The following is a 144,179-nucleotide window of genomic DNA, read 5'->3' on the forward strand; positions in this document are numbered from 1 at the left end:
AAGGTACAGACTATCAGAATAGATTTTTATTTTATTATTATTTATTATTATTTTACAGAATTTCAGGGATAAACAAATTCTAAAACTAGATATTTAACACACCCTTCTTTGTTTTTTTAATACACCCTTCTTTGAAACTCAGAAATTGCCCACCAAAGAATGCTTGTTGTTTTTCTACCATATTTTCAAAAATATTATATTTCGTTACACAAAGGAAGCTTTAGTACCAGAGTACTGATATTATATAGGTTACATTTTCTGATTATGATCTAGTAAAATTAGAATTTAATGTCAAAATGATAGCTAAATAAAGTCAAACACTTGGAAATTAAAGATATATTATCAAATAATCCTTAGAAAAAATGAAATAAAAGATTAAAGGAAATAAAGCAATGCTTCGATTTGAATAATAATGAGAGCACTAATACCAAAATTTGTGAGAGCCAATCAAATTGGTGCTAAGAGGGAAATGCATAGCTTTACATACATTAATCAGAAAAAAAAAAAAAAAGAAAAGTTGAAAACAGGTGAGCTAAGCATGCAACCCAAGTTGGAAAAAGAGCAAGAGAAACAACCCAAGAAGAAAAGAAGGAACAAGATAATACGGATAAAATAAGAAATCAATGAAATATAGAACAAAATGTTATATAGTAGATATTTATATAAACTTACTATTTGAAAGATAAATAAAGGAAATATCTCTGCAAACACAAAAGTAGTAAACCCAAAACTGGCACAAGAAGAAATAGAAAATGTGAACATCAAAGAAATGAAAATGGCAGTCAAATACCTCTCTTCCAAAATACTCCCTGTCCAGATGGCTTTCTAGTTCAGACATACAAATCTTTTGAGAAATAGTTTCTATCTTATACAAGCTGTTCTACAAAATTTTTTAAATGTTAAAGATATGTAGCTCACTTTATGAGACTAGTGAGCTCTTCATTGTAAAACCAGATAAGAACTACAAGAAAACAAAATTATTAGGCCTATTTTATGAGTATGGATACTAGAATCCTAAATAAAATATTAGTTAACATTGAGAAAATATTTAAAAAGTCTACATACTGATCAAGTAGCTTTGGACCAGGAATGCAAGCATTTTTAACATTAGAAAATATATCAATGTTATCCACCATAACAGATCAAAAGACAAAAATTATGGAATTATCTCACTCGATGCAGAAAAAGCAACTGGTGATGTGCTTCTTTTGATTTCACATATATATTTTTTATATATTTATTTTGTATTTATATATTTAGAAATAGAAATATAATATAAATCTTACATATAATTATATATATTCTTCCTAATTAGGGATAGATGGGAAATTCCTTCAATTGGTAAAAGTTACATGCCAAAACCCCAAAGCGAACATTCTTCTTAATGGAGAAAGTTAAAATGCATTTCCTTTACAACTAGGGATAAGAAAAACATGTTTACACTTATCATTATTATTTTTCATAGGACTGATAGGCCTGACCAATGTTATACAGAAAGAAACAAAGTGAAACAAAGGCTAATAAAAAGGGAAGAGAAAGAGAAAGAACATTGTTTTGAGACAGTGCTATATGAAAAACACAAAAATAACCATACATTCAACAAACTGTTACAATCAGTGAGAGTTTAGCAAACTTGCCTATAAAAGATCATCTGAGCAAGTACCATTTTTTACATTAGCAATAATTGAAAAATATACTGAAACTAGAATACATTTCACAATACCAACAAGAACTGTTGGGTATCTTTGAATTAATTTAATTAAGAATATATAGACTCTATGAAGAAAACTCTATGACTCCAACAAGAGTGATGGAAGACAATCTGAATAGATGTAAATCTCTTCTATGCCTATGGATAGGGTGATTTCCTACTATAAAGATATCAACTTTCCTGAACTTTCCCTATAAACTTAATGCAATCCAAATAAAATTTTCAGTTGTAAATTTTGAGATGTCATAAATCTCTCATAGATTTTACTTTTTATTTTTCACATTTAGATCTTTAATCCATCTGGAAATGTTCTTGTTCTGGCTCCATCTTTTCTCATTGGTTTGCAATGTTCTCAAGTTCCCATCAGGGAGGAACTCTTTCTAGTTTCTGTATTCTTTAATATCACTGTTTTTCCTGTGCCATAACAATTCTCCCAATTTCCCAGGACATCTAGTAATTTTGCTAAATGGAAGAAAGACTAATTTTTCTCCTTTCCTTAAAATTATTTTGGCTATGTGTGGCTCTTTGGCTTCTCATCTGCTTTTTTTGATTAGCTTGCCAGATTTTATTTAAAATCTTCTTGGGATTTCATTTAAATTTATTGAAGAATTTGGGAAGAAATGACATCTTTAGAAAATTGAACCTCTTCATCCATGGCCATGATATGTTTTAAAATTTCTTTAGTTGGTTTATATTTATTATAAACATTCTACTTTTTTTTTTCCTGCAAAGATCTTACATTTTCTTTGTTTGATTTATTATGACTTTCAGTGTTTTTGTGAATGGCATTTTAAAAGTTACATTTAAGTATAATTTCTACTGGTATACTTAGGAATATGGAGGATTTAAAACAATCTTTATTCTATAACATGGTAATCTTATAGAAGTCTCATATTAGTTAAAAAACTTTTTTTCTTTAAATTTTTTTTTTCTAAAGATTCCTTCAATTTTCTGCGTAGGCAAATATATTGACAATGCTATTTTTGTATATTTCTTTCAAAAATATATAAAATATATTTTATAAATCTAAAAGATTTTTTGGTTGTTTGCTTTATCACCCTGCTAAGAATAAGGTAGATAGTGGATATCCTTACCTTGTTCTTAACTTAGAAGGAAATCCTTCTTGTGTTGCTCTTGATTATAATATGATATATTTATAGATTTTTTTGTGAGTATCCTTTATCAGGAGACAACCATTCTCTTTTAACCTTAACTTTCTGAGAGTTAGTATTTTTAAAACCAAGGGGGTGTTAAATTATATCTAATGTTTTTTCATCTGTTGTAGTATCACTGTTTTTCTCTCCATTAACCTCTTAATATGGTGAGTTACAATAATAGATTTTCTAATGTTGGCCTTATTAAATTATTTTGGTTTCCTTGATTATTAAATGGTTTTAATGCCAATTAAGTTATTCCCATAATTAGCCACTGTTACCATTAACGTTTTAGACAGCCATTGCTTGTTTTGACTTACACATTTGTTTACCAATCCCCTTGCATTCAATTTCTTCTCTTTGTGCAATTTTCTGAAGTAAATCCATTACCAACAAGTTACAGTATTTGTCTAAAAATATATTTATTTTGGGGCGCCTGAGTGGCTCAGTTGGTTAAGTGATTAACTCTTGATTTTGGCTCAAGTGATGATCTTGGGGTGGGAAGATCGAGCGCTACGTGGATCCTGCTTGTCCCTCTCTCTCTCTGCTTGTCCTCCACCCTGGCTTTTCTCTCTCAAATAAATAAATAAAATCTAAAAATATATTTATTTTGTCCTTTCTCTGAAGTGATAGTTTACTGAGAAATAAAAATTTTAGTTTGAAATTTGCTTTCCCTTGTACTTTCAAAATATTTTCACACTATCTTCTGGCTTCTTCTGATACTGTTTCAAAATCTGAGGTCAGTCTAACAGTTGCCTTTTCATGTCAGTGATTTTAAGATTTTTCGCTTAATTCTTTGGTGATCCATTTTCTGCTATGATATAGGTAGCTGTGGCTCTGTTTCTATCATATGGCTCAGGACTGCTTCTGTAATGTGATGAATTCATGTCTTTCTCCAATTCATGCATTTTTAAAGACATTATTTCTTCAAATATCGCCTCTGCCACACTTTCTTTAATGCCTTTTCAACTTTTGCTAATTCATAGTGGATCTTCTTATTTTATCCTCCATAAAATCTATCTATTATTTATTTATTTATTCATTCATTCATGAGAGACACAGAGAGACGCACAGACACAGGCAGAGGGAATAAGCAGACTCCATGCAGGCAGCCTGGCGTGGGACTTGATCCTGGGACTCGATCCTGGCTCTTCAGGACCGCACCCTGGGCTGAAAGGGGGCGCTAAACGCTGAACCACCCGGGCTGCTGTTTCCTCCGTGTGTCTTAATACTCCTTTATACTGAATTCTGAGTAGTTTGCTAAACTATTTCCTCCTATTTGCTAATTTCCTTTCCTTAATTTTTATGTCTGTTGATGAGTTCCCTCATATATTTTGTGTCTCTAGATAATGAGTTTATTTTATTTGAGCTATTTATGGGAGTCCTAATCAACCAAGTCATTAGATTATCTTTCCAGAATTGTTCTACTTTTTATGCAAGTGCCCAAGGGAGCAGAATTTTGTGCTTATTTATCAACTTGAGAGTTCTCAGATACAAAATAGGGATATATTTAGAGTTCAAACCCATTTTTGTTTGTTTGTTTATTTTAGTGTATAAACAACAGAATTTTATTTCTCTGAGCGCCTGGGTGGCTTAGTTAGTTGAGTGTTTCTTTCTTTCTTTCTTTCTTTTTTAATCAAACCCATCTTTGGAATAGGCCTAACTTTTTGATTTCTCATTGGAGGGTTTTTTGTTTTTCTTTTCGTTTTAAATACTCAGATACCAACAAGCATCTATGTAATCTTTCTGTGCTGCTGGATTGCTGGATGAATTTCTTTCTGGCCATTTACTGACTCATTTATGCAACAATATATATTACATATTAACTCTGTGCCAAACACAGTGCTAGATGCTGGCTGCTTGCAATACAAAAGTGTACCTGATACAGTTCTCAAAAAAACCCAGAATGAAAAGTGGCTTAGTTAGTCACTCAGGTGTCATGGTAGCAAAAATGTAGGCACTCCTGCATTTTGGGACAGCAGAGCCTCCTCAGGAGTTAGCCAGGTTCAGTCTGTGCCAGGGCATAGATGCTACACTTCCTACTTCAGATTCCAGAATCAGGAAGTTTTGTTGGTTTGTTTTTTAACACTTCTCAATGGAAAGAATGAATGACTCATTGGCATGAGTCACCATGGTTAGTCTGTACTGCTCATTTCTGGAGCCTCTGAAAAGCCTCAAAGCTCAACCAAGGCTAGAATAGTAGCCTCAACACTTTCTCCTAGTTCATGGGTCTGCCATAGTGGGGTTTCAAAATTCAGATTGCTTAGAATATATAAAAAGGGGAGAACCGATATTAGAGGCTCATTCTTCACTGAAGTGGTTAAATGGGGTAAATACAAGATTAATTAGCTCCTTCCTCTCTCTACTAGTTATAAGTCTTGCCCCTTATTAAAATTGCAACAGTGCCTGGGTGGCTAGGACAGCTGAGCAGCCATTCTTGATTTCAGCTCAGGGCACGATCATAGGATCCTGGGACCCAGGCCCGAGATGCACCCTGTAAGGCACTCCAGGCTCAGTGGAAAGTCAGCTTCAGGATTGTCTCTCTCCCTCTGCCCCTCTCCTCTGCTTGCTTTCTAAAATAAAATAAAATAAAATAAAATAAAATAAAATAAAATAAAATAAAATAAATAATCTATAAACAATAACAATATAAACAGAGGTTTACAAAGATGTATTCAACAACTGTAATAATGTAACCACATATCTCACAGCCACTTCCCATGTCTGGTGCTCTCTCTGTAGCTACTTTTCTGGGTATTCATTCTCACTTTTCAGTCATACATATTATTCTTAGACATTGACCACCCTGATACATTTATACTGATTTCTAATTGTAGACATAGTTTCCTTCTTCTCTGGGGCACAAACTCATTTTTATGGCATGGGTTATTTCTTTTGAACTGACTGATTAACTTTTTTCATTTCAATGTGTTACTTTTGTTCATTTTTCAAACTACCTATTTATCAAACTGATACTATGTGTTGCTACTGATTGCAGAGAGGACAAGCAAAAAACTCAGGAAAACAAATAAATAATTTCATAGGAGATAGCGGTAGATGCTAAGAAGAAATGGAAAGATTATAGGAATTGCTTTGAGGGTCTGCACCTCTATACCACACGATCTGCAGCTCACTTATTCACATTTGAATGTTCCTTTGGATTAGCTCACCCTCATCTACTCCCTACACGTGCATATCACAGTATGGTGCTATGCTTGTGAGCTAGATGGATAAATCTCTACCCTATGGAACATATAGTCTTGTTGAATGAGATAATCATGAAAATGCATAATTATAAACTTCAATAAATATAATGAAGGAAAAGTACTTCAAGTTAAGAAAGTATGTGACAATAGATCCAGACTTGATTTAGGAGGTAAGGAAAAAATTTATTGAAGAAGAATGTTTGGGCTGCAATTTGAGATATAAGTAAGAGTTAAATGTATACAGGAGGCAGTGAAAACAGGAAGAGAAAAACTGATACAGTAACTGTATACGCTGTAAGGTGGAATGAGGCTTTGTGTGTTCAAAGGCACAAGATCTTAAGTGTTCTCACTGCACACATGCACACCACATGCACACAAAGGTAGCTGTGTGAGGTGATGGGTGAGTTCATTGACTATGGTAATCATTTCACAATGTATATTTAAGTCATTATTTTGGACAACTTAAAAACACATTGTACAAACCAAATATATACAATTTTTTACTTGTCCATCATACCTCAATAAAACTGGGGGAGAAAAGACACAAGGCTTGGGAATTAGGCAGGATCATGTGAAAATGCCAAAGATACAACACTTTTAAATATTTTTTAAAGGTTTATTTATTTATTTGAGAGGCAGAGAGAGAGAGAGAGAGAGAGAGAGAAAGAGAGAATATGGTGTGGAGAGGCAGAGGGAGAGAGAATCTCAAGCAGACTCCACGCCCCCTACAGAGCCTGATGTGGGGCTCAATCTCAAGACCCTGAGATCATGACCTGAACTGAAACCAACAAGTGGACATTTAACCAACTGTGCCACCCAGGTGTCCCTTTAAATCTTAAAGCTAATTGAAAATCACTGAAGAACTTTAAGAAGGAGGAGGGAGACATAGTAAGATATTGTTTTAAAAACATGAGTCTGGCTGCCGTGTAGAGAATAGTCTGAGAAGGGGCAGGAGTTAATGCAGGAAGATCAGTGTAGGGGGCTATTGTAATAGCCCAGTGCCAGGTGATGGTCGCTTAATCTAGGATGATGTTGAAAAGAAGGAAAGGAGGAGGGGTATAAAAATTACTTAAAAGGTAATGTTGAACCAATAAATGGAGAGGTAAAGGTGTGGCGTCAAAGACAGATCCTTTGTTTCTAGATGATTACAAGTGTTGCTGATCTAAAACAGTTCACAGTTTTAGGGAGAAATGAGAATGAGTTGAGATGTTTTTGTGATATCTAGATAGAAATGTGGAACATGTTGTTGTGTTTAGTGTCTGATCTGAATTGGAAAAGCAAATTTAGGAGTCAGTAGCCCATACAAACGAAACACATTTATTTTTCAAAATAAACGAAAATATACCTTTCCCTAAATGGGTTCCCACCTGTTTTCCTCTATAAAATGAGCTGTTTTTTACTCAGGGTTGAATGGAGGAGATGAGTCCTGACAAATCCCTTTGCTTACCATATCCTAACTCCTTCATGAGTGATAATAATAAAAACCAAACAATAAATATACTGTGCAATATCAACAAAACAGAGTTACCCAGAGAGAGTTTAAACACACACGTTCATTGGGAAGATTTGCTCCGAGTAGGCGATCAATACATATTTGTTGTTTGACCAAGTCACACTGAAAATATTGCTAAATCACTTTTTAAATGACAGCTTATAATTGGGTTTGTTGTAAAAAACATGACTGTGACCATAAATATTCCCCTGTAGGAAGACAAGAGAAAGCTCTTCCTACTCTGGGGAGGCTGACTTTGGCCACACAGTTCAAGTGACCTGGGATAACCTAAGACCCAGAGTTTCAGTCTGTCACTTAGTCTTTGGTGGGCCATGGGCCTTCTCAGCTAATATAATTTGACAAACACAAAGTGTTTTATGAGAGAGGCAGTGTGGAAAGAACTCTATAATTTTGTAAAAGATTTTGCCAACGTTTTTAAACACTCATCTTCTCAAATGCTCTGCCTCAGTCAAATTAATTTACAAATATCTCCTATTTTCCATGCCTTTTTCCATTCCCTCTCTAGAGACCATGTAGTCAGCATGAATTCTGGCTGTAATACCCTCTTGGGATCAGGCTGAGGAATTGTCTGGAGGGACAGGAAAAGACGCCATTTAAGGTTCAAATTCAAGTTACTATTAAGGAAAGAGAGAAAAGGGTCAGAATCAGAAGAACAATGTTAAATGTTGGGTCCTATGATAGAGTTCTGGGCATACAGGGAAAATGTAGCAAGAAGTCGAGGGATCAGCTGAAGTTTCTCCCACTGGGGCTGGTGTGTGGCTATTTAAAGGCTCAGCATCATCTCAGACATCTGTGTCCCTGTACTGCACACCACTCCCCTCTTTTAGGATACTTTCCTCTCCTTTTGTCTACCTAACTCCAGCCCATTTCCTTTGGACCAGCTCAAGTCTTATGTGGCATGGGGTCACTGATATAGTACTTAATTGGCCTGGGAATAACTGGACAAAAATCTATTTACAATAAAAATGCCACATCACTGTAGTCTGTTTGTTTTAGGTGGTAGATTTTGCAACCTTTTATGTGTCTTTATGCATTTTGCTCTTTCTCCCAACATTTTCAGAAAATTTTTCTAAAGTTTTTTTTTTTTTCTGGTTTTATGGCTTATAAGCCTGAGAGTGAGAATCATGTTTTACTTGTATTGTTTTATATACTTTGGAATAATAATGATAATAGGGGCACCTGGCTGGCTTGGTTGGTTAGAGCATATGATACTTCTTTTTTTTTTTTTTTAAGAGCATGAGACTCTTGATCTTTCAGTAGTGGGTTTGAGTCCCACATTGAGTGTAGAGTTTACTTAAAATAATAATAATGATGATAATAATAATATCTATTATTTATCCAGTCCCAATTATATTCAAAGCTCTTCACCTATATTATTTCTAATTTTCATAGAAACCCTTTCAGTTATGCATCTTATCCCCATTTTGGGTTTGGAAAGGCTTACCTGCTCAAGGATAGAACCTGTAAATGTTAGAGTTGAGACCAATACTCAGATTTGAGTTTTCCATTATTCCAGGCTGTATTTGAATATCTGTTGAATTGATTAACCCAAATTGTTTGTTACAGAGTTTATGTCACCCGTCTCCAAGAGCTTCTGTGGCCATCTCTAGAGCTGGTATATACAGGAATCAGAGAGAGAGAGAAAGAAATGATAAATAGATAGATAGATAGATAGATAGATAGATAGATAGATAGATGATAGATAGATAGAAATATGGGGAAGGAAGAGGCCCACATTTTGTGCCTCCTTGTTTCACATGGGAAAGGCTCCAGTTTCATTTTTCATTGTTGGTTATCACCTTTCTTTGTTTTTATCTTGACTGTTCTTATTCCTTTTCTTATTCACAAACATTTACTTAAAAAAAGAAAAAAAAGTTTTCTTACATAACACTTTGACACTTCCTCCCACTTTCTGGATTTCATTTTCCATCAGTAAAATGTCTAATTTATACATATAGTTTCCCAAAAGCTCTTTAGGTAAATAGCTAAATTCCAAAAATAGTTAATTTGTCCAGCAGGGGCTAATTTGTTTCATCTTCCTCAGGGGGAGAGGGGTGGAGGAAAAGAGGAATGGAGAGTTTCTAAGAGGAGAAAATCAACAAGTTCCAGCAAATTTATTCTTGGAGGCAACTTAGCTAGTTTTCTATACTAAAAAGACAAACTCCATGGAGTCTCTTTCTGAGTGGTCACTGTCATATGCTCATATATTTTCAGATTAGCATAGATGTGGTGGAAAGAAATGATTGACCACCAGTTTTTGGATGTATCCCAGAGATTTCTAAACTATTTATTGAATTCTCAATGAATGCTACATGATTTTATTTTTATTTATTTGAGAGAGGGAGAGAGAGACAGAGAGAACGTGAGTGGGAGGAGAAGGGGGAGAAGAGGAGAAAATCTCAAGAAGATTTTGTGGTGAGTGTGAAGTCCAACTCGGAGCTCGATCTTAAGACCCTGAGATCAGGACCTGAGCTGAAACCAAGAGTCTGACGCTTAGCTGACTGCACCACCCAGGTGCCCCTATGCTATATGCTTTTAAAAGAAAGTTAGACACATATGTAAATTAATAGTGGCAATAAGATATGATCACTGCTGTATTGGTTGATACACCCCTGTATCATGTACTAGGGGAGTCCAAGGCCCGAAGGAACTTCCAGAGAGACCCATTTGAGTGTGGCCCTTGGTGGCTAATGAGGAGCTGCCAACTAGGGAAGGTGCGGTAATATTCTATGTAGAATGACTAGCTAGTACCTTAGTACAAACTGGGGGGAGGGGAGAGGCAAAGAAAGCTTGTGAAGTGCATGTCTCCCCACTTCAGGATATTCTTCAGGGATCGTAACTGACGCTTGCTCTGTGCCAATGATGTTTTAAGTCCTTAACTTGTGCTATTTCACTTGGTCTTCACAATAAACCTATGAGGCTAGTCTATTATTATTCTTATTTTGCATCGTGGAGACTGAGAGACAGAGGAATTAGGAAACTCATAAATGCTCACACAGTTCATATGTCGTAGAAGCAGACTGACTCCAGAGCCTATATGTGTAACTGCCGTGATGTATTGCCTCCTACCAGGCTCTTCCAAGTGTTTGTTGAAGAACTAGAAATAATTGTTAGTGAGATTTCTTTTGCAGGTCACTTGTGAACCTCGCTAATCATAAACCCCTATATCTTAATAGCACTTTACAAAATCCATGAGGAGAAAAGGAAGAGGCAGATTCACATGGAAAGGAAAACTCCTAAAAGGTGGAAGGGAGAGGACTGAATGCAAACTCAGCCCTAGATCTTGTTATAGAACCGAAGGCCCCGTAGGGACAGTAAGTGATAAAGACCATCATCCTTAGTCAAAGCCAGGAGGGCAGTGAGTGCCAAAAAACATGGAGCGCAAAATGAAGATTAAAAATGGATCTCACTCACTGGGATTATTGTGCCAGATTTTTTTAAAGATTTTATTTATTTATTTGAGAGATAGAGACAGGGGGTGTGAGCAGGGGAGAGAGGGTCAGAGGGAGAAGCAGGGAGCCCAATGTGGGGCTGGATCCCAGGACCCTGAGATCAGGACCCCAGCCAATGATGGAGGCTTAACTGTCTGAGCCATCCAGATGCCTCAATGTGCCAGTTTTTATAAAAGGAAGATAAACGATCCTACCAGGGTTCATTTAATTTTTGTCACGTCCAAATTGTATTACTGTTAACTTCCCTTAAGAACTTCTTGTATTCTTGGCATTGTTATTCCTAAAGCAGTCAGGCATTCTTCAAGGATCTGGGGCAATAATTATACAGTGGAGCCCCGGATTCCAAGGGTTTTGGGGAGCAGATTTGTGAGACAAGAGTGAAAAGGAAACAAGAAGGAGGATGTTTATTTTTAATAAAGAGACCCTGCCCTAACTTCCTGAACTCAGACCAGTCTAGACTTGTTTTTTCCATTTTACACAATGTCCGCAACAACAGAATAAATTTATTAAAACCAAACAAACTGGGGGTTGAGTTCTGGCACCAAAAGTAAGACAGAAATAGAATCAGCTGCTTTTGAGTTGAGTCTAATGACTGATTTTCAAACCAGTGGGAGATTTAGGCTGCACTGGCCTTAACTGAACCAAAGTTATTTTCATTATGAGGAGACAATGAGGAGGTAGAATGTCTGGCCTGGCGCCCAGGACGTGAACAAGTCAGTTCTGCACTCCCTTTTCTCTAATTTTCAAAACCCAGAATGCTGGAGTTGAAAAGAACCTTTTCATCGGTCATTTTCTTCAACATCTTATTTTGTGTGGAGGAAACTGAGACTCTGAGAAGTCAGATGTCCTCCTGTTCCCCCAATTGCACTAGATTAGAACAGTGTGTCGGTCGGTACACTACCGAACGGTACCTACACATGAGGAGATTCCATTTTGGCTCTTCTGTGAAGATAAATGTGGAAACAGTTCAGTTTTCACACACTTGAGCGTGAATTCACATAGTCAACTGTATTCATTGACAGATTCTGTGTGGGAGGGTGTCCGGCTTCCTCTTCTCTTCTTGGCCTTTGGAGGCTGTCATTACAATGCTTTGGCATCAGGACACAGGTGTGTGTGTGTGTGTGTGTGTGTGTGTGTGTGTGTGTGTGTGCATGTGTTCATAGTGTGCTTGCTCAGAGGAGTTTCTGAGTCCAGGCCAAAGTCAGTGCATATTTCTACATTTCCGAATGCCTTCCCATTCCTTACTTCATTTTTTCTTTGCTATATATTTGTGAGGAGATAGAAAGTTAAAATTAACTCCATTTCTCATGTTAATGGAGTGGGATAGCCAGGGAAAATGATGGGAAAGGGAAAATGAGGCACAGTGGCATTCCCAAGGGGACCTGCTGCATTTAATGAAGAGGTCAGAACTGTTTCAGTTTCCTAATAGTAGGGCCACACTCTCCCACCACTCCCTCCATCAGTATGATTTAGAGAAGTTGTATGATAAATGGATGCTGGAAGGTACATGCGCTCCTAAGCTCTTTTTTTTTTTTTTTTAAAAGATGCTTCTAGTTAATTTGCTTCAACATGTTGGGCTGATTTTGAAGAGACATGTAACATTTGGGACCCATGTGCCACTTTTTTTCTAGATCTCATTAATTTAAAACTTAACTCGCCCTTTCTAAAGACGCAGATCCTTTCATGGGCCTCTTTGTGATGAACAGTACTCCATGCCAGAGTCCTCTCATGGACAATATTTTTTCCTATGACACATTATAAAAGTTTAGTTGTCTTAAATAAATGAAACCTTATAAGTTTCTTAAGTGCAGCGTAAAGAACTGATGGAAGAGATACTTAGAGAAGTGTTTTTTTTTCCTTAGATTTCCCATTCCCTCAGAATTTCTTCCCTTTCATACAAATGAAAATGTATGATGGCCACTTTGCTCCAATCTTAGAGGTTTGGTCTCTCCAGAGGAAAAAAAAATGAAGCCTCTAATCTTGATGGATTTTTTGGTATCTGTTTATTTAAGGGGTGTGTCCTTTACAGAAACATGGTGAAGAATTCGTAGAAGTGCATGAGAAATTAATATGATCTCTGCAAACACAACAGTGGTTGCTGTGGTTTGGGTCTAATTCTGTTTTTGGTGACTAAGAACTGTAACTAATATATGGTCTCTTCTGAATGCATCCCTTTTAAGATCCTGCTTGATGGTTATCACAGCTTCCCTCATCCGTTCAATAGTTATCTAGTAACAAAGTGCTTTTAAGTTTATCCCTGAAATTTCTCTCTCTTCCTGGAACTTGAAAACATGTGCTTAAAACCAGACATTTGAGAACTATGTGGAAATTGTGTTTTATGACTTGAGCTTTCCAGAAATCATTATGCTAAGATACTAAGATATAATTAAACTCACACAGATTGGAAAATGGTGAATTTCTCCTTCAGGAAACCCTGATGAACCTGAATCTTCTATAATTTAGCAAATTGGAAAATGAGAAGGTTGAAGGGGAACTAGGAGGTCATAAGCTGATGACAGTTCTAAAACTGTAGCTCTTAGTAAATTGTCATTTTAACACTTGGTCTGGCTTCCATAATTATAACCAGCCTTAACCTCACTGGCTACCGTTCTTTCCCAAACAGCAGCTGGCCCCAAGAGAGCAGTGGCTGTTTGACCTTCAGCCCTCATCTTACAAATCAACATCATATCATCACATTATTGGCTATTACCATTCTTACGTTTCACAATTGTAAATACCTTCCCACAAACTACCTGCCTGCTGTGAACACCCAACATTTCCACTTGTTGACTGTGGAAGTCTTCCTTGTCTTCCCTTCTGCAGCCCTGGCATATCATTTGTGGTGTTAAAGGAAAAGAACATGTGGAGTGACCAGAATGAGTCAATCAAGAGAGGTTGCAGGTCTAAGGGGTTAGATCACAAATAATTATTTCCTATCTTCATTCTGTGACATGTTTGCCCAAGTGTGGTGGAGTGAGGGTTACTCATTCTGTAGCATGTTTGCCCAAGTGTGGCAGAGTGCCCTTTGGGACCAGTGAGATTCTTATGATCCTGACGTAGAATGTAGAGATTTCAGGACACTGCTAGGACTTTCAATATGCTGTTCAATGTATACCACTTCCCTCCAGATACTTCCTCCCCTGACCATACTCCTTTGTGCTCAGTCCTGATGTTAACTCAACCTGATTCAACCTCTGCCCCATGTAGTGACCTGGAGCAGCATCCTAGGATGAGGTGAAGATGGTAGAAGAGGCAGTGTCAGAAGTCATGAGTTGGTAGGAAAGTAATAAAGAATAGACCACAGGGTGGTAATTATTAGCAAGAGGTTGATGGGCCAGAGGGAGGGAAGAGCAGGAAGTGGAGGTAACAGGATGAGGGCATAAAGCCCTGGCCCCCATTCTCCAGTTTAGGACAACTCTGCAAGGACATCCCAGCATTAAGTATCCTTAGGGGTAATCTGAGTCCTTGTGGTCATAGCCTAACTTTTCCTTCTGCCCAATCCTACTTTCTTCATTGCCCCACAGGTCCTAAGAGTATACTATTCAATAAACTTCCTGCAAGGAAATTTAGTCTCAGAGTCTTCTTCCTGGGAAACAAAACTATGACACAACATATTTGTTAATTTTAAAATTCCTACTTCACCACAGCTAGAATTATGTCACATCTTGTCTATTTTTTCTTCCTCAAGCTTAGGCTAACACCGTGTTCCCATATTAAGACCAGTGGGCCTAATGGAGAAATTGAATCCTGCTATTAAGGCTTAGTGCAACCAAAATAACAAATGTTGGCGAGGATGTGGAGAAAAGGGAACCTTCATGCTCTGTTGGTGGGAATGCAAGTTGGTGTGGTCACTCTGGAAAACAGTATGGAGTTTCCTCAAAAAATTAAAAATAAAATTACCATACAATCTAGCAATTCTACTTCTAGGTATTAATCTGAAGAAAATAAAAACTAATTTGAAAAGACATGTATCCTTATATTTACTGCAACGTTGTTTGCAAAAGCCAAGACAAGATATGGAAGCAGCCCAAGTGTCTATGGATAGATGAATGGTTAAGAAGATGTGGTATGTATATATAATGGAACGTTACTCAGCCATGAAAAAAGAATGAAATCTTGCCATTTACAATAGCATGGATAGACCTAATGGGTATTGTACAAGTGAAATAAGTCAGGCAGAGAAAAACAAATACTATTCGATTTCACTTCTATAAATCTAAAGGATGGAGTAGATTTAGAGGATGGACAAGATAGGTGAAGGGAATTATAAGGTGCAATCTTCTAGTTAGAAAATAAATAAGACATGAGATATAAGGCACTGCATAGGGAATACAGTTAATAATATTGTGATCACTCTATATGGTGACAGATGATAACTAGATTTATTATGGTAACCATTTTATAATGTAAATGAATATCAAATCATTATGTGGTATGCCTGAAACTGATACAATATTGTATGTCAATTATTCTTCAATTAAAAAAAAAAGACTATTGCAGCTATTTGGACAATGAAACATTAAAGTCTGGATTTCAGGCAGTCTGGGTAGCTCAGAGGTTTAGCGCCACCTTCGGCCCAGGGCATGATCCTGGAGACCCGGGATCAAGTTCCACATTGGAAGGAGCCTCGGTGTCATCAAAAGATGAATGGATAAAGAAGATGTGGTTTATGTGTACAATGGAATATTCCTCAGCCATTAGAGACGACAAATACCCACCATTTGCTTCAACGTGGATGGAACTGGAGGGTATTATGCTGAGTGAAGTAAGTCAATCGAAGAAGGACAAACAGTGTATGTTCTCATTCATTTGGGGAATATAAATAATAGTGAAAGGGAATAGAAGGGAAGGGAGAAGAAATGTGTGGGAAATATCAGAAAGGGAGACAGAACATAAAGACTCCTAACTCTGGGAAACGAACTAGGGGTGGTGGAAGGGGAGGAGGGCGGGGGGTGGGGGTGAGTGGGTGACGGGCACTGAGGGGGACACTTGATGGGATGAGCACTAGGTGTTATTCTGTATGTTGATAAATTGAACACCAATAAAAATTATTTTATTAAAAAAAAAAAAGTTCCACGTCGGGTTCCCTGCATGGAGCCTGCTTCTCCCTCTGCCTGTGTCTCTACCTCTCTTTCTCTGTTTCTCATGAATAAATAATAAATAAATAAAATCTTTTAAAAAATAAAGTCTGTATTTCACACTTTTTATAACCTATAAAAGTAACTTCACCCCTTTGCCCCCATTCTCCTCTCCTTACCTTTACTTCTGATCTAACTGTTCTCTAGATGTGTAAAATACTGTAATTAGGGGCATGGGTCAGATACATCCCACTCCCTGTTTTATTTTCCTTTGCTTAGAAAACCAGATATTTTCAGAAAGGTAAAATAAATAGGGCTGGTTCCAAACTCATTGTGAAATAGTTTGTTCATGATGAGCCTCTTCCCCTTGCATGCACTATTTTTCTTTGTGGCTACTCTTCCCCTAACTTTGAGACTTCCTTGGTTTATTGCCAGCCTTCTGTCCCTCCCTCTCCAGAGCATCCCTCTTCTTCATTCAGCTTTCTCTGTTCTGTTGTTCTTGTCCATAACCCACAGTCAGTCTGTTCATGGCCTCCATGCTGCTCATTGTCACTATAACTGAAACATCCCTGTTTTACAGCTCCTCCTCCAAGGCTAACTTTGTGCTTTTAGGAGGCAATTTTACTTGGCACACTTATAATTGATCGGTAAGTATTTAAATAAATGGCTGAGAATATGAATCAATAAACGGTTCCTTCATGGTACATCACTTAGCACCCACCCTGCGCCCACCCACCCAAGGTAAACGTGTTTTATCAGGGGCCTGAAGAAAACATCATGCCTTCCTTTGTAGCAGGATCAAATGAGGTGAGTCAGGAGAGGAGCCCTGTGACAGATGACAGATGGGAGTATTATGTTAACCATGTGTTTCTGATGCCTTAACAACATCTGGGGCTTACTGACCCTAGAGAAATTGCTCTTCCTAAGGCTGGCCAGCTCCAATCAAGCCAGGGCCCATATCCCAAAAACCTTCTTTAGCTAAGTTCTCACTGGGCTCTCACATTCTGATCCACTAACCACCTGCTCTAATCACTCTAGGGCCAGGTTCCAGACAACTAAGGACAGCTCCTATACTCCAGAGCCTGCTGAAATTGTTCAAAGTAGCCAATCTAAGTCTTGTCTGTTCTTTCAGGTAGAAAGCACAATAAATTTACATTTTTGTGTATATTTTGTTTATATTTTCCCCTTGCTCCTTCTGCCTCCTGACCAATCTTGGTGCTTCCCCATGGTATGACATGTTCCCTCCTCTTAAAAACTGTAACAAACTATCCTTTCAATGTCTGTCTCCTCCTGATCTGTTGGCTTCACCAATGTCTGAAGGATAATAAAACCTACATGTTAAAATAGTTATTTCCAATTATTTCTCTAATCCCAAGTATGAGGCCTCCCATGCTGATTCTTTTACTTCTGAGGGAGGCCTCTCTTTTTCTAAACGTTCTGACAATTTGGAGAAATAACTATTACCTGGAGAAGGCAGTGTAGTATTAAGTTAAAAAAATAAAAGTAATGACAGGCTTTACTTCATATGTATTATCAACCTAGGATCTCAAAAGTCCTGTGAATTATTTTATTATGCTAAATGAACTGAAATTTAAAGAGTGTTTTCCAAGGTCCCAGAGCCACATACACAAAGAGATGAGACGCAAACACAAATTTTCCTGGCGCTTCTCTGAAACATGCTCTGTTTCTACTAATTCTATCAAAGTCTTCCAAATCCTCCGATATCTTTTACAAAGTTTGTTGTGTAACATCACCACTTCCTTCATACTTTAAAGAAAAGTATGGCAATTTCTTCATACTTTAAAGAGTGAGTCCATAATGAAAAGTAGCTAAGATTTATCTAGATTCTTCAACAACAACATGGCCTTGGAGAAATGAATGTAGAGTCTTAGGAATATATTACCCAAAGATAGAGAAGATCTAGAAATTAAAGAACTTTACAATACTAAGTCTGATATCTAGTGAATGACTGAGAAACTTTAGAAATCTCTTCTTTCTGAAAGAGTTCCATTCTTTGGTCATGAGTCATCAGAGCGACAAAGAACAGATCAGCTGTGAAGAAGACAGGCAAAAATATCTTGCAGTTTTGGGGAACCAGAAATTGAAGGAAAACTCAATTCAATAGTAGGGATGAAAATAAGCATAAAAAGGCAATATATAATAAAATTGCTACCAAATGTCATCAAGCAGCAAAATGCACAATAAAGATGTGGTCAGTGTCGACCGCAGTTATTGGAGGAAACACTTCAAGTGAAATATTTGACAAGTTAACTCAACATGGAACAAAATATATCTCATGGGAATTTATCTTTTAACGTTTACCAAATTTGTACAGTGGTTTGGAATTCTCTATTTTAAGGAAAAAAAAAAGAGGGAAACTTGAGAAAGAGGAAAGAGAGAAAGACAATAAAGCTATTCAAGTGACCTGGAGATAAAACAAATTGATTGAAGAATTGGACTGTAGGTATGGAGAAAAGAAGACTGGATAAGGAGGTTAAGAGCAACCAGCAAGAATTGGAGGTGCCACTTGGAGATGGTGATTGGCAGCTGTTAAGAATTTCCATGGACTGTAGGTAAGAAGAAATGAGTTTGTGTGGCCAGAGGACCTCAGCTGGATATCAGGAAGAATTTCCTGACTGGAAATGTCAAGAGTTCTGGTTTACAGGATCAAAGGGAGGCTTCTGGGATGTGCCTACCCTAGGAATATTTTTTAGCCTCAAGCAAGAGACTGGGTGGTTTCCTGCAACCCCGAGGATGGACTGGATGGCCTCCTCACAATCCATCAGTCTCATGTTGCTGAGAGGCGTGCCATTCACACTGCTGCTTTCCTAGTGTCCTTGCCAGCTGCCCACTCCCAGCTCAGAGGCTGTGGAGTGTTCCCCACAGAGAGAAACAACTAAGTCTTTCACTCCCTGTTCCTCACTTGGGCCAGTCCTTGAGGTGTACACTGTGGTTTTTCAGCTCTTCAGCACTTAGGCCCTTTCCTTCTGAGCCAAGGGCCTCCTGGGAACAATGTAGCATCTGTGTGTTGACAGTAACAGTCTAGGGGCCAGAGACACTTTACCAAACTCCCTCTGTTTCACATAAACTGGATTGCATACCCCGCCTACAGTAATCTGCACCTATTAGCCCCAGCGTGCCCCAGCACCAGGTGGACCCCTCCTTACCTATTCCCCAACCTTTTACCTAATTTGATTCCTAGCTTTTATTGCCACATTTATGCCGATCCTCATGCAAGATGGTCTCTACCACCTCCTATCCCACCCATAGAGTTAACAATAACACATTAGTGGCTCGTGGCCTGACACTAAACAGTGGGCACTGAAGGGTGAGGTACCTACTGCTTATTTGGGCATCTGGGTATTTATAAAAGGTTTGGCCTGCAAAGAGATGCCAGCCTTTTCCTATAACATTATTGCTTTTTATTTATTGTGTGGTTGTTGATTTACATAGGAGTTAGGAACGCTAAACAAGCATAGTTTTTACATAGTCTGTTTCTGCTGAGTTTAGAGACTTGGAAACATCATTTGACTGGCAAAAAGACAATTCCAGAAAGGTGTCTCAAACCTTCCCTTTATTCCTGACTGAGTTAGAGAGGGACACGTGCTTGTGAAGAAAGTAGAGTTTCAACTCTTCAGGACTAGAAAAGAGCAGAAATTATGTTGCATGGGAGTCCTGTGGAATGTACAGATTCAACAGGAAATGACAAATCAAAACAACCTCTCTCCCTTCAAAGAGATCACAGAATTTCTCTTTAAGGCTCCATTGAGCGGCGTGTATTGCAGTGTATGGGGCTACGCAGTATGACTGTATAGAAGATTGGATGGGTAGTAAGAGTGTAGACAATTTAAAAGAAAGGATAAGGAAAGTAAATGAGATTTTAAGGAACAAAGTGGAGAGCTCTGTGAGTGTGTGTGTGTGTGTGTGTGTGTGTGTGTGTGTGTATAAGGCCTGGTGATCCTGTTTACTGTCTCTGAGATTTCAGTTGCCCTTTTTACATTTCATGTAAATACTTAGTAGTATGTAGAAGTATCAGGAGAAATCAGAGTTCCACCTTTGGAGTTTTTTCTTCTGATTCATGGTTTTCTCTCTGAAAAACATCATGACACTGTTACTTAGATTTGGAACCCACTCTTGGTTTTGAGCTCTGAGATTAGCAAACAGCTATTTAATTACTCCTGGAAGTCCTAAACCCATTCTTCATTTTTATTTCATGAACTTTTATATATAGGAATTTGGTTTGTTTCCCATTAATAATGTAAACAGAATGGTAAAACCCCAAATTCAGTTCCTTTGAATATGCAAGACATTTCCAAAGGTGCCCGTGTAGTTTTATTCTCACGACTCTATCCTAAGAAGCATTCTTTTTTTTTAAATAATAAATTTATTTTTATAGAAAGCCACCTTCCAATGGGGCAGCGTTGCTAGGCTTTATCTTTGAAATCAATCTAAACATTTCTAATATTGTTAAGAGACACATATTATTATTTGATGGCCATTTTAACAATAGTATCATACTTTTAAAATTCATTCTATTTTTTTTATTGGAGTTCAATCTGCCAACATATAGCATAATACCTAGTGCTCATCCCGTCAAGTGCCCCCCCCCAATGCCCGTCACCCATTCACCCCCACCCTCCGCCCTCCTCCCCTTTCACCACCCCTAGTTCGTTTCCCAGAGTTAGGAGTCTTCCATGTTCTGTCTCCCTTTCTGATATTTCCTACTCATTTCTTCTCCCTTCCCTTCTATTCCCTTTCACTATTATTTATATTCCCCAAATGAATGAGAACATACACTGTTTGTCCTTCTCCGATTGACTTATTTCACTCAGCATAATACCCTCCAGTTCCATCCACATCGAAGCAAATGGTGGATATTTGTTGTTACCTAAGAAGCATTCTGATCCTCTCTACCATACCCTTGTTAACTTTTGTTCTTAATCAAATCCAGGAGAGCTCAAAGAATTTTTATTCAACAGGACATAGAGAGGAAAACTCAACTTGTTATACTGGAGGCTCCTACTTACCAGCCGTTTCCCTTTTAGGAATCCATCACAAAAGTTTTGCACATGCTCCACAGAAACTTCTGCCATGGGCAGTGTATCCCACTCTTCATCTACAGTACGGTAAATTGCCAAAGCAGGCAGTTGAGACTTCTTTAGTTTGAAAAATGAGATCACCTTCCCATTTGCCTCCACGCCACTGTCCACCAGAACAAAAAGAATCTGCAGTTGGAGAGGTTTGAAAGGGAAAAAAAAATCTATCTGAGGTCCAGAGGAGAAAGAGACGTCTCATAATTGTTGCAGTTTACACTAATTAACTTGTGGTCTGTGCCATATAATATAATGAATTTCTTATTTTTCTCTGCTTTGGTATTTTATCCCTTTTCATCAGATTTAAGATTAAGAACACAGAATTGGAAATAACTTTAGTGATTAGTTAAATAAACAAGTATGGCCTAATGGTTAAAAGCAGATAATACATTTTACATTTTGTTTCTGGTACTTTCTAGCTGTGTGACTTTGGCACATTACTCAGCCTCTCTGAGACTCAATATTCTCATTGGCAAAATAGGCTTTTCCCCGGAAAGATTAAATGAGCGGATCCATTTAATATGTCCAGTACAGTTTTTGGCATATGGTAAATGCTTGATAAATGTCGATTATTTTATATTATTAAATCAAACCTTCTACTCAAAGTAGAAACCTTTATAATGTTCTTGTTAGGGGATCATTTAGATTCAGAAATTTTGAAAACATCCAGTGTTAAGGAAATAGCCGCCCGAAAGTTGGCTTATGTTATTACCAGACAATTGTCAACATCAAAAAGGTCTAGTTTAATGCAGTAGCGTTGAAGTGGTTGGAGTTTTATTATTTCAGTGATACCAAACAGAGCTGCATGAAGTAGAGAGGGACAGGACTAAATATTTATTGGACATCTAGTAGGCACCAGGTACGTGAGAATTACTTTATATAAGTAAGTCCTGAGTCTAAAATTTTAAGAGGTTATGGCAAGGACTAATTAAATTGTGACTAATAGGGGATTTTTATTTTCAACATCTTTGGATCTCTATTTTTCTCTCCACTTCTTAATGTAGAAAAAAAATGGAATACACTTCCAGCCAAGGGAAGATATGGTTATACAGGACTTTAATAGTATAAAATACAGCATCTTTAATTTTAAATCAGGGTAATGTGATTTATTAGGTCCTAGTTCTTACTTTGTTATCTCTTAACCTTTTTTTTCAGATCTTATTTTTAATTAATTATTTATTTATTTTTGTTTTCAAGAATTTTTTAAATAATAAATTTATTTTTTATTGGTGTTCAATTTGCCAACATACAGAATAACACCCAGTGCTCATCCCGTCAAGTGCCCCCCTCAGTGCTCGTCACCCATTCACCCCCACCCCCTGCCCTCCTCCCCATCCACCACCCCTAGTTCGTTTCCCAGAGTTAGGAGTCTTCATGTTCTGTCTCCCTTTCTGATATTTCCTACCCTTCCCTTCTATTCCCTTTTGTTATCTCTTAACCTTACTCACTTTCCTTATTTACCTAATCTCCCTGGATCCATCTCCCTGTTTTTAGTGTCCTGCTACTGAGTATTCAAAAGAGTATCTCCCATTTCAGACTTACTTTCCCCTGGAAGAGCTTGGCTGCCTTCTGGTATCTGGACATGCTTTCTTCATACTCTGGAGAGGCGTTGTTCATCATCAGTAGAAGATGAATCTGGATCATGCTATTAAATAGGCCAATCACAGTCTGGCAAATTGAAGTATTTTATAGTAGAATGAAAGAGACAAGGAGCAAAACAAAACAAAACAAACAAAAAGCCCCATTAGTGGCAACACAGTAAATAAATAGGCTTAAATATGAATGAGAACTGTCCATCCATAACATAAATGGTAACTAGCCTTCAGTTTGACCCTCAATAAGTCTCACCCTTGGGCTGTCATGAAACTGTGTAGATCCCTATTGCCCACGCTAGATAAGGGTGAGCCAAGTAACCACTGGGATATTGCAGAAATGATGGAGTGTGACTTCCAAGATGAAGTCATAAATGACATAGTGGCTTATGCTTGGTCTCTTCTATCACTCACTCTGGGGAAAGCCAGTACCAGTGTTGGACAGTCATGCAGCCTTATGAAGAGATTCACACAGCTCTATGCTCAGCATAGAGTCTGCTTAAGACTCTTTTGTCCTCTCTCTCTGCCTCTGTCCCCCCATCAAATAAATAAAAAATCTTAAAAAAAAAAAAGAGTATACAAACAGCCTAATACATGATTGTGGGTTTCCACTTCCTTGTTGTCACTGGTGCAAACCTCTGCATCAGGAGCAGGTGAGACATAACTATAGTGGTGGGGGCAGGTCTCCAAATGGGAAAAATATCACTTTTGGGAAACAGAAAGGTCACAATGAAAGTTAAACTTGCTTCTCTAAAGTTATTCTTACCTAATTTCTTCTTGGTACGATCTACCTTCACTACTAATGTGGAACTTAAAAATTGTGTCAGTATTTTGTAAGAAAAGGTATTGCCCAGGCCTAGAATTCAGGAAGACCAATCCTTGTCCCTGCCTTCATTAGCCTGAAGAACTCCAGGACCCTGGGTACATGAAATAGGGACTCTAAGATCACCTTTTCTGCTCCCACATGCACTCCTGACCTCTATAGACATAATCATGAGAATGATGATGGCCTAGGAGAAAGATGCCTTTTTTATTATTGCTGCTGACACCCACCCCTGGGGTGCATGTGTTTGGAATCTTTGTAAGAGTGGAAATGGAGTCACCACTCCACGAAGACAAACGTGGTGTGAGAGGTGGACAGGAATTTAGTCAACAGGAAAAAGGGTGTTTCCTATTGAAGCCTGAGTGGGGCAATGGAAAAACCACAAGATTCAGTCAGACAGACTAGTCATGAAAAAAAGCAGGGACAAGTGCAGAAGGCTGTTTCTGAGGCTCAAATTGCTAGGCATATGGCCTTGAGGAAGTTACTCCACTTTTCTGAACCCTCTTTTCTCCTGCAAAATGGAAATAGACAGTGAACGAATGCCTCAGCAGTAAACTTCCTGCCTTCTACTCTGCCTTTCCTGCTTTATATGGGATCTCAGATAAGTCACTTGGATCTTAAATGTGCTCCTCTATAAAATGGGCATAATACTTTTCTCTCTCCTACCTCAAAAAATCAACGTGAAGATTAAATGAGAAAATGGGTGTGAAATGACTTGGTGAGTTCTAAAAATCAAGATGTGCATCTAAAGTCATGTTATTAGAGAATGCAGAGCATTTCTGACCTGAGGAAATCACTGGAAATTAATACTCTATCACTTTATGATCTACATCAGGGAAAATAAAAGCATATAGAAGGCACTTGTAGAAGCTGTAGAGTGTTAGAAGATGATCAGAACAGGTGGATCAGCACCTTCACTCGGGTTGCATGCAGCATGCAACGCCAAAAGGAGACAAATCCCGACAGAAAGCTGATCACTGCGAGGGTCTAGGCATGTGCAGGGGAAGCCAGACCAAGAATTGTTGGTTACTGGTCCATAAGGAGGTAGGGAGAAGTTTTAAAAATTTTATAGAAATTTTGCTTAGCTGTAACATCCAAATATGTGATCAGTGGGCCTTTTAAAATTTTTTTCCCATTTGTCTGTTAATTTACTTGCCTTGTATTTTGCAAAAGTATTGGTCACTAATGCTTTTGGGGAAAAAATGGACTCCGGCTAAGATTGTGATTTTGTTTGAAAAGTGTGGTTTAGAGGGTGGCTCAGCCGAGTTGCCTATAGTGAACGGTTTCAGGCAGCAAAACTCAGAAGTTTTCGACTCACTCATCTTTGACTTGCATTCTGGCTCTTTTTCTTACCAGTCATCTGATGGGTATTTAAGAGCTCTTTCTTTTTTTCTTTTTTTCTTTTTTAAGATTTATTTATTTATTTGAGATAAAGATCATGAGTGGGAGAGGCAGAGAAAGGAGAGAGAATCCAAAGCAGACTCCATGCCCTATGTGGGGCCCAATTCCATGACCCATGACATCATAACCTGAGTTGAAACCAAGAGTTGGATATTCAGCTGACTGAACCACCCAAGCCCCACTGATGGATATTTAAATTATGTTTTTTTTTTTTTCTGAATAGGGACAAACATCAAATTTAAAGGGTTGTAGTAAGGATAGCAAAATAAATGACAATAATGGCAGCTGCTGTTATTAATGGTTAAGGTTAGAATTCCTAGATGAAGGGATCTCTGCTATGGAGACAAGTACCCTCCCTGACACAGGGCTTAAGGGTCTGGAGACAAGGACTACTGTTTACCGCAGGGTTGTACTCTGTCACCAAGTGGAGACTGTTGATCTCAATGAAACGGCTTAATTTGGTGGCATCAATGCTTTCAATGTATTTGCTCTCTAAATCCAGTTTTTTGTTGTCCACCTGGGTAACACAAAAAGGATAAAATAGTCACTATTCTGTTTTTATTCATTCATTGATAAATGTTTCTGGACTATCTACCACATATCAGGCATTGACTAAAGCTCAAAAGACATAAAGGTAAGTAGGAAATATTCTCTGCTTTCGAGGAACACACTGTCCAGTGGGATACAAAGAAGTTAACAGAAATGTCATCACTGAGGAATCACAGGCCCATATACCACCTAAAGGAAGAGCAGGAAAGCTTCCAGGAAGAAGCAACTCTTGAAAAGTAGCTAGAACTTGGTCAAGTGAATGAGGATGGGGAGGGAATTATAAAAAAAAAAAAACAACAACAACAGTATTTGCAAAAGGCAAAAAGATGAGAGATGTCATGTTCTGGTAGCTGCATTTAGTTTGCTATGACTATAACAGTAGATGTTAAGTGTGAGTAGGAGAGAGACAGGTTAGTGGGGTAGGCTGGGGCAAACTTCCAAAGGACCTTGAAGCTGAAGTAAATAGATAAAACTCTAACCTGAAGGCAAGAGGATCATTTACATAATCAGATTTATGTGTGTATATATGTACCCTTTAATGTGAAATGATACATATAGAGAAAAGCATGAAATGGAGAATATAAAATTCAGTTTTTTTCACTTTGTAATGAATGCTTAGATTCTTGATTTTTATTGTTATCCTTTTCTAAAATATATGTTAAAATCTATGCATTTCCCCCTTTCAGGGCTATAAATGCATCCATAAATTTTATATGTAGATTTCATTATCATTTAGTCCAAAATGTTTTCCAATTTCTGTTCTTATTTCTTCTCTAACCTATTGGCTATTTAGAAGTGTGCTTTTTTAAATTTAATCTTGTTATTCTAGCTTAATTTCTACATTTTATTATATCATTTGTCAACTTCTATATATGCTATATATGTCCTTTAAATCATGTATATTCTGCAGTTTTCAAATACAGTATTCTGAATATACTAACAGCTCACTTGGTTAATTTCGTAGTTCAGATTTTCTATATTTACTGATTTGTTTAACCAATTTATTCTACCAAGAGAGTAGTATTAAAATCTCCCACCATGATTGTGAATTTAATCATTTTTTCTTACAATTCTGTCAGTTTCTGCTTATATATTCTCAGGCCATGTATTAGATGAATGCGAATTTAGAATTGTTACATATCTGGCCAAGTTGAAACATGTATCATTATGAAACATCATTCCTTTACTTATTTATTTTTTTAAAGATTTTATTTATTCATGAGAGACACACACACAGAGAGAGGCAGAGAAATAGGTAGAGAGAGAAGCAGGCTCCCTGCGGGGAGCCCGGTGTGGGACTCAGTCCCAGGACCCCCGGATCACGCCCTGAGCCAAAGGCTCAGAGTCCCATGAAACATCATTCTTTATCTCTAGGTATTCTTGTTGCCTAAAAGACGACTTTGTCTGACATTAATATGCCTGAATCAGCTTTCTTTTGGAAGTATTTGTATGGTATAGCTCTATCCATTTACTTTTTTTTCTTTAGGTAGGAATTCCTTCTTTAAAAATTTTTTATTTAATTTTTGGTTAACATACAGTGCAATATATGTTTCAGGAGTAGAATTTAGTGATTCATCACTCACATATAATATCCAGGGCTCATCACAAGTGGCCTCCTTAACACCCATCACCTATTTAGCCCATTCCCCACCCATCTCCCTCCACCAACCCTCTGTTTGTTCTCTATCACTAAGACTCTCTAATGGTTTGTTTCCCTCTCTCTTTCTCTTTTTTCCCCTCCTTTTTCTTCCTTCCCATATGTTCATATGTTTTGTTTCCTAAATTCCACAAATAGTGAAGTCATATGGTTTGTCTTTCTCTGTCTGACTTATTTTGCTTAGCATAATATATTTAGCTCCATCCACGTCATTGCAAATGACAAGATTTCATTCTTTTTGAGGCTGAGTAATATTCCATGGTGTGTGTGTGTGTGTGTGTGTGTGTGTGTGTGTATCACATCTCCTTTATTCATTCATCAGTCCATGGACATTTAGGCTCTCTCCATATGGCTATGGTTGATAATGCTGCTATAAACATCAGGGTGCATGTACTCCTTCAAGTCTGTAGTTTTGCATCCTTTGTGTGTATACCTAGTAGTACAATTGCTGGATCATAGAGTATGTCCTTTTACTTTTAACCTATATTTATACATTACATATATCCCTTATGTTTTAAAATGACGTCTTTGGTAAAAAAGCACAGAGTTGTATTTTTTTAATATAGTCTGCTATTTTTGTCTGCTATATTATTTTTATATAATGTAATGTATTTTTATATAATATAATATAATATAAAGTAATCATGAATACAGTTAATCCCATATGCATTGCACTTGTTACTGGTTCTGACTGTTCCAAATCCCACTTTCTTTCATTTTGGGATTACTTTCGATTGATTGAGCACTTTATATTATTCCTTCCTTCCCTTGATTGGCTTAGAAGTTACATGTGCTATAATCACTCTCTTGAGGATTACCAAGCATGCATTATACACCATGCATTCCTTTAGTTATCCAAATCTAACTTAGTCTGGCAGTTTTGTCTCTTCTTGGATAATGCAGGCATTAGTTTTCCTCTTTCCAACTCTATTCCTTGACCCCACACTGAAGACTTACAGGTGATCATTATTGTGTATTTTAATTCTAAATTTCACAAGATATTATTGATATATAGTCAATATACATTCACATTTATACAATTTTAGTTTCTTTTCATTTCTTCCTGCACTTATGAGCTTCCATCTGGGATGTTTTGCCCTCTGCCCAGAGAACACATTTTAGTATGAGTAAGACCTGTTGGGTGACATAGTCTCTCAGTTTGGTTGCTTAAAATATCTTTATTTCAGCTTTATTTTTGAAGGCTATTTTTGCTGGAGGTAGAATCCTAAGGTTACTGTTATTTTCTTTCAGTTTTTACAGGACATAATTCTTTATATGTAACATTCCAGTCTGTAGAGAGTCACTGAGAAGTCATCTGTGAAACTTAGTATTAGCCCTTTGAGATTACTTTGAGGGAAATCTCTTCTCTGATTTAAAATTGTTCTCTTTTTCTTTGAGTTTCAGCTATTATATTATGGCATGGCTAAGGGTAGATTATATAAATGATACATGAGTGTAATTAAGTATGTGTAGAGGTACATGTGTGTTTGTATGCATGTATGCATGGGTGTATATATACTTATATATCCACATAGGATCATCTTAATCCCATTTCAGGGACTGAAATGATTTAAATCTGTTGCAGCCTTTGGGAGGGCTGATATACTTATTGTACATCCTTGTTTTTAGGGTACTGCTCTTTAGGGTCAAAGTGGGGCAAAGGGTGTTTTACTAAATCTACTTTGTACTTCTGCTTCTGGGCCCTGGATTTCAACATTTACTTTTCTGGCTCCTTGAGGATCTCAAAAAAGATAATAAACTTCTCAGCCTCTTGACTTCAAGAACTGGCAGGAAAAGCCCCTCAGACAAAAAACAGTCCCAATGAAGGGTTTTCTTTTTGGATTTTCTTCTTCCTCTAGATCTTAGTCTAGAAATTTCTTCCTCTTTTACTACTTCTCCAAGCCCCACCCCTCCACCCCTTTTCTGCTCACCTGGCTTTTAAAATAAATTATTTTTGACAGAAGGGCTATCTAGTTACCTAGTCCAGCTTCCCATATTTGCATTTTAAAGCTGTCTTTCCACCATACTCAGATATATTACAAGATAGGACTTCATACTGTCAATCATTGTCCCAGGGTTTTCCATCCCCCTCCCCCAATCTACTCATGCCCATAGAGGCACAAGATAACGCTTCTAACACCCATGGCAACTATGCCTACAGACAAATGCTAGCTCCTGAAGGGTTACGTTTCCTTAAATACCTTGAATCTTCGAATCACTTTTGAGATGCTTGGGCCGCTACCCCTTGGACATCTCAACCCCTTTACCTTACATTTGCTATCTCATAGAGGTCCTACCCAATCCAATCTTGCCCTGGATCAGAACCATCTTTTTGACCCCTGGATACTTTTTCCCAGTATACCCAGCAAAGTCAGAGTTATGTCTCATTGTAGTTTGTGCAGGAGGGAATTCAGGCAAAGATAAAGTCTCTAAACAGTAGGAATCTAAGATTGTTCATTATTGTCATTTCCATGGTGACTCCCATTGCCTATTTTTCTCCTCTTTTTTTTCAAGGTGGTCTCCCATTGGGTTAGTTGAAAGCAATATGCACCTTTAAGAAGCCCATGGTTCTCTATGGTTAATATTGTTAATTCTAGATATGCCTAGTCATTCTCTTCTAATACCTTTGCAAATGAATTATTTTTTGAGTGCCTGCAGTATGTTAGGCGCTGAGGCACAGGAATGCCTGACATTCCTTCAGATAGCAATTTAATCACTTTATTTTATGACTGTTTTTCACAACTCAAATTTATAAAACAGATACATGCAGAGGTACAAAAAATGTATTTCAAAATAAGAATTTCGAAAAAAATCGTCAAAACCATAGGATATTTTAAACTGTGAACTCCCTTTTTATATTTAGTTGTTTCAATATTCACAAATTCTGAGCAGAAGGCTTGAGGCAGAAATATCAAAGCAAGAGAAAAAGTCTTTCTAGAGGGGAGTTCTTACTGGGCCCCTCCCACCCACCTCTCCAAGTCAGTAAGAGTCAGGAGAAAAAGAAAATGAGCACACAGGCTCTTTGCTGTTGCTTAAAGAATGCTTTGCCAGCTGGCATGTCTCCTCCACACTTAAGGCTTTGCTAATTGCAAACATCAAAATCATCAGTATTATAATCACAACTGGGGCCCTTTTAATATTTCATGTGTCTAAATACTTCCTGATTATTTGTCTAGGAACTTGCAGGCCTGGTGGCCGCGCCTCAGCTAACAGAGATGTGCTGTGGCCAGGAGCCCCTCCCTCTCTGCTCTTCCAGGCAGTCCCTCACCATTTCCCAGAACAGGGAGAACAGGAAGCCCAGTTACTCCAGGTGTTTCTGGACTTAAGGAATGCAGTATGTTGGAGGCAGAGGATGTTAAGTGGTGATAACATTCTCTAAGTAGCAAAGAGTTTTAATAAAAACCACTCTCCTGAAGTCTCTCCAGTTTGTAGTGCTTCTTTTAACGAAACATGGTGGATTGGTTCACTATTTCTTGAACTAATAAACTCTGGAACATTCATATGTAGCATTCCTGGAAATATTTGAACAGGAAATCTCCCTTCTGTAAAGGGAATTATTTGCATAATGCACTGGGCAGAAAATAACCCTGAAACCAAGAGTTGGGGAAAATTTTTTTTTATATATATTTTTCCAGTTTTTGGAAAGAATTTTACTCGAGATATCATATCATTTTTCTCCCCCCCAAAAAAGGCACCAGAAGAAAAACAGAAACAGAAACAGTAAACCAGGATTGCCACCTTACAATATAATTTTGAGTCTTACCAAGAGTATTTGAAGTGGATGATTTTGTTTTATGATTTTTTATACCAACAGATTAGTTTTTCCCTATAGATTAAGACTTCAGCAATATTTCTTTGAATTCCTATGTGTCTCTCTAATTAAGAACCCAGTTTTTCATAAAGCGTATTAAAGTTGTCTTAGTTTACCCCACAGTTACAGTATTAAATGTCCTGACTAGCCCTGAGAACTCATTTGTTAAACAAATATCCTCATGTCCCTGGGTTTGTTTTTATAAACTCCCTAGCTTGCCATATATTTGGTAAATATATACTTTAGAAAAAATACCTAATAATTTGACATATCTCCCTTCTTGCATTTATTAGTTTATTTTTATGCACTAGTTCCTTTTGATTCTCTTTGTTTGGTAAGGTGCATTCCTTATAATAGGAACCCAGCACACAACTGTCCAAGGAATGAAAGAATGCCTTCACTGTGTTTCCATTACTGTCCTACTGGGTCAAAGTTAGGCTAATTATATTTCTTAAAATAGAGATGATTGAGGAAAACCAAAGCAGGACAAACATTCAAATAATATCTGAAATTCCATTTTAGAACAGGCTTATGGTTTATTCAACCTAGGATTATATCTCCATTAGGGAAACAACAAGAGTGCTGTCAGAGAGTGTAGAGGGTCTCCTTGCAGTCACACTCAAAAAAGACAAGCTGTCATACACACCAAACAGGTTGTCATATACAACTTATTGTTTCACTTACTTAAATTCATCCTCATCACATTTATATAGTTGGCCTGCACTATTTTTGGAGGGAGATGTGCTCCATGAATACAGCATTTGCTGGCTTCTTGTTGCGCCAGCATTTCAAAGCCTCCATCCAGTAATGTCAACTCATTACAGACTTGCTATTTCTCCACTTATTATTCCAGCTTATCTCTAAATATGTTCTTACAATAGAAAATTCTCTGGGTCTAAATTCTGAGATTTCTTTGCCAAAATACGATTAAATCTTGAGTAATAATCCTAGGGTTTGATTAAGTAGTGCCAGGGGGATAGATAAATGTTTTAAAAGGTTAAAATAAGTAGGCTTGAGAATGAAGGCATTAGAGTAGATGGAATCTAGGAGTAAAAACAAAGATTTTTGCAGGGTTAAGTAATTTAGAAAGTCACTGTAGTAATATAAAAATGGAATGTTTTAGAGACAGCAATGTGTGTGAAGCAGACATCGGTTATTCTATAGTTGTGAAACTATAGAATATGGAGCTGTAGTGTTCTCACTGATAATAAGCATTATTTCATCAGATTCTTGTGAGAATTAAATGGTAGAACACGGAAAACACTTAACAGTGTCTATCATAAATTAGGCACTAAAAACAAACAACCAAACAAACAAGCAAACAGAATGAACTATACATTTAAGATGAGGGTAGATACCCAAAATTTCGCAACAGGTTCACATTTCCAAATTTAAAAAAGAATAGTCTTGGATGATGTTCTTTAAAGAAAAAGAAAAAGGCATTCCGAACTCCTAAATAATTCTATTAAAATATAGGGCTAAGCCTTTGAAAGTATTAACTGAGAGAAATATGTTTATTTAAAAGCTGGCATGGGTGTAAGTTGAACCTCTGTGAGACCTGCTAACAGAGTAGGGCAGGAACCCATGTGTTTGTTTTTGGTATGGTACATCAATAATCTCATCCAGGGTTCCCAGGAGTTCATTCAGAGTAGGTCTTTTTTTTTTTTTTTTTTTTTTTTTTTTCAGAGTAGGTCTGCCACTAGTGGTAAACAAAAAAAAAGATGCTAAAGAACCGCAAACAGCTCTGGGAAGTCTCAACAGGGCTTTATAAAGAATAAATTGTAAGCAAGCCTAATGCATCCATTAGAGGTCATAGAGCCTGTAGACACACTGGAAGCAACAACACTAGTTTTTCTTCCCCAATATGTATCTTGGGAGCACTACGACTTATTTATTTATTTATTTATTTATTTATTTATTTATTTATTTATTTATTTATTTATTACATTTAAAATATTTTTTAGTGTTGAGAGTGTTAAATCAGGTCTTGAGGTACTTGTGGACAAGTAGCTGATTAGAATTTTTCTACTGGGGCAGCCCCGGTGGCATAGCGGTTTAGCGCCGCCTGCAGCTCAGGGTGTGATCCTAGAGACGTGGGATCCAGTCCCACATCAGGCTCCTACATGGAGCCTGCTTCTCCCTCCTCCTGTGTCTCTGCCTCTCTCTCTCTATGTCTATCATAAATAAATAAATAAATCGTAAAAAAAGATATCTCTAATATACATTTATTTAAAAAAAAAGAATTCTTCTACTGAAGGTTTGCCACTAGTGGTTCAACAGTCACATGATTAGCCCAATCTTCCATATCTTTCTTCCAAAGCTTGTCACAGAAGAGTTTGATTGAAACCTATTTTACTATGGTGAAAATACAAACCTGCAACTACTGTCCAGGTGGGTAAAGCATTTTTGAAGGGACTCAGAGTTACTTTTGGGGGTGAGTCAGTTTCTCAAGCACTTCTGAGTGTCTTTGTGACCAGAGGCATACCTTAGAGCTTTGGACTGCAAATGCATATAAGTCATGGTTCCTGCCCTTGAATAGCTCATGGTCTTAATGGACTGTTAAGTGAAACAGACACAGAGATACATGACATGTGCTATAAAGTGGTAAATGTAACTAGAGCTATGGAAGTATAGAGGCATAGGTAAGGCTGATTTGAAGATCCATGGAGGCTCTGTGAAGGATACAATACTGGAACTGATTCACTGGAATATGAGGAGTTAACTGGGTGAGGCTAAATGACAGAGGTCTTTAAGGGTGGTGGCTTTAAAGGCAGGGGGGACTGTACAAAACCATGAAATTGTATCATCGCACTGTGTATATCTGGGTAGTGAGAGAGTAAAGCCGATGGTGGGAATGTGCTAGAAAAGGAACTAGAGAAGCAGGTAGCAGCCAGGTCATTGAAGACTAGATGTAATATTAAACATCTTGGTTTTTATCTTAAAAGAAATGGGGAATATTGAAGAGTTTTTAAGAAGGGAGTGTGATGGTCAACTTTCCATTTTAAATACATCATTGTGATACCAATCTAGAAACTGGGCATGAAGTAGCAAAGGGAGACAAATTAAGAAGCTATTAAAATTGTTTATGCCAAAGAAGCTAGGAGCCTAAATGAGGAATGAAGTAAAAAGAGTGAAGGGGAATATAGATTCAATCAGTGTTGAGGTTTAATTGGCAAAACTTAGACTAAATGAACATAGCCATTCAATAAACGTGTTTTAGAGGAAAGAGCATAACATAGCAGGTGCAGATGATAAATTCAGTTTTGAACATGTTAAGACTGTAGTGCTTATGAAGGTATCCAAATGCATTTTATTTATTTTTTATTTTTTTAAAATTTTTTTATTTATTTATGATAGTCACAGAGAGAGAGAGAGAGAGAGAGAGAGAGGCAGAGACACAGGCAGAGGGAGAAGCAGGCTCCATGCCCCGGGAGCCCGACGTGGGATTCGATCCCGGGTCTCCAGGATTGCGCCCTGGGCCAAAGGCAGGCGCCAAACCGCTGAGCCACCCAGGGATCCCCTCCAAATGCATTTTAATCATGAGAGAAGTCCAGGCTAGAGATGAAACATTTCAGATCCTCAGCAGGCACATGATAGCCAAACAAACAAACAAAAAAATTGTATTACCTAAGGAAAACACATTCATTCAATAAATACTTAATGGGCATCTGCTCCATTACTGACATTTTTTTAGGCTCTATAATCAAAGTAGTGAACAAAACAGTGTCTACTTATACAGAATGTGAATTCTATGCTCAGGTTGGGAAGAGCATTGGGATCAGGAAGCAGTGTAGATGGAGACAGAGAAGGTCTCAAATAGATTAAGAAAAGAAGAACAGGAATAGAAGAAGGCCCCTAGGAATTAAGGAAAGAAATAGTGTTAAAGAGATAGTCAACAATGTCAAATATGGCATGTGAACTGGTACAGCCACTCTGGAAAACTGTGTGGAGGTTCCTCAAAGAGTTAAAAATAGAGCCACCCTATGACCCAGCATTTGCACTACTGGGGATTTACCCTAAAGATACAGGTTAGTGAAAAGCCAAGACACTTGCATCCAATGTTTATGGCAGCAATGTCTACAATAGCCACACTGTAGAAGGAGCCTCGGTCAGTGTCCATCGAAAGATGAATGGATAAAGAAGATGTGGTCTATGTATACAATGGAATATTCCTCAGCCATCAGAAATGATGAATACCCATCATTTGCTTTGACGTGGATGGAACTGGAGAGTATTATGCTGAGTGAAGATAAGTCAATCAGAGAAGGACAATCATTATATGGTTTCACTCATACGGGGAATATAAAAAATAGTGAAAGGGATTATGGGGGAAAGGAAAGAAAATGAGGGGGAAAATTAGAGATAGTGACAAAACATGGAGACTCCTAACTCTGGAAAATGAATAAAAGGTAGTGGAAGGGGAGGTAGGTGGGGGTATGAGGTGACTGGGTGACAGGCACTGAGGGGGCACTTGATGGAATGAGCACTAGGTGTTATACTATATATTGGCAAATTGACTTTAAATTTTTAAAAAATGTAATAAAAATAAAACAAAAATATGGCATAGATGTTCACTTAAATAAGACCTCAAGAGTGTTCACTGGGTTGGGAAATATGGAAGCCATGCTGACCTGGATGAAAGCAGTTTTAATGGAGTGTGGAGCATGGATCAGATAGCAGAATATTTAAGAACTTGAAGAAAATTGGAGACATGGATATAAAATACATTTAAAAGGGATTTGGATGAGAAGTGAAATATGTAGGTTGGAGACTAGAGGGGGAAGGACATTTATCTTTTGCCCCAAATTTGCATTTTCAGTAGATTCTATACATCTTTATCTTGATATTCCATCAACAATACGAACTCAACAACAACTAACTAAAGCATCAGAAATCACTATTTTTGTATATGCCCTCACTATCCCTACATACCCTGGCTTTAAACTTTGTCTCCTCTCCAGAATTTTTATATTTAATCATTAGCAAGACCTGCCTTTTCTTCACTTTCTTTTACCACTTCTCTATTGCAGACTCCTCTCTGCAATATGATTGGTTATGTCAACCTAACAAAAGTCCTCTCTACTCTTGTGTTTTTGCTTAACAATCCATCCTAGCCATCACTGCCAAAATAATCTTGCTAAAAACACATTCCTGTTCCTGTTACTCCCCTGATCTAAGGGCTTTAAGTGCATTGCAGTGCCAACCAACTTAAGTGCAAACCCACTAACCTGGCATTCAAATTTTTCCATGATATGGTTTCAATCAAACTTCTCTATCTTATATTTATTTTCTCTAAACATGTGCCCTGAGATCCAGTCAAATTGGCTTGCTTGATCACTGTTTCCGAAATTTGATATTCCTCCCACCCTGGACATGAATTCTCCTCTACGTTGTCCAAATTTTATCTATCCCTTAAATACCAGCTCAGTTGTATCCTTAATCATTTTTTTTTTTGCCAAAACTCCTACATTGCATTTATCCTCTTAATCATCATAATACTTTATCCATAGTGATGCTTTTTGCATTCTAGATACTTGTAAATTATATTTATATTCTCTACTATATTTTAAGATCTATGAGAGCAGAGGCCCTACTTAACATGTTTTTATTATCATATCTTGCAGAGGACACAGTAGTTGTTTCATACATGTTTGGTAAATGTAAGCGAACTCCCAAGGATATAGAACATTTTATATAACATTTTGGAGCTCAAAATGACCTTAGAGATGACACAAACTCTTTTATTTTATAGCAGAAGGAATTGAAGCTAAAAAAAATGTCAAGTGATTTGCTCAAGTCACATGACTGGCCCAATGACAAAGCAGTTCTACAATTCTACCTCTTGACTCTCAGTCCGATCCTCTTTCCATCCCGTGACAGCACCTGTTTGGGAAGCTTGAGCTGAACTGCCATTCTTGTCATCATTGTCTTTGACTCCTTGGTCCCTGGCACCATCATTTGTATTAAAGGCATAGAGCCCTTTCTAGTCTTAGAAGTTTGTAAATCCATAACCAACCGGAAGAAGCCTCAAGCAGTCCACCCGACTTACCAGGCGAAAGAGAGAAATGGTGTTCCCAGTGATGTTGTAGTGGCCCAGAACCTCAGAATCCGTGCTGATTCCAAATGACACATCTTGGAATTTTTGCACCATGCTATGGAATAGGGACACTGCTGGTATTTCTAAATCCTAAAGACAAGAGGAAAAAAAAAAAACCCACAGAGACTATGTTGGAGATGAGACACATCAACAGAATAGGAGATAGAAATATGCTTACTCATGAAAAAATCATAGACTTGATTTAGTACTGGGTGAAACAACATTCTAAGAATGTAGCCTAAACCTGCAGCATTGTTGAATTTTCCAGGCTGGGTGGGCTAATAGGTAACTACAAAATTGTGGCTAAGCTTGAAACTCCTGTCTGGCCTTCTCATAAAACTTGCAGTTTATTAACAGAGGGGCCTCAAAATCATAGAGGCCTGCAGAGTTTGGCTGCACTGTTACTGACCTACCCGAGGAGGCAAATGTTTTGGAAATAGGTGCTGCCAAAGTGCCAAAAAAGAAAAAACAGAAGAATAAAGGAAATTAAATTAGAAGCTTAGAAGTTTTATTAACAAAGGTTTGTGCAGGACGAAGAACAGTCTTCTTCCCTGCATTAAGTCTAAAGTATTGCCCATGAAGAAACTGTTCTTGTGTTGTTCCAACTCTAGAACCCAGGCCTGCAGGAAGGAGAAGGGAAGCCACATATAAGTAATGATTCCAGTCCTTCTGCAGCAAGCAGGCATCATTTCCCCAGCTGTCACAGGACCTTTGCCCAGAGAGGCTCCAGGCGATCAACTGGAGGGAGCATATTCTCTTCTGACATCTTTCTGGGCTAGAAGGAACAATGTGCAAAAAGAAAAGCAGCTGACTAGCCTTGTCTCTGGGGTCAAGCAGAGGGAGCTCGTATCTTGTTCATTGGAAGAGTGTGTGGAGTTCATTTGAGGCTACAAACAATTGCTAATCTCTGCTTCCCCCTTTTTAATTCTCCTTAGAGGGGAATTACTCATGGATCAAATGACAGACGGCATCTGGTGGCTGCTTAACTTATTGCAAATTCCTCCATTCCCGCTTTCTTGCCTCTCCCTGCCTTTCTGAGATGGCTGTTTTGGTCTCCAGCTCAGATTTCTTTCATCACTGAGAAACGTGCTCCCTTGTCTTCCTTCCCCACTCGCATCTCATTGTAGCCATTTCCAGCTATGTTCACAGAATCAACTGGGTGATGATGAGTTGTAACTAATTAATGGAAATAGGAAGGTCTGCGATTAGAGTAGGGGCTTGATCTGTGAGAATAACCTGACATCACCTTCAAAGAAAGATAAAAATGCTGGAATGGTGCCCTTTTATGGTGGCTGCTTTCATTAGCCAGGCAGCAAATCTGGAAGGTGGAGGTTAACACCTTCAATATTCAAATGGTCATCCTTTTCAACATTTCAGAACAGAGAGAAAACAGAATAAGGGACTTCCTGCACCGTAAGGCTTTAGATAGAGATGAACTATTGGCTACTGTGTTGCCTGGATGATAGAAGTTGGGCTTACTCTGGCTCCTGCCCCAGCAATCTGGATACTGACTTAAAATTCAAAGCACTCATAGATGAGGAGACTCAGAACTCTTGAAGCAAGGATCAGAAAGACATAATTCAGGGATCCCTGGGTGGCGCAGTGGTTTGGTGCCTGCCTTTGGCCCAGGGCGCAATCCTGGAGACCCGGGATCAAATCCCATGTCGGGCTCTTGGTGCATGGAGCCTGCTTCTCCCTCTGCCTGTGTCTCTGCCTCTCTCTCTCTCTCTCTCTCTCTGTGACTATCATAAATAAATAAAAATTAAAAAAAAAGAAAGACATAATTCAGAGACTTGGAATGTCTTGAAATTGATATGTCTTGATTAATAAACTGAAAGCAGACTCTGTGCTCCTTGACTTAAATACAGTGTCATCTGGCCAGTAGGTGACTGTCATGGCTGCTCTGGGCTGGAATGTTAATGGTTCTTTAGGGGAACAGAAACAGGGTATCTAGACAAACCTGAAAGAAACCTATAACAGCCACCTCAGCAACAGCAATGAATTCCATGGTAGCTTGGACATCTGTGAGCATCACGGGTTTCTGGGAAGCACCAGAACCATCTAGAGAGAGAGAGAGAAAGAGAGAAGCAGAAGGCATCGGGGTATCAAATGGAGAAGCAGCAGTTCTAAATGCTGAGGGCATGTATACTTTTTCTCTCTCTACTATGGCTAAAGAAACCATAGTCTCTAGAGGTACCATCATCATTCCAAGGCCTTATTGTTTTACTGACATATGGTGGATGACTCCACCTTATGGTTTCTCTCTGAAGGACAATGCTAGACTTTTCTTTTCTCTACTAGGCAACATGGGTCTTTATATTTTTTCCATTTCCTGGAAAATATTCTCCATTTGGAGGAAAATTATCCAGAGCACTGCCATGTTCCCATCCCCTTCCCTAACAACAATTTCACAGTACAATCACCCAAGTGCTTTTTTCTTTTACCTGACGATTCCTGAACGTCTGCAGCAACTTCTGGAGATAGTCGCCATGTGAAAAGAAATAATAGAAACAAGAGTCTGGATTGGTCAGCTTCCATTGTTCTTTTCCTGCTCCTTCTCCGAGCCCTGGACTTTGTATTTTGGGGTGCTGGTTCAGGGCAGCCCACTCCAGTTAATTGGCCGTGGCGTTGTTAGTGTTCTGGGAACTGTGCAGCTGGCTCTATGGGAACCTTCAACATGTGAGATAAAAGACCAAATTCCATGACAGGTCCCAGAACATAACCAGCCAGAAGAAAGTTGAGTCTGTTCATTTGGATTAAAAAAAAAAAAAAGGAAATGTTCTCTGAAGATATTGATCTAAGCATGAGGGATACAAAGATAAGTAAGATCTGATCCAGACTTTCCCAGCTTAGATTGTTAGTGTGAGAAATGGACAAATGTATCATTTAAGCACAAAATGGGAAGTGATACAAAATTGAGAAACTCATAGGATACTATGAGAATAAGACTTAAGGACATTTAAGACAATGGTGGAGTTCAGTGAAAGTTCTCTTCCTCCAGCAGATGCTTAAGCAGAGTCCTTTGTAAGTAGGATGTTGCCAGGCAACAAAGGTGGAAAGAGAGTTTCATGTAGAGCCAAACATGGAGATGCAAATGTATGGGAGAATTATGAGTAATTGAATTTAGTCCAGATTGTAGGGGGCATTTGACAATAAGTGTAGGATCTTATTCTTTAGGTGATAGGATTACATTGAAAAATCATAAGCAGGAGAAGGGTAGTATGTGATTTGGCCCACAAGTGCCCTCAGAAATCCAAGATAGGATTCCCAGAGGCAGTGAGATATATATAGGTCTCAAGCTCAGGAGGAAGTTCCAAATGTACTACTATAGAGTAAAATAATTCCAGATTTCTACCACTCAGATTCTGAATATTCATTGCTCATCACACTAGAACAGGGAGACAAAACCTTCTCTGCTGTGTCCAGCCCACATGCCCTCTGAGGAAACTCATGAATATAAATGATTTAGTTATCATATTTGTTCAAAGGAAGAAAGCAGGGAAATGAAGGTCTCAGTCAGATCATACAACTGTTTTATTTACTCTCTTGTGCTCTTTACAGTGTCTCCCAGAAAAGAAGAACCCCAACTGGTAGGGAATGTGATTAGGGACCTTCATTGAGCCAGCAGCAACCACAGAAGAATCCAGGGTTGGGAATGAGCTACTGGAACCCAAGGCAAAAGGACTGTTAGTGATAGTTTGCCTATTTCCTGGCCTCTAGTTGCTCAAATGGGAAAAATAGAAGGAACTATTAAATGACTGGGTATTGAAATGAAGAATTTTGAAGATCTGGTCATGATGGGGGACCAGAAGGAATGGGCAGGATTAAAGTCTGGGTTTTAAGCATCTTGTGCTAGTGAACACTTTGAGAGACATGGTGCCTTAAGATACATTGATAACAGAAAGTGGGGAGCATTGAGGAAGGGATCCAGCTGTGAATGGGGGGAGGGATGGGGTAGTGAACATGACTGAGAAGGTACTTCTGGGTGGCAGGGTAGGGAAAGGGATGGGCAGATGCACTCATTCTGTCCACTCCTTCTTAATGGACAGGTTCCACTCCCAAGTAAGGTGGTCATGCTTGTCATCATCAGTGAAGAAGGACTTGTTGTGGTAAGTGCCTCGAGCCAGCATGCCCTTGGGAGCCTCCTCAGCTGGAGTCAGGAACTCATACTCTTCTGGCCGAGGCCCGTAGCTGCCAACCATAAATGTTGCTTTATCCACTAGGAAGAAAGAAAAGTTCATTAGGGGAAGAGTCAGACAGAAGAAAAGCAAACACAGAAAACTGGAACATTTGGAGTACAGCCTACGGCGATCAAACCCAAAAGCCATAGTTTCCAAGCCTGGCTAAACATCAGATTTACCTGGGGTATTTTTTTTTTCCTTTAAAATATTTTTTTATTGGAGTGTCTTTTAATAATACAGTTTCACTTTCAGGGACTATGGATCAGTAATCTGCTATGAGCAGTGCCAAGAATCAGTGCATTTATTTATTTATTCATTCATTCATTTATATATTTATTTATTTAAAAGATTTTATTTGAGAAAGTGAATGAGAAAGAGCACAAGAAAGGGGAGGGTCAGAGGAAGAGGGAGAAGCAGACTCCTTGCTGGGCAGGGAGCCTGACCCCAGGACCCTGAGATCAGTACCTGAGACAAGGGCAGAAGCTTAACCGACTGAGCCACCCAGGCACCCCAAGAATCAATGTTTTTAAAAAGCATCACAGCTGATGCTGTCAGGAAAGTTGGGAAATCAGCACCTTAAATCCATGGGGATCAAGACCCTTCTTTTATGGAGATATAGCAGATTATACCATTAAAAGTCCCTCATTAATTGGGATCTGAGTTCTGGTCTCAGCTTTGCAATCACTTACAGCACATAACATTTCTGGGACTCTGCTTCTTTTTATATACAGTGAGCCTCAAGGGTCTTCTACCTACAACTCTCATTCTATGAACATATTAGTTGGGGGGGGGGTAAGGTAACAGCTGGTGATCGGAATGAACAGAACTCATGAATGGAAATACCAGATGGAAGGGGGAAGTCAATAATTTGGTTAAAAAAAAGTGAAGAACTGGTTCAAATGTTGAAAATAGCGAACCAAAGTTATTAATAGGTGAATAACGGGGATATATATTTAAAAAGGTAGGGCATTAGAAAGAATAACTAAAGGTCAGTAGGTACACAGGCAGGCAATGTGTACTTAGATGTTCAGTGTTGTCAATAAGTTTGGAGGAACAGCTACAGGCATATCATCATCCTCTTGCCTAAGTGAGGCAACATAATCTCTATACCCAAAGGAAAATAGGAAACTGAACTATTTTTTTCATGAGACTCGGTACTGGAAAGACCAGTTAAGATCTTCCAGGTCAACAATCTTCTGTGGGATTTGGATAGTGGAGTGGTCGTCTATGTCATGAAAATTTGTCAAACAATTTTTCCCCTAATCCTTTGTTTAGTAATTTGGTGGAACTGACTTGTGCCTTACTGCTTCACACCCCTGGAAGAAGAGAGCACCCAAGGTAAAAGGGAACTGTATAAGTACTTCTATCACCTTTCCAAATTTCATTTCTCCCTGCCAATAATAATGGAAGGAAACTGAAGACAGTTCCCCAAGGCAGCTACAGTTTAGGTACAATTTGTCAAGTGCAACTGCAGATCATATGTCATATTATGTCTCAATCATAGCTTTTCTTAATTTAGAAAGAATTCTATTTCTTTGTTTTAAAAATTAAGTGCTGCCCCCCCACCCCCACTCCACACCTGCCCACATGCTACTGCCAACTCCTATTCCCAAAAAACACGCCACTGGATAGATCCTTCCAGTCTTGGATTTCTCTGACACTTAGGTTTATACCTGTGAACTGCTTCTTTTAAAAGATTTTTTTTTAATTTTTCTTTTTCTTTTTTTTTCTTTCTTTCTTTTTTTTTTTTTAACTTTTGAGGGTATTTTAATATAGTCCATTTTTATTCAAACTTATCTTGGTTACACTTCTTCTTTATGAATAATAAGCTTAAATCACGGAAGCTGAATGCTGAAGGTTAGTGGTTGATCGAGTCTAAACTCGGTCTCTGAATGTAGGCTTTGCCATTAATGTCTAGGTTAGAGGTATATGTGTGCTCCTTCCTGGGAGAGTGTCCAAAGCTTTTTGTCAGATTTTTAAATGAGTCTATGACTACAATTATTAATAAGCAGAAGTTTAAGTATCAGCAGGGAGCAGAGTTTGGGAAAGCGTGAAGTGCGGGTCCCTTACCTTTCACCCCAGTCCGATAGGTATGTTGAACGTATTTCAGGCCTGACACAATATCCCTGTTCACCTGTAGGCAGGAAGGATCCAAGCAACTCAGATTAAAAATGGTCTTCATTTTTCCTTATCTTTCATGCTTATCCTACCTAGCTGAGTCTTCTTTGAAGCTGAAGGAAGGTTAAGATTTCATTCAGAGTAAGTGTTATTATTTTCATTTAGTGTGGTGGTGAGGCAGAGATTGGAGAGGAGATCACAAGACTCGACATTGCCAATTTGGTTTTAATCATCAAGTACTGTGCTATTCGGTTTGGGAGTGGGGTGTGTTTAATTAGAACATTGTCTCAGTATTCTTCATTACATTTTTCCTTCCTCTAAAAGTCCAAAGAATGATCTTGAGCTCTCCCTCCCTGATACTGCTGGCCAGAAGACCATCCTTGTCTCAGCAAAGGCTACAAAGGTACCAATGGAAAATGTTATATGAATACCTGAAAACCCTAACCTCAGAAATGATCCACCTAGCATGAAAAACAAACAACAAGGAAAAAAGCTATAATGAAAATTGAGTCTAGAAGATGGTTGCACCCATAATTTCCCTGAGATTGGAGTCTAATGATGAGAAGATGGGCCCCCAGAAACATCTTCCCTACATATAAATAATGGGTGAAATCCACTCATGTCTGGCAAGCATTTTGGATGTCTGTCCTTTTCAGATGTTGTCAGAGATGTCACCACTTCCCCAGGCCTTTCAAAGAAAGGTCACTAAAACAGGATGAAAATATACAGAGCACAAGCACTTTGTTTTTCCATGATTCATTTTACTTAGGATTGAACTGGGCTGTCCATTAATTTTATACAGCACTCATGTTTATACAAACAAAACGGAGGTTGCGTCAGTACTGGAGAGCTTAGTTAATTGTTTGCCAAGATGAAGAATGAAAGCATCTTCAAATAATTTCTCCCAATAGTAATTATGGCTGCCTATTTGTTTTGGTCAGAGTAATTAAACCAATTTTTCAGTGCTACATTTTGTTTCATTGGTGATGAGCTAGCACAGCAGCAAACACTGCTGGCTTAGGTTCTAGACTGTCACTCGGTAAAATCTATAGTATAAATCTATCAAAAGCAGACAGAATGGAAACAGCTTCATCAAAGAAATTGTGCTAAAATGACACCCAAACATTCTGATTACTCTGCCAGATGTGGCTCATACAAATAGGAAAAAAGGGAATGCATTTTCTAGAAGTCTCTCAGCTAGTCCTTTGGGCCTCATGGGAGATGTGGTCTGGTGGCAAAAAGACTAAAAAACAGGAATGGCAATTGTTATTCAGCAATAAGGACTTCAAAACAGAATCCTCTGTTTTTCTACTGCTCCATAGAGGGTTCTATCTATCTATCATCTATCTATCTATCTATCTATCTATCTATCTATCTATCTATCTATCATCTATCTATCTGACAGGGTGGGAGGGGCAGAGGGAGAGGGAGTGAATCTTAAGTGGGCTCCATGCCTAGGACAGGCCTAATATGGGGCTCGATCTCAGAACCTTAAGATCATGACCTGAGCTGAAATCAAGAGTTGGATGCTTAACCACTTAACTGACTTAGCCACCCGGGTGCCCCAAGGGATCTTTTAATATAAATATGTTTGAGATGAGTAAGAGAAAAGTATGAATATTCATAGTATTCTCTTCTTCCATCTGCGTGCCCCGCTATATTGCTCTCCTTCTTCCCAGAAGGAAGAAGCCTTAGTGACATGACAGCTATGGAAGTCAGAGAGAATGTACTGCATTTCCTTGGGAAGCAGGAGGAAAAGGCAAAGAAATTAAAAGAAACATCCCAGGCCAAGTTTTAGAGAGAGCCATGAAGTTTGCGGGGAATAAAGAGAACACCGAGTGCAATTAGGAGAAAGATAATGCAAGAGGGTTTTAGGATGTGTTGCTGGTGTTATAAATGCAAATTGTCTTAGATATTTTTCAACAGATGTCAGTAAAGATTTAAATTGGTTCTCAATTATTTCCAATTTTAAGCTGGTGTTTCTTCTAACGGTTGCTTCACACTAGGACTGGCCACAGATTGGTTCAACTTTGTGTGGGTCACACACAGCGTGGTTTTTCTCTTAAGAAAATGCTAAGCCTCTGAAGCAGATGGGACTTGAAAACTCCTTTCTGTACCCTCTTCTTCCATCACCTTAATGCATAATACTGACTACTACATTCTCTTCTGCCTTCCCAACCATAGCTGAAGCCCATACCCCAGACTTTTCCTTCTGATCTTATTCCCATCAAAATTTACCTGTCCTGTTTCATTTGGTACAAACTGGCTTACTAAATTGACAAATTAAGATAGTAGCACTAATGATTAAAAATTCAACCAGTGTGTAACCCATCCTAAGACTATTTGGATATAATGCCTTGGATATAATTCTAGGCATATTTGGATATAATATCAGACTCTCAGGTACTTCAATAATAAATAATACTATAGGAAACAAGCAAGTGAACCATATATAGAGTAGGTGTCAACAAATATTTTCAGAATGAAATTATTTTGAGGCATATTTATATATGGTACTCAGTGATTGTTCACAGACCCCGAATGAGGGGGGAAAAAAGAGCCCAGTGTTCAAACACAGAGAGCAGATGGGATCTTCCTTGGTGGCCCTAAAGAATATGCTGAGAAGGGCAACCAAGGCAAATATAAGCAACTAAGAGCAAATAGTACATTTCTGACTTACTTGTTTTCAGCCAAGATTATTTTCCTTTTTTGCTTTTGGCTGTTCACTGGGGGAATATGTCTATTCATTATATGTCAATTTATCTCCTGTTTAGTATTTGCTCTTACCTATTTGCTTGCTCCACAACTATAATTGTAATTTCCAGTTATTTACCAAGGTCCACACTCCCTGGATTTATATAATCCTTGAGCAATTAGAACTAAGACTCTCTATCTGTTCCATTTCTTACTATTAATTGATTCATACATTTATTGATTCCTCAATAATATTCACTAAATATGTAAAAAGTTTACTTTTTACATATTTACATAAATTACATAGTTTTGTGTAAAACATTGGAAAAAAGAGATATATAATCTCTCCTTTCTCAGGGCGCTTGGGCTGTACAGGGAAGAAATGGCACAAATGGTACAAGATAAAGCAGGGAGTACTTCATGGATGGGAGCATCCAGAGTTCCCAGTGGGTGAAGTGATCAGCGGAAATTTCAAGGAGAAGGTTCTGGTAGGGCAAAGGTGTGAAGTAATAGTGGGCCTCAACAGGTCGAGCTCAGAATTGGGGAGAGTACAGTCCAGATCCAGGGGAAAAAAACCACAAAAACTATGACAACATAATGCAAGACATTTGATTTTTTCTTTCTCTGATTATAGGAAGAATGCAGACTTTATAAATACATGCAGATACTTACTTTGAAGTGAATTTTGACTCTGTATTCAACACCTTCCTTTAGCACAAAAGTTTCTTTTTTGAGGGCTTCAAGATCCCCTGTAGAACAGATTTAGAAAGAGTTTATTCTCCTCAGAAGGAGAAACACAAAGAGATGATTGAAGTTTAAACCCCAGAGCTGTTTGCTGGGCCCATCACAGCATGGTGCACGTGGACCTCAACTTGAAGAATATTTGAGATTACACACGTACATGCACACACATAGGCACATAGGCACCTGCCCTTGAAATGGCTGAAATCTTACAGCTAGATATGAAAAAAATGTGATAGCACTCCCCCCCCCAAGTTTGATGATAATGCTAAAATATACAAGGTATTGTCATCAAAGAGTTATGTACAACAATGTTTTTTTTTTTCTTTTTAAAAGTAGGCTCCATGCCCAATGTGGGGCTTGAATTCATGACCTCATGATTGAGGGATGCATACTCTACCGACTGAGCCAAATAGCTGCCCTGACAATGTCTTTCTAATTGTAAGTAATAAAAACAGATTTCAATCAGTCATCCCAGAGGAAAGCCTGAATTACCTTTTTATTTTCTCTATTGAAAATGATATTGTATATGTGGCCATACAAAGAGATGATTAAAGAATATGTCCCTGCCCTTCAAATAAATAAATAAAAGAAAAATATAAGAGTATCAGCTATTTGGTTTTGTAGATTTGGTGACATCTGTGGCATTTTCTAGCTTTAAAAAATTTACTTGTTTGGCTCCTTTTTATTGTTCTAAATATACATTCACTTTTGTACTTAACTTTGCATTTGCATTTGTAATCTCACATTATTTTTCTTCAGGAAAGTCACTTAAGTGATAAAAACTTTGGCCCCATAAAACCAGGATCTGACTCTGATTCTGGTACTCTGGTTAGAGACGTAAGCACTCTCTGTTCTTCTCCCAGTGTGATCCTGTACCATCTGACTTCAGGGGTGAGTGTATGTGTGCATGTGTCTCTCTCTGTGTGTGTTTTATTTAGTTCTGTGCATGTGCTTCATACCATGTATATGTGTGCACATGTGTATATATACACACACTATGTGTATATAGTATGTATATAATAAATATACTATATGTTTTGTATATATACTATATATCATGCGTATTATATGTATATGTGATGTATATATAATGTATATATGTATATATATTTACACACTATGTATATGTAGTATATATATTATTTGTATATAATAAATATATATATTTTTATATATTCTATACATTATATATGTATATACACATACACACTATGTGTGTACTGCATATATGTATTATATGTATATAATATACTATGTATTTTGTATATATACTATATATATTATGTGTATTATATATATGTGTATGTGTGTGTGCATATATATACACACACATATATATGCACACACACGCTAGGCTTCAACTCAGCAGCTTCTTGGTGACAGAAAACCATATTTGGGCATCCCGATGCTAAGAAAGTGAAAGAAATTGAGTTTTCCCTGCAATGTCATCAGGCCCATTGATTTCCTTAGCGCTAATTCAGACCTTATCTCACAAACTGACGGTTATACCTGGTAATGTTACACAATTTCACACAGGAAGAGGCCTGAGTCCTGGTGAGAGAGAGAGAGAGAGCGAGAGAGAGAGATTGTCCTAGAGAGATACTAGAAGGTGGGGGTAGTTGAATTTATGTCTGCTGTAATGATTTCAGTTGAAGGGGAAGTGTGTCTTCTCAGCCTCTGATTTCCTCCTTCAGACAAATAAGCCCATATAAGGTCAAGAGTGGATATGTCCTGTGAGAGGGGAATCACCTAGCTGCTAAGGAGTCATGCTTTCCTCTGTCTCATGAGACCACCTTTTGATTCTGGGAATAATGTTCTTTTTCCCTGAAGATCTGCCTCAGATGCCTCCAACCTCCTGGCTCTGTGGCCCTTCCCTCATTCCTCTCAGATGCACATTGCCTCCAAAATACCCACCTTCTCAGCCTCTATCTCCATAAGATTTAAGTATCAGGCAAGGACTTGACCCTTGTCACAATAAGAGGAAAGGAAATAACACCTTAATTTGTACATCTTTAGTGGGGGAAGTTGCTTATACAAGAATCAGAGCTTTAAGCTAAAATGGTACTTAACCGTGGAATTCCCAGCACTAATTGAAAGGTTTTAGATTGCTCCTTGCTTTCAGGTAAGTTCTTGAGTTGATATAAGATCAATATTCTCTGATATTTAGATTGTATGAATATTACTTTTCAGAAGCATACAGCTTGATTCTTAATATTTCCATCATCAGTCTTTTTATGTGAATAGTAAGTCATTCCCATGCTGCTGTGTGGAGATAAAAATCTGAAGTAAATATAATGATACAAGTAAATATATCCAATACTTATGACTGTACTGTCTGTCTTCCATTACATAGAGACAGAGATTGGATTTTTCATTAAGCACGGTAAATACTGTGTACTGTGAGAGCAATGATTTGTGAACTGGTCCTAGCATATGTTTCTTTGGGATTCACCTTAGTGGCGCTTCCTTTTACTGGGAGGGGGACAGAGATTAAATGTTCCCAGAGATTAAGTTTCCCCTATCACTGGGCCCCTTTGAGCAGAACAGATGTGTCCACTTACCAGTGAGGTCCATGGTGATCGGTCCTGGGGCACTCTCACAAACCAGGGTAAGCCGGGTGACCGTGACATTGGGGGCTGTTGGGTCTGCAGGATTCAAAAAAGAATGTAAACATAGAGAAAAGACATGTGTGTACAGTGTATGTGTATCTTTTGAGTAGAAGAGAGGGAACATAAAAAGAAAAGTGATATCTCTATCCGGAGTGGCAACAGAAATGGAAGGGGCAGGTTCATCATGTCAGTCGTAATGACCTTATAAATTAGAGCAGTGCTATTTCTGCTTCAGACACTTGTAGGTCTGCCTTAGTTACCAACAGCAAACATTTCCTGGGTGGCTGTGGGCAAGTTCCTCTGCTAGGGCACTGCCCATCTACATCTTTTTCTGCTGTTGTGTCTGTGAAAGAGATGAATGGTTAGGAAAGGAAGGAGTGAGAAAGAGAAGGAGAGAAAATGTGAGAGGATGGAGAGAATACAATTTTAAGTGGTAGTCTGGAGTTCTTTCTAAATCCCCCTCATGTGTAATTTTTGCTTCTTTCAATGCTGACTTGCATTTTCTCTCCAAAAAAAAACGTCATCCGATAGCCCATAACTTTATGTAGCACATATAGATTGTGCCTCACTCACTTAGCTCTGGTAACATTTGGTACTCTGTCTTCTGCAGCTGCTCCTGAGTTCCTGAAATCTATGCCTTATAGGGCTCCTTCCACTTGTCCCCCATCCCCCCCCACCCCACATATACCTGCCACCACAGGGCCGTCCCCCAGGAGTGTTTTCTTGTATTTGATTAGACTTTCATCATCTTTGTCCATCTCCTGTAGCTCTTTCAGGGATTTCTGGGGTGGAGGCTTATAGTTGAGCTTGCTGTCCAGCTCATCGACATCCTCCTCCAGGTGTGCTTCTGGGGCCTTTTCAGTCATTTTGATCTATTTCAGAGAGAGAGAGAGAGAGAGAGAGAGAGAGAGAATGATAGTCCATTATCCAAAAGTCAGTGGATATGAAAAATGTCTTTGGGGCTTCTGGTAGCACCAACCTTGACCTAACTGACTTCTGTAGTCATCAGTGATTTTCCAGGGCATTTTTCCCCCTAGTTTAATCTCACTACTTTTTATGCAATAAGCATAGAAAGCATTTGGTCTTTTCTCTGACCTTCCTGAATTTCTCTGTACTGTGACCAATGTCTCCTATTCATTGAGTAGAACTGACAAGAATGAAATAGCTCATTTGTGAATAATGTACAAGTGAAACAACATAACACAAGTGATCCCAACTAATGAGCAGATAGCCCCAGTTCAAACAATTCTAGAAATAACCACAGTCCTCTAAATCCAGCCACTCCTTTAGTGTCAGAGCTCTTAGCATTGTATAATCTCTGTGATGATGATTTCAAAACACAGGGAGCTAAAGTAATGGTTGGCTTCTTCCCGTTATTGAATTTTTCTCTGAACTCCTGAAATACTTCAAAGGTAAGTCACGCAGCATTGTAGGCCCCTGTGACACCTGCCTGAGGTGTCTGAATGGTTTCCATCCAACACCGCTAATAACTCCCTGAAGGCAGATACCAGGTTCTGTGTTTCTCCTGAATCTCTCATAATAATTGAATAGTTTAGACAATTTATCAACCCCCATTGTTTGATATATTTGGATCTACACCTAAGGATCTTCTGTTCTTTTGAAATGACATAAAATACCAAAAGACTCTTTAAGTTCCTCCAGACAAGATGGTAAAGATTAGCATGTCTTTACTTTACTTTTACCTTTCATTGATCTCTCTTTTTTAGATCCCCTTCCCTTTGAGTATCTCCCTTACCTCACCAGATTGCTAGTGACTTTATGCTCTAAGACCTCACCTGGGCAAACCCTGGAGTCTCCTTCCCTCATCACCTCCACTTATTTGCTATGTGTTAAAATATTGAGGGGGAGATTCTAATAGGATTATTCACCCTTAATTGTTAGTGACTGAATAATAGATTTAAAAATTAATTTGTTTTAACATATGTATAGTCAGAGATTTTCAGAGCAGAAAAGACCTCTAGAGGTGAGATATTCCAACCTGCCATGCAATCATTGAGAAAACTGCAATTTAGAGGTTAAGAGAAATGCACAAATTTCCATAGCTGGATGAACTGCAGTGTCCTAATAAACTAGAAGAATTTCAGGCCTGTGGCTGGCAGCAATGGAGCTATTTAGGGAAACACGGGAGGGATTTGGGCAAGGAGATAATTTCCTGATTTCCTGTAATCTTCCCCCAAGAGTAAGTGTCTTCCCTGCCTGTGGTTAAAGACTACATTGATCCTAAGTGGCACAACTCTAGACAATATCCAGCACATCTCATCCTGAGTGACTTTGCAAACCTCTGTAAAGTCCCTCAGAGGGTGAAGCTATCTCTGGCCAAAATCAGCTGAGGTTTTGAGTTTCAATGTCTCCATCATTGGCATTAGAAAGGAAAATAATTTGGAAGTGAAATCAAGCAAAAACAATTTTAGCAGAAAAAGAAGGAAAAAAACAGAGAATAAAAAGAAATGCTATCTCTCAGTGCGTCAATCCTCTTCTAGCAAAATAGCAGGCCAAGCACCATCAGCTTGATCAAGTCTGCAAACAGCATTGCAATGCCCAGGTCTACTTCTTGTGCAGGAAGGAAACATGCAGGCTTGTTCCTATGGCAACTCTTGCCTCAGCTGAAGACTCAGCACCACTCATAGCTAAGCCTCTTGAGAACAGCATAATAAAGATTGTGACCAGGTCAACTGGTATTCCAAACAACACTCAGGGAAAGTGAATGGACTGCTTGGAAAAATAATAAGGATGCAGTGGGTGGATATTGGAGGTTCTGGGGCATTTGAGGACAATCACTAAGGGGCAGATGAAGAGCAGTCCAGATGAGATTAATCAGGAGAGAGAGGTTCTCCTCTGGTGATATCCAGGACCCTGACAAGATACCCAGAGTGGAAGTCACATGACAAATAGGTGGACAGATCATCAGGAAGCCTTTCTACAGATGAGGATGTCTTGGATCTCTTGTTGGACAGGCCTTTCTGGAATATATTGCTTGGTTCTAACAAGTCACCTGCAGAAGATAACAACATCACACCCACCCACTAACTAGCTCCAGGTGATTTCCATAACCTGCAGGGAATTACTATTCTGCACCCTGAAATCTCAATTTTGAAAGGAGAATGAGAGAGAGAGAGAGAGAGAGAGAGAGAGAAGGGGAGAGAAAAAGACAAAGACATGATCTAGGACAGGATTTGACCACATCTGTGTGATCATTGGCAAGTCAATTTATTAATCTTCTAGATCTTGAGATTTTTATTAGTACTTCTGAGACTTATGTCAATTCTAAATTTCCTTGATTCATTGCAAACAGATAGATAATAATTGCTTCATAAAAATGAAACACAAATTTATTTGAAAGGCGTATAATAGCAGAAGATAACTTGAGATTCTGTATTGCTGCAGTAAAGAGGAGGAAATTCAGGACCACACTGAGATAATGTTAATTATATAGCATGCGAAAAAGAGATATAAAGCCAGATGAGTCCAAACCAGCTCAAATCTGATTAGAAAAAGATAAAAATATAATAATACAGCAAATAAAGAACTAGAAAAACAATTCTCCAGGAAAGCTTCTTTAAAACATAATATTTGATGATCACCACATACTCTCCAAAGTGGAGAAGGAGTTGGAAGATGGACAACTACTATGGACTGATTGATGGTTCTTAATCTTTTTGGAAATTACAGGTCTTTTAAAAAATCTGATGAAAGTCACAATCCTCATAAAAGGACAAAAAGGATATGCCCATGAGATGGTGTATGCAGTCCAGAGACATTACTGGAGTCCAAGTTTAGAAACATGACCTTGAAACTGTGATTTCTTGGAAACATGAAGCAGAGAGTTGAACGTTAAAGAGGAAGCTTGCTTCTTTCGGAAGCCTGGCCAAATCAGCGACCCAACCTAGCTTCCAGGCAAGAATCATGTTTATCAAACCCCAAATGCTGGATATGTAGAAGCAGAAGGAGAAATCAGATAACGTCTGTATTTGAAAGAATATGAACCCAAGCCCGGTTGGGGAGCAAATGTGCCTGGGGTGCAGCTCTTTAGGGGAAGATTTTCATGGTCAATCTAGTTGATTTTGGATAATTATCTCTTCATTGAACTACATCTCATCATGCATGGGTGTTGGCTCTGGCTTTGATACTAATCTGCTGTAACACCTTGAGCAAATAGTTCAACCACTGTGGGTCTTATTCTCCTCTTGAGGTTTGGGGGGTTGGAGCAGACCACCTCTAGGTGTGTTCTTTTTCGAAGCTCTCCACCTGTAGATTTGTCCTGCCCTGCAGCCCTGAGTCAGGGACAGATGAAGAGCAACCCAGATGAGATTAATCGTTAGAGAGAGCTTCAGACATTCAGTTACCTTATTTCACTTGTGTACATAAGAGACTTAGCCAATCTCGGTTTGAATATCTCAAATTTGTGTGAACTCTCCAAAGAAACTGCATTTTTTAAAAAGATTTTATTTATTTATTCATGAGAGACACAGAGAGAGAGGCAGAGACACAGGCAGAGGGAGAAGCAGGCTCCACGCAGGAAGCCCAATTCAGGACTCGATCCCGGGACTCCAGGATCATGTCCTGGGCTGAAGGCTGGCCCTAAGCCGTGGAGCCACCCAGGGTCCCCAGGAACTGCATTTTTAATTCCACAATTCACCTCTGGGAAACCTCAGATTCTGCTGAAGCCTCAGCCATAATGGCTTATGTAGTTAGTAGATAATAATTTCCCAAACTCTGTGTACATACTGAGTCACACACATCAGTCTTCTCTCTTTATCCCCCTCATTTTTCTGTGGGCTATGCCTGTGAAAGGGAGACTAGGCATTTTACAGAAATTCTACAACTACCTTCAAGTATCCAAAGAACACCTGTCTTTATCATTGATGATGATAATTATATTAGTTATCATACACAGTGCTAAATGCTTTCTTGAGGATTATCTCATTGGTCCTTACTACAGTCTCGAGGGTGGGTATTATCATCATTCTCTTACAGGTTAGGAAACTAAAGCTCAGTTAAGTAACTTGCCCAAGCTGACCTGTTGTGTGAGGAGCAGAATTACCATCTGAGCCAGGTTGTCTGGCTTGCAGGTGCTATGTCTGTTGCTCTAGCTGTCTCCAGTAAGAAGTAAAAATGAAATTGTAGAACCCATTAGTCATCTTGGGACCCTATCCTGAGAGTGCCCAGGCAGAGGGAAATGTGCTTCTTTGCAAAACTCTGCAGGCTTTACCGAGACAGAGAGGCATCACATAAAGAGGATTTCAGGGCAACTCTGTCCCGTGTCACCTTGCACAAGTCCCTGAACCTCTCTGCACTCCAGTTTTGCCCTCTGCAAAATGAAATCATTGCATTTGGGTGGTGATACGAGAGCGAAGTGGGGGGGGGGGGCTCTGGAGAACCTCCCTTTGGGCTAGTCCAAGGATGATGGCATTGGCTCTTTATTTGTTTTCTGGTCCACAATGTCTGGTTGGTTGTTTCGAATGGGCAGTTTTCTACAAAATGAGTACAGAATAAATAAAGAAGTTTCAGAGTGGTAGGACAAGAAAAAAGAAAAAAAGAAAAAAAAATCATTGCATCAGAAGGATCTCTGAAGCCTCTTCCTACTTCAGTGACTTGAATGCTCCTTAATTTAAAGAAGCCTCTGAAATGAGAAAAGAAAAGAGGAAGTGGAGGTGGGGTTGGGGAGAACCCAGTCCATCTGTGTAGAACTTTCTGGCTGGCCTTTTCTCACCTTCCTCTGCAGCTCACCCACTGTCCTACAAAGAGCAGAGGTGTTTTGTTTCTTTGGAGGTCATTTTGAGTTTGGTTTTTTACACAGTGAAAGTGAAATGGAGAATGAACAATTACATGTTTAACGAGGTTAGTTAGTATGGAATCTGTCAGGCCCCAAAACACATATTTTGTGTGTGTGTGTGTATGTGTGAGTATGTGTGTGTGTTTGGTACTCATTACCTTTGTTTTTTACTTCACAGGTGCCTCCACAGATGAATTTTCACAGCGAAGCCCTCACACACTCATGTTTGCTATGCAGTGAAGCAGTGTAAGAGATAGGCGTGCTGAGATAGGAACTTAATCCTCTCAGGCCCAATTAAAATGCCACATTAAGTTAGGATGGTTACTCATGGCATGACTATGTCGAGCACAAATTGGTGGTTTTGCTTGCAAGTCCAGTGAAATGTCCAAAATACTGAAAGTGAAATACACTTAGGGATTTGCAGCAATGTCAGGACAGAGCACACTTGTCTGGTTCATTAATGCAGTTCCAAATAAGCAGAGGGCAAGAAAAGGTGAAATTCTTGAGTTCAGATGAAACAGATCATCTGGTTAATGCAAAGAAAGGTGATCTTCAATGCCTACTAGGATATGGACTTTGAATCCAGTGGCCAGAGATTCAAAATGTGGTTCTGTGTTGACTTATTGCAGGACTGAAGCAAATTATCAGCCACAGTGAGCCCCAGGTTTTCCACCAGTAGTGTGGGAATAATGATCTTGCTTTATGGAGTTGAAGAGTTGGAGAAAACACATGAAAATTTCTCAGACGATCCTGGCAATAGTAGATGTTCAATAAACTACCCATTCTCTTCCTCTGCTCCCTGCCCTGTGGGGCTATCTGTTCTGTTGCACAACTTCTGTGAAGCAAGGTAACTGACGCCCTAGGCACCCAATGCTTGCTCTTGGATCTGCAGTGTTGACAATGTCCACTCCTTCCATCTTAAAAATAGAATTTGTTTCTTTGAGGAGTACGGAAGAGACAAGAAGTTCTGGGAATTGCCAGGATTGTTTATTAACTGAATCAACCTTAGAATGGGACTGTCACTTTATATTTCTTTTAAAAGCTCCCATATGAACAATTTAATTTTAGATTCTATTTATTGCTCCCTTTTATAATTGAAGCCAGAGTTCACTCTGTGGATGATGAGAAATGATAAAAGACACAGGCACAGCCAGTGGACAGAATTTCCTTTGGCCCTGCAGAGATTTAACCCATGTTCCAAAGTGGCCTGATTATGCATCTAGATGTATTGGTCATGAATATGAGATAGAAAAAGGGAGATGAGAGAGAGACAGAGAAATATGTAAGTACCAGAAGTAGGGGGATTTCCATCAGAGAAGTACCTATGCAAACATCAGCATTCTCTGTCACCCTGTCACATCCTCTCCCTGCTGACTAGGATACATCTCATTTTCTCCAAACCTGGGGCTGCAGCTCTAGAAGAGGCCATGGAGAGTTGGGCCATCCCTGAAGGACTGCTGACATGGTAGAGCCAGTCAAGGATTTGGGTCTGCTTTGCTGCCTGCCTGGTGATTTAGCTTATTTGGGGAATCCAAGTTTACCCCTTGGGGCACCAGAAGCTGTCTTGGTCCTAGAGTCCTCCATGGTTTCTGAGTATGTCTTAGCAACATAGAAGGATTGGTGCCTCCTGGGTTCCTCAGTGCTGCTCTCTACCATCTTATCCCTATGGAGAACATCTGAAATAGTAAAGCTGAATGAGGAGAACCAACTTGGTGTCTGAGAGGACAGTGTCTTGTTAGATACAATAAACATTAAAATCAATCATGGAGACACCTGGGTGGCTCAGTGGTTGAGCATCTGCCTTCCCCTCAGGGTGTGATCCTGGGGTCCTGGGATTGAGTCCCGCATCGGGCTCCCTGAAGGGAACCTGCTTCTCCCTCTCCCTATGTCTCTGCCTCTCTCTCTTTCTCTGTGTGTGTTTCTTATGAATAAATAAATAAAAATTAAAAAAAATCAATCCAGAGAAGGGTACAGATTATTAGAAGCAGAATTCTTTAACATTTCCCTCTGTGAGAGAAATGATACACTCTTTCTCCCCTGGATATTCACAGGATACTCTCCCAACCCCAACTCCTATGCAAAAGGAAGGAGAACTCAGTGGACCCATTCAATTTGGCCGAGCATCTACCCTGTGAAGTTATTTACTATGCTCAGGATTCTCACAAATCTTTCTTTCAAATAATCCTTGATGGCAACTGCATCAAGTCAGCCATTATTGGGCAAAAGACTGTCCTGCCATAATTCCATACAGTCACTGAAGTTTTAAATCAAGTATGAAAATAAGTAAAGACATTATCACTTATGCTGAGAATATCAGCCCCTTTTAGAAAGCTCAAGTGAATTTTTACTAGCTCTGGCTATGGAAACCACAGCCCAGAGCTATTCGATCAGTGCTCACACAAGGGATGAACATTGAAGTTGTGGGAGCAACATGAGAGTCATCCCTAGGTATGCCAGTGGGGACTTTAATCCAGGGTCCTGGACAGCGCAATGCTGCCTACGAAAAAGGATGCCCAGAATGTGGGGTTAAAGAAAATTCCCCCCCAAGGGACATTTCCTAAAATGTCCTTCTAAGGCATTGTAGCTATTGGTTCTTCCTCTTTTTTTTTTTTTTTTCCTGTGACTTTAGTCAAATAATTTAACACTTACTATCCTCTCAGGATTCAAATTTGAAAGTTTCTACCACCAGGCTTGACAAAGAAAAGGCACTTAACAGATGTTGGTTCTCTTCCTCTATCTGCCTAGTTTGTAGTCTCTGGGGCTTCTCTCTTCCTGCTAGCTGAAATCTGTAATATATCATGTTCCCATAAATTGGCCCAAGCCAATCTTTCCATCAGAATGACTCTGCTTGCTGAGCTTCCACTGAAAACCAAACCTCAATGTTGCTCCCAGCATACTTCCCTGGGGACAAATTCATGCTCTCCCAAACAAGGAAGAACTAAATCCCAGTTTCTGGAACATGCCAGTCAGTTTTTGCTCATCTGTAACATGGTTATTTCACGTGTGCTGGGTCTGGGCGGCACGAATGGAGAATGAACCCTTCTCTCAGACCTCTACACCTCTCACGAAAGAGTAAGATGATCTTATTACTACGCTTATGTCATGTTTGGATTGGGGAAGGATATTTTCTTGTAACCTTAACGAAACAAAGCAGTGGCAAACATCAGTGATGTCTGCCTGTGGCCAAACCTCTTGATTTCCCTGGCTCCTTCAGTCCTGCAGGGAGGACCCAACATGTTAGCCCTGATACCAGTGGCTTCACGGGAAAGGGTGACTCTGGGACCTCTCTGGGAGAGCAGTCAGCCTTCCTTGCTTGACCTTGAAGGAAGGAACAGCCCGGGGTTTATCAGACCCAGGTCACAAGTAACCCTATGTCTAGAGTTTAATGACACACCAGGTTGATAAAACGTGCTGACGGGAGCATCCTCTACAGGGAAGAAAGAATTTCAGATCATGCCTAAAGCGCTTCTAATGGTCACCAAATTCAGTCCTTTACGTTTTGAAGGCTCAGGGATCAGGTGTCCTAGCGGGGCTAACTGGATGTAGAACCCATCTCTTAATAAATTATTTGGTGTCTTCTATATTTGCTTTTAGTTCTCTCAGATGTAAAGAGCTATTATTATTTATATTATTAGTAGTATTATTATTATTAACCTTTTTTTTTTAAAGCAACAACAGCAACTACCTTTCTGCCCATCTGACCGCAGGGATTTACTAAGTGGCCTTTGTTAATGGTAGAAATCAATCCCTCTATGACTGATGAGTAAATAACACTGTCCTACCATTCCTCCCCCTTGATGGTTAAACCCCACAGTACCCTAAGGGAAGCTTTCCTTATGCATTTCTCCTATATCACCAGAAAAATTCTTTAGTGAAAAACAGTTTTATGCTTGACAGCTTTGAGTCTTTATCTTTTTTCTTTTCAATCAGTCTCTTTTCTCTTTACATCTACCTAAAAACAGGAAACCACATATCTCCACCCCAGCAGCAACCCCTCATCTACTAGCATGTTCCACACCAGTGTGGGTCTACAGTCTTTTTGCTTCTGAATTTGGCTGGATGCCCACTCCTACCTTGTAGGAAACCCCTCCGGGCACTGCCCAGTAATTGCACTCATAGTCCTTTTTCCAGACACTCAGGATCTCTTTCCCAGGACTGCAGGGCACACCCTCCTCTCCCTCACTGAGCTCTCTCCCCTGAGTCATTGCTAAGATTCCCTGCTCTGACTTCCCCTTCTCTGCAGAACTGTACTTTCTTATCATAAAGTTTGTTTCAGAGATAATCTAAAGAAAGTAAGCTGGAGAGGGTCCTAGGCTAGCTGAGAGCTTGCCTCCCTTTCTCCCTGTGCCCGCCTATAGCCTCCCCAACCTCGACCTCGAGGTATTTCAACTTACATTCAGTGGCTCACAGCTCTCTGGGGTGCCTCTGTCTCTCACTCTGCCTTCTGAGTACTGGCAGTTAGAACAGGAAGGAAGTTAGTGAGGAAAAAAAATGTTTTAAACCTACTAGAAGAGGAAACCCTGGGCTGTCTCAAATCCTGTTCCTTTGCACTGCGTATCTCTTGATCAGTCAACTGAACAGTGTTCTTGTCAATTAATGGCACATGTCGGAACACGACTGCCCATATGAGTGTGGACACAGACATGCATGAGTGTTCATGCAAGGGGATTGAAGCCATAACCTTTGAGTGCTATGGATAATTGTGTGGATATGTCTAAAAATCGAGTCATTGCTGTGCATAAGCTTACTGAGGCAAGTAGCCTAAAACCAGTAGCAATAGATTCACATCAGCTTTACTTCATACCACTGACTTCTGTTCCTATCTGGTCTCTGCCAGCTTTCTTACCAGCCAGATATCTTGAAAGTTTGCTGGCAGCGAATGCAGAGTGGCAAGGAATTACAAATGTTAACTGTGTTTACGTGGCCTTAAACTTAAAAAAATTGCCCTCAAATAGGTTTTTGGTTTTGCTAGTTATAATTTCAAAATGTAGCTTTTTACTGCAGCACAATCAAATGTTACTTGCTGTAGTTTTCACTAATTTATTTAATTAATAAAAAAGTAAGGCACTGCTTTTGATTAAACCTAGGAATGCGGATTACAAAATAGCTTAAAACTTCATTTAATTCATAGTCTTCTAACTCAGAATATGTGGTAATTTAACAAGTACTAAAATTGACTTCATACCATATTTAAGGAAATGGTTTGTGAAGTAATTTAAATGGGAACAAGTTGCCATATTTAAACCATTTAAAGGAACATTGTTTAAACATTGAAGCCACATTTATTCCATACACTACGGATGCTGCTGTCAATAAAAAATGCTTATTTATGCTAACATTTCAATATTCAATATTTACATTGTTTCAATATGTGTAGAGCTGACTAATAAAGCAAGTATATTTGGAGAAATTGGCATTTATTTTGCTGTCGTTTAAACATGGTGCATTTTGTTCCACTTATTTTGTAAATTGAGGCTACCAGATAGATTGTTATCTTTAGTCACCGGAACCGAAACAGTCAAGATGGTGGTCATTTGGTGGGAGAAAAAAATATTAATATAGAAAAATAGAAAAAGGAAAACAGTATATAATTAAAATTAGCAAAAGTACTGAAAACCGAATACAAACTTAGTTTGTAAATTTCAAAATGATATGGATAGAAACTAGCCCTTGAAAGTATCTGACTGAATTATAAATCGAAGCAAATATTAATTCACATGGAAGAGAGTAAATTTTGTAGCTCAGTACTCTCAAGAGGGGACACATTTCTTCTTTCAATAATATTTGTGGAGCACCTTACCACCACCCCCCCCCCTCGCCAGCTACTGTTGTAAGTACCAGTGAAACAGCAGTAGACACCAGACAAACTCTCTGTTCTCTTGTGGAAATTATGTTCTAGGGGTGACAGATAATTAAAAAATAACCCAGATAGAATAAATTATTTAGAACAAGAAGGATTTAAAAATTGGGAATGGTAGATTCATAGTCTACATGCCACTCCCTATTTCTCACGTTATTAAGGAAGACAGAACTAGTCAAACAGGGTTTTTTTGTGTGTGCAGTGTGTGTGTATTTAATGGGGTGGGAGACAGCATTCATAACTTTCAGCAAATTCTCAGTCCATTATCTCAAAAGGATTAAGAATTGCTAATTTAAAGCCCTTTCTTGATGATATAGCAATGGGCTTTCAGTAGCTTAGAGGACAACTGTCATGTTTTCCTAAAATACCTCCTGACGTCACTTCAGGGCAGGGATCTCTCTGAAATTCCCATTTCTCATTTTTCATAGTTCACTATTGACCTGTGTTTATCAGTTGGGAAAAGAGGCAAAGAGACTCTTTGAAGAGGCCTACCATGGAAGGCGTTCTCCTTCCAGCAGTAAGGATGCTCTTCCTTTAAGGATCTTAGCTGCTACCAAATGAAATTAACAGGACTTGGAAAACTGCTTAAGAATTTCCAGAAAAATGACCAAACCGGGCAGCCCGGGTGGCTCAGCGGTTTAGCGCTGCCTTTGGCCCAGGTGTGATCCTGGAGACCCGGGATCGACTCCCACGTTGGGCTCCCTGCATGGGATGGGGGTTGGGCTCCCTGCATGGAGCCTGCTTCTGTCTCTCTCTCTCTCTGTTTCTGTGTCTCTCATGAATAAATAAATAAAAAATCTTTAAAAAAATTACCAAACCATTAAAGTATTTTCCATCTTTTCTTTGTTGTTACAAGCATATGACTGAAAGGTAAATTCTAGACAAATCTTCCATGGGTCATGAGCCTCAAAAAGTGGCAAAAGGCTACGGCAGACTGTTAAAACTGTTAAAACTTTCTCTTTTTTGCACAGACCTATTTCTTTGTGGCTCCATGTTGAGACAATAAATTCTCAGAGATGACTTTCAACCCTGAAAGCTGTCCATTCAGAAATGTGTCCACAAGGCACTGTTAGCAGGCTGGCTAGGGGGCGGAAGTGGGGCATTGCAGTTAGATGGATGTCCTGGCTCTGTGTCTTCCCATCAATGTATCTCCGGCCATGGTTTCGTTTCTTCAAGCCTCAGTTTACCCACCTGTAAAAGAGGAATGATATCAAAATCCAACATTGCAGGAAGTGTTGGAAATAATGTGTGAGGAAGCATCCAGCAGGGTGCGTACTATAGAGTAACTGCTCAATACTCAATAAATGATTGAGGCTAAAAAAATCATCACCATCATCATTTCCACATTACATTTTGATGCTTATTATTGCAGACTACATATGAGATTGACTGGGAGAGAGTCTTTTTCATCTAAGTGCTCACCATCAGCCAACACACATCTATTTCGTATATATTACCTTCTTCTTCTTTGAAGATTTCCAGCTTTGATCTTATCCTAGATCCTAGATTATATTTTTTTCTGAATTAGAGTGTGAACTGTTTATACAATTTAATTTAGGACTTTGCTTTGTGTTAAGTAATTATTTTCTGAATAGTAGAGTTATTTCTACATCAAAATATAAAATGTGTAAGGAAGGGGCTGTGTCTTACATGTCTTGTATTATGTAGAATGGCTATCATAATATTTACCTGAATTATGCAAAAAACTGAGCAAAGTTCCTTAGTAGATATGTATCTTTCTAAATTAGATAGAAATACCTACATTCTACACTCCTGCTCCTTTTCTTTCCTCTGGTTAGAGTGTTGCCTTGGGGAAGAACAAATATGAATGTGAGTATAGTCATGTGTCCATAGGAGTCACGGAGACCAATCTGTATTCTGCAGGGGCTCATGGCCTTGGTATAAAGATTCATTTCCAAATTCAACAAGTCCTTAAGAATTCCCAGCTATATCCCAGCAACTGTGCATAGCAGCAGAGATAAACCCACTCCTAAGTCACAGTCCTAGATCTTTTGTTGCTAATAATGTAATGAGAAAGACAGAAATAAACAAATTAATTTTGGGGGGTGAGCTTGGGAAAAGAAATGTACACAGTGTATTATGAGAGAAGTTAGCAAGGACATCAAGGAATACATCTTGGAGGAAGTGACTACAGTGCCAAGTCTACCAAGTGAGTAGACATTGGGTACTTGACATGGGAAGTGTTGGAAGTGGAGGAGAAGGCATTTGAGGAAAGGGAAACCGTGAGAAAGGTGTGGCACCCTAAAATGTATGTGCGGGAATTATAAAGAAGCAGCTCGAGGTTGCTGGACTTCAAAATGAACATCATATAATGATGATAAATGTGCCTGGAGTGGGGCAGGTGGAGGGTCACATCCTAATGGACCTCTTATGCTATGCGAATAAGGAACTTGGTCTTGATCCTGCCAGTGATGGAGAACCACAAAAAAATAAAGGAGTCCCCTGAACAGTTTTGTGTTTTACCCTGTAGTTTTCTCTGGTAGCTGTGTTGATGGGTTTGATGGGAACAAAACCAGGTTGGAGACTATTTAAGCCTTAACTAAAGTACTCACAGTGGGAATAGACAGAGGTGGTCAGGTGCAAGAAATACTTAGGTGACATTGGCATGACTTGGTCTTTGGAGGGATGTGAAGGATGATGATGAAGAGGGACAAGGACTTACAGGTTTCTTTCAAGAATGACAGGGTTCTTGGTGGTACTATCAATTGATATAGAAAAGAAAAAAGAAAAATCAGATGTGTTGGGGGAGATTATGACTTGAGTTTGGACATGTTGAATTTGAAAACAACTGTGCCATGGATGCCTGGGTGGCTCAGTGGTTGAATGTCTGTCTTTGGTTCAGGTCATGATCCTGGGGTCCTGGGATCGAGTTCCACATGGGGCTCCCCGCAGGCGGCCTACTTCTCCCTCTGGCTATGTCTCTGCCTCTCTTTCTGTGTTTCTCATGAATAAATAAATAAAATCTTAAGAGAAAAAAGAAAACAACTGTACCATTTCAACTGTACTTTTTCTATAGACAGAAAGATATATAAGCCTAGATTTCAACTGTAGACTAATGATTCATACTTCATCAGGCTATGGATAGTGGTTTCAACCAAGTTACCCAAAGTGTGGTCTGTGGATCAGCAGATGGGCATCATCCAGGAATTTGTTAGAAATGCAAATTATTAGGCCAAATCCAGACCCATGATATCAGAATCTCTAGGGTTGGAGCCAGGAATCTGTTTTAAAAAACTCTGCAGGTAAATTGTGACATTTGAGAAACACCGGTTTAAACCATAGAAATGGATAAGACAATGCTGAGAAAGTATAAAAAGAAAAGTTGGCCACATCTAGGAATATCCTGTTTTATGCAAACTCTGCTTTCAGTATATAACCTGCTGGCTACTTTTCATCTCCTCTGCTAACAGCCTAGCTGTACTTCATCATGCCTCCGGTGGACTTTTAAGATAGCTTCCTTGTATTTTTTCCACTTCCATAACAGCCTAATGCTTTATTCTCAGAGTAGCCAGAGTAAGAAGCACACTCATGACTAGATCATTCCTTCCATCTGAAACTTCTAGGGACCTCTTACCCATTTGCAATAAAATGGAAGCACTTACCATGGTCTGCAGGTTTGCTCATTGTGGTGAGCCGTCTCCAAGATGGCCCCAATGATCCTGGTTATCATCCTTGATCACGTTGTATCAGGCTTGGTCTGTGTGACCAATAGAGCATGGCAAAAGTGATGCTACAATCAGTTTTGAAGCTATGTTATAAAAGACATTGTACTTTCTTTCTTGATCTCTTAGATCATTTGTTCTGGGGGAAGCTAGGTGCCGTGTCATAAGGATACTGAAGTGACATGTGAGAGACATATAGAGTGGTCTACATGGTGAGAAACTGGGGATTTCTGCTGACAGCCATGCGAGTGAGCTATGTGGGAAGTGAATCTTCCAGCTCCAGATGACTGCAGTCCCAGCAGCCTGACTCCCCCTCATAAAAGACAGAGCAGGAACCCCCCCAGTTACACTACTCCTGAATAGACCTTCAGAAACCATGAAATATAATAAATTTTTATTGTTATGAGCTGCCAAATTCTGAGGTAATTTTTATGTTATTAGATAACTCATGCTCTCATGATCTGGCCCCTTGCACCACTCCAGACTCCTCTTTTCTCCATTCTAGTCCCCTGCTCCCTTGATAATCGTTACATGAGAAGTGAGTTCCCATTTCAGGAGTTATTCTCTCTGAGGAATGCTCTTCTTCCAGATAGCCTTACCTGATTCATTTCCTCATTGCGGTTTTAATTTGCATTTCCCTAATGGATGATTACGGTGAACATCTATTTATGTGCTTATTGCCATCTGTATAATTATCAGTGAAATGTTTATTTGTATTTTTTGTCCATTTTCTAATTGGCATGTTTGCCTTTTTAACATTGAGTTTTGACAGTTCTTTGTATATTCTAGATGTAAATCCTTTGTTGGATGTGTAATTTGCAAATATTTGCTCCCAGCATGAAGTTTGTTTTTTTATTCTCTTAAAAGAGTTTTTCAAAGAACAAAAGTTGTAATTTCTTTCTTTCTTTCTCTCTCTTTCTTTCTTTCTTTCTTTCTTTCTTTCTTTCTTTCTTTCTTTCTTTCTTCTTTCTTTCTTTCTTTCTTTCTTTCTTTCTTTCTTTCTTTCTTTCTTTCTTTCTTTCTTTCTTTCTTTCCTTTCTTTCTTTCTTTCTTTCTTTCTTTCTTTCTTTCTTTCTTTCTTTCTTTCTTTCTTTCTTTCTTTTCTTTCTCTCTTTCTTTTGGAGTTCAATTTGCCAACATATAGCATATCACCCAGTACTCATCCCATCAAGTGCCCCCCTCAGAAAAGTTTTAATTTCGATGAGGCCAAATACATTAGATTTTCCCGTTAAGTACATTTGCTGGCAAGTCTAAGACCTCATTGCTTATTACAAGGCCCTGAAAATTTTCTCCTATTTCTTTTCTAAATCTTTATAGATTTACATTGTACATGTAAGTCTGTGATACACATTGAACTAGTTTTTATACAAGGTGTGGCAGTTAGGTGTGGAATTTTAGGTGCTTAAAGTGTGAAATTTAGGTTAAAATTCACTGTTTTTGTTTGTTTCCTTATGGATGTCCATGGATAAAGTGTCAATGCTCAGCACCATTTGTCCAGGACTTAGACGTTCATTCTCCAGCACCATTTGTTGAACAGACTTTCCTCCTTCCATTGAGTTGCTTTTGCACCTTTATCAAAAATTAATTGGGTATGTTTGTGTAGGTATACACTTGTGTTCTTTACTGTTCCACTGATCTGTGTATCTATCACTCTGTCCATACCACATTGTCTTGACTACTGTAGCTATATAGTAAGCCTTAACAATAGGAAGAGTGATTCCTTCCCACCCTACTTTCTTCTTTTTCAAAATTGGTCTTGGCTATAAATTTTGGAATAAATTTATCTGTGTCTATTGAAAGCTTTGCTGAGATTTTGAAAGGAATTGCAATAAAAAGAGATCAATTTAGTGAGAATTGACGTCTTTACTATGTTGAGTTTTCTCATCCATAAGCATGGTATGTTTTTTCAACTATTTAGGTTGTTTTGAGTTCTTTTAAATTAGATTTTGTAGTTTTTAATCATACGAATCTTGTGCATGCTTTGTTAGATTTATACCTAAGCTTTCATTTTCTTTAGAGCAATTGTGAATTATGTTACTTTTTAAATGTCAGTTTCCATTTATTCATTGTTACATATAAATGCAATAGATTTTTCTATATTAATTTAGTATGCTTCTGGGATGTCTGGGTGGCTCAGCGGTTGAGCATCCGCCTTTGGCTCAGGGTGTGATTCCAGTTTACGGACTGAGTCTCACATCAGGATCCCTGTGAGGAGCCTGCTTCTCCCTCTGCCTATGTCTCTGCCTTTTTCTGTGTCTCTGATGAATAAATAAATAAAATCTTAAAAAATTATAGGCTTCGGGATCCCTGGGTGGCGCAGCGGTTAGGCGCCTGCCTTTGGCCCAGGGCGCGATCCTGGAGACCCAGGATTGAATCCCACATTGGGCTCCCGGTGCATGGAGCCTTCTTCTCCCTCTGCCTGTGTCTCTGCCTCTCTCTCTCTCTGTGTGACTATCATAAATAAATAAAAATTAAAAAAAAATTATAGGCTTCAACATTACTGAACTCACTTATTAGTTTATAGGATAGTTTTAAAATGCAGATTCCTTAGGATTTTCTATGTAAACAATCATGTCATTTGTAAATAGAAACAGCCTCATTTCTTCATTTCCTAGCTATATTTTTTTCTATTTTTTCATTCCTGATTGCATTGGCCAGACCTTTCAGTATCACGTTGAAGAAAGGTGATGAGAGCATACATCCTTGACTTGTCCCTGATCTTAGAGAAAAAAACATTCAATCTTTCACAAATAATATGAGGTTAGTTGTAGGATTTTTTTTTAAGATGGTCTTTATGAGTTCCCTTCTATTTATAGTTTCCTGGGAGTCATCGTAAATGGGTACTAGGTTATGCCAAATGCATTTTTTGTGCATTGTGTCAATTGATATGATTGTATGATTTTTCTTCTTTAAACTGTTGCTGTAGCACATTATGTCAATTGATTAGGCTTTAAATAGTCTTGCATACATGGAATAAATTTCACTTGGTCATGGTGCATTATTTTTATATAGTCCCGTATTTGACTTGCTATTATTTTGTTAAGGATTTTTACAGCTAAATTCATGAGAAAGATTGATCAGTATTTTTCCTTTTTACTCTCTTTGGTTTTAGTGTTAAAAAGTCTTATGAAGGTAAAACTGGCCTCATGAAATTAGCTGAGAACTGTTCCCTCTTCCCTATTTTCTGAAAGAGAGTATTGTATTACTATTTAATAAGTTATTTCTTTCAAGATTAACAATGTTGTCCTGGAAAATGCATAAATATGATGGGGTATTAAGAGAAGATAGGGACAATCTTGTATCTTCCTTCTTCACATTTAGGGTATTCCTCTCTGGAATCTGCTGTGTATTAATCACAGTGGGAATCTCAGTTGAGGAGGATCCAAATGCAGAGGAAATGTATCTTTGATGTGTGTCTTCCTACTCAAAGATATTTTAAGTAACACTAAAGAAGGATTAGAGATTAGTGCTTGTGTAAGGAGCTTGTAGGACAGCTAAAATTTTAATTACTTTTAATTACTAAGTAAGTGCCCTTTAACTCTCTTTCTGTATATGACTAATGATACTTTCCCATCTGTCAGAAAATATCAAGAACCAAGGATTATTGAGCTATGGAACGTAATTTTTTACTGTATTTTTATGATATTTAGGTTTTTTTTTTTTAAAAGATTTTGTTTATTCATGCGAGACACTCAGAGAGAAGCAAAGTCATAGGCAGAGGGAGAAACAGGCTCCCTGTGGGGAACCTGATGCCTGACTCAATCCTAGGACCCTGGGATCAAGACCTCAGCCAAAGGCAGATGCTCAACCACTGAGCCACCCAGGTGCTTCTGATATTTAGCTTTTAAATTTGCAAACTCATTCTCATTCTCTGTAGTGTGCTGTTCTATGTGTTTTGACAAATGCATGGAGTTGTAGATTCACCACTATAATCAAGATACAGAGTAATTCCATTACCCTTTAAAATCTACTGCATTGTCCCTTTCATGCCATCAACTTTTCTCAATCCCTGGCAGCCACCTATTAGTTCTGCAACCTTATAGTTTTGCTTTTTCTGAATGTCATTAATGAAATCAGACAGCATAGAGCCATTCAACTCTGGATTCTTTCACTTTGTAAAAGGTGCTTCATATTCATTGATGTCATTACATATACCAATAATTCTTCTTTTCCCAGCAAAGATTTCTTGTCTTTGAAAATTTAGAGTATCCAGACAGCCAAGGTTCTTCCAGAGAAATTTCTTGGTCATCAATCACCTTGTTTAGAGCCATGTGACCCCATTACCTGGTTGATAAGATCAGAGATAGATAACTGATCAAAAGCCAGCCATGATGAGTCTAGCCAATGATCAATGAAGTAACCTAGGAGAATTGTTCTGTGTCATGGAGGCAGTATGTATTTACTGCTGATTGGCCAGGGTACTCAAACCTTCTAAGACTCAGCAGCAGCAGCAGCAGCAGCAGTAGTAGAGGAACAGGTAGAAAGAACAGCCTTGGAACAGAGAACAATGGATACAGTTCCTGAAGATACAAAATGACCAGATCTTTAGAACTTCACAGTGTCTTGAACAGTGTTTCAGTTTCCATAAGGCCCTGCTGATGTGATTGAATTTCCTGTCTTCCACACTTCCCTTTGTATCCCACACTTTCTCTTTTTTTGTTGTTCTTTCTTCCTATATGTTCAATATTTTCCTTTTTCCCTAATATGTCCTTTCTGTTTAAAGAGATTCCTTTATCATTCCTTTAGTGTAGGTCTTCTGGTGATAGATTGTCTTAGTCTTTCTTTATTAAGATGCTTTTTCTCCCCCTTTCATTCCTGAAGGATAAATTCACAGACAGAGGCGATAGTACTATGATCAGGACTTGAAAAATATTGTGCTACTTTCTTCTGGCCCTCTGGTTTCTGATAAGAAATCTTCTGTCATTCTATGTTTTCACCTCTAGGTAAGGTGATATTCATATATTTTTTGATTGTTTTCAAAATTTGTTTTGTCTTTAGTTTTGTGGTTTGATTATGATGTGCTTTGGCATAGATTTCTTTGGATTTATCCCATTGGGGTTTGATAGCTTCTTGATTCCGTAGGCTTATGCTTTTCATCAAATTTAGGAAATTTTCAGCCATTATTTTTTCAAGTACTTGTTTTAGCCTCATCTTTCTCTTCTGTCCTGCAACTCTAATGATGTGAATATTAGATCTTTTAGTTTCCGAGGTCCCTGAGCTGCTTCCCCCTCCTCCTCCTCTTCTTATTTTTTCTTCTTCTTCTCTATTTATTTTCTCTCTTTTGATCAGATGGGATAATTTCTATTGTTCTAGCTTCAAGTTCACTGATTCTTTCTTTTGTCTTCTCTTTTCTGTTGTCAAGCCCATCCAATGAATTTTTATGCTGATAATTGCATTTTTCAGCTCTAAAATTTTCATTTTGTTCTTCTTTAGGTACCTTGTTACTGTTGAATAGTGGTGACAATTCGGATTCCCCACATGGGCCCCTTAACACCATTCTAGTAGGAAGGAAGATGGTGCCTTATTATCACTGGTTGTAGATGAAAGTCTAAGATCTCCAGGTGGCCTTCTCTGATACTACTCAGGGGGGGTGGAGCAGGGTTACATAAGTATAGCTGGACCAGGATGGAAGTCTCTTTACTCAACCTGTGCTGATGAGGTTGATGTGGCCATTTTTTTCCCCTCCATAATATTGTATTTGTTGATGTTGGATTTATTTCCATGGCATAGGATAATTTTTGTCTAATTGTTTTTTGCCTAACTAGAATACTTCTTTTCTGGTCATTTGTCTACAAAGAGTAGGTTTTTTTTGAGAAGATTTTTTTTTTTTTTTTTTGTCTGCTCCTGTTTGTGTTTCTGGGTTGCTGTCTCTCTTGCCTCTAGTTCAGAATATACAAAATAAAAAGAGAACTCAAGGAATTTACTGCCACATTATTCCTAAGGCCCTAAATTCCCTATTTGGTCTCTCTTTTTCTCTTGACCTTTTAAAATACTCTTGTGTTTGTTCTATGTATAATATCTAGGAATTTTAGCTGTACTTTGCAGGAGAAATGGGGGGAGGAGTATATCTGTTCCATCTTGGCTCAGAGCTGGATGGAAAATAAATTTTTAAGTCTTTAAAGCAATTTAAGAATTTTATAATCATAAATCCTTGAGAGCTAAATTAGAACCACTTTAGAAGAGTTTTTCAAACTATATAGTTGGTCATATATCACACTCCTCACTCTCCATTCTTCTGGGTCTCCATTTTGCCGGGAGGGCAAAGAGTCACAGTACAACAACCCTCCCCCTTCCTCCAAAATTGAGAATCACTGGTTACAAATCCTGCTACTGATCAATGTGGTTTATCTTTCTCAAGTGTTTTGGGATGGAAAAAATTGAGAACCTTGGCACATTATGACATATGACATGAAGAAATTGAAACTTGAAGAAGGGGCAATCTTGTCACACAGCAGAGATGTGGTGAAACTAAGCTTGCACGTGAATCTACAGTGGTACTATGCCAACAAATTATGTTGGTACCTTGTTAAAATGCAGCTTCTGGTTCAGTTAAGTCTGGAGCAGTGCCTGATGTCCTGTATTTCTAACAAATGCCCAAGTGGTGTGGCTGCTGTTACACTTTGAGTAGCAACACTCTAGAACATTCAGCTTATTTTTCTTTTCACTATCTGCATGAATTGCAGTTGTTTAACAAAGAAATACAGAATGGGTGGGTTTCACAGATAAGAATCTCAATATCGGATCCCTGGGTGGCGGAGCGGTTTGGCGCCTGCCTTTGGCCCAGGGCGCGATCCTGGAGACCCGGGATCGAATCCCACATCAGGCTCCCGGTGCATGGAGCCTGCTTCTCCCTCTGCCTGTGTCTCTGCCTCTCTCTCTCTCTCTCTCTCTCTCTCTCTGTGACTATCATAAATAAATAAAAAAATTTAAAAAAAAAGAATCTCAATATCTATGTGCCTGGTGTGTAAGAATAGAGGAAGGTCTGAATGGTAATGGAGACACAGATGTGGGAGTAGAAAGACTCATTCAAACACCAAACACTCTGCTGGCTCTGCAATGCATTTGCTGCTTCAAAACTCCTCTAATTTTGGTGAAGACCAAAGGAAAGCTTATCAAAAAAACCCCATAAGCTGTTGAGCAGCCCATGTAATCTGCTTGGGGCTGTCAGTTAAGAATCTTTCCCCTCCTGGGAAGGATAAATTGACCTTCTCTCTCTATAATCTTATGGAGTACAATTCTCCAACAGGTAACAATTTAGGGAATGCACATTACAATTCACTAACAAGGCATGAGAGAGATCAGCAACACATGCATCTTGGTCTATTCTGCTTTGCTGTTGTATAATAGAAAGGAAGCAGAATATGCAGAGCGTTCCAAGATTTGGGCCTTGGTCCTGGCTTCACTACTAACTTATTATATGCAGTTGAATAAATCACATCATTTCTCTATGATAAATTTGTCAAAAGAACTTACTGATACTAGCATATGAGCTAAGGTCTATATATAGTGTTGTACAAGTTAATACTAGTGGCTCAATATAACCGAAAAACTGAAGTCAAGTGTGCCAATGAATTGGTTTGTAGCCTGAGCCTCATACTCTGAAGACTTTGATATTGAAGATCCAGCAATCAATTTTCAAATAAATGGCATCAGTTATTAGTTATCAGCTACCACTTGGGCTTTTTCTCTGTCAAGTATCACTGCATTTTGTGTCATTTTTGGTTTGTGGTTCTATCTTACTGAGGAAATGTATACATTACCTGTTAGGGAGAGATATCGTATACTTTTCAATGTCATTGCTCACATGATTAGCATCCCAGTGTCTCCACTGCAGCAAGGGACATTATGATTCACTCCCTTCTTCTCAGTTACCTAGAGTCTTATAATAATTATGACATGATGTGTGTGTGGTGGGGATTGATTTATGATTGGGTGTGTGTGTGTCAGAGAAAGGGAAAAAATGAGGGGTAGCAAGTACTAACAGTGGGAATGGAGGAGCACAAGAGATATTGAATCACAAATTATGAATATGTCCCTGGATATCAACACTTTGTGTGTGTTTGTGGATTTAATACCTACTTATTGACAGGAGAGAGCCCAAGTCAGTTTCGCGAGAGTATTCAATCATCAGAAAATTCCTAAGCCTGTCCCAGTCTAACCCCTTATTCTTCCAACTTCTTTGCACCTGGGTTGGTGCTTTAATCTCATAAGAGTGGGATTAAGAAGCATGTGGGTATTACAGGGAGATAAATCAGGACGCAAAGGTCCTTTATTCATCTGCTGTGAAGAGGGCAACTAGACAGTTTATAGGAGCAACATTCAACTCTGTGAGTATTTCTCAACTTCTGATGTTTAAGAAAGGCTTTGTGGGTGGTGAAGGGTTGATGTGGCTCTAAAATAAAGAGATGGAAGAAGAGAACTTTGAATCTGAGCCTGGACTGGGGCCAGGAATGAAACTAGGGAAAACATGAAGGAAGTACACCACAATGGCCTTATAATATCATGCAGCAGGCTAATAAGTGAAACTTGATTATTACAAGGTCGCTGCAAAAATTTATTACTAAATTCATTTTGAAAGAACTCCAAACTGATTCCTTCCTTTTTGTGGCTCCCAGTTTTCTGGGAAAGGAGGGATGTGGGGCATTAAATGACCACAGAACAAACAGTTCTTTACACCCAAGACGTGCTAAAAAAGACCAAAACACAAGAGGAAGACATGAAAGAGTGAGGATAAGGAGAAACAGAGTCAAGAGCCAGCCAGGAATAACCTCAATGCAGTACAGATGGCTTAGCCTTCTTCCTCTAAGGTCAAAGTATTTGTTTGTTCCAATCTGAAGGAAAGTACTCACTGGACTTTTGTTCTTGTCTTTTCATGGCTTTGGTTTGAGTCTTCCTTGGCTCTCCAAATTATTTGATTTTCTCTGCTTCAGCAGGACCCTGGTTACATTTAGGGACAACTCCACCAGTGCAAAGAGAGCACTTCTACATCTATCTCCTCCTGACCCCTCTTTCCCTTAGTCCTTCAACAATAGAATTGTCTATTTGCTTATATCTTTTCCAAGAAAGAAAGAAAGACCTGGAAGTCTGGGATGATGATAGCAGCATCAGAGATCTGAGTCAAGAACCTTCTGAAATTGCTCTTCCTTAGCTGGGATTTATGGATGATCATCCTCTGTAGCTTTCTACAACTGAACTCTGCTGCCTTGGGTCCAAGGTGACACTAACCTTGGTTCCTCATAAAACCATGCCTTGACATATTACTTTGCTGCATCCACTTCTTTCTGTAGGACAACAGTTCATAGTCTCCAAAAGGGGAAGGGCTAATATTGCTTTAAAAAGAGAAAACCATTCTGTGTCACAAAGGAATGAATTACTTGACACTTCTGGGAGGCAAAAATGTGAAACATCTTCTTAGAGCTAAAATCAAGTCTGAGACTAGATTGAGGATTGTTTAGCCTGAGGGATGCCCTTTTAATTCACAAGAAAGCATGGCCAGGATAAGTTTAGCCTTTGGTGATATCTGTGGTGGACAAGACTAACTTCCAAGGCTGGAAATGGTCATATTTGTTCTGCTCCTTCCAAAGGTTTTAAAGAGAGAACTGGGGGCACATCTAACACTCTAGGAGTTAGTTGATTGTCCTACATACTCAAAAATGAAATATTATACATGAAAGACACAATAAAAATAAAATTCTTACCCATTGTGCAAACTCTGAGTGTCATGAGGATCCATAGATTAGCCAGGAACCTATTATAGAACTCTTTCTGAAGAATTCCTTTACATAATGCATCACACCTACAAAGGAACTCTGTCTGAGCCTAGAGGTGTAACTTCAAAATTTTATAGGTAAATATGCAAAAGAAACTTATAAGAAAAAAGGAGAAGTACAATCAGGGAAAGATGGAAGTCAAGTGTGATTTTTAAGTTCTTTGGGGTTGCTTTTGGGGATGTCAAGGAATCCAAAGAGAGCTTAAGACAGAATTTTAAGGCCAGGCATAAATTAAAAGGGTGTTGGAGGGATGCAGAAGATTACTCAGCAAGTGCTGATGACAGTCACCTCTCTGGTTCATAACAAGAGCTCTTCAACAGTTCACCCAGGAGAAAGGGTGTAGGTAGGGCAGGTGAACCTGTGTCACAATCATAGATTTGTTTGCCTGGCTTCCTTGATTCCTAAGGTCTATTACATAGTTACTGTTTTTCTGAGCATTCTACATTGAACACTTGTTTACATTATTCCCTTTACTTTTCCCCATCACTCTAAAAATAAGATATATTTGAATCATTTTATAGATGGAATGAGATCCAGAGAAGTTATGTGATTTGTCCAAGGTCACATAAACAGTTCTTGTGGAGCAGGAATTTGAGAATATATCTATTTGATTCTAAAGCACAGAAATTTTACATTGCATTGCCCCCAAAGGGTAACTGATTAGTTTATGTTAGGGCTTCATATTATAGGCTCTGGATCTAACCCAGTGGGATCCTAGTTAGAACTTCTAGATAAAAATAAAAGATGCCCAGTGAAATTAGAATTTTGGATAAACAAAAAATAATCTTTTGAATAAGTATGTATCATGATATATTTGGGATATCCTTATCCTAAAAAAAACCCATTTGTTGTTTACCTGAAATTCAAATTTAACTGGGTGTCCTCCATTTTTATTTGTTAAATCTGGTAATACTAATGCTAGTAAACTCTCCAGATGAGCTAAAGGAAAGTTTGTGCTTTCTTACTATTTTGAAAGAATTGAGAAGTCCAAAAAACTTGATCTGAGAGAAATTCGCTAGTTTTCCTCTATAGCTTTGTCAGAGCTGGGATGTGTCAGTCACTGGTGGTAAACTCTGAGAATAATGTTGCTCTTGGCTGCCCACCAGCAGTTTCCACAGTCCCAACCATACTTGGACACAAACTGTGCCTGTTTACCAGGGCAAAAGAGGGTCCATAGCACAAGAACTGGATTCAGTAAACAGATGAACTGGCAGCCCATTTCTGAAAACCACTGAGAGGTTTGTGAGGAGAAGACCAATTGTTGCCTTCTTTATGGTTTAGTGGAGAATTCACAGGGTCAGAATCTCATGACCCAGTGTTCAAGATATTAGTTCAACTTCTCCATTTATTTATTCACCCATTGGATAAATATATATGGCACCCCTGCTATGTGCCAGGCCTTTTTCTAGGTTTTGAGGTCGCAGAAATGAACAAAAATGGAAAAAGCAGCCTTATGGAGCACATTCCAGTGGGGAATTAAGATAAGATCCATGGCATGAACAAATGATCCAGAGCCCTGGCCAGATTGACCATCCTTGATACCTGCTCACAGGTTAGTCAATGTATTTCTGTTGAAGAAGTTGAGAACTAGAAGGAGAAAATTAAAATAGTAATTGGGGAAAAGAAGGTAAGGAAAAATATCTTTTACGCAAGGATGATAATTTAAACTGATTTTGAAAGTAATAAGAAAAAGTTGGTGAACTTGAAGTCATAAAATATAAGATTTGAGGCATGGTCCATGTGGCAGAGAAAGAGAAAGAAGATTTGCATGGGCCAAAGATAGCCAGGAAGAGTCGGAGCTAAGAATATTAGCATAAATCAATAATTTATAGATTATATAAATAAATCTTCTAGGTAGCAGGGTACGGAAAGGACTGGTTCAGGGTAAGAGATTAAGGCTACTTAGCAGTTCTTTGGAGCCTTTTAGAATCTTCCTTCCCAGGATAAGTGTTACCAACTTTTGTGATAGAAAAGGAGATTTAGATTACTTTAGATTACTTTAGATTAGCAGACTTACTTTTAAAATTTATCTTATTAATGCATTTTTGTACTTGAAGAAGACAATGTACAATTCTTCCTTTTTAAAAAAAAGGATCTTATTTATTCATGATAGACACACAGAAAGAGGCAGACAGAGGCAGAGGGAGAAGCAGGCTCCCTATAGGGAGCCTGATGTGGGACCCAATCCCAGGACCCTGGGATCACAACCTGAGCCAAAGTCAGATGCTCAACCACTGAGCCACCAGGCATCCTGACAATGTCTATTTCTGTAGTTAAAGTAAAAGTCTGTGAAAATCATATTGGGGGGCAGCCTGGGTGGCTTGGTGGTTTGGTGCCGCCTTCGGCCCGGGACGTGGTCCTGGAGACCTGGGATCAAGTCCCACGTCAGGCTCCTTGCATGGGGCCTGCTTCTCCCCCTGCCTATGTCTCTGCCCCTCTCTCTCTTTCTCTCTCCCTGTCTCTCATGAATGAATAAATAAAATCCTTTAAAAAAATCATATTGGGTAAGTCCATGATTTGGATAATGGGAGAAAATGTTGAATATTTCGGAGAGGTCTGTGGCTAAAGAACCTCATGTCTGGATATGGAGTTAAAGCATAAACTTACTACTTAATCATATTCCATTGCGTTCCTGTGTGTGTGTGTGTGTGTGTGTGTACTGAGATGTATCAAATACCGCACGGGTTAGTGTCTCTGGTTCAGAGCTCCCCTGTCCAGATGACTATATTGTTATCCCCCAGAACTAGGAGAGAAGTATCTTGATCACATGAGGTTTAAGCAAAATAAGGACTGGAAGGTAAAAAGCCCATAAAATGTGAGGCAATAAACATTAAGAGTCAGGTTATTATGTAGTTGGGTGGGAAAATATATAAAGCTTAAAGAACATACCAGTTCTGTGAAGACCGTAGGTAGCATTTAGTCCATTTCCCTCTCTTCACAGAGAGTGGAACTGGTGATCACAGAGGGGAGGTACATATCATAATAAATTTACATAGAAAGCTCATGACAATTCATTGAAGCAACATATCTACCTAGATTTTTGGTTTGTAAATCTCTCTGTTGTGAAAATCTCTTTCTTGAAAATCTCTTTAAAAGATGGTAAGTTCTTCCCTTTTGTTTTAACAAAAAGTCCTGAGCTTTTCTGGAACTTCCAGTGAGGGTCTAAGAAGCAATGGTCTCTGTAGCCTGAAGGGTCTTTTTTTCCCTCCTCTCACTATCTAAGGAACCTGAAAGAGAACCATCAGACACCCAGGGACATCAGGATGAGTGACAACACTACTTTGGCTCCTCCAGCTTCAAACCAGGGTCCCACCACCCCCCGCAAGGGGCCCCCCAAGTTCAAGCAGAGACAGACACGCCAATTCAAGAGCAAACCTCCTAAGAAAGGTGTGAAAGGGTAAGACCAAAATGAAAAGGAAGATTTGCTATTATTTTTTCCATCACAAGCTTGCTTTGGTTTTTGAGAAATTAATGCTCCCAATATTAAACAGACTTACAAAGATTTCCACAATCTTTGCTGAATCACGTTGTTAGCCCTGGAAGGTTTTCTCTCAGTCCCCAGGTCTGTGTTCACATTTAACATGGTAAATGGGGCCTGTAGCAACCTTTGACTTACCTTACCAGACTTTTTTGACCACTCCTTTTTACCAGTAAACCCTGTGGTTTAATTTGGAGTACTAAAACACTGGCCATTTCCAGAACGCAGAGTTGATTTTTATGGCTGCAAAAGTTATGTCTTCAGTTCTTTATTTTTCTTTCTCTTCTTGGCAACACCCTATTTATTCTTTAACATACACCCATATGTTAATTTCTCTTGTGAAGCCATTCCTGACTCTCTTGGACAAATGTGATCATTACTTCCATGTTTGCATCTTGTACATTCAACTATCATAACTTGAATTGTTTTACACTAAATTTGTTTATTTACATCTGTTCTCTGAGATTGAAGTTCCTCGGAGAAAATTAGCTTTTCCTTAATTCCCTATGCTTAATACACTGCCCGCCACATTGTAAATGCTTGATAAGTGCTTTTGAGTAACTAACCAAATGGATGAATTAATCATTTTAATATCTTTCGTACTGTGCTTTATTCCAATTTCTATTTTTTTAAAAATGGAGCTTGACTAAATTGCCCCAGTGAGAGTTCTCTTTGGCTCTCAGTTGTTTTAGGCTAAATTTTTACGAGGGGAAAATCTCTCTCCACTGGGACACACTGTCTGAAACCAGCCTGAGTGATATTGTCTTTGCCCCAGGTCAACGCAAATAAAAATATTTCTCAAAGACAAAAACTTAAACCTCTTCTTCCCCCTTAGGAAGCTTTCTCAATGAGTCATTTTGAGATCTTTTCACTCTGATGTCAGCTAATTTTTCTTTTTTTCCCCCATAGGTTTGGAGATGACATTCCAGGCATGGAGGGGCTAGGAACAGGTGAGCCACACAGGAGTGTGGACTTTCACCACTCTACATACGTTAGGCCTCAAAGGGCTGTGAAAAATTATAGAAATAGCTAAGGCAGCAGATATTGGAAGACATAGATGTGTGGGGCTTAGTTGAACCTCCTAAGTAAGTACACGTGTGCCCAGAGCCAAACATTCACAGAAATCAAGCTAAGCCCCGGAGATACAAAATCTTGTTGTATTAACCAATGCTTGAGGACATATGGTGATTTGTCGACTTTCATGGTAGAGAGATTCTCAGGGTTAGTCTATCCCAACTTCATCACTTCTTCAGAAGAGAAACCTGAGACAGAGGGGAATTGAGTGACAATCTGAGGCCACAGAGTGAGGTATTGGAAACAAGGGAGGGGCTTGGAGACTTTTTTCAACCCAGGCAAACCCCTCCCTAACCAACTTCCTCTTTTTACATATTCTCTGGCACCTAGAACAGGGCCCACACACTGAATGTCTCCAATACAATATTTTTTAGTTGGCTAGAATAATTTGAAATGGTGGATAATGAATGCAGATTACTGGACATTCTTTTAAAAATATTAAACTTTATTCTTTATAGCAGTTTTACGTTTACAGAAAACTTAAGCAGAAAGTATGGAGCTCTTAATACCCTTGTACAAAGCTTCCCCTATTATTTGCATCTTACATTAGTATGGTATATTTGTTATAATTGTTGAGCCAATGTTGGTAACATTAGTATTAACTAGCATTCATAGCTTATATTAGAATTCATTCTTGGTGTTGTCCAGGTTCTGACAAATACACAATGTTGCATATCCACCGTTACAGGCATATACAGAATATATGCCCTAAAAATCCCCTGGGCTTCCCCTGTTCATCCCTTCTCCCACCCTCCACAAACTCTTGACAATCATGAACTTTTTTACTCTCAAAACTTTTGCCTTTTCCGGATTGTCATGTAGTTAGAATCATACCGTATATAGATTTTTCCAGACTGGCTTCTTTCACTTAGCAGTATTTATTCATTTAAGATTCCTTTATGCCCCATATGGCTTGATAGTTCATTTCTTTTTTGCCACAGAATAATATTTCATTATATGGCTGTATCACAATTTGCTTATCCTATTAAAATACATTTTCTTGCTTCCAAATTTTCACAATTACAAATAATACTGCTACAAACACCATTGTGCAGGTTTTTGTGGACATGTTTTCAACTCATCCAATACACTTTTGATAAATGCTGTAATCAGTAATCAGTGTCCTCACCAAGCAATTCTCAGTGTATTTGCTTTTTACAGTCAAATGCCACTTCTGGGATCTCAAATACATTTTCTGGCTACTTTATAAAGCTCATTTGCTATTCTGCTAAATCAACTGCTTCTGTATTCTGGCCAGGTGTATATAAGAGCAGCAGATTTGCTTTGGGCTCTGGAGGATATGCTTAACTCTGCCAACATATTTGGAATACAGGAGAGAGCTTTATACTGCGGGGAGATCTGACATCTTTGGCTTGGTTCCAGTCCCATCTCTATAACTCAGATTTTTTTTGTAGGCACTTAATCTCTTTGGGTTCCAGTCAGCTTCTCTGTAATTCAGGGATTATAATATTTTATATTTTTTAAGCAAAAAATTGAATTAGTAGATGCCTTGAGATTACCTCTCAGTAGGTGACTAGATATAGCAGGCATTTCAAAATGTAAAGGAACTAAAGAGTGAGTCAGAGAAGCCCAAGGAATGCATCTGAACGAATAAGGAGTAAGAAGACAGTGGATTTCCAGATCATGGGAATTTAAAATGCTTCTATTTCTCATTTTAATCCTTGGCCTGACTAGAATTCCCCTATATTCCTTCCATAGTGGTTGTGCTTTGAGGAGACCCCATTTGATCAGTGACTTGCACCCTCTCAGGCTAGCTGTAGTCAATACCTTGGGTCACCTCGCCAAAGCCTTGCAGAATGAAACCAGTGAAGATGCCCACCTAGTGACACCTGTTCTGGGGGCATCAGAACCCTGTAAGGGATTAATGAAGCAATCAGTCTAATCCTTCCAGGGCTGTAGGGCCACTCTAGATAACTTCCTGGTTACTGAGACAGCGAATAGGAGGAGTGAGGTGTCTCTGCCTGAAGGGTGTCTTTTTTTTTTTTTAAGATTTTTATTTATTATTTATTTTAGTGAGAGAGAGAGAGAGAGAGAGAGAGAGAGGAAGCACAAGTGGGGGGAGGGAGGAGAGGCACCAGCAGACTCCCTACTGAGCACATAGCCTGATATGGAGCTCAATCCCACCACCCTGAGATCTTGACCTGAGCTGAAATCAAGAGTCAGATGCTTAACCCATTGAACCATCCAGGCACCCCTGAAGAATGACTTTTCTGTGAATAGAAGAAGCTCTAGGGGGGTGGGGTCGGCTTACAAGTTCTTCCCTTTCTTGCAGACATCACGGTGATTTGTCCCTGGGAAGCGTTTAGCCACCTGGAGTTGCATGAGCTTGCTCAGTTTGGGATCATCTGATGCACCACAGGTTCTGTCGCTCTCAACAGCATCGGCTGTAATTTTGATTACTTTTGCCCTATTGATCTGCCGGAGTCTTGAAATTCAGCTGTTCGGAAGTGGTTTCTTCAGCTTACACAGTCATTTCCCCTCCATTGCTATGAAGAGTTCTCATAGTGTCAGATCCTCTCTTGCCATACAGTTCAGCTCAGAATAGTGGATGCAAATTGTCTTTTATTAGGGCATTTCAAACTTTACCATCTTCCCCCATCAGCTGGTTGGAAATCATTGATAGTTTTCTAGATTTTGTTTATTTGTTAAATCTTTCAAATCTATTTGGACTAGGCAATCCCAATAATTGGTAGTAGCTTTTAAGAGAACATTTATGTCATTCCCTTCCTCTTCTCATTTAATAAAGAAGATATTTACCTTCAATCTAATGATGCGGTTGTATTAAATGCTGTATCCAAATATCTGATGCCCTGACCTGAACGACAATTAAACACAGAAGTCACAGTCCTACAGGAAATAAGCACAGTGCATGTGAAAGATCATAGGAATAAGAGTCAAACCCTGTTTCTACTTTGTAACTTTGTATATCAAGTACTTTCCGGGTCTAAATTTTATTGAACTGGGATATCCCTGAGGGCCTCTGCAGCTTGTACAAGTTAGACAGGCTTATGTTGATGGAAGACTAAAGATTTAAACTCAGGAATCTGATAATTTGGGTCTTCTTTGCGGTGCCTTGGCTCAGTTGATTGAAAATATTTAGATGTGATAAAGTTTAGACTCCAATGCAAAGGAGAGGTAGTTGAACTCTCTGAATAAAATGATGGGTTGCTTCACCCTTGAGGTTGTGTCAAATGTAATGTGCACATAGCTATCTTTCCCCAATACTTTCAAGGCAATTGTGTAATTCAAAGGCTGCTTCTGTGTGACTTGGATGCTTTGGATACCAGCAGTATTAATTTCTTCATTTCAATTTTGTAATCTGTGGTAAAAGAATGAAGTAAATTAACTGAAAAGAGAGGCAGAATTATAGAGAGGAAAGAGATCTGGGTTCTAATCCTAGCCTGACCAGTAAATTACTCTGTAATTTGGGACAAAGATTTCTCTCTTTGGATCCTCTAGTTTGCCTGAATAAGGTAATGTAAGGCTCATAGTAGTGATAATTCCATGACTTTGAGGCCCATGGAGTCTGAGAATTCAAGTTGCTCAGCACTCAAGAAAATATCTTGTGCTGCAGGCTCTGCACTATTTTGCACAAATGACTTACTTGCCATTGGCCAGAAGACTAGAAGCCCAAGGAAAGCATCTGGTAAGGGGGTAAGGAGACTGTGGATTTCCAGACCAGGGGAATTTAAAACACTCCTATTTTTTATTTTAATTCTTGGCCTGACTAGAATTCCATTTCAGTTCCCCCCTTAGTAGAAAAGAAAAAGTACAAAAGAAAAAATAAATAAATCCAAGGGTAGAACTGTGACATGGAAGAAATGTAGTGGTGGAGTGTGCTTCTCCCTCCAGTAGGGACTCTTGCCTCTACTCATGCATCTGTTTTCCAGCTAGCAGCTCCATTTGATAGCCAGAGCCTCAGGCTGCACTTGTTCATTCTTGTATGCCTCTCAGTTATGGATGTCTAGGTTCTTCTCCAGCTGGGTGAGACTCTGGTCCACATTTGACCTACTTTGCAAATGTTTCTCTAAACATTTTAAGAATGCACCCAGAAGAACATACTCAATGGTCAGGCTGGAGAAGGATCCAGAAACCATGCTACATGAAGAATTGTTGAAGGAATTGATAACATTTAGCCTAGATGGGAAAATGATGATTGCCAGCAAGTATTTGCAAAATTGTAATGAACAAGATGAAGCAGATCTATTTTATGAAGTATTCTAGCTTTTAGTGGTAAGCTAGAAGAGATAAATTGAAAGCCATTCAAATCCTAGAATTCTGTTATTTCCATTTCTAATTCTACCTCTACCATTTCTACTATTTCTAATAAGAAACAAGGAAGCCCTTCTTATATAAATAGCACATATAGTTAAAGGTAAGTCATGGTCCTCATCAAAGTCCTGGCAGCAGAAATCCAGACTCGGAGTAACTGAGAAAGTTTAATCAAAGGGACTATTTAGAAAGGCTTGAGGTGGAAGAGCCTAGCTGGCTCAGTCAGTAGAACATGTAACTCTTGACTTCAGGGTCTTAAGTTCAAGCCCCATATTGGGTGTAGGGCTTATTTTGAAAAAAAAAAAAAAAAAGAATACAGTAAAAAAGGCCTGGAAAGGATTAAGGAGCCTCTATGAACCGTAAGACAGTAACTTGGGGCTAGCAAAGTTTCCAGTCCTACACCTGAAGGAATCCCAGTAAGTCTTCTCTATACAAAAGGCCTCCAAGAGGGCTGTAGAAGGACCCGGCCACCCCACAGGAGCTTAACCTCCTCTCCTCTTGATTACTTGATGGATTACTGTGAGGTGGCTTCCTCCTTCTACAGCCCTCTTGGAGACCTTTTGTATAGAGAAGACTTACTGGGATTCCCTCAGGTGTAGGACTGGAAACTTTGCTAGCCCCAAGTTACTGTCTTACAATGGAATATTCCTCAGCCATTAGAAATGACCAATACCCGCCATTTGCTTCAACATGGATGGAACTGGAGGGTATTATGCTGAGTGAAATAAGTCAATTGGAGAAGGACAAACATTATATGGTCTCATTCATTTGGGGAATATTAAAAATAGTGAAAGGGAATAAAGGGGAAAGGAGAAAAAAATGAGTGGGAAATATCAGAAAAGGAGACAGAACATGAAAGACTCCTAACTCTGAGAAACGAACTAAGGGTGGTGGAAGGGGAGGTGGCCGGGGGGTGGGGTGACTGGGTGATGGGCACTGAGGTGGGCACTTGACGGGATGAGCACTGGGTGTTATTCTATATGTTGGCAAATTGAACACCAATAAAAAATAAATTTATAAAAAAAAAGAGGAGAGAAGTTTAAGCTAATAAGTAACTCAATGTTATTCTTTCTCATTCTCTTTTTTTTTTTTCTTTCTCATTCTCTACTCTTCTGTTGATACCTCCCATTGGATAACCCCAATTGGAAGTCAGAAGACAAAAGAGTTCACTGATGTGGTTCACTGTGTAAAGTTCACTTCCAAGAGCAGAGATCAGGTGAAGAGTGGAGAGTGGATGTGGAGGGGCAAATAGATGTGGAGGGGAATTAGCCAGTGGGTCACAGTATGAAAGAATAGAAACCAACTGTCCACCAGCAATTGTTAGTTGAAGTTGGGAAATAAGCCTGGGTAGGTGTAAAATCTGTGAAGGTGAAGGAAGGACCACGTCAAATAGAATAACACAATCGGCAAAAGAGAACAATAGCAAGAGGAAGTTATCACAGCATTTAAGGGTTTGGAGAATTTTTGGAAATGTTCTGACACTTTCTTGATAATAACAATCATTGTGGCTTTCTTTTTAGATACACGAAATTTGGGCCCCATTCCAGATTTTCTGAATAAAAGTCTCCAGGAGTAAGATCTCGGAAACTTTTATTTTCAAGAGGGGCTCCAGGGGATCCTTGTATTTGTGTCAGTTTGAAAACACTGATGTAGTCCAAGCCTACACTGTAAGTATTAGGAATTGGAGGATTCTTGTTACCACCCAGGCAACTGATTAGCTGGGTCCACTTGCCCCTAATAACATATATAATACATGTGAGAACAGGGGTTAACATTCTGGTGTCTTGACTCTTATATTGATCAAACAGACATGTCTCATGACACTAACTCAGTTAATGCTTCTCAAATTGCACAGAATGTCAGAGAGTTTAGAAAGTGTTAGACTGAAGCAGTTCCAAGAAATGTAGGACCAAACAGTCACCAATACTCCCAGGGTGGACAGCTTGCCGTTGTCTCACATGGCTTCCCTTACTCTGTAGTCTATGTCATTTGCTGCCCTCATCTTCCTCCTCTGACTGGAGTAGTGGTGACCACGGAGGGAGAAAGCTTTGTCTCAGCAGGTGGAGGCAGTGACCTTCACTTAGCCTCCACCCCTTTCCTATTTGTTTACATTATTGGGTAGAAGTTGGGGTCGATGGTGCTGGTGATGTAGGCACCAGCCTCCATGCTAGAGCTCAGTAGCATCATGTCAGAGCAGAAACAGTGTGTTAGGAGAAAATGCTCCTCTGGAGTGTCCCCCCCCCCCCCCCCGCATGAGCAAATAAACACAGTTGTTATTAAACATTTGGAACTGTGCAACTGACCTCTATTTTTTTTTAATACTGAGAGAAACAAGAATCACCATAAACTGAGAAAAGGAGGGAAAGTATTGTCTCAGCAACTAAAGAAGTGAGGAGAAAACATACATAGACAAGAATAATTAGTGAGACTAATATTTTGAAGAAGAGGAAAACCAATCCCTCAAGACTGACCAACTCAACAAATATTATGACAACCAAGCATATATGACAATAAATTGTTTTAAAGAGAGAAACAGGAAAGGACTTTTATTTGATGTAAGACTAGAGGGAAAAGGCTTATACAGGCCACAGAAATTGTGTGCTTATAGAAACTAGCCTAGTGCTTTCTGCAACTTGAAATGAGTTATTTGACTTTGTTTTTTACTTTTTTAAGGGCAGTCAGACTGATGAAAACTAGAATTTAAAACAAGATTCATAAACCTCTTATCCACATCAGTCACACCCTTACGGCCAATCAGGAGGCATGGGTTCTGTCCGGCTGTCTGCATAGGATTTGCTAGACATCTTTTGGGGCTCAGTGTTTGAAAATAAAGCATGGATATTGGACTAAGTAATTGCCAAGGCCCCTTGCAGTATAAGATTCTAAAAACCAAGTAATAAATCTAAGCATATTTCAAACATGAACTAGCCATACCCTTTCTGGCCAGAAGTCCTAAGGCACGGAGTTTTGAGCTCTTTTCATATGTAATACTGCCACCTGCTGTAATGAATGACCACTTCATGAACATTTGGAAGACCCTATCAATTGGAAAACTTTCAATTCCACGGAGCTAGTTCTGAATTTGTTCCCACTCACTGACCAATTTCAATTGTTATGCTATGTGGCTATTTATGTTTATCAAGTGCATGTTTATTCCATATTTATAATATTTATAAATATTTAATATTTATACTTTTTAAATAATAAATTTATTTTTTATTGGTGTTCAATTTGCCAACATACAGAATAACACCCTGTGCTCATCACGTCAAGCGCCCCCCTCAGTGCCCGTCACCCATTCACCCCCACCCCCCGCCCTCCTCCCCTTCCACCACCCCTAGTTCGTTTCCCAGAGTTAGGAGTCTTTATGTTCTGTCTCCCTTTCTGATATTCCCACCCATTTCTTCTCCCTTCCCTTCTGTTCCCTTTCACCATTATTTATATTCCCCAAATGAGTGAGAACATATAATGTTTGTCCTTCTCCGACTGACTTACTTCACTCAGCATAATACCCTCCAGTTCCATCCACGTTGAAGCAAATGGTGGGTATTTGTCGTTTCTAATGGCTGAGGAATATTCCATTGTATACATAGACCACATCTTCTTTATCCATTCATCTTTCGATGGACACTGAGGCTCCTTCCACAGTTTGGCTATTGTGGACATTGCTGCTAGGAACATCGGGGTGCAGGTGTCCCGGCATTTCATTGCATCTGAATATTTGGGGTAAATCCCCAGCAGTGCAATTGCTGGGTCGTAGGGCAGGTCTATTTTTAACTCTTTGAGGAACCTCCACACAGTTTTCCAGAGTGGCTGCACCATTGCACATTCCCATCAACAGTGTAAGAAGGTTCCCTTTTCTCCACATCCTCTCCAACGTTTGTGGTTTCTGTAATGTGTGCATGGTTTTCGTCTGTGTCTGATAGCAGTGTCTGCCTGTGTATTTATAATACTTCTAAACATTAAAGGAGTAATACAGGTGAACAAGGTAAGTTTTGTTTTCATCCAATGCCCTCTGTCTCCCACCCATTCTCAGGCAATCCCTGTTACTAGTTTGTTCTAAATACTTCCAGAGACTGTATTATGTGTTTACATCTTTTCCTTTCTTTTTTTTTTAAAGATTTTATTTATTTATTCATGAAAGACACACACAGAGAGAGAGAGGCAGAGACACAGGCAGAAGGAGAAGCAGGACACTCCCCCCACCCCCTGCCCCCGCTGAGCAGAGAGTTCAATTTAGGGCTGGATCCAGGATCCAGGACCCTGAGATCATGACCTGAGCTGAAGGCAGACATTTAACAGATTGAGCCATGCAGGGGTCCCTTTGTCTGTAAATTTTCATGTACCTCATAGGTTCTATTTATATGATTGAAGTCTAATTCACTTTTCCAGTCTCACATTGATGGTCATTTTGGGTTTTTAGTCTAGTACATCTTTCTTTAACTGTCTGCACCTGTATGACACTTTTGCACAGGTCTATCTAGGGTAAATTCTTGGTAGTAGAACAGATGGATTTTGAAGGAAAAAGATGGCCAAATTAGCCTCCAAATAATTTTTAATCATTAACACAAAATACACAATTAAATATACTTTTCCTAACACTTTTGCCTAAAGTATTAATAAATTTTTATTTTGTCTGAGTTTGAGCAAGTTTTCATGTTTAAAAATCACTTTTATGTCTTTATGAATTGTCTTATGTGCTCTACCTGTTTTCTGATAAAATGATTGATCTTTGTACTTAATTGTAAGATATTAATTTCTATTTGACTACCAGTCTATCTGAAAGGAAATATTTGTCTTTTATGTGTAGTAATTTTTTTTCTATTTGGTTTCTTATTTTATATTTTATAATAATTTATATTATTTTTCACCATGTAGATCTTTTATACTTTATATAGTCATATTTATAAATTTTAGTGACTGCTTTTTTTGTTTATTTTTGTTTCACTTAGATTTTTTCCATTCCAAATTTGAAAAAAATAACTTTCATATTTTCTCCCAATTTTTTCTTTCATTTTTTACTTTAAATCTTGGATTCATCTGAAAGTTATTGCAGAGAATATTTTTCCCAGGTAAAGAGACATATATCCTAATAGAATTTATTTTACAATCCATATTCCCATTACTTTATTGAATTGCTATGTTTATCACAGTGTCTCTATTTCTGTTATGTTATACCTGCTCTATTTTTAAATAGCTACAGGGATCCCTGGGTGGTTCAGCGATGGGGCGCCTGCCTTCTGCCCAGGGTGTGATTCTGGAGTCCTCGGACTGAGTCCCATGTCGGGCTTCCTGCATGGAGCCTGCTTCTCCCTCTGCCTATGTCTCTGCCTCCCTCCCCATGCCTTTCATGAACAAATAAATAAAATCTTTAAAAAAATAAAAATTAAAAAATTAAATAGCTACAAACATTAGACCATGTTGTAAGATCTGAGAAAACTCATTGTCTCATTATGATTCTTTTCCACACATTTTCTGGATATTATTGCATGTTTATTTTTTTCATTTGTAATTTAGAATCAGCTTGTCTAACTCCTTCCACTTCCATCTTGCACATGAACAAACCCCCAAAAAAGTTATCTTTATTTTTATTGTGGTAAAGAATAAATATAAAATTTACCTTCGTAAATTTTTGTGTGCAATATCGTTAACTCTAAGAGCAATGTTGTACAGTGGATCCCTAGAAATGTTTCACCTTGTGTGACTGAAATTCTATACGTATTAAATAGCAGCTTCCCATTCTCCCCTTCTCCTAGCCCCTGGCAATCACCAATTCTATTTAATGAAAATGGAACCATGCAGTATTTGTCTTTCCATGACTGATCTAATATGACTTAGCATAATAACCTCAAATTTCATCCGTATTGTAGCATATGAGAATATCTCCCTCTTTCTAATGGCTGAATAATAATATTTCATTGTGTATATGCGCAACATTTTCTTTATTCATTCATCTATCAATAGACATTTAGTTCCTTTCTATCTCCTTGCTATTGTGAATAATGCTGCAAATAAACTTGGGGCTGTAAATATCTCTTTGAGACCCTAATTCACATATTTTGGGTATATTTGAAGTGGAATCGCTGGATCATGTGGTAGGTCCATTTTTTATTTTTTGAGGAACCTCCATATTATTTTCCATGGGAGCTGCACCATTTTACATTCCCATGAATAGTGTACAAAGCTTCCATTTTTTCCACATCCTTGCCAACACTGATTTTCTGGGTTTTGTTTATTTGTTTGTTTATTTTTTTTTAAAGATTTTATTTATTTATTCCTGAGAGACACAAGAGAGAAGCAGAAACATACAGAGGGGGAAGCAGGTTCCTCACAGGGAGCTCGATGTGGGACTCGATCCTGGGACTCCGGGATCACACCATGAGCCAAAGGCAGACTCTCAACCACTGAGCCACCCCGGCGTCCCTGGTTGTTTATTTTTTATAATGGTTATTCTAACAGGTATGAGGTAATATCTCGTTTGCGGTTTTGATTTGCGTTTCCCTCGTGGTTAGTGATGTTGAGTATCTTTTCATGCACCAGTTGGCCATTCGTATGCCTTCTTTGGGGAAATTTGTATTCAAGTCCTTTGTCCATTCTTTAATCAAGTTGTCTGGGATTTTTTTTGTTATTGAATTTTAAGAATTCATTATTTATTTTTGGGTAGTAAACCCTTATCAGATATATGGTTTGCAAATATTTTCTCCGATTCTCTATATTGCCTCTTCACGCTGGTGGATTATTTCCTTTGCTGAGCAGAAGCATTTTGTTTTGATACATTCCCACTTGTCTATTTTGATTTTTGTTGCCTGTTCTTTGGGTATCATACCCATGAAATCACTGCCAAGACCAATGCTATGAAAGGTGTCCCCTATGTTTTCTTCTAGAAATGTAATGGTTTTAGGTCTTTAAGTCTTGATAGCCATTTTATGTTGATTTTTACGTATGGTGTGATATAGGGTCTGCTTTCATACTTTTCCATGTGGTTTTCCCATCGCCATTTGTCGAAGAGACTATCTTTTCCCCATTGTGTAGCATGGCACCCTTTTTGATCATTTGACTGTACATGTATGAGTTTACTTTTGGGCATTCTACTCTGTTCCATTGATCCTATATGTTTGTGATTATGCCAATACCATGCTTTTTTGAATTCTGTGGCTTTGTAATATGTTTTCAAATCAGGAAGTCTGGGGTCTCCAGCTTTGCCCTTTGTCAAGATCATTTTGGCTACTCAGGGACCTTTGTGATTTTATATGAATTTTGAGATTTTTAAAATATTTTTGTCAAAAGCACTATTGAGATTTTGATAAAGATTGCATTGAATTTATAGATTACTTTGATTGTATGGACTTTTTAACAACATTAAGTCTTCCAATCCATGAACATTGGATAATTAAAATTTTTTTTTTTACCCATTTAGTCATTCTACATCTTTTGACTGGAGAATTTTATCCATTTTCATTATTGATAAGGAAGGAGTTACTATTGCTTTTTTGTTAAATGTTTTCTGGCCATCTTGTAGCTCTTTTGCTCTTATTTTCTTCTCTTGCTGCCTTCGTTTGTATTTCATTGATTTTATGTAGCAGTATGTTTTGATTTCTTTCTCATTTTCTTCTGCATATCTTCTATAGGTATTTTTTTTTCTGGTTACCATGGGATTTTCATAAAACATCTTATAGTTGTAACAATTTATTTTAAGCTGATAACAAACTAACTTCAAAGGTGCACAAATCCTCTACATTTTTACTCCTCTTTTCTATGTTATTGATGTCACAAATTACATCTTTTGATATTCTGTATCCTTGAGCATATTTTTAGAGTTATAGTTTCTTTCTACTTTTGCCTTTTAACCTCTATGCAAGAATAGAAATGATTAACATAACACATTACAGTATTACAAAATTCTTTATCTGTGTACTTACCGTTACCAATAAGCTTCATGTTTTCATGTGATTTTGTGTCTGACCTTGAATAGAATGTTATTTTTTGAAAATAAGCTGACATTTGCCAAAAGAAAAAAATATGTATATCTTGTTATTTTGCAATCCTCTCAATTTGAGATGGTACTTTTGGCCTGACTGATGTCATAGTGGAAGGTTGTGAGATGCAGGCAAGAAAGGTAATAATCAGAGCAGGAAAAAGAAACAAATAGTATGCTTTGGTTATATCAATTCAATAAACTCTCTGGTTGATATTTTTGGAGGCTTAGTATGGGTAAGACCCAAGACAAGCTCTGGGAAACACAGAGATAAATATATTGCTTCTCCAAATGTCTTTTGGAGAATATAGCATCTATTTCATGGGAGTGTTTTTTGAAGATTATATGAGATGAGAGTGTAATGCCAAGCTCATAGTAAAGTGCTTAGTGATCACAGTCTGATTGCTATTGTCATTGTTATTATTATTATGAATCTCTTGCTTTCAAGGTGCTTACAGCCTAGCACAAGGACAAATTTTGAAATTAGATCACACTGAAAGGAGTCATCAGCTACATGACAGTACTGGTAGATGTTGTGTTTGTGGTGGGGGCGGTGGGGGGGGGCGATGAATATTGAAGTTAGGAAGAGTAATAATTTAGGTGAATATGCCATTGCTCTCCATTTCCATTATATTCTGGATGAATTATTATAACAAGCTTCAAATAATCTTTCTGTTCTCACCCCTGCCCCCAATTCATCCTTTAGATTGCAGCTATAGTGTCTGTTTTCCCAGAGTTTAGAATGTAAACTCTGGGAAAACAGTGACCTTAAAGTATTGTTTTTGGCTGTGTTCTCAGTGTCTGGCATGGAGTCAGACAGTAAGCACTCAATAGATATTTGTTGAATTAATGAATAAATAATGAACTAAAGGACTCTGGTCCTAACGTTTCTTTTTTTTTTTTTTTATTGGTGTTCAATTTACCAACAGACAGAATAACCCCCAGTGCTCGTCACCCAATCACTCCCACCCCCCCGCCCTCCTCCCCTTCTACCACCCCTAGTTCGTTTCCCAGAGTTAGCAGTTTTTACGTTATGTCTCCCTTTCTGATATTTCCCACACATTTCTTCTCCCTTCCCTTATATTCCCTTTCACTATTATTTATATTCCCCACATGAATGAGAACATATAATGTTTGTCCTTCTCCGACTGACTTGCTTCACTCAGCATAATACCCTCCAGTTCCATCCACGTTGAAGCAAATGGTGGGTATTTGTCATTTCTAATAGCTGAGTAACATTTCTATCTTAGCCTACAGGCATCCTCCTTCGTGTTGATTTTGTATTCACGGGAGGTCACTTGGCAGTACTGGAAAAATATTATATTGACCTAGATGTCTGTAGGTTCAGCATTGTAAACTCAGCTGAAACATTAACATACATTCTCTCTCTTTCTAAAAGTCAAGAAAGTTTTTTTTCAATTTAAATTCAATTAGCCAACATATAGTACATCATTACTTTCAGATGTAGTGTTCAATAATTTATCAGTTGCATATAACGTCCTGTGCTCATCACATCATGTGCCCTCCTTAATGCCCATCACTCAGTTACCCCATCTCCCCACCAACCCCCCTTCCAGGAACCCTCGGTTTGTTTCCTATAGTTAAGAGTCTCTTATGGTTTTTCTCCCTCTCTGCTGACTTCTCATTTAGTTTTCCCACCTTTCCCCTGTAATCCTGTGTGCTCTTTCTTATATCCCATATATGAGTGAAACCATATGATAATTGTCTTTCTCTGGTTGACTTATTTCGCTCATCATAATACCCTCTAGTTCCATCCATGTTGATGTAAATGATAAGTATTCATCCTTTCTGGTGGCTGAATAGTATTCCATTGTATATAGACCACATCTTCTTTATCCATTCATCTATTGATGGACATCTGGGCTCTTTCCACAGTTTGATTATTGTGGACATTGCTGCTATGAACTCTGGGGTGGAGGTGCCCCTTAGGGTCACTACATTTATATCTTTGAGGTAAGTACCTAGTAGTGCAATTGCTGAGTCATAGGGTAGCTCCATTTTTAACTTCTTGAGGAACCTCCATACCATTTTCCAGTGTGGCTGTAACAGCTTGGATTCCCACCAACAGTGTAAGAGGCTTCCCCTTTCTCTGAATTCTTGCCAACATTTGTTATTTCCTGTCTTGTTCATTTTAGCCATTCTGACTGGTATGAAGTGATATCTTGCTGTGGTTTTGATCTGTATTTCCCAAATCAAGAAATTTCTTGAGAAATTTCAATTAAAGATACATCTATTAGCACCTTGCTTTCATATCCTTCACTAGCTTAGCAGAATTCCATTAATCTATGTTTTTAAGAATCCCCATAGAGTAAATAATGTTTTGTTTTCTATTAGAGACCACAAAGTTTTAGAGCATGTTAGCTTTTGTTTTTAGCTCTATCATGTAACATTCTGTCTAGAGGTAGAGAGTAGGGTGTTAGGTATAATTAATTGTGGGGTTAATTCACAAAGTTTCTGTTTTTGTCCTTTACATACAATGTACATTTTTATTAATATTCTTATTCTTGAATACTCTTTGGAAAGAGTGTGGCCAGTTTTGTCTCATTACTTGTGTCTGATATGGCCAATTGTCTTGATGCTGAATTATTCTTATTTTTAATTACGCGGCCCTACAGATCTGCCCTTTGAAGTGGGACATCTCATTTTACACATAATGTCCAGAGACAGTGAGTAACATCCTCTAGAATCACAGAAAAAGCTAAGAATGGATTATGAATGAGGACCTAGGAAATGACTAATTCCTGGCTTAATGTTTTAGCTACTGTTATGAATTTTTTCATGTACTTCATGGCAAACATGGACAGAGCAAATATATATATATATATATATACATATATATGCATATATGTAGAGTTATACACACATTTATAGAGATACTATGTAAGCACATTTATATATAGTGTATCTGTAGTATCCACGTGTATATATGTGTTTCTATTTTCAGATGAGGCAGTAGAAAAATTGTCATTTCTATAACATTTTTTATGTGTCTGATGATTTAGATTACCTTCCTTTAGTCCTGAGAATAAAAATTCAATGTGTGCATTATTAATAGCATTTTACACTATATAGGAAAGTAAGTCTTAGCAAGGTTAAAATAGCAGAAGTGTGATTAAAATGCTGGTCTTGGAACACAAATTGAAAAGTTCTTTTCATTACACCTGCTATTTGCATAGGATAAGAAGGGACTTAAACTACATTGAACTTTCAAGTATAAATGATCAATTCCATGAAATGCAAAAAAGTAGTTTGGAGGTATTCTGGGAATAAGATATGTATGGCCTCAGAACATACTCATATGTAGAATATATATGGGGTATGTGGGTCACTCTGTCAGTTGCACGACTGGCTCCTGATTTTTGCTCAGGTCTTGATCTCAGAGTCATGGGATTGAGCCCCACATTGAGCTCTGGGTTCAGCAGGAAGTATGTGTGAGATTCTTTCCCCCTGCCCCCACTCCTGCCCACACCATGTACTCTTGCGCTCTCTCTCTCAAATAAATAAATAAATCTTTAAAAAAGAACATATTCAATGATATGATGATGTTTCTGCTTGAAATTTGGAGAAATTTATATAAATTTAATAAAATTTTTCAGTATCAATTATTTTAGGGATCCCTGGGTGGCTCAGCGGTTTAGTGCCTGCCTTCGGTCCAAGGCATGATCCTGGAGTCCCGGGATCGAGTCCCACATCAGGCTTCTGCATGGAGCCTGCTTCTCCCTCTGCCTGTGTCTCTGCCTTACTCTCTCTCTGTCTATGTCTCTCATGAATAAATAAATAAAATTTTTAAAAAAAAATTATTTTAAAAAATGTGTGTTATGGGTTGAGCTGTATTCTCCCCAAAAGATATGCGAAAAGTCCAAATTCCTAGTACCATGAATGTGACCTTATTTAGAAATAGGGTCTTTGTGGATATAATAAAAAATATGAGATAATATTGAAGTAGGGTGGACCTATAACTGAATATGACCATTGTCTTTACAAAAAAGGGGAATTTTGGACACAGACACCGACACACAGGGAAGATCTCCCTGTGAAGACAAAGGTGGGGATTGAAGGTAGGTTGCCATAAGCCAAGAAACATCTGGAAACACTATCAGAAGCTGGATTAGACAAGGAAAGATCCTTCCTTAGAGGCTTTGGAGGGAGAATGGCCTAACCAGCATCTTCATTTCAGATACCAGGCTTTAGAACTGTGAGAGAAAAAATTTCCATTACGTCACTCAGTTTGTGGTACTTTGTTATGGCAGCCCTAATTGCCTTAGTTATGATCCTACATTAGGAAATTAGTACATTCTGTTAGGTCTTGAAAGAGATATACAAAAGCTAATTATTTATTCATTTACTAATTTTTTAAAGATTTATTTATTTGGGAGAGAGAGTCGGGGGAGGGACAGAGAGAGTGGGAGAGAGAGACTCTCAAGCAGACTCCACACTGAGTGCAGAGCCCGATGCAGGGCTCGATATGAGGACCCTGAGGTCATGACCTGGGCTGAAGTCAAGAGTCAGATGTTCAACCAACTGTGCTACCCAGGTGCCTCATCATTTACCAAATATTTTGAGCACCAGTTTGTGTCAGGTACTCTTGCACTGTGCTACAGATATAATAAAGAACAAAACCAGACATGATCCTTGCCTTTGCGGCACTTACATTCTAGTTGGGAGAAATATAATAAATAAAGATGACATATAGAAAAGTAAAATTTCAGCTGTGGTTAGATGTATAATGATCTGTGGTATATAAAACTGTAATGGAGAAATAACCAGGAAAGGTGGTCAGGATAGACATTCTTGAAGAAAAAACAACTGAAGTGAGATCCAAAGGAAAATCTGATTATCTAGATGATGGTGTAATGAAGATGTGATGAAATATGTCAGGCAGAAGGTAGAGAGCATTCAATAGCTCAAGGAGGAGTGATCCTTGCAAGTTCCTGGAATTGAGCAAAGTTTGTTAAAGCAGGAGTGTGGGGAGGAGGCAGGAGGAGCACAGTGCAGGATGAGACTGGAGGAACAGAGGGTGTCAGACAATGTGTCTTGCTGGCCCTGGCAAGAATTAGTTAGACCTTTTTTCATCCATCCTATGAGAATGTTAGAGAAAGCCAAATTATACAAGTTGAGTCCAAAGAAAAAAGCTAGTGGCTGATGGTGTGTTTGTACAAGACTATGTATGTCCTGGGTTCTTCCTACTCAGAATATCCAGGGTAGAGAGACCCAGGGTAGAGAGGCTGTAATCAGAGACTGTGTCCCTGAAATCTGGGAGAAGCATTGAGAGGACAAGGGAACATGAGCATATCAAAGCCTAGGAGGATGGCGCTTCAGTGGTTAGGAGTATTCCAGAAACACTATGCCAGAGCAACACCAGGAACGTTTCCATGTTTGAGAGCCAGCATTGCCCCAAGGAGCCTGAGCAAGAGAAAGAGGAAATGGCAAAGAAATTGGGATAGTTGGTTTTATGTATCAACTGGGCAAGGCTGTACTGCCTAGCTTTTCAATCGAAAACACTAATAGGCTGGGAAGATATTTTGTCATTGTGATTAACATCTACAATCATGGATTGAAGTAAAGGAGATTATCCTTGCTAATCTGGGTGAGCCTGATCCAATCAGTTGTAAAGCCTTGAGAGCACAACTGATGGTTCTCCGAAGAAAAATTTGGCCTGTACCAACCAGCTTCTGCTTGAGAGTTTCCAGCCTGCATTAAGATTTCAGGCCTACCTCGCCAGTCCCCAAAACCGCATACATCAATTTCTTAATAAAAACGTCTTAATGTTTATAGCCTACTCATTCTGTTTCTCTGGCGGAACACTGACTGGTATGGAAGTGAAGGTGCTAAGAGGTTTGGTTGATGAAGCATACCTGCCAGGGATCTCAGAATTAACTGGAGGAGTGAGGGTCGTGAGGAGCAGATTGAATTTCCCACAGTGGGAGTGGAAGTACAAACCAGAGAAAGATGATTTTGTGATTATTACTGGGGAACTATGTTCACAGGCTGTTAAGGGGGTGGAAGGTTGTGCGGAGTCGGCTGTCTCTGAATGGTATTTATGGCCTCATGGGGCTTTTCCTCAACCTATTTCTCTTAGTTCTTAGCTTTGTAATTTCTCCCAATAAGACTAGGAGGGTTAAAAAGAATGAAAGGGACTCTTTCTAGAACTAGACTTAGACTGCCATCTTGTGGATATTTAGCTTCATAGTCTAGTGCTGAGAGACCAATACATAAATATGTGCACAAGTATTCTTAGGAAACGTTAAAACCGGGAGCAGACTTTACGTTTATACAATATTTTTATTTGGCCAATTTGATGAGCCATTTTGGTATATCAGTAGCTTTCTGCTCCTCTGGACCTCCAGATAGAGTAAGACCGGGTTCGAGGCACAGGTTGGACAAAGATGAGATTTTAGGTGTGAATAAGGATAGGATGAGGTTCAGAAATGGATGAAGCCAAAGCGTGGTTCTTAGCACACTATTTTATTGCAAAATTATTTCATAAAAATCAGTGTAAATACATATTTAAGAAAGTAAAAGAGCTTATTATAAATAGCAAAATGGGGGAATCCATGGGGGGCTCAGCGGTTTAGCGCCTGCCTTCGACCCAGGGCCTGATCCTGGAGACCTGGGATCAAGTCCCACGTCGGGCTCCCCGCATGGGGCCTGCTTCTCCCTCTGCCTGTGTCTCTGCCTGTGTCTCTGTCTCTGTCTCTCTGTGTCTTTCATGAATAAATAAATTTTTAAAAATAGCAAAATGCCCATTATACTTTTTCCATTCTCTACTTTCTAAGGGCAACTCTTTGTCTGCTTCTACTTTTTAGCTTCTCATCATTACCAGTATAACTTTAAATTAGAGGCTTATGCCTTTGTTTAAACAATATGTATAGAGTCCTTGCTAGAAAAGATGGTATATATGACTTATATCATTGGCTACTTTCCTTATCCATTCTCATTTCTTAAATTCAATTCTTAGTTTTAGATCTTCTATTCATTATCACTATAATTTCATTGATACAGTTCAAGTGACATTTCTTCTTCAAACAGCTTTTGTCATTTTCTTGATTCTTTGCTTATTTAGGATGAGATTAGTGCTTTTACCCCCTTCTCCTACTTTCTCTTCTCTTTTCACCATTCTGTCAGCCACAACTTTTCTTTCACATTCTCAGGATTTTTAACATTAACATTCTGTTCACTAGCCCTACAGGAACCTTCTACATTTCTCCTATAAAATGATCCTAAAAACAAAACTAATCAATAGCAGTTACATTATTATGATTATATATCTTTTTTCCCCTAAAGTAGGGCCAAGTAGTATACTTAGTAAACATTTCTTCTCTATTCATTCAGTGTCTACATTTCTGGACTGCTCAGTGGAACATCTTCCCAGCATCAAGGTCAAAAGAAATCTTGGGGCACCTGGGTGGCTTGGTTGGTTAGGCGTCTGACTCTTGATCTCAGCTCAGGTCTTGATCTTGGGGTTATGAATTCAAGCCCTCTGTTGGGCTCAGCCCTGATTGTGGAGCCTACTTAAAAAAATGAAGAATCTCTTCCTTTACACGTCATTTATTACTTTAAGTCTTATAAATTCATTGTTTTTCTATTTCTTTTTCCGATTATCTTTTTTTGTTTGTTTTTTGGCAAAAAAAAAACTCTATGTCTTTGTCATACTCTCATAGTTTATCTAACCTCATGATTATTTTGTATATTGAACCAAGTTCTCTGACTCTTTTAGGGGAGACCCCATGAGAGCATCTGTCCTACTGGGCCTGTCTGGACTGGCTGTTTTCCAAGCTTGTAGCGTAGTTGTGTTGTCCCAGACAACAGATCAAATTCCAGACCAAATTTGTGTTTTCATTCCTGTAAACATTTGTGATTATTTTTTTTTTATCATTGGTGCTCTAAAATTTACAAAGATTTTTCATTGAGTCTACTCGGCAATCAGGAACCCCTCCTCAGGAGCCCTGGGTGGCTCTGTGGTTGAGTGTCTGCTTTTGGCTCAGGGCATGATCCCGGGGTCCTGGGATTAAGTCCCACATTAGGCTCCCCATGGGGAGCCTTCTTCTCCCTCTGCCTATGCCTTTCTCTGCGTCTCTCATGAATAAATTAATAAAATCTTAAAAAAAAAAGGAACTCCTTCTCTGCTGAAAACATCTTTCTCAATTTCTCAAGACTCCCCCCCCCACCCTGCTGTTCCTTTGATAACATTATTTCTCCCTTTTCTCTCTGTCTCTGAGATTCTAAGTAAAAAATGGTTTTTCTATACCTCTTATGTTTTCTCTCATACTATATTCCTCCTATTGTCTTGCTTACATTTTTTGATATTTCTGTCCTTTACTGTTCATATCATTTTAGTGTGTGTGTGTGTGTGTGTGTGTGTGTGTGTGTAGTTCTTTTTCTATCCTATTTCCAACTTCTTTACTGGTCTTTGCTTTCTCCTTTCTCTTCACATTCTGTTCATGGATGTCAAATCTTTTTGTACACACAGTTTCTTTTTTATCCCCTGTTGTGATTTTGTTTTTGTTGTTGATCCTTTTTTCCTTTACGCTGTTGTTTTTTTCTCACTTATCTGGTCACCTTTGGATTGTTTCTTCATATTTAAGAATGAAGGATGGGATCTGGTAAAAGCACCTACCCTGTTATATTGGTTTCCAATATTGGCTTTCAGACAGCTGCTCCAACTGAGTGGAAGGAGGGAGTTCTGTTTACACAGGCAGAGCCTGTGGAATGGCAAGCTTAGTTTTACAATGAGAAGATGTGGAGGTGGCTGTCAGGTGTGCTTTTTCCAAAAGTCAGAGCAAGGAGATTTTACTGTGGGGGCCAACATCACACTAGAAGTCTTAGTTAGCTCTTAGCTCCCCAGGAGGCTTGCAAATGTTGGCAATGAAGGAGGTGGAGAGAAAAGAATTGAACTGGTATCCCTTTTCCCTATTTATATTTTCAGTAAATCTGTCTGTTTCCAGGCTCCTGACCAATTCCTCACCCTGAGCCCAGAGCCCCTTTGAGATTCTAGTTGGCAGATAGTGGCACCCCCATCCTCCAATGCATTTCTCTCATGGAACATCCCAGGGTATGACCTCTTTTGCTATAGTCCATCAATAACAATAAACTCCCATCCGTGTCCTGTCTTCTAGGGATTTATTGAAATCTCTCATCTATTGGTTATTCTTACCCTCCATTCCTGCTGTTTTCTTGATGTTGTGTGTGTTTGTTTCTGAAATATTTCAGTTTGTTCTGGGAGAAATGGGATATAAAGACAGATATCCTTGAACACGTGACTCCCTTTGATGTTAAAATGTTTTATTTCACTAGTGCTGGTGTGTCCTTTTCTGATTCTTAATAAAATACTCTTCCTTTCATATGTTTATGGTGTTGGTTTAATGATGCAGAAATTATTTCACATCTATTTTGTTGAGTAGGGATTTACAAAGGAACTTGGAGATAGTTTCTGTTCTTTCCAATTAACAAATCAGGAACATGCTGAGGACCTCCATGTTTTTTGAAATATGATATGCACGTTGGTACATAAAAATATGGCATATTTTTGCCGCCTTCTAGGAATATAAATGGTAGTGGCATGGACAAAACAATTCAGGTAAACAAGAATCAATAAGAGAGATTATATAATTAAATCCCAAATGGTATAAAATGGCTGATTGTCTTTTAAGCTCTTTCAGCAAGAGTGAGAGCCGTGAGGATTGGAGGCAGCATGGATGGCTCCCTAGAGGAGCTAGAGGCTGAGGTGTCATGAGTGGGACCATAGTCAGAGATATGGTAGGCAGATGAGAGTGATCAAGGCACAGTCAGAGGACCCAGTGAAAACCATCCTATTATGGTCTAATGAATGAGACAAAACCTAATGGAATGTGTGGAATCACTTCTTTAGTCAATAAACACGAGTTAAGTTGCTCCTATGTGCAAGCAGGGTATTGTGTTGGACATTGGATAGGTAGCACAGGAAAAGCAAGCCCTGTCCCTTTCTATTTATATAAATAGACCTAGTTGATGTAAGAATGAAAACATAGGTAAAGACAGCTCCTATTGGTACAGCCACCCTGGAAAACTGTGTGGAGGTTCCTCAAAGAGTTAAAAATAGACCTGCCCTATGACCCAGCAATTGCACTGCTGGGGATTTACCCCAAAGATACAGATGCAGTGACATGCTGAGACACCTGCACCCCGATGTTTCTAGCAGCAATGTCCACAATAGCCAAACTGTGGAAGGAGCCTCGGTGTCCATCGAAAGATGAATGGATAAAGAAGATGTGGTCTATGTATACAATGGAATATTCCTCAGCCATTAGAAACGACAAATACCCACCATTTGCTTCAACGTGGATGGAACTGGAGGGTATTATACTGAGTGAAATAAGTCAATCAGAAAAGGGCAAACATTATATGGTCTCACTCATTTGGGGAATATAAAAAATAGTGAAAGGGAATAAAGGGGAAAGGAGAGAAAATGAGTGAAAATATCAGTGAGGGTGACAAACATGAGAGACCCCTAACTCTGGGAAATGAATAAGGGGTAGTGGAAGGGGAAGTGGGCAGGGGGTTGGGGTGACTGGGTGACGGGCACTGAGTGGGGCACTTGATGGATGAGCACTGGGTGTTATGCTATATGTTGGCAAATTGAACTCCAATAAAAAAATTAAAGAAAAAAATAAAATAAAATCGCCACCTAAAAAAAAAAAAAAAAAAAAGACAGCTCCCACTTAGGTCTTTCAGACTCCTCATGTAAAATAGACATTAGAGGGTGATAGAATCTCTAAGCTTCCTTTCAATGATTATAACTTATTATTCAAGAATCACATTTAGAAGTACTTAAAGTTGTTGGCTTATTCTGTTTCAGATCTAGGAGCTTTCAAATTGCTGCAGATGCATGGCAAGAACGTACTAATCATCAATATTCATTAGTTTTTGAAAGATAAATATTAGGGGGTAGCAATATAGTGATTAATTTTTTTATCACTGTAATTGGTTTTGTAACATTGTAACAAGGTATTAACACACTTACTACTAAGACAGTCTTATTGTGAAAATACAGAGGGACGGTGGATTTGGACAGGGCTAAACCTACTATTTGCAGATCAAACAGATGCGAAGGCCAGTGGGGAATCAGGAAAGGGAAAGAAATCACATCCAGTTAAGCAACATTCTCTACAGTGAGAAGGAACATAATTAGGGACTTCAGATTCTATTCCTGAGAAATGAAGGAGTAAATTTCTAAGACTTTTTTTTGTTTGTTTTTCATCTTCCAGCAGGGTAAGTTAATTCTTAGGGTTTGTCCAGGAGGGAAATTGTCTGAAGACTACAGAAGACACTGAGAAAATGTACCTTGGTTTCTAACACCCCACTCTTTCAGATCCAGGGTCTCTGAATACATTCCGTCTCCATCCCCACAATGCGCTTATCTGAGAAATTACACTTTGGCATCGGGAACTTTAACATCTGGTATTTACTGATTAGCTGCAAGTAACAGGAAATCTGTTGGTTAAACCTTTTTTTTTTTTTTAAACCACTTTTTTAAAAATCATGAAGCGGTAGAAAATGTATAGATGCTAGTGGTCATTCAATTGCTCAAAGATGTCAGGGTTGCTAGAATATGTCAAAGTTGGTCTTCTGGATTTTCAGGTCCTTTTTTTTTTTTTTTCATAACTATAAGATGACCACTATAGTCATCACATCAATGTTCAAGATAGAATGAGGAAATAGGAAAAGAGGCAAAAATAGCCAGAGAATACAGCACTTATTCTGGTCCCCACCCCAGCAGACTTCTGCTTATAGATCAGAAATATATCACATGGTTACCTCTAAGCAAAGGAGGCCTCAAAGATATCCAGTTGCTATATACAGAGACCACAGGATGAAAGGGTTAGGAATGGCTTTTGGTGAGCCAATCACCAATGTCTGCCCCATTATTTCATAAATCAGCAGCATACTTTGAACAAATAAATGCTTAACATTACAGATTATTCCCACAACTATTTGCCAATATAGTTTATTGATTGATATTCATCTGTTTCTCCATTCAACAAATATATTACTCTGAGTCAGGCACTAGGCACCATATTCAGTAAATAAGACATAATCCCTTGCCTCAGGGATCTTCCAGATGAGACAGATAAACTAGAACATCTAAATCAACTTGAAGTTGGAAGGGACTGGGAGGAGGCATTATGTGCCAGGCACTGTCTTAAGTTTGGGAAGTACAAAGATGAAAAAACTGAGTCCAGTGGAAGGAGATATGTGGGATAAGGGATCAGATAGAGGTTCCTGTCATCTTAGATCTTCCATTATTCAGGCCTGTGGGACCAAGGAATCACTGCGTTTCTTATCCATTATTTTATTTAATTTATTAATTTAATGTAATTTATTTTTACTTGTTAGAGACAGAAAGAAAATGAACAGGGTTAGGAAGGGGCAGAGGGAGAGAGAATCTTAAGCAGGCTCCATGCTAGGCCTGTGGGTCTTGATATTATGACCCTGAGATCATGAACTGAACCAAAATCAAGAGTTGGACACTCAATTGACTGAGCTACCCAGGCACCTCTTCTTATCCATTTTAAAACAGGAGTTTCAGATATTTTGTAGAGTTAGTATCTTGTATACCCCATGCTTAGGCCCTTAGAAACAATATTCTTTCTAAGCTTTACAGGCTTTCTGTAGGTTTTCTGGTAAATTCACACACACACACACACACACACACACACACACACACACTTCTACCTTTAAGTTGTATGTCCTAAGACCTCTTCTTTCTTGACTCCACATCTTCATTCCCTTCTATATCTTCCTTCCCTTAATAGTCACCTTAAACTCATGGAGTTTCATGAACCTTCAACTAAAGATTGCACACTTAGATATGATATTCAGTTAATATGTGTTGTGGATATTGTGTTGTCTGGATATTGATATTTCTATAATATAAGTAGGTAAGTACTGTCCTGAGCTTCCTACATGTCCCCCACACCTCTGCACCTTAACCTCTTCTCTACACAATCAGAAAGCAATGGGTTAATACTTAACACTGCATGAGACCTGTAGGACCTCACTCTATTACCCATACCATTTTGGTTATTTTTTTTAAAGGTTTTATTTATTTATTTGAGAGAGAGAAATAGCAAGTGAGAAAGAAAGATCATGAGCAGGGAGAGGGGCAGAGGGAGAAGCAGGCTTCCCACTGAGCAGGGAAACCCAACAGGCTTGATCCCAGGACCCTGGGGTCATGATCGGAGCTGAAGGCAGACGCTTAACCCGCTGAGGCGCCCAGGTACCTACGTTCTTGGTTCTTATATATGTTTAATATCTTTCTGAGCTATTCAATGAGTACAGAGTCTGTAAAACTCAAATTTCTTCAAAGGCCAGTAGGTGATGGAACTGGGTGCAGCAGTTTGAGCAGGACCAGAGATTGTGCCCCAGGGACAGCATGCTCATGTTAGAGGACATCTTCAAGGGTGGCCACTGGAAATTGAGAGCTAGTGTTATCTGATTCTCAGAATATGGGTTTTAATGTTAGCTGTGAGAAAAAATATAGTAGGAAGAGTTTTTTTTAAATCCCTCTGGAAATAAAATTTATCTTTATAGCATTCTAAATAATCTATATAACCTACAGATGTTTTATAGAGTTTAAATTAATCAAGGATCAATAAATGTATGCCAGAATCTTAGTTACTTTTGCACAAAGACACAAAGACACAAATTTGATTAATATTCTCCATATTTTAATAGTTATGGTGCCTAGAAGAAGCAAAGCAAGTTGGAGTCAAGACATCGGTAGTATTTATTTTGCCCAGAGTAAAAATATAATGGAGCTAGAATAACTCATCTTACAATATTTGTATGTGGACAACTAACTATACACTCAACTGTAAACAAGTGATTTGCCACTGAAGCTTTAAAGAAAGGACAAGTTCCTGAAATGTCTCTGGGTTTTAATTCTCCTGCATAAGCTGTGCCTGTAACTCTCCACTAAATCTCTTTGGGAGGATCATTTCAGACATCATAGGATATGTCCAGGGCAAAAACATCCTCCAAGAGAGTGTCCTACTGCCCCCCACCTTAGTGTTCGGGCTTGAGCTGATGTGTCTGACTTTGGATTTTTTCCAGGGAGCAGCAAATCCTAGGTCTTGTTTTATCAGGGACATGTTGTCAGCCAGAATGCTTAATACGAGCTACTGACAGTTGGAATGATGGCTTATGAAAAACAGAAATTAATGTAAAATTGCAATCCAGATGAGCTGGAGCATTCAGTTATTTTTATAAAATACTCTGTGTTCATCACATTACAAAAGGGAAGTGGATTGAAGACCCCTTCCCTACCCCCACCCCACGGACCTAGCACTACTGGCCATTGGTTATGTGTTTGTTTGCAGTCTGTCTACCCCATTAGAATAATATAAGCTTCATGAGGACAGGGAATTTGTCTGTCTTATTCACTGTTATAACCACCCCAGCACCCAGAAAAAATGCCTAGAAATGAACGTCAAAAAATACTTCATGGTTGAATAAATATATGAATAAGTGAATGGGATGATTATTTGTGTCTATGGATGGCTGGAAAGATCAACATGGCATGAACAGGGCTTCCCTACTCTTAGACACAGAAATGATGTTCTTTGTTTACAAACTTCAGGTGCCAATTGAAGCACTGCTATGATTTGTGACTGCCTCAGTTTACTTGCAGTGGTTGCTAAGAAGATACTGGACTGATTTCTGAAGCTAGTCTCTATTCCAAACTCAGCTTTCTATCTTCAGCTTTGTGAGGCCAGGCTGAGAGGCCAGGAATTGTAATTTGGGCTGCCTGGAGGAGGAGGCCCTGGGGGCATGCTGGGAGGTAGAGGGAGAGAAGGGGAAGTTCCTGTTTCTTTCCTGTCAACAGTATACCCAGCAGCAGCTGCTCTCTCTTGGCAGCAGTGACTGATCCCTTCTGTTCTCCAGTTCCTTCTATGCTCTCCCTCCTTCTGAAGAGCTGTCAGCACCAGCCAGGGCAGTGCCTTCTCCACAGAGGTCTGGTGAACTCCGAGGGCCCCTTCTCCACCTCCAAGTTTTTCCCTCTACTGCACCTTCCTTATGGTGGTTCCTGCTTCTGGAAGTTCTGTCTGTATTCATTACCTCAGTGTTCCCTTTCTGCATTTTTGGCCTTCTAATGCTTATTTAGGGAGTTCCTTAATTGATTATAATTAACTTATACTATTTATATCTGTTAAGTAATTAGCATGCTTTCTAGCTGCCTAAACTGGACTCCAGTGGACAATGATACTCATGTTTTCTATCCTAAAGCTATATGTGTTTCTGCAAATTCTGTATTTTATTAATTTTTTAAAAAATTTATTTATTTCAGAGAGAGAGAGAAAGAGAAAGAGGGTGTGCACGAGAGTAGAGTGGGAGGAGAGGGACAAACAGACTCTGTGCTGAGCCTGGAGCTGACGCAGCTGATCCTAGGATCCTGAGACCATGACCTGAGCCCAAGTCAAGAGTCAGCCACTTAACTGAGCCACCCAGGTGCCCCTACAAATTCTATATTTTAAAGCTCTAAAAATTTAACCACAAACTTGTCGACCTTTTTAAAATTTAATTTAATAGTAATTCAAGATTTCTTTTAATTTAAAAATATTTTTATGATGATGGGTATTTAACTACATAAAATGCATGGAAGCATGTACAGAATATAAATACCATAATTCCAGTGATCAATTTTAACACATTTCAATTGGGTCAATGCATTTTTTACTCTTAAAACTATCTTTTTTTAAAAGTACAACATAAAAAAAAAGAAAAAACTATGAATGCTCCATGAATTCTGAGATCATCATCTGATATTGGAGAGGAGAAGAAATTCCTATGATTTCTAATCCTATCCCGTGCAGTTAAATTTGTTGTTGTTGTTGTTGTTGTTTTAGATTGAATCATTTGAGTAGTTTTCAGAAGAGCCTAATCTCGACAGACCACTTGCTTTTGCCTGCCAGAGTCTATTCACAGCAAGAAGGATGTAGGTACACAGTGTTCGTGAAGCAAGTTTTAGGAAACCATCCTTTCCTGGTGGGTCAGAGTCAGGGCAGCTTCCAAACAAATGGAAGCATTATTGTAGCTACTTTACACACATTTTCTTTCATAGTTCTCCACAAACCTGTGTTGTAAATATTATAATGGTAGAATTTATCATGCCCAGAATTTAATCCCCCACAACTAGATAGTGGTGGAGCTCATCCTTGGTCAAGTCTAAGTCTAAAGCCTGACATGTTGCCTTTTCATTTTTCCTCTTTCCACTATAACAGATATGCACTTGTGCATAATCTTACAGGGACATTTTTTACAATTTTTCATGAATGAAAACCACAGAGAACTGATGTCTCTTGCAACTTTTTAAAAAATTTGCATTATTTTTCCATTTCAAAAACAGGTATCATGCCATTTCTTAATTTTTCAATAAATCTTATGGCATTGGTATTGATTCCTAAGGAGGTGGCTTAGAGTTTCAGATCTGAAGCTATTGATCACTCAAAAATTCCTCCTTGAATTTTAATGTCGCATTTGTCCTTAGAACTTCAGGTTTCGCATTTGCTCTGTGAGTTGTATTCCAATGGAAGATGGGAGCTTCCTTTACTGTTTTTCTAAAACTATGTGATTTGGAGGTATTTTCTTTAGCAAACATTGAAAGAATATTTATTATTATATGTTTGACGCTAGAGTGCAATTCTTACTGCAATATTACCTAAGACAGGTAATATTGAATAGCCCGACTTATAAATAAGAGACACTGAGGCTCAGAAGGTAATTGTTGAATGTTACTAACTAGACTAGAAGATAGTGGGGCAATGCCTCAAATCAAGTCTATCCAAAGCCCAAAGCCTATTCCCCAAAGCACTAAAATCTATCCCACCATGTCCACTGCATCATACCATCGCCCAAACCTTGACTCAGAGCAACAGTTTATAGAGCACATGCCTGATGCCCTGGTGGTACCGTGTGATATCCATAGAGCAATGATCTGGCTCTGTTGTAACTGGCTGTTTCTGTCACCCCAACTTGAGGAGTGACAGGCATGAAGAGGTCTTCTTCACTGTTTCATTCCAGCACTTAGCATAGTAAGGAGCACATAGTTGGGAGTTAGCAAATATTTATTAAATAAATGGGTGAATGAATTCTAGGCTTGCCAAACATATGCTTAACTTCGCCTTCTGAGCCTATGTCTACCTGGGGAATTTCCATCTGTTCCACCCACCATCAAATCTCCATAAATAAACACAGTCTTTGTCAGGTTGGTAATGGATATTTGTTGTTGTTGACAAAGCTGATTAAGGGATGTGGAGAAATGACCTCTCTGATTATTTCCAGGAGCAATGAGAAATGTTCCTGAATGGACATTTTGGTAACAATATATTTTACTGAAATTGTATTGGCTGTGTCTTTTTTTTTGTAGCAAGTGGCCAAAACCCAACTGACACTAGTTTAGCAAGAAGTGTATTTATAACTTTTAATATATAGCTGGGAAATAGAGTGTGGGAGCTGGCTTCAGACCCTGATAGGCTGCAGAGCTGTACAATCTTGTTTAGGCTTCTCCCCGCATGCCCCTTCCTTTCTCTTTATTCCATGTCTCTGATTCTGACTTCATTCTACAAAGAGGCTCCCCTTTTCAACCAAAGAGCAAAACTGGATAGAAGGACCATAAGTCCAGAGATCTTAGGGTGCTTCCTGCAGAAGCAGTGTCCCCCAGAAGTCGCAACTTCTCAGGCTCTACCCCAGCTCCCATTGACTAAGCAACTCTGAGAGGAGGGACCAGTATTCTATTCTTTGACAAGTCCTCCAAGCTATTGTGAGATATACTAAGATTTAAGAACCACTGGAAACTGAGTCATGAAATAAATGAGGGCCATCCAGTGACCTTTCATGTACAGAAACAGAGGAACATGGAGATGGACCCAAAGGAGAAATGCATGCCTGCAATTCATCTGAGGTACGAGTCACTTACTTGAGAAGAGTCTAATTAATCCACCTGAATTACATCTTTTTCCCTATTTGGAAGAGTTTTCAAAAAGAAAAGGATCTGGTGAAAGTTTATTCATGGATGACACTTTGGCCAATTCCATCTTTAAGACTTAGAGAAGAATTGCAGGACAGTAAGGGTCTGTGCTCCACCCAAGAAAGGCATTCAGGGTCAAAATTCCAGACTACTATAAGAAATTTGGGAACTCTGAAGCTTCCAATTTTATTTTTTATTCAAAAAAAAAAGTTTTTAGCATCATTCTTCTATTGTATGGTACTTAATAATAAAATCGTGGGATGAAAAAAGATTGTTTATTACTTCAGGGAGATAGCACAAAGAGGAAAAAGTCTGAAACTGATCTTGAGGAAAAGGCATCCATGTAGATGAAAACAAAAGCCCCAGCTCAGAGGAGGAGAGGAAAACTATTCATTGCACTTCCAAGAATAGAGGGCCCCCAGGGACTACAAAGGATTCCCGGGGACCTCAGCTCCCTTAGAAGTAGCCACAAGTCACTTTGGAATGCTGTGTTCTGTGCTGTTTGCCCCCTTTATCTGCAGGGGAGACATTCCAGGACCCCCAGTGGTGCCTGAAATCGTGGCTAGTACTGAGCCTTACATATACTAGTTTTTTTCCTAGACATACACAACTGTGATAGAGCTTCATGTATAAATGAGGCACAGCAAGAGATGAACAACAATAACAAATAAATAGAACAAGTATAACAATATACTAACAAAAATTATGTGAATGTGGGCCCTCTCTCTCTCAAAATACCTTACCATACTCACCATTCTTCTTGGGATGCCATAAGGTGATAACAATGCTTACGTGATACAATGAAGCGAGCTGAGTGATAATGTGCTTTGAGAGCAGACTTACGCTACTCTTGACCATGAGAAGGAGAATCACCTGCTTTCTGACGGTGGCTGACCACTGTTAACTGAAATTCTGGAAGCAGAATCGTGGATAAGGAGCGACTACTGTATTATCTTTCTTTTCAGACAATAATTGTTTTTATTCTCATTTGCTCCTTTAATTTTTTTATTTTTATTTTTTTTAGAAAAGATTTCTCCTCCTTTTAGGGCTGATTAGAATTGTCCTGGCTAGGGCCATGGTAGAGGGAAGGTTGTCAGAATACCTCTTCAGGACAGTAACATTGGAGGCAGCCGCTTGGCCATTCCTGGGCTAAAATTAAGATACAAGAGCTAAGAGAGAGCTAAATAATAATTCTAAATAATGTAATGACTTAAAATTGAATAATCCCAATAATTACTCTAAATAAAATAGTTCTTTTTTAAAAAAGATTTTATTTATTTATGAGACACACACACACAGAGGGAGAGAGAGAGAGAGAGAGAGAGAGAGAGAGAGAGAGAGGCAGACATAGGCAGAAGGAGAAGCAGGCTCCAATGCGGGACTTGATCCCAGGACCCTGGAATCATGCTCTGAGCCTAAGGGAGATGCTTAACCACTGAGCCACCCAGGAGTCCCTTAAATAAAATAGTCCTAAATAATAACAATAGTAATATATAATGCAAACACTTACTGATCTTTTATGGTCTAACAGGCTCTTCAATTATATTAACTCAGTTAATGTTTTCAGCTAGTATCCATTTTACAAACAAAAAAAACCTGATATAGCTTGTCCAACTCACTTTTTTAAAAGAATTTATTCATTTATTTGAGAGAGAGAGAGAGAGAGAGAGACATCATAAGTGGGGGAGGGACAGGGGGATGAGCTGATTCCTCCCTGACTGCAGAGCACCATGCGGTGCTCCACAGGCTGCTCGATCCCAGGACCCTGAGATAATGACTTGAGTGAAAGGCGATGCTTAACCGATAGAGCCACCCAGGTACCCCCCAACTCAGTTTTGGAAATAAATCCATAAAGTTCTGTCCTCCAGAGCTTATGCAGTTTATCATTACATAATGCTACCTCTCTAGAGAAAGTGAGTTTTAGCAAAGTATGCAGATGTCTGCTAACATTTAAGACTCCTTGGTGTCCAGAAGGCTGTTGCACACCATTTTCCTTAGGAGCCCCACGGTATGAGGATGGGATTCTACTACCATCCTATCTCATCATGACACTGTCATTGACTAAGACATCAGAGTGGACATTAACCTCTGCTCAAGGATTTCCATCCACAGACCCTATATTGAGGCAGCCTACATGTGCTGCCTGTAGCTTATGTTCTTCTTTAACTCTTTGCTGTGAGGTTAAAAGGCTCTTTCCCATCTGAATTGTTTTTGATGAAAAAGCTACCTTCCCAAGCTTAACTTGGGAAGAAATACATGAACCTGTGGCCAGGAGGAGGCTGAGTAACTTGTAACCTGACTTCTTGACAAAGCAACTGACATTCATGCATTTGTTTTTACTGTAATTTGTCATGGTTCTTGAAGCCTGCTCAGAATGTTCAATTGAGCAGTAGTGGAGTCTGGCAAGATTTTACATCATTCTACGGGAATCAATTTATAAACTTTGTTTACTTCAAGATTCTAGTTGATACATAAATTTAGCAGCTACAGAATTACAGATAGCATTACAAAAAAGCTATTAGCTATTCTCTTAGAGATAATATTTATACATGAAATATAATTACTGCCCAAACGCACACTATTTCAGAGCTAAAAGCAACAAAGCTAAAGCAGTAAAGAATTCACTATTAGTTCTCCTGGGAGAAGGAGGCCACCAGCAGAATGGGAAAGAGGCTAGGTTGAGCCTAGAAGGGGAAAGTAGAAAGAAGAGGAGGGGATTAAGAGAGAAAGTAGGCTCTTCCAGACAATGAGTATGTTCCAAGCTGTTCTAAGGGAGCAGAGACTGGCACCTACAAAGAGCTGAAGTCTTCTACTGTCACTAGGAGAAGATCTGTTAAAGTACTTTTCCAACCTGAGACAAACTTTCTCATGGGAATGCCTTGCTCACAGATGTTTTCCCTGAAGATGCTGTTTTCTTTTCCCAGATAATTGGATTTTAAAAATTAATGAATGCAACCCAACAAGCTAGAGCACATGTGGCCTTTATCCTTAGAGTTGAAATTCAATTCAGGAAATATTTATTGTGCAACTACTATGTGCAAGATACATTTCTAGGGGTTTTGAGAGATACCAAGGTGAATAAGACATGATTCCTATCCTCAAGAAGCTTAAGGTTTAGAAGAGTGAGAAGCCATATAATACTGTGATTACTAGGTACTTGGTGCCAGGCATTGTTCTCAGGACGTTAGACATATTAAGTCATTTTATCCTCACAGTTACTCTGCAAGAATATGTCATCCTTATTTAATAGATGAGAAAACAGAGGTAGAGCATTGTTACAACTTGTCCAGTGTTACACAGCAAAAAGTAAATTGAAACTTGGGATATCATATACTTGCCTTAAAGTCATACAGTAAATCTATGTCAGAGCCTGGGCTATAATTCAAACGGAGTCTCCTAACTCTCAGCACAAGGCCCCTTTTATTAAACTATGAAGTCTTTTTGTTTTTTCCTTAATAATGAATGGGACTAGAAGGGATTTCCACACTCCATCCAAGACTCCTGCTTGCTTATTCTGAGAAAGCAATCAACTTTAACTCCAACTTTGTTTTTCTAAAGAGCCTTGAAAAGTATTCAGTAAGGGTTTTATGAAACCTTTAAGCAAAGAACTGTTTGTACAAATACCATTTTGAAAGAGTTTTCTGGCTAGAACTAATATAAACGTACATTGACTGTTGACTTTAGGAAGGCCTAATGTGAATATCAGTTTTTGAAGTTTATTTATTTTGAAAAATCACTCATTTATCTAAGAATGTATGTTTTGGTTTAGCATATCACAATCAAAGTTTGTTAGATGTCTTTATTGGAAAAAAAAAAGGCTTTATTTACATAAAATAAGCGTGCTAATTTTCCTAAATGATTTTGAGGACATCAGCAGGGCTGACTGTAATCAACCTGGACCCTTAGACAAAAGTGAACAGCAGGCAGTCTCGCTTCAATATTGTATTTTTGATCTGTCTTCTCCCTCTTGTCTCCTCTTCATTTCTTGGATCGCTTTATTTGTCCTCTAGCCACTTGGGATGTCTCGCTCCTATGCCTTTGGCAGCCACTGAAGCGTCACTATTTTCTATTTCATTCTCCCACATTCTACGCTTTTTCAAGTGTTCAAAGAGATAACTACATGGTTAAATCAATTAGTGACAATGGGCGTATTATTTTTCCAGGGTTGTCATAGCAAAGTGCCACAAAATGGGCGACTTAAAACAGCAGAAATTTATTCTCTCACCATTCCGGAGGCCAGAAGTCCAAAGTCAAGATATTGGCAGGGTGGCACTCCCTCTGAAGGTCCTAGGGGAAGACAACTTTCTCGTTTCTTCTGAGCTCCTGGTGGGTCCTGTCAATCCTCGGTGTTTCTTGGCTTGTAGCTGCATCGTTCCAGTCTCTGTTCCTTATGTCTCTGCTATGTCTCTGCATCTGAATCTCCCTCTCCTTTTTTGAGCAACTCTCAAAAAATTGAGCAACTCCTCATCCTTTGTAAGCTGTGGTTCAGTTTACCTATAACTCATCTTTGGCAGGGTGACAATGTTGGGCCCAAACCCAACCCTCTTTTTTGAGAGACAGGCAGAGACAGACAGGGTGCCAGCGCAAGCATATGTGAGCTGGTAAGGAAGGGGCAGAGGAAGAGGGAGAGAGAGAAAGAATCTGAAGCAGGCTCCATGCCTAGTGCAGAGCTAGTGTAGGGCTCTGAGGGGCTCAGGCTCATGACCCTGAGATCATGACTTGCCCAAGTCAAGAGTGGGATACTTAACCCACTGAGCCACTCAGGTGCCCTTCCTTCTCCCTTCTCTTAGAGAGACATTAGTCACTGGATTTAGGGTTCACTCTAATCCAGTATGGCCTCATCTTAACTACTTCTCTTTATTTCCCTATTTCCAAATAAGGGCACATTCTGAGGTCTCAGGTGGACATGGATTGTGGGGGACATTATTCAACCCAATACAATGGTTCAATAAAAGAAGGTAGGAGGAAAAGTCTAGTCGTCCAAACAAATACTGGTTTATTTTGAGAGGAATTGTAAGGTTTTATCTGCCTAGAATTAATGCTTCTACTATTTTGTCATAGTTTCAGTTTTCTTTTACAGCTGAATGGAAATGACCAATGACCTTGGGTGGGATAGCATCTCAAAAGCCATGGTGACAAGTGTCCATGTTAGGCGAAGAGGAAGGTTACCATTGGTCAGATTAATTCATCCACTTCACTAATTATCTTCCAAAGAGCAATAGAATTAGGTATGTCTTGAAAGGAAATGGTTGTTAAAAAGCAAGTAAGCAAGCAAGCAAGCGAGCAAGCAAGCAACTGGAGCATAGTGTCCTTAGTGTCAGACAAAACATTTAATTCTCAACACTGCCATGTACTAGTTTCCTAATCATGGGTAACTGTCTTAGCAGCAATCTCTTGGACAATTACATTTACATCCAGGGCTAGTTATTATTAACATTAAAGAAAGACACAGTAGGGGCACCTGGCTGGCTCAGACAGAAGAACAAGAGACCCTTGATGGGGTTGTGAATTTGAGCCACATGCTGGGTATTAGAGATTACTAGAAAAAGAAATAAACTTTAAAAAAGGCACAGTAGGTATTCAAAAATAAAAGCTAGTGTGTTTCTTATAATAATAATAATGTCAAAAGGGAATGGGATTGCTATATAAGAAGATGCCTTCTAAAATGTATTCTACTTTTTTCATATTTTTGAGGAAGTTAATCCTATATTCCACACCAAAGAAGGGGACAGTAGGCTACCTTAGAAAGCTGAAACAAAATATTTAGTATTTACTGAGGTGGTCAAACCTCCAGAATCCTCATCCTTTGTAAGCTGTGGTTCAGTTTATCTACAACTCATCTTAGGCAGGGTGACAATTTTGGGCCCAAACCCAACCCTTCCCCAACATGGCACAAATTCCATTTTTCTGGCAATAACTCTCTCTCTCTCTCTCTCTGTGTGTGTGTGTGTGTGTGTGTGTGTGTGTAGGTAGGCAGGTAAGTAGGGTAACTCTAAAGACTAAAAGTGGTGAGAAGATGTCACTTAAAAAGAGAAGGTGGTGTGGGGTAGGTGCAATACTTCTAAGTATCCAGCTAGCTCGTTCAGACAGGATTCTGACTGCATATATGAATCTCAAGAGGAGTATCCTTTTGTTTATTTTGTCTGTTTATTACTGCCAACTGGAAATCAACTTCTTGCTCACTGTCTCTCAATTTCTCCCATCAGTCCCTGGTTTGCTTAAGAGAGTGCTTAGGTGATCATTGGACTTGCCCTGGCTTTGGCCTGGTCTCAGTCCGCAAAATCTATTTTTTTTTAAGATTTTATTTATTTATTCATGAGACACACACACACACACACACAGAGAGAGAGAGAGAGAGGCAGAGACACAGGCAGAGGGGGGAGAAGCAGTTTCCATTCAGGAAGCCCAATGTGGACTCAATCCCAGGACTCCAGGATCATTCTCTGAGCCAAAGGCAGACGCTCAACTGCTGAGCCACCCAGGTGAACCAGTCTGCAAAATCTATTAATGTGGAGATACCTCTGATAAGTAGTCATGTAACACCCAGTTTTGCTCCCTGGACTTCAGGTCTCTGATCTTCTGTCTCAGGCTCCTTGGTAAATTTCTTGTCTCTCCTGATCCCCCTGGACATTGCCACCGCTACCACCACCACCTATCTGGCCTCACAGGTTGGTTGTTGCCCTGCTGGTGCCTGTGGTATAGTTCAGGCAGAGCTGTCTTTTTAAAAATGCCCACTAGGGAGCAGCACACTGAAAGGTTTAAAGCCATATGCACCCTTTCGCTGGGTGGATTCATTTAACTTTCTACGTAGTTATTTATTATAAAGTAAGTAAAATGTGAATTCTTACATAAAACTCTTATCTGAGTATTTTTATTAGGGTTTTAGGATGAAAACAGTCAGATACAAATATTTTCCGGACACTCGTTGGTTGTAGAAATTTAACTAGGCTCTGTGGGAAGGCAAAATAATATGGTGTTTGCTTCAGGGAGGTCAAAAAACATCATGTTTTCCTCATCCTAAATGACCCCCCATTCTTCTACTTTCAGGGAAAAAAAAAACAAGGAAAATGTTCTATCACATAGTTCTTTCCATTTCCTTCATTCCATCCTCCTTTGAAATACCTACCACTGCCAACAGCAAAGGATTTTCTAAGCAAAACAAAAATTTGTCCTTGCCAAAGGAAAAATAAAGGTCAATCATTGGAAGAAACTCCAATAGTGAATTCAAACAAATGCAGCCCCAAATCCCTCTTTTCTCAGCATGATCCTTGTACTTTGAATCTTGAAATGAAAGAACAAGGGGAAACTTTTTTTCTGTAGAACATAACACAAAATTTCCCCTTATTCTTTCATTTCAAGAACTATACTGGGAGTTCAATTCAAGAACTATACTGGCCAATGTCACAGAATCTTATTTATTTTTATTTTATTTATTAATTTTTAGAGGTGGGGAAGGGGCAGAGGGAGAGAGAGAATCTCAAGCAGACTCTGCCCTGAGTGTGGAGCCCAACATGGGGATTGATCTCATGACCCTAAGATGTTGACCTGAGCCCAAGTTCAGAGTGAGATGTTTAACCGACTGAGCCACCAAGGTGCCCCACAGACAAAATCTTATTTAAGAAAAAGAACTTCTATCACCTTTAAGTACCTAAAATAATTTCCTACTTTCTTTCTTTTTCTTATAGTCACACACATACCCTCACTGCATGTAGTTTTTCTCAAAATTGTGGAAAGGAGAAACATTAGTTGAACTTAGGCCCATTTATCTCAGTAGATGAATTAGCCTGTAACTAGTGGGTTACCATTAACTGGGATGAAAATTCAAAATAAATGTAGTTCTCCACATGTAGTAGCAACTAGAACTTGTATCTTCATGTAGTTCCAATCCTGTAAGTACACATGGCAGGAAAAGAAGTGATGCAAGTGCATATAATGTTCTGGTTACATAAAGAAGCAATAAGATAAAAATCGAGTGTGTCTGCATCTGAGGCTGGAAAGTGGTCAAGCAGAGAGCACAAAAAAATGTCAAATGTCAAACCGGGTCCAGAAATCAGATAATAAATAGTGGACCCTGGATTTAGCTAAATGGGAAGGAAGAAATTCTTGGGATTGAGAGAAATGGACTTGAAAAGTAAACCATTTAAAGAAAATGTTCTTTCAAAACATGTGTTAGAATTAAATGGTGATCACTCATTCAAATATTATAAATACATGCTGTGAACATGAAAGCGGAGGGACAGTGAGGTCAAAGGACATCTTTGTCTTTTGAGCACATCAGGCTAGAGAGCAGGGACCAAGTAGAACAGAGTTGATGTCAGAGAAGGAAGAAAGGAAGCTGTAGCTGAGAGCAAATTGTTCTTTGTCCTTGAGATGAAATGGAATTTTGCACTGTTGGTTAGAAACGTGCATGGCACAGGTCCCAGAATGATTTTTTTTTAAATGTCTTATTCTACAGATGGAATGGAATTAGATGACCAACTGCTCTGATAGATCCAGTTAAGAGCAGAGCCTGGATCTCACACTCAAATTCTCCCATCTGCAATGCGTTCCTCACCATGGGATACTACATTAAAAATATTTGTTGTCCTTTAATCCTCAAGGCTGATGATGCCCATCACATAATCATCTCATGTGGTTGCTGGCGAGTCATTTGCCAAAAGCTCACATTCAGAAGCAGGAGGCCCAACGCGGGGCATACTCATAACAAATCTTCAGTGTCTCTGAGACAGAGAACCCTGGGGTCATTGGCTTTTCTTTCACCTTATGACAAGTTTCTGTTATGTTGCCATGGAGCAAACCTGCAAACTTAATGTGGCCTTATGGTGTCAAGAGTTATCAATAAACACAATCCAAGCAGATTATTATTTCCAGGACCTGAATGAAAACACTACCATACCTTCCACCACCCCTACCTCCTCTGCTGTAACCTATTATTTTCTCTGACCACCATGGTGATAAAAAGGCTTGACATTGGCTAGTCCTTTTGGGTAAATGCTTGTAATAGGCACTGTGGGATGGAATGTATTACTGCTGTAAGCTGAGGCTTTGCAACCTTGGCATTTGGGAAACTATTCACATTTGGCTAGGTATTTCTTCATCTTTGGGGTTGTCCTGGCATTGTAGGATGTTTAGCAGTACTTGGTCTCTACCTGTTAGATGCCAGTAGTATAAAATATCTCTAGACACTGCTAAAGCTCCCTGTAGGGCAAAATCACCCTGGCTGAGAACTGTTGCACTGAACGATTACCTTCCATTAATCCTGTGATTTGGCTCCAAGAGTCTAGCAGAGTATTGAGAGAACAGGAGGTTTCTGGAGCTCAGGAAAACCGGAAGCTCAGGAAGCTGTAGGAAGTGGCTCCACAGTGTAAATGTGAATTGGCTATTACAAGGCAGAGGTAACTTCCAGAAAACCACAGCATACTGAATGAAGGGAAGACAAGGATGAGGGGCGAAAAGAAAAACAACTGAAAGGAAGATGGAATATTGAGAACAATGTGCCTTTCTCTTTGGGGCTTAAACAGACAACCAGAAGGCAAAAACCACAACAGACAGAGAATCTAGGTTCTGATTTCCATTTACCCATAGTTTCCTTATCTTTAAAATGTGACTTTGCTTCTGGATCTGATTATCCCAGATTGTTGTGTTAAGGTAATATGTAAGAACGTATCTTGTAATTGCGTTTCCTATAAAAGTGTCAAGAATTGTTATTTTTGTACAGCTGTGCCTCACATAGAAGTTGGAAGGCTGAGGGGATGTAACTCAAAACTGTGGAGGACGTGGGGGTAGAGGAAGTCAAATCCATCCTAGGGGAGAATCATGTAGGTTAGTAAAAACTGAGGCCATGCTTCATAACCTAACCCCGGATTCCTGGCTTAGGAACAAGGGGCATCAGAGAATGAACAGTTATATCTGAATAGATTGGAGAGCAAAAGTCAACTGTCAGCATCTTCCATATAAAGGAATTTCTGTTAATCTCAATGTGCATGCATAGATCTTCCCAAAAAGGAAATCTTAAATCTTAGTAATAAGATCATCATACATCTATACTGCTTGTGTTCCATGGTGGAAAGAATACTTGCTTGGCAAAAACTTAGAGAGGTATTTTCAGTAACTCTGTACACAGAACAATCATGGATTTTTCTCCCTTATATCGTGTATGGGGAGCTGATAAGATCTTTCTTAAAGCATATATTTTTTTAAAGACCAAAATAAAGCATATATATTTTTTAAAGATAACAGGAGAACAAATGAAAACACCAGGTTGAAAACCTAAGGCAACAACACCTTTTGGAACTTCCTAAAAGGTTATGTTGAGGATCAGCTCAAGTTTTAAGACAAGATTTAGTGCTTATTTGCTCAACCTTAGTAAAAATAACTAAACATGTTTGCCCTCGGCTGTCTAGACTTTTGTACCGGGCCAAAAGGAAAAAACAACATCAGCGAAGATTAACCCAGTTCTTACTGGAATATACCATGTGGGGCAGAATTGAGAAGTGTAGATGTAAGCACAGTGACTGGATGATCCCACCTTTCTCTTTATGTAGAAAGTTAGACATCCTTTCAAATTTTCATTTTCATTTTCAAACTTTCTGTAGACCAAGCTATAAATAAAAATATGTGGAAATGTGTTTTAGGCTTTCTATATCTGAAATGCTGCTGGAGATTACAGTTGTACTAAGTTGGAAGCTGAGAGCTTAATTATAGTAAAATCTAGTAGTGTGGGAGGTAGCAGCTGAGATGCCAGACTGCTTTTCCTTTGTTTTCGGTGTGTGGGGATGGATTCTAACCCTCCTCTTTTATACTTCTTCTTTTCATTTTCCCAAACCAGACAGCTTAACCTATGTGCACATTGTTACTGCAGCCATCTCATGGGGGGTGATTAATAAGTAACCACAGTTTAATGATACAAGGAACCGAGTGGCTAGTTACCAGAAAGACAAAGGTGACTTGAAGAATGCTGTAATGCTTTAAGAAAAATAAGTGCTCTAAACTGGATTTAGATACTTCCTGTATGTCAAATTCTAGGATTTCAATAAATTCATCCCCAGAAGAGTACAGAGGGTAGAATATTGTAGATTTTAATGGTGAGGTTTATCGAAAAGTGCAGTAGGCACCCTCAAATTGGTTGGTTCCCTATCACTGAATTATTTCTAATAAGAATAATGATCTCTTCCATGTAAAAATATCCACAAAATGGATGGACAAATCTTCATGATTACTACTTACTTGGAAATTGTATGATGTATGTATGTTGTTGGATTCTTAGAACTTTTGCAAGAAAAACACTGAAATCCTGTTTAAAAAACAGATCTATTTTATATGGTACAACATGGATGAATCTAGCGGCCAATAAGCCAGCCACAAAAAAGACAAATGCTCTATGATTCCACTTATATAAGAGGCATCTAAAGTAGTCAAATTCAAAGAAACAAAGTATATAATGATGGTTGCCAGTAGCTGGAGGGAAGGAGATATAGGCAGCTTCTTTTCAGTGGATGGAGTTTCAGTTTTGCAAGACAAAAAAGTTCAGATCTAGTGCACAACAATGTGAATATACTTAATAATATGATAGGGAATAGTTCAATAGGGAACTATATGGTTCCCTAATGGGTTCCCAAATGGTTAAGGCGGTAATTTTTATGTGACTTTTTTTACAATTAAAAATTTTTAAAGTATTTAAAATTTAGTTTAAGCTATTTCACAAAGAACAAGACTTCGCTATAAAATCCTGGCAAGAATAATTGAGTAGGAACACAGAACATGGAGAGAGTAGCTGAGTGTGGTTGTGTTATCTGTCAGATAAGCTTTTAGATCAGAGAATGAGAATCACTACATTTTAAGTACAGTTGAGAAAAAAAGAACAATTCTGTGCTGTTACGTGACTTAGAAAAATATACATAGTGCAATCTTCAATAAATATTTACTAGACAATGAGGAGAACCAATCATTGCGCTAGGTGATAGGGATTTAGCAATGAATGGGACTGACTGACATTTCACACTTCAAGTCTATATTGCAAATTCCCCCTTGGTGAGGTTGTTGATGACCTTCTGGTAACTAAATACTCTAGAAGCATGTTTGACAGAGCCTTATTGACTAGTTCCTCCTTGTTCAAACTTTTTTCTCTATCAGCTTCCATGACATCACCCCTGCCTGCTCCCTTAAGTATTGGTACTATTCATTCAGCATTTGATCCTAGGCCCTCCTTTCTTCTCAATGCATACACCTTGGGAAATCTCATCAACTAATTAATGTCCCCAAATCTTCTCTCCAGCTCAAATATCTTTTTCTGGGGTCCAAAGTATAACATCTTACATGCTACCAGAGAGTTCTACCTTGAATGTCCCAAACTCAAGACACAATTAAACTCAACTCTTTTCTTATGTCATTCTCTTCTTACACATTCTGTTTCAGAAAATGACACCACTATTAATTTAATTTCTCAAGTCAGAAATGGGGGGTCACTCTATATTTCTTCCTCCATCTAATCCTCACCCAACATTGCCCAAGATGCTCTGTTAATTTCATCTCTTTAACACTTTAGATGTATGACTCATCTTCTCCCTCATCCTACTATCACCGTTTGAGTACTCATTTGAATGATCTCATTTTAAGTATTTCAACAGATTCATTAGTTTCCACCCACCTAGCCTTGACTTACCTTAATTCACCCAACATATTACTGTCAGAAGGATCTTAGCCTATGTTGAGAAGGAAGAATTACTTCTGCCCTTTGAGGTCCTTCTAGCAGGATTAAGAATAAAATTGACAAGAGACAAATTAACAGGAGAAAATGATATTTAATTTCATATGTATGGGAAATTCACGTAGATACAAAATTCTAAAGACAGGCAACATGAGGTATATATGCCATCCTGAACTAAGAAGGGAGTAAGAAGTCTGGGACTTCAAAGAGAAGGAATGCAATTCACAGGAAAATGAAGAAGACTAAATGGTTGGTAAACAGATATTTGCTAGGCCACTCAGAAACAGTGCAACATAGAAGACTTGGATCAAACAGCCCTTGCTGGGTTCCTTCCTGTCTACCACACCCAGTTCATATTGTAATGTAACTATCTATGGTGATGGTTTTCCTCCTGGAGCAAGTTCTCTAAATTCTTTTTAGCAGCTGAGGGGAAGGTAAAGAGCTTTTCCTGAACCTGCTGAATTTTGATTAGATTACTATTAACTTAAACATGATCTTCATGATGAAGTGGCTCATCTTTGGGGCAGCTTGCCCTTGGCCCCTATACACACACACACACACATCTAATTATGTTTTGCTGTACAAAATTCCTAGTCGTTCTTTATTACCTGTAAGATAAAAATCCTTACACTTTTTCATTATCTTTTGGGTGCTCTCTTGGACCTCCTCTCAAGCACCATCTCTTATTTATATTATCTTTGCATCGTATGCTCAAACAAAATTGTTCTTTAATTTGAGACTCTACTATGCTTGCTTTCACATCTGTGCCATTGCATATTATTTCCTTTGGCTGGTTTACTCTCCTAAAAACTTGCCCTGTGAACATTTTTATAAGTGAATGTACTTTTAGCCATACGGAATCTTAGTTCTAGGTGGCTCATAACTATTGTTTTATTATTTCATTGATTTTAACTGTACATAAGTATATGGGAACTCTACTTTCTGCTCAGTTTTCCCATAAACCTAAAACTACTTCTAAAGAAAGAAATACAGTCAGTTATATATTTAAAAAGTACACCTTAATTTCTGAAGACAGGCAAATAGTTTACTTAACATCTATGTATGCTTTATTACGCACCTGATGGTACTGAACCCAAGATCCCCAAGCAGCTAAAGTAAAGATGATTTTAGTGTAACACAGGCAGACACCTTCTCTTGTTATTGGCTGTTAGTATTAGTGCCAAACATTACAGGGGAAGAACTGGTGATTCTCAGGATGCTCATGAAAATTTTGTCTTTCCATGGGGTGGGGTAGATTCTCAAGTGAGCCAGGACCATGTCATTGGAAGCAAATGGATAATCGGCCATTTAAAGAAAAGAAGTATTAGTCAACAGCTGTATATCTTCTAAGAAGAAAATCCTAAATGATCACAACTACTTCTGAAAAAATAGTATTAATGTTACCAATGATGCTGATAATGGTAACAGGAGTGAACATTTGCTGAAAGCTCAGGAACTAACATTAGGAACTAAACATTTTGCCCCCAAGGTACCATCACTATTAGCCCCATTTTTCAGAGGAAGTCTTACAGGGGTTATATCTTGTCGAAGGCTATACAGCTATAAAATAAGAGTATAATGTAAAAGCCTCTTGGGTATTAAAGCTACTACTGCCTCTAAGAGAATTTAGAAACAGAGAATTTGGAAACAGGAGAAGGCTTTTGGAGGCCTAACTTCTTAGAACCTGACCCACCAAACATTTCTCATTTCTTGACTCAAGCTTTCCCTCATTTCAAGAGATCTGCACCACATTAGCCAGGAAGTGTCAGAGAGAACTTTGTCATGGTTATTTAAAACCCAGATTATATGAGACCTTTAGCTTTATCATCTCTACATTAAGCCACAGCAGGGGGAAAGCTACATGAAGAATGAGTATCTGATAAGTATTCTCTGCCTTGGGCAATATCTTCTCTTTGAATTTAAAAAGGAGGGAAAATAGCATATCCCTGTTATGACTGTGGGGAGGGGAAAAAATCATAAAACTCAGATGACTTTGTTAGAGAGTCACACAAAACAACAAAGTGAACAGACAATTGCTTTTTACAGAACCGAAGCTCCTTTGCTGGTTTAGGCTGAACCTGAAATGACATTGGAGTAGGATTTGTGAAAAGGGAATTGGATATCTTGATGTTCCTAACAAGATAGAACACAACCATACTGACACTAACAAAAGCCATTTGGTGCTGGTGGAAGGCAGAAAAAGCCTTGAAGGAGAAGGTTAAAGGGATGACTCAGAGAGTCTCTCCTTCCTGTAGCCAGTCACAGCAGGGCAGTGGGATTTCAGAGAGAATTCTCCCTGTGAAAACAAAGGTACAAATGTTCTGACTTCACATTTCATCATGCTGTATTCTTTCCCAGCTACTTTCGCATTTTATCCTCATGACAAATTTGTGATGGCATTAGGGCAAGTACTGTTTTATCCAAGAAAAAAAAAAAAAAAAGACCCAGCAAGGTTCTTTGTCTTGGCTGAATTCAAGGAGTTAATAAGGAGTGAAAATTGTACTCGGACCAGGAATACTTGGCCAGGTACTGTAATCATTGCTCACAATTCAAAGGAAATAGAAGAAAAGAATGGGACCTCAGACCTTATACACTTTCAGGGGCCAGGTAAGTGCAGAAATGAGAAGTGCAGAAACCAGAGGAGAAAGGAGACCATCTCAATTCCACCAATATTCACTCCTAGAATTGTGAAGTTAACTGTCTTGTTTTGGGTTTTTCAAAAACAGGTCCAAAAAGAAGAATTTCAGTGAAAGAAGTTAGAGGGTGGGAAATCAAGAAATGGAAGGGAAACCAGCCAATAAAAAGGATGCATGATCAAAGCCAATTACCACTGTTGGCTACTGGATCTTAATTCTTCTGGGGAACTCCCTGGGAGCTGATAAAGAAAATGTGCTTCATAGTTAGCTCATCCAAGGGGTCAGGGTTAAGGGATACTGCAGAGATTGTGTAAAGGGAAACTAATTCCTCAGCACTTGTAGCCAGGTTTTTAGGCAGGTTTCAGCCTGTAGAGAAAACTCACAGACAGTTAAAGATTGGTTAGTTTTTCACTCCAGTGATAAAATCATAAGGGGTGTGGGTGAGTGCTGACAGTCTGCATAACAGTACCTCCAGCAAAGGTCAAGTGTGGGAGAGAAGTACTCAAAGAATAGGATAGAAAAGTTTTATTCTTGGATGGAGAATAGTATGGTAATTGATTGAGTTTTCTCAGCATCAGAGGTAATATCAGAAGACTTCTTTTTAAAATTTTTAATTAACCTTTGCTGAAAGGTTTATTGAAATTAACCTCCCTCTTCCCTCTTTCTTTTTTTTTTAATATAAATTTATTTTTTATTGGTGCCTCTTTCTTCTTTCTTAACCCCTGGCAACCACCGATCTGTTCTCCATCTCTACAATTTTACCATTTTAAGAATGTTATATAAATGTAATCATTTGGTATGACCCTTTTGGAATTGGATCTTTTTTAATCAGCATAATTCTTTGGAAATGTATTCAAATTGTATGTATCTATAGTTCATTCCTTTTTATTTTTAAGTAGTATGGTACGCATGTTACACAGTTTGTTTAACCATTCAGCTGTTGAAAGACACTAGAATTTTGATAGTTTCTTGCTATTACGAATAAAGCTGCTATGACCATTTGGGCACAGGTTTATGTGTGAACAAAAATTTTAACTTCTCTGAAATAAGTGCCTAGGAGACAAATGTTGGGCTCTGTGGTAGTTTCATGTTTAGTTTTTTTTCCCATTTAATTGCCAGACTGTTTTCCAGAGTTCCTTTATCACTTTCTATCCTCATCTGTAAAATTAAAGTGATCCAGTTTCTTCCCATCCTCACCAGTATTTGGTGTTGTCACCATTTTTCATTTTAGCCATTCTTATAGATGTGCAGTGTTGGCTCATCGTAATTTTAATATTTATTTCACTGATTGCTAATGATTTTGAACATATTTTCATATGTTCTGAATATAAGGCCTTTGTCTGATTTAACAAATTTATTCCAGTATGTACTTTGTCTTCTCTGTCTTTTCACATGATATTTTGTAGATCAAGGCTCTCAATTTTGATTAGATCCAATTTATCAATTGTTTACTCTTATGAATTATGCTTTTGGTGTCAAGTCTAAGAACCCTTTGGTTCGTCTTAAGTCCCAAATATTTTATCCTATGTTATTTTCTAAAAAATTTATAATTTTATGTTGCATCCATAACCCATCTTTGTATGAGTTAAATTTTGTGTTGTTAATTTTTGTGTAACATGTGAGATATAGGTTTTTTTCTTGCCAATGAATACTCAATTGTTCCAGCACCATTTATTGAAAAAGCAATCCTTCCTTCACTGAATTGTTTTTGTTCATTTGTCAGAAATTAATTGGACATACTTGTGTAGGTTAGTTTCTGGGTTCTCTATTCTATTCTAGTGATCTTTGTATCCTTCCAATAGCACTATACTCTCTTGATTATTTCGGCTATGTAGGAAGTAAGAATATTAGGAAAAGTGATTCCTCTACTTTATTTTTAATTTTCAAAATTATTTTCAAAAATAAAGGCCTCTAAAACTTTTTCTCTTTCCATATAAATTTTAGAATAAGTTTGTCTATGTCAACATGAAACTGAAATTTCAATAAACAGATAAATTTGGGGAAAATTGATATATTTGCTATGTGGCACTTTTCAACCCATAATCATGGCATATTCTCTCCAAGTGTTTAAGTCTGATTTTTCTCCCCAGCATTTTATAATTTTTACAGATTCACTCTATTTTGTTACATTTTTATCTATTTCACTTTCTTTGACCAATTATAAATGGTACTACATGCTTTATTCCAGTTTCTACTTGTTCATTGTCAATATATAGAAAAACGATTGATTGTGTGCTGATCATGGATCCTGTCACTCTACTAAATTGTCTAAGGAGGTTTTGTTTTAGAAATTCCTTGGAATTTTCTATACATACATATCATTTGCAAATGGATGTCATTTTCTTTCTTTCCAATTTGTATGTATTTTGTTCCTTTTTCATGCCTAATTATTATAGTGGTTAAAATTTCCAGGTCTGGTTAAGTAAAAGTTGTGAGAATGGATATCCCTAGCCTTATTTCTGATCATATGGGGAAGCATTCTTTCACTATTAAAGATGATGTTGACTATAAGTTATTTGTAGATGCTCTTTATGAGGTTAAAAAAGTCCTCCTCTCATCTTGGTGTACTGGGAGTTTTTATTATGAATCAAAGTTGAATTATGTTAAATATTTTTTCTGTGTTAATTGATATCATATGATTTTTTAGTGGTTGTTGCATGAATTAGGTTGGTTAAATTTTGAATGTAGAGCCAGCATATATATGTGGAATAAATGCTACTTGGTTATGATGTATTATTTCTTTTATACAATGTTTGAATTGATTGCTAAAATTTTGTTGAGTTCCCAGAATTCTGCTTCCCACTAGGATCAGAGAGTTTCAGATATTTGAAATCTATGAGGAACAGATCTTACGTTTTCTTATCAGAAAACATAAGAACCTTTTGGCTAGTCTTAAGTTCCAAATATTTTATCCTATGGATAAAATTTCTTTCTTACTTCTATGAGGAAATGTCATTTTAGGGATACGGGAAGAGTCTTACATTTTCTCTTGTTTGCTGATAATTAAAAAATCTTAAGAGGAAACAACTGATTTCATTCTGTAATCAGAAATAAACCGCTTAAAATGCAAAACACCCAGGGGAAAAAATACATCTGTAGATTTTAATCTTGGGAAAAGTAGGTGATACAGACAATCTCTAATTTTGGTTACATGAATGGCAACGTAGAAATGTCTGGCATTTGCCACTTCTCCTAGCTACCCATTATCCCTGCATTTCTTATCTTCTACTCCTTGTTAACAAACACTACACCAAAGCCCCATTGCCAAACCAATCCTCAAAATGTTTAAAATCACAGAAACCAGTTTTTAAAAATTTTAACACGAATGTGTAACATAAATAAAACATAGAGAGCTGAATTGTGGAAGAAATGGGCTAGCTGGGGAGACTTAAGCCTGTCCAATTGTTCTCTGCTAAAAGTTTAAAAACCACTCTCCTAACCTGTTTTCCCCTGGAAAAAAAAAAAAATGTAGGATGGCTGTTTGAGGGGAGAGGAAATATTCAAATAAGACAATATCTTGTTAAAATTAATAGTTTTAAAAATCTGGACATGGAAGACTGATCAAAATCATGGCCAATGTCAGACTTTTGAATTACCGTTTAAACCAAAGTAAAACGGGACACCTGGGTGGCTCAGCAGCTGAGTATGGGCCTTCTGCTCAGGTTGTGATGAGTCCCGCATTGGGCTCCCTGCAGGGAGCCTGCTTCTCCCTCTACCTGTGTCTCTGCCTCTCTCGGTGTCTCTCGTGAATAAATAAATAAAATCTTTAAAAATAAAAAGATAAAAAAAGCAAAAAAACAAAAACAACAACAACAAAAAAACAAGCCCCAAATAAAACAGAATTTGTGCAGGACTGAAGAAGGAGATGTCTATACAGACATTATATTGATGTCCCTGTGCTTAGAGATATTCCCCACATCCAAGTTTTGACTGAAGACAGGAAGTTCTCTCTGTGAGCCTCCAGACTGCCTTTCCCCACGTTTGCTTCCTTCTGCACTGCAGTGAAGCCTGTATTTTTGGGTCACCCTGGTCTGTTTTGGGGTGGGGAGAGATTTGGAGGAATTCTTGGAGCTCAAGCTTTATTTAGTACTTGTCACTATGTAAATATATATTGTATATACTATAATATTGTATAGAAGTGACAATCTAACAATAGAAGTTGTGGTAAGGTGGTGAGAGATTTTATTTCCCTATGACTATTGGAAATAGGATTCAAATTTAGAATTGGGAACTTCATAAATTGTATACTTTGTAGCTGTAGTAGGAAAGAGAGGAGATGTAACTGAGATTTCATTTAGCCCAATGTGCCCTCCTCCAGTGAGAAGGGAACACAAGATTTACTGTGGACGTGGGTCTTCTGCCCACTTCCTCACACTCCTGCATCGCCAGAGGGCAATCACAATTAGGGTTCCCACCCTTCATTCCCCGCCCAAATTAATCTAGGCTCCATGATTGTAAAAGATGTAGGAAAGAAGACTTCTTGTAGTGAAAGGATGCCTATATTTTGAGGCAGGATGTTTATGTTCAATCTCTGGTCTGAGAATAACCAACAATGTGAATTTTGAATAAATCACTTCATATCTCTAGCTACAATTTTGTTTTCTGTAGATCAAAATATTTACCTCAAAAGGATACATTGTTAGGTGTTTCAGAGTTGTCCTGGCATCTCTCATGTTAGAGAAGAGCTATTTCCTGTATGCAAGCAAACAGCTATTTACACTTGGTGGAATTAATGTTTGGGCACTACTGATGAAAACATTTTCGACAGTGGTTCCTGAATCTGACCAAGCTTTGGAAGTTTTAAAAACAGATTTAGGCCCACCCCCAAACTAAGTGAATCAGAATTTCCATGGTCAAGATCCAAGACTAGATATTTTCAGATAGTGCTCTACTGTGATTTTGTTGATTGCCCAGATTTGGGGAAACCAATGCTTTTCAAATTTAAAGTACATGTAATTCACTCAGGCTTTAGCTAGAATGGAGGTTTTAATTCAGCAGATCTCAGGTGGGGACTGAGGCTCTCCATTTCTCAGGAGATACTCTTTAGGTAGCAAGGGTTTAGATATCTTTTGGGTCTTCCTCTCTTTGAGACGGCAAGTCACACATTGTCAAGAAGCTTCTCTCTGGGAAAAAGGAGAGATGATTTCAACTCAGAGACTCCTTAGTTTGTGAGTATTTCAAATGGCAAAAGACCACACAAATTATTCTTGGCAGGGCCAAAAAATAAGTGGTTGGATGTGTAATTAAAATGTCAACTCTGTGAAGGTATTAAAAGAAAGAAGGCAGTTGATTTTTAAATATCATGCCTTGGGGACGCCTGGGAGGCTCAGTGGTTGAACGTCTGCCTTCAGCTCAGGATGTGATCCCAGGTCTCAGGATTGAGTCCCACATTGGGCTCCCCATGGGGAGCCTGCTTCTCCCTCTGTCTATGTCTCTGCCTCTCTCTCTCTGTGTGTGTCTCTCATGAATGAATGAATGAATGAATGAATAAATAAATAAATCTTTAAAAAATCATGCCTTTTTTATGAGATAGTTTGGGAGGCTAAGGGGGGCGGGTAGCTATGATTTGTTTTGCATGTCCATGTGTAGGGCAACTTGATTATTATCTTATAACAATTTAGAGTCACTTCAGCCAATGATTCAGGTAATAAAATTCATTTTCTATTGGAAGATTCCCTCAACAATGAAAACTTATTGGGAAGTTTCATTTTAAATTATTCAAATTCAGACTCCTCATAAATATTGAAATGGGACTTGGAAACATTTTTTAAAATAAAAATATATAATTTTTAAAAACAAGGAAATGTAAGAAGCAATCTCATTTTGATGAATTTATCGGGACCTAGGTTCTCATCCTCGCCTTTGTATGTTCAGACGTTGTATTATAAAAAATTAACTATAACATTGACATTCTTATTTTACACTGAAAAACAAAGCAATCAGGCACAACAGTTACTTCCTTGTACTGATCGATATATATTTTTCTATAGGCAAGCTAATGATGATGTTACCAGGAGGCCTGGTTTCAGAACAGAGGGATTAATTATATGATCTAAATGCTTACTAATATCCAATTCTGATAATTCGATGATTCAATCTCCATAATGAAGTTGCCTCAACCCAGATGAATGGATACCATCACCAATTATGCCTCTGGCCATAATCTACCAAAATGGTACATACTTGCTGAATACCAATCCAATCTAGCAAGGTGGATGGGACATTTGAGTCAGTCTTTCAGGATATTCTCATCTTTGGACAGTGAATAATAAAACCGGTGTTTCTAATTTTATGCTTTTATTGCTGACCACCACAGCCTTTCTTCCTAAAAACCCACTGAATAGTATTTTTCTCTTCTTTTAGGAGAATAGAATTGATCACATTTCTCAGTTTTAGGCTAATTATGATCTGCATTCCAAGACTCCATGTTTATTTTGTGATACTTATTATTTTTTCCTTTACCAGCCCGAAGGGTAATTCCATTTCCTTATCCCCTCAGTAGGCACCCACTCTAGTATATGTTTCTTCCAATCCACCTTCTATACCTGTTTTAACCTTAGAAAAATGTAAGGTGTGATTTTGTCAGTTTAATATACATATTAATGTAATGCTGTAAAATAAAAGTTACAATTATATTCTTTTTCCTTTATTTTTCATACAGCACTGTGTTCTTGATGACCAAAAAAGTTAGGAAGTCCAGTTATGGCTTGTGATTGCTATAATAATCCATTCTATGTATATATCAGATGTTATTTGGCCATTCCAGTAGCAATGATCGTGTTAGTTATTTCCAATTCTGCTACCACAAGCAGTACTATGTGAACATTCTGGTGCACTCAATATTTTGATTGATGGGATCCCTGGGTGGCGCAGCGGTTTGGCGCCTGCCTTTGGCCCAGGGCGCGATCCTGGAGACCCGGGATCGAATCCCATATCAGGCTCCCGATGCATGGAGCCTGCTTCTCCCTCTGCCTGTGTCTCTGCCTCTCTCTCTCTCTGTGACTATCATAAGTAAATAAATAAAAATTAAAAAAAAAAATTTTGATTGAGCTTTTTAGCTCATTAAAATACATATACTTAAGTTTTCTTTTGGGTTTTCAGTATTTTTTCTTGCTCAGTTTAGGAGTTTCTTGTATATTCTCAATACTAACCCTTGTTAGTTTTAAAAATTACAAATACTTTTCCCCAACCTGTCTTCTTTGCTTTGTCTAAGGTCTCTTTAATTGAAGAGAAATTTTGGTTTTGATGAAGTCAAATGTATATATTTATTTCTTAACACCCTAAAAGTTCAAACCATAGAGAAAAAAAATTATGCACATTTGACCACATCATTATCAGGCATCTCTCAGATAACTATCATAAGTTACATGTATACAAAAGTCCATTTATGAATTTTCCACTTGTTTTCCTGGTTGATTTATGTTCTTCTTCTAGCACCACACAATTTTAAATATTTGTCTTTGTAATGTTGTTTGAGCACAAGCACCTTTGCTCTTCTTTTTTTTTCAAAATGTATTAGCTATGCAGGGACTTTTATTTACTAATATTAATTTTTTAATTAATTTATTAAGGTTCCTGCTTTCTGAGATTTTGATTGAAATTTAACAGAGTGTATAATTTATAAATTATTTTAGAGATGAACTGCTGTTAACCAATACACACATACATATATATTCCTTTATATCTTCTAGAAGAATACTAAATTTTTCTCTACAAAAGTCTATGTTTTCTTTGTTAATTCCTAGGAATGTTGCAAATTTTGTGAAATGTTATTTTATATAGTTGGTTATTACTGGGAGAGAGGAATAGTATTAATTCTTGTATATGGCTCTTTGATTAAGTAATTTTTTTGAATTTCTTATAGTTCTTATAGTTTATATAGGAATTTTCTTAGGGTTTCAGTATAAATAAAATCATTACTAAATAGTATCTACTTGTTATTATACGTTTTCTTTTCGGTGTTTTTTTCACTAGGAAGACCTAGAAAATTTTGTTGAGGAATCACTTGTCACAGCAAAAACTCCTGTCAGGTTCCTAAACTTACATAAAGTTTCTCTAAAATTTGTATATTAAAAATGATTGGGAGAAAGTCATAAGATTAAGAAAGTTCTCTTCTAATCATAATTTTCTAATAATTTTTATTATTGATAGATCTTGAACACCACAGCAGGCTTTTAAGGAATCTTTTGATATTTTTCTATTTTAAGTCTATAATGTGGTGAATTACTTTGAGAGATTTTTTTGATGTTTAAGTTCCTCATATTCCTGAGTTAAAACCCTATGTTGCCATCATGCATTAAAAAGGAAAAGAATAATTGAAGTAGAAGGGGATTGATTACTTCTGTTTTTCTGGAAGTTTGAAAATGTTCACCATAAAATGTTAAAATTGAAATTTAAAATATTTCAATAATAACCTGTTCAATTATAGGTACTTAATTATTTTATTTAGGACTTTTACATCTATGTGATTTTTCTTAAATATGTTAATATCAGTAGTTCTTTCTTTTTCATGGCAGGGCCTTCTGTTCACTGAAAGGTTATATTATAGGTTTACTTATTTTTTTAAGGCTCAGGGGGCAATCTTATTTCCCTGAGTGCAAGCCATTATCATTTCACATGTGCTCTCAAAATCCTGTGAAAATCACACGACATAAAGAATGCCTCCCTCTTTTTGCTTCTGCCTAAGGCAGAGGCTGTGAAATTTAGGGAGATATGATAAAGAAAATAAGATAGTTTTGATTTGTTTTTTAGTCTTCCCAATCTCTTTTCCATAAGCCAGACAGACGTTCTAGCTTCTGGTATTGGCAAAATAGTTGGGTCAAATGAACTCTTCTAAGATGACAATTGTAAAATCTGGACACTACATAATACATAACCATTTGAAGGCACTGGAAAGTGATCAGATGCAGGCTGAAGGGAATCAACCCTTCAAAGATGGAAAATACAACATGAACGATTTGCATATTTTACAGCCATTTCCTAAGCATATTTCCTGCACAACTTGGGATAGCACATAGACATAGCTCATTAAAAATATGTGAACCAAACCTTCAATTCAAAAGCTTAGAAAAAGAACATCAACATTGACTTTGCAAAAGCAGAAGGGAGTAATTGAAAAAAGCAAAAAAAAATGAGTTAGAAAAGAAAAATTATAGAACAAAGAAAATATATTTGTGAAATTATCAACAAAATGAAAAGCATTTTTCTAGTCTGGTTAAAAAAGTAGGCACAGATACACAAATACAATTATAAGTTGGCAAAACAGAATAATTAGCAAAGCTAAATAATTTAAAATTATCATGTAACTACTCTATGTATCTTTTACAAATAAATGTATAAACCTAAATGAAATGAATAAGCTTCTAGGAAAATATGCTTTATTAGAAATGCAGTTGCTATAGCAGATCCAAGCAGACCAATTTCCATTGAAATAATGCAAAAAGTTGTGTAATAGCTTCCCTACACAAAATCATTGACCCAGATGATTTCATAGGGAAATTCTACTAAAACTTTGAAAATCTGGATAGTCCTAGCACTATTTACGCTATTACAGCACAGAGAAAAAAATTCTGAATTCTTTTATAATGTAAATATAACAACACTAAGGCCAATATCAGGTGAAAACTTCACAAAGGAATAACTAATTTTGCTTATGAATGCTGATGCAAAATAATCAATTATAAAATCACAAAGCATATAGAATTCAATATACATTACCTTTGGATTCAGTAAGACTTATTTCAGCAATGCAAGGATAGTTTAATATTATGGGTTCCACTAATCTAAACTGTACATTGATATTTCTAGGAGAATTATAGGATCATCTCCATAAATTCTGAAAATGCATTTCAGAATCAATTAAAAAATCAATGACTACTCTGGATTAAGATAAAATCAATGAAATAAAAATAAAACAATTTAGCAGGCACACTCTGATGCCAGGATTTTACTTAACAGAAGAACATTAAATACCTAACACATTCCTCCTAAAGTCAGAAATAAAATAGATTTTCCCAAATCATCTCTACTATTTAACATTGCATCAGAAGTATTACTAGCAAAATTAGACTGTTAAAAGTTACCGAAGACATAAGATTTGTAAAAGGAAAGGTAAAACTAACTGTATCTATAGATGATATAATTACATATTTAAAAATCTAGAAAAATTACTACAAAATAAGAGTCCCTAATAAAGTAGAAGAATATAAAAACAATACCTGTCTCTCTCTTCTTTGTATATACAAACAGTAACTAGTTAGATGATACAATCAAATTGAAGAATCCATTTATAATCACAATAAAGAGAAACAATCTCCTTATGAAGAAAGTTTTAAAACACTAGTGAAAAACATAAAAGATGACTTACACAAATAAACTATGTTCTTGTTTAAAATTTAATATCACTCAGTTGCCAGACCTTTCTAAATTTATATGTTTAATGTATTTCAAATAACCTTGCCAATAAGTTTTTATTTTCTCAAGCCATGCAAATTGACCAAAAAGTTCATATGGAAGAGTAAATAAACAAGAAGACCTAAAAAGTGCTTTGAGGAGACTAGTTAGTTCTGTTATATGTTAAAACATAACATAAAGCTTCTATAATTGAGGGAGTATGATATTATTGAATAAATAGGAAAGCTAATGGAATAGGATAAATAAATTTAAAAAAATAGACCCATGAATATAGTAATTCTGTATATGATAAATTAGGAAACTCAAATTTATGGATGGAAAGACAGATTTTTTTTTTCAAAAAAGATTTTATTTATTTATTTGAAAGCAAGTGAGAGACTGAGTATGAGCAGGGGGCAATGGCAAAGGGAGAGGGGAGGGAGAAGCAGAGTCCTTGCTGAGCATGGAGCTGGACTCTGGGCTCAATCCCAGGACCCTGAGATCATGACCTGAGTCAAAGGAGGACACTTAACTGACTGAGCTACTCAGGTGCCCTGGAAAGACAGACTTTTTAATAAAAGGTTTTGGAACAACTGATCAGCAGCCATTTGGAAAAAGGCAAAATTCTATCTAGATTATACACTACAACTAAGAAAAATTCTAAAAAGATTAGCACCATACAAATGGAATTGTATGATGTCTAGAAGAAATCATGTGTGAATTCCCCTTTGCACCAAGGTACAGGGGAAAACTTCCTAATTATACCTAAAATTCAGGAGCAACAAATGTCAATACATTTGGTCATATTAAAACAAAAACAAACCTCTGCATGGCAAAAACCAAAGAGACAAATGACACACTGGGAAAAAACTGTTACAACTTTTATCTTAGAAAAAGCACCAATAACCCTAATATGTAACAATCTTCTGAACATCAATAGGAAAAAAACCCAACAATTTGATTTTCTTTTCTGTTCTTTTTTTTTTTTTAAGTCGGCTCCATACCCAGTGTGGAGCCTGATGTGGGGCTTGAACTCACAACCCTGAGATCAAGACCTGAGCTGAGATCAAGAGTTGGATGCCTAACCAACTAAGCCACCCATAATAACTTGATTTTGAAAATGGACAAAAATATAGACAGTTCTCAAAAAAGAATGACAATGACCCTGATGAATAATGAATATGAAAAAATGTTGCTCAATCTTTCCCATAATAAGAGAAATGCAAATTAAATCCACACTGACATACTGTTTCTTACCATCAGTTTCACAGCATGTTCTGTTGGTGTGGCTCTAGAAAGGCAGTCACTCTCACACTTTGTTAGTGAAAATGCAAAATGGGGTAGCTTTCATAGAGGAGAATTTGACTGCAGTTAGTAAAATCCCCTCTAAAATTTCTCCTTTGACTTAGTAATCTCACTTTTGGAAATATATCACAAATATAAATTTAAAAAAGAAAAAGTGACATATATACAAGATTATTCATTGTGGCATTATTTGTAATAGCAAAAGACTCAAAAGAACTTGCATGGTTATCAATAGGCAACTGGTTGAATAACTATAGCATGATCACACCATTGAATCCTATGCAGTGGTAAAAAGGAATTAAGATATTAGAGGGATCTCTATACATTAAAATGTAGTCATCTCCAATATATATTGCTAAGTGAAAAAAATAACAAAGTATGAAGAATATTATAGAATGTTGGCTTTTTTGTATATGAGAGATGGGGGAAATACATATAATTTGTAAAATATATATGTTTGCAAAATGAAACAATGAAGGGAAATGTAGGGTTAACACAAGAATTCTTTGAGATCCCTCACTGAGTTTTGAATCTCGAACTATGTAAATATTTTACATAATAAAATAATTAAATAATGAAGAAAATAATCCTTTGGCATCATTGAAAATTGAAAACAACAAATAAATTAATATAACCATATATTAACTTGGTGGGGGAAAAAAACCTTACAAAGCTAAAATTCATTCTGCTTGACCATAAATAAATAAATAAATAAATAAATAAAATTTATTCTGCTTGACCTACTGTGACTTTAAATCCTTAGCTATGTTTAACTTAAAGACTAAAAACTGAAAGAAATCTTAAACTTTATTGAATACTTTTATTGTTAATTTAAAAAACTACTGTATTCATTTGAAAGTATTACATGTTTATTGTAGAAGAAAGAACAGAATTGTATTAATATCCTTAGGAGAGACTCCGATAACTAGCATTTTTTATATACGCAGGGAGAGCAGTGAAGGGGATCAGCTGCCAAGAGGCAGCGCAATACAGAGAAATGCCAATGTTCCAGGCAGAAGTTATCACTGGAAACCAGGCCAAAGCTGGTCTCAACAGACCAGATAATTGGAGGCAGGAAGATAATGTTGGCAAGCTTAACATGAGGCTTGGTCCTTGTTTGATTGTTTCTGGATAAAATGAAATCAATAAACAGTTATGTATTCAATTTATAATTGGAGCAAGTTAACAATTGTTTCGGGTATTCATTCAATGAAACAAAAACATTTATGATTGTTCTCCTCTTATAATAATCTCTTATATATTGAAATACATGACAAATTTACTTCTCAACCCTCTACTTGGATTAAAACAAAAGAATTCTAGCCGTTTCTTCTGTTTTATTTTTCTGATCCTTTCATTTGTCTTCTTTTCAAGTGAAAAGAAGGATCTAAATTGCAATTACAAAGCGCAGCAAAATACCAGAAAAATATCAGTAAAGCTTCAAGGATAGATACAAGAATTTAGTAAAGGGCAAGAATTGTGCACAGTAGGTAGGAGTCAGAGGAGTCACATGACTGGTGAGGCACAGAATCTGCCTGCTGCTAAAGGCAGTGGCTCAGGATAACACTGACATTTTCAACAAAGCGAAGTTGTCTATGAAGGAGATGTAATGCTATGTCATGTATCCAGAGGTGAAAATGGTTTTCCCAACCCCTGCTTTGCATTGAAACACAGAAGTCTGAAGATGACATTTTTTTGCTTGTGAAAAGTCCTTGGGAGGCTCAGCAAGGTTTGTCAGTTGAATTGGCATATGGGAACTATTCCTTCCTAATGGGGAGCCTTTGCCTCCATCTCAAACATGACATGATATCTTTCCACTTTCTCAAATCCAAAACCAACTTCCTCCATGGAGTGTTCACCTACCCATCTTGATCTCTTTATCTCGCCACCCCCCCACCCCCAACCCTTTCTAACTTCAAGGCATATTGAAGCCCAAGCAGGTCAAGTTTCCTTGAAGCAGATAGGGTTTTCCAGGTGGCTTCCATTTCTTTGCTTCACAAAAATGGAAAAGCATATATAGCTTTCCTTTGCTTAAGAATTAGAAGAATTACACATAGAAGAGAGGGAAAAAATGGGGGAGAAGTGGAAGCCAAATAATCAGCCTATCCTTATTTTGTTTAGAATTGAGATATATGCTACCAGAAATGTTTTTGGGTGTGGTCTTAACCAAGAGACCCTCAGTGCTCCATTTCTAGTGTATTTAGGCGACCAGTGTGATGTAGTTTAATAAAAACAAAAATTAGGTGGCTCAGTTGGTTAAGCACCTGCCTTTGGCTCAGGTCATGATCTTGGTTCCACCCCTGGTGGGGCTTCCTGTTCAGTGAGGACTGTTTCTCCCCTGCCCTCCATCCCTCCCTGCCACTCACGCTCTCTCTCTCTCAAATAAATTTTTTTTCTCAAATAAATTTTTAAAAATCGTTAAAAAGATTAGAAAAATGGGTTTCCTCAGTTTTGAATGTGTACTATTGTATATTAACTTTCAATTTTTATTTTAGTTCCTGTACATGGCTTAGAAATTCAGATAGACCCAAAGGCTCATATTACACACATAACCACACCGAGCACATGACCCACCTTTTGTTCCTGAGTCCTACTCCCCAGGGAAAACTGTTTTTCAACATTTTTAGCTACTGCTCCTAGTATTTGCTTCCATATTTCTGAGTAGTATGCTTATTGGCTATTTCTTGATTTATTTCGTTAGGATATTGTGTGATGGCTTCCTACTTGGGAAGATGATTTAGTCCTTTAATATTATACCATGGTCTCAGGCACTTCCACTTCTCCTTCATTCCAACGTATTTATTGGACACATTTTTGTTAAATCAGTATTAGGCTTAGATTATTAGAATTATGCACATATTGTTTGCTGAGGCACATGGTGTATTATGATTACATTTTTCCTCATATAACTTTTAACTTCTCCTGGAGTTAACAACTGGCTCTTTTTTCCATTTGTTTGGTTTTTTAATGTATCTAGAAACTTCAGAAGGTGAGGGAAAGCATTGAACCTCACTGTGCCTCTGAGGGCATGGGCTTTGAAAGCATCACCAGCAACTTCATTTCAAAAGTTGGCTGAGAGTAGTTCTGCATCTGGCATGTATGTGGGGTCAATGGGGAAACTGCTCCTAGGAGACAAGATTCATAGGCAACATATGGCAGAGGACTGGAATGCTTTGGGATCTTACTGGAAGGCAGAAATAGATAAAAAGCCTGCAAAGAAAGAAGGGCAGTAAATGTTTCTTTAGGTTGCAGGTTAAAAATGAGAGGAGTTTACATATAAGAAGCACCAGTGGTTGCATGAAAAATAATTTACACAAATTCCTTGCCTAGAGTGCTGAGTACATAAAACTCAAAGGGAAAAAGGAAATTAAGACTTTTTAAATATATGGGATCAAGGGGCAAAAAGAAGGCTCATGGAGACTGGAATGTCTCAAATGCTCTGAGCGATAAAGCGGTGCATATGATAGATTCTTTTTCCCTAGGATAGGGGAAATATGAAAATTTACCTCTCAGTGGGACATTCTTGGAAATGAGTTTCATCCTACAGATTGCAAGCTTCAGACTACTGTTCAGAGAATGAATGGCATCCCAATCCATTGAAGGTAAGATATATTTTTCTCCTTTACCTTGTATATTTCCTGTCTACCCTTTCTAAGATAAGATCAAGCTTTTGCCTTGGTACACTTTGGTAGGTAGGCATGGAATAATCTTGTTCCTAGGAATTTAGCCATGGGGCCAAAAATTTGTTTTACAAGTTTAATGGAGATGAGGCCAGTGATATGATAGCGTATATCCTTTTCAGTAGGCCTGGACAAAGATGTACACACAAGCTCTAGAGTTGAAATAACAATTTGGGAGGCACCAGGGAGGGACACCATAGGACACAGCAGCTGGTGAAGAAACCCCAATTAAATGAGTGTCCTCTGAGCTGAGCAACAGAGAAAATGGCTTTTGAACTTTGATTTTTTAGTGCACAAGAAGAATATTCCATCTAAAAATGTAATTTTCTCTGGTAACGTCAGATTTAGAAAATGTACATATTAGTTTTCAGCACGTTGTATTATTTGGAGATAGTATTTATGCTGTCATTGGGGTATCACCTATAATCTTGGATGAGTTATAATGGATAAAATTACCGAGCGTAATCTGGAAATGAGAAATAGAATAAGGTTGACTTTTTGTATAGACCACATAACTTTGAATTAGTTAATGCTTTGTTCTGACCCATATGAAAGTATTTTGGGGGTGACCATTGAGTGGCAATTTCATGAACTTCAGAAGAATGTATCAGGGCATTGAACCTAGTCTGGCATGGCAATGTGAAAGACAGCCAAGAAGGCCATTCACACTCCTAATTGACCAGATGCATGGCTGTACAGTCTACTGACTATGATAGAAAAAAAAAATTGTGGAATCTTAGTAACATTGCATGAAACTACATTGCTGTTTTGGGCCAGAAAGCAGGATATTTCAATTTTCCATCCAACTTGGGAAATAGGAGCAAGTGTTAACCTGTACCTCACATCCTTATTTGCTCTCTTGTTCAGATAAAGGATGAATAATGAGTCTCTGCATTTATGGGCTCATGGCTTTTTACTAGTTTATAGAGTACTTTGCTTTAAAACTGGAAAAAATGGCACCACTCAGCCGAAAAGGCAGTTGATTTGTTTGGTTCTTCTAGTCCCCTGGAGAAAAAAGAAAGATAGGGACTTTACCTGGAAGGGCCAGCTAAGTCTCTGCTTCCTCTGTTCTAATGTCTTAGCCAGGAACTGTAAATCAACCCAGGCCTGAATATTTTTGATGTAATCAGCTTGGGGTTAGGGAAAAAATGGTCTTTCATGTTGTTAAAGTCCATCTTGTCGAAGGATTACTCTGCACCTTAGTAGAAAAATGAGCACCTAACTGGCCATAAATAAAGCTGATCTTTTGAGTCCAATTAGCTATATTATCATTGTACCTATTCTTTCTTATGGGGAAGGTCAGTCTTACCATCCCTATATTTGCAAAGCTAGAAAGTAACTTGAGCCTTTGCACCTGTGGCTGCCATCCACATGACCACATCTGTAGGCACTTCACTGGGCACAGCTGAAGAGCCTATGGTAGAATGCGACTTGATTCTCAATTATAATCACCTGGGGCATTTAAAAACATAATGCTCAGTTCTGCTCTCCAGAGATTTGATTTAATTGGGCTGACTTGGCCCTAGCATCAATGTTTCTATAAAGTTCATGGAGTTTCTAACATGCAGCCAGAGTGGGACCTAAATAAAATTAGAAGTTGAACAACAAGGGCTCTTACTTCACCTGAAATAGTCAAGGAACATGGCTTCTTAATAATAAGAATGCTATTTTAATTAAATAGCTTCTTTTTTCTTCTCCCATTCCGTCACCCTAGTGTCCTTACAGAAGAACTGGCATTACTAATTTATAGACTCTGCAGTTCCTGTTGGCCAGGAGCTGTAAAGGGTATATAGACTCGGGTGTTTAATCCTTACCATAATAGCTGTATTTTCATCTTATTGAAGAATCAAAAGCTAAAAGTAAAATCATTTTCCCAAGCCCACACTGTTAAGTTTGACAAGAAAAATAGGATTGGAACACTGGTAAGTTTGAATTACTCCATTATTTTATTCTCAGACTTATTCAGTACCTAGTTTTTAAAGTTTATATTTTAGTATTGTCATATATTTATTGAAATTCTTTTTTTAAAAAAAGGTTTTATTTATTTATTTGACAGAGAGTGAAGGAGAGAACACAAGCAGAGGGTAGAGGGAGAAGCAGACTCCCTGCTGAGCAGAGATCTTGATGTGGGGCTCTATTCCAGCACCCTGGGATCATGACCTGAGCCAAAGGCAGAGTCTTAACTGACTAAGCCATCCAGACTCCCCTGAAAGTCTTGTTATTTGCAGCTGTTTTAAGAAAGGGGCATGTGTAAAAATACCTTTACTTCATTATCATTAGTTATAAGTCAAGGGTGAAATTTCACCATGATCATTACCTATAGCTCTCCAAGTGCTAGAGGTGGGTTAGGTTGGCAATTTAAAGGGCAAAGGTTGGGGATCCCTGGATGGCGCAGCGGTTTGGCGCCTGCCTTTGGCCCAGGGCGCAATCCTGGAGACCCGGGATCGAATCCCACGTCGGGCTCCCGGTGCATGGAGCCTGCTTCTCCCTCTGCCTATGTCTCTGCGCCTCTCTCTCTCTGTGTGACTATCATAAATAAATTAAAAAAAATAAAGGGCAAAGGTTTTGAAACCAGGCCACACCACTTCAAGTCTTAGCCCTGTTATCTGTGTAACTTTGAGAAGTTTACTTAATGCATCTGTGCCTCAATTTCCCCATCTTAAAAGTGGGGATGTTTTCTGTTTTGTTCTGAGAATTTATATTAATATAAATTAAATATTGAGAACATAATCATAATTAACCAAATGTCAGCTATTACCTTGGCGTTGGTGAGTATTTGATGAGTAATATCTGAAAGTGCTCTGTTGCTTCATTGACACCCTTCATCAGAGTGGAAGGCCCAATAAGGTCAATTCTAGACCCCTTTAAAAGGATTTTTTCATTGAAAGATTTATAAGGAATTTGAATTTTTTGAGTATTTGCTCCAATTCTGGCACTAATAGCATTTTGTTTATCCCCTTAACTCTAAAATATATTATTTCCTGGTTGTATAGTGGAGCAAATGTTCTTGCATAATGTTTAAAATATTTAGGGAAAGTGACTTACATAGTTTCTTTTTTACATGATGTTTAAGTGTTAATGGTACTAAGTGGCACTGGGTTATTGGTTTTAGGTGTTGCATACTGTTTTCCACTAATGTACCTATGCTCCTGTCTTTTGCCTTATCCTCATTTCTCAATTTTATCCCTTAGGCAATACTGTTAGAGCCTAATAGTCTAAATAACATTTCCTCGGCTTAATGTATTGCAAGCTACCCAAATATTTTTACTTTATGGTAGAACACAAACCAAACCTAATTTGACTGCAGGTGTGAAAACTCATGGACTTTGGCAGAATTAACAAATTCTTGCTGCTTGTGGAATTAGCTGAATAGTTGTGATTCTGCCCCTTGGGGATGACTGGCTTAGGAAACTCTAAGCCTATAAAGATGGCCACATGCCAGTGCTTTGAGGTGGAGTCTTTGAAAGTCTCCACAGAACCTCTGTTGGCCAGGTTCATGATTCCAATGACTAAGCCTGCAAAATCAGTAAAGAAGTGGCTAATAGAATGTGTTAGTTACAAGTACTATAGCTTCTTTGTTGTGCTAGTTTGAAAAGTAAATAGGTGAGTTCAAGAACTGTAACATAGAATGATGTGAATTCCCTTTGAGTCTGGACTATTGTGAGAGAGTATATTTTAAATGTATCTTGGCAAGAGTACCAATGAGTCCCTGTGATTTGTAAAATTATTCTTCTAATCTACTTTGTTGCAACAAAGGCCACTACTTGGGATCTAGCTACTGATTTACAATCAATCTTTAAATCTTCTGTCACCTTTCTAAGTATTTCATTGTAACTATAAAAATAGAAAATCATGCATGCTGAGTATCTCTTATTTATAAACTTATAATATCAGTGTTTGAGTCAGTAAGAATATTGAGCCATTACAAATTTACTCTTTCAATAACAAGGTAATGTATAGAATACAGACAATATACACTGCAGAACAAGTATTCGATGTCACAATTTTCAAAGATGAGACATACA

At 38.2% G+C, this 144,179-nt stretch overlaps 3 protein-coding genes across 6 annotated transcripts; 1 reads left to right on the forward strand and 2 right to left on the reverse strand.

Moving 5' to 3' along the window:
- Positions 1 to 19,513: 19,513 nt before the first annotated feature.
- On the reverse strand, positions 19,514 to 39,867 carry ERP27 (endoplasmic reticulum protein 27). Of its 2 annotated transcripts, none has more exons than XM_038576889.1 (7): positions 39,582 to 39,867; positions 39,098 to 39,198; positions 37,090 to 37,227; positions 25,424 to 25,540; positions 22,750 to 22,875; positions 21,116 to 21,339; positions 19,514 to 20,204 (listed from the first exon to the last, which is right to left on the reverse strand). In XM_038576889.1, the coding sequence occupies exons 1-7, from the start codon at positions 39,673 to 39,675 to the stop codon at positions 20,147 to 20,149; spliced, it is 858 nt and encodes a 285-aa protein (XP_038432817.1). In that variant the 5' UTR covers positions 39,676 to 39,867; the 3' UTR covers positions 19,514 to 20,146. The 2 variants fall into 2 exon arrangements, with proteins under 2 accessions (XP_038432817.1, XP_038432819.1); XM_038576891.1 differs by having other exon boundaries at positions 21,142 to 21,339; positions 39,582 to 39,850.
- A 780-nt stretch (positions 39,868 to 40,647) lies between these two features.
- ARHGDIB (Rho GDP dissociation inhibitor beta) lies at positions 40,648 to 59,829 on the reverse strand. Its single transcript, XM_038576892.1, has 6 exons — positions 59,672 to 59,829; positions 50,172 to 50,355; positions 49,436 to 49,519; positions 46,803 to 46,879; positions 43,389 to 43,452; positions 40,648 to 41,356 (listed from the first exon to the last, which is right to left on the reverse strand). Exons 2-6 carry the CDS (start codon positions 50,347 to 50,349, stop codon positions 41,157 to 41,159), a joined length of 603 nt encoding a protein of 200 aa, XP_038432820.1. The 5' UTR covers positions 50,350 to 50,355; positions 59,672 to 59,829; the 3' UTR covers positions 40,648 to 41,156.
- On the forward strand, positions 58,194 to 81,931 carry PDE6H (phosphodiesterase 6H). Of its 3 annotated transcripts, none has more exons than XM_038576893.1 (4): positions 58,194 to 58,349; positions 77,814 to 77,987; positions 78,978 to 79,018; positions 81,436 to 81,931. In XM_038576893.1, exons 1-4 carry the CDS (start codon positions 58,237 to 58,239, stop codon positions 81,510 to 81,512), a joined length of 405 nt encoding a protein of 134 aa, XP_038432821.1. In that variant the 5' UTR covers positions 58,194 to 58,236; the 3' UTR covers positions 81,513 to 81,931. The 3 variants fall into 3 exon arrangements, with proteins under 3 accessions (XP_038432821.1, XP_038432823.1, XP_038432822.1); XM_038576895.1 differs by lacking the exon at positions 58,194 to 58,349 and adding an exon at positions 75,786 to 76,217; XM_038576894.1 differs by lacking the exon at positions 58,194 to 58,349 and adding an exon at positions 75,792 to 76,142.
- Positions 81,932 to 144,179: the final 62,248 nt, after the last annotated feature.

The sequence above is a fragment of the Canis lupus genome, chromosome 27 (genome assembly GCF_011100685.1).
Source record: "Canis lupus familiaris isolate Mischka breed German Shepherd chromosome 27, alternate assembly UU_Cfam_GSD_1.0, whole genome shotgun sequence".
Taxonomy (NCBI): Eukaryota; Metazoa; Chordata; class Mammalia; order Carnivora; family Canidae; genus Canis; species Canis lupus.

What these genes read in the sequence shown, in the direction of transcription:
- ERP27 (XM_038576889.1), bottom strand. Translation starts at nt 39,675, where the DNA reads ATGGAAGCTGACCAATCCAGACTCTTGTTTCTATTATTTCTTTTCACA. An exon ending in TGACAGAGTACAACCCTGCG is followed by an intron (nt 22,876 to 25,423) that starts GTAAACAGTAGT and finishes TCAATTTGCCAG; the next exon opens with ACTGTGATTGGCCTATTTAA. An exon ending in AGGAGCCTCCAGTATAACAA is followed by an intron (nt 20,205 to 21,115) that starts GTTGAGTTTTCC and finishes GATGTTTTTCAG; the next exon opens with AGAGAAAACCATGAATCAGA.
- ARHGDIB (XM_038576892.1), bottom strand. Translation starts at nt 50,349, where the DNA reads ATGACTGAAAAGGCCCCAGAAGCACACCTGGAGGAGGATGTCGATGAG. An exon ending in GATCACCATGGACCTCACTG is followed by an intron (nt 46,880 to 49,435) that starts GTAAGTGGACAC and finishes TCTGTTCTACAG; the next exon opens with GGGATCTTGAAGCCCTCAAA. An exon ending in GAGTCAAAATTCACTTCAAA is followed by an intron (nt 43,453 to 46,802) that starts GTAAGTATCTGC and finishes TCCTGCCTACAG; the next exon opens with GTGAACAGGGATATTGTGTC.
- PDE6H (XM_038576893.1), top strand. Translation starts at nt 58,237, where the DNA reads ATGCCAGTCAGTTTTTGCTCATCTGTAACATGGTTATTTCACGTGTGC. An exon ending in TCTACACCTCTCACGAAAGA is followed by an intron (nt 58,350 to 77,813) that starts GTAAGATGATCT and finishes TCACTATCTAAG; the next exon opens with GAACCTGAAAGAGAACCATC. An exon ending in CCTAAGAAAGGTGTGAAAGG is followed by an intron (nt 77,988 to 78,977) that starts GTAAGACCAAAA and finishes TTTCCCCCATAG; the next exon opens with GTTTGGAGATGACATTCCAG.